The sequence below is a fragment of the Myripristis murdjan genome, chromosome 19 (genome assembly GCF_902150065.1).
Source record: "Myripristis murdjan chromosome 19, fMyrMur1.1, whole genome shotgun sequence".
Lineage (NCBI taxonomy): Eukaryota > Metazoa > Chordata > Actinopteri > Holocentriformes > Holocentridae > Myripristis > Myripristis murdjan.
In genome coordinates this window covers 4,924,761-5,046,656 of record NC_043998.1, presented here as the reverse complement: position 1 = coordinate 5,046,656, position 121,896 = coordinate 4,924,761, and the positions used below count along the sequence as shown (strand labels likewise).

Sequence of the window (121,896 nt, the reverse complement as noted above, 5' to 3'; positions counted from 1 at the left end):
ATTGGTCAAACACTACAACAAAAACACAAAAACAATTGTATTTTCACATCGATGCTAATTTACATATTAACTGCATGTCTGATACAACTTCCTAATTCGTATTATAATTTACATTTTCAAGATTTATATCAGCGTAAAAAAGGTGAGTAAAGTATTTCAGGAATAAAAAGCCAAGCAAACAGAGTTTCTGGAGTTTTATGCACTGTAACTCATTCATCTGTCTACATTTTCTGTTTGTCAATGAAGATAAAAGGTACAGGAAACAGAAAAGACAAACACGCAGCCTGTTTGTTTGTGCCTTTTAGCTCTCTACTCCGTTTTATGCTGCATGGAAGTATCAGCTTTTCCTCTTATTTTTCTAAGTCTGTCCTGCCTCCTGGGAATGCCTTATGCTGTATATCTAGGCACTATACCAGGTCCTTTAAGCACAAAGGAGTGGGGCTTTACTCTTAGACACAGACTTTACACTTTTAACCAAGAGGGAAAATAATAATAAAAAAAAATCCTCCAGAGTTATGACCCATATTCTAAGGTTAACATTTGTATTTGGTGGCAGAAGTTGTGCACACATAATGCATGATGTTAATGAAATGCGTTATTTTCGTTCCATGTCTAAAACATAGGAACACAGTTTCGTTAATAATTGAACAAAGTACAGAGTAACATCACGATAGTTCTCCTTAATTCTGCACTGAGAGTACTGAATGATTATGTGAAAGACATTTGTAGAAAAAAAAAGTACTTCAGCAAAGATAAAGGAGAAGCATGACAAATGACATCTACAAGATCTGCAGAGAAGATGATGTCTTAAAAACCTTCTCAGGCTCTGGAAACATCAGAGGAGAAAGAACTGGTAGGAGCACAAGCTCTCACTCCTCTAAAATATTAAAGAGAATTGCTGCAAGCCTTGGATAAACAAGGAAAAAAAAAAAAACTTTTTGCTCCATGCTCACATGAAGCGCACATATGACTCAGAGGTTGAGTCTTAAAGTCCCTCATTCAGAAAAGGTCCTTTCATAAACACACACAGTGCATTACCAAATTTCCCCTCGGGGATCAGTAAAGCATTTCTGACTGTGATTCTGATAAAGATAAAGTTAAAGCCTCATCAAACTATGTATTTATTTCTTTATTTATTGGTAGAAATACGCCTGTTTTATCTAAATCACATGCTGGGACCATAACAGTGAAAAGAGCCCCATCCCTGCTAAATGAAAAAAACGTAGATTTGCCCTATTTGCTAAAATGAAATTCTGGTGTATGGTCGCTGGTGGTTAGCCACTACACAGGAAGCTAAATTTAACAGTACAATAACTTTTTTTTGCCTAAACAGCAGGAAGCAACCTCTCTGTCCAGAAAAAGCTGGACCCACCAGCAGCAAATGAACTTGCTGTCCAGACTTTTTTCACCATCCTCTCCTTCCAGGCACCAAGGGGAATAAATCTCTGAGGAGTGTGCACTGTACTGGTGTCACATTACATGATTTCTGGGTAATGAAGTCCTTCAAACTTTCAAAAATTCAGTTATCTCCCTCTTGCTGAGCAGCAGCTATGTTGAAAGATAAATCTTGATGCCAGAGTTAGTTGTTTACAATGTATTTTACATTCAGCCATTTACCAAAAGCCAAAACAATTTTCTGTCATTATGGTTTGAGTGCTGTGCTACACTTTTCTTGTTTTAAAACTCAAAGAGGACTGTTTTGTTAAGGTGGCCTTGGGTCTGTGGTGACGACAGGCGGCTCCATGTGACCGATGGAGGTCACTGTGTGTGGGCCATAGGTAAAGAGTGGGGGGACAGCGGAGCTGTCTGGACGCAGGCAGATGGACATCAGCAGGGGTAAAAGGTCAAATGGAAGGACAGGCAAACGCAGATTTAGACGTACATACAGAGACAGACGTGCACATACACACTCACACTCACAAGCAAGACTAATCTGTCGGTTAGTTGGTATTTTTTGCTTTGATCTGCTGACCTATTAATCTGTCAGCCTATTTGCCTCCTTGTTTATCTGTCTATCGGTCTGTGTAATGTCCAACGTCAGGGCGAGTGACCATGAGAAACCAGATCCACCTCACGATGCTGCGGCACACCACAGGATTTACAACCAGGGATAAAGTTGTGCCCTTCAGCTCTACAACTTTCCCCTCCTCTTCTCCACCAAAATTCCCCCGTGCCGATTCAAAATCAGGACAGGAACCTCGTAAACATGACAGATCCTCAAATCAAGTTGAGAGCTTGCTGAAGATGTTGCCCAATGCTAATACCATAAGTCAGACTTCTTATGGGATATTAGTAATGGGTATGGAAATATTTTGGTGGGTAGTAATTATTATTATTAAAGGAAAGAGCATCTCTGAAATTTCTTTGGCCCAAAATACTAGAGTAACATTAATACTTAAAGTATTAAAAAAAAAAGTACTCAAGTCTTTCATATTTCATATAACCCACAATATTTCTATAAATACATAAATACCCATGCTGCTATTTGTTATCACTGATTTATTTTAGCATAATAGTGATTCAACCCAGGTCAAGAGCTTTTCATCTTTGTTGTTGTAAACAGTCGGACTTTCCTGCTGCACAGGAAGTGCTACACTTTAGAAAAGAGCACCACTTACACAAACTTAAACTTCATAAACAAATAATCCAGGAAAAAAGACGTCACAGCACCGGCCACACTCATGGATTGCAGGATGACCCGGGGGAAGCTTACCACAAAAACACCATGACAATGAATACTTAGTACCAAAGATGTAGCAGAGATCAAAAACAAGAAACTTGACGATTAGCGTTTAAAAGTGAAGAAGTTATAGCTTCCACAGTAGATGTGAGTGTTGTAGGCAGCTGGACATTTTTATCCTTTGACCTCTACTCAGTCCTTGGAGCAGGCGGTTCATTCATCTTAATAAACGCCCTGCCTGAGATGTCAGCAAATTTGCTGTGTCACAGCAGTCAACATACAGTCTCCTCCAGTGTTGGGAAAAGGATCATGTCTGGCTTCGAGTAACAATGTCAGCTAATCCTGTCCTCTAAGAAGACAGAAAATGGATCAAACACACAGCTAAAGCAGCTTATATTTACTCATAATGCCTCGCAGGGTTTGGAGATGTTTGGCAACTACACACCTCTTGCAAGGGGATTCATCACTCATCATTCATCATTTTGTGTTTCCTCTGCGAAAATTAAGCTCTCAACAAAATGCGATGCTCCAAGGCGCTGCTCTGACCCAGCTCAACAATAAGATAAGGCACACACGGCTGCAGCGTTCATAACAGGTGAAACTGACGGGCAACTATCAGAGTCTGCCCATCTCTGCAGACTGCACCAACCACACCAAGCCAGCTTTTACCTTACAGCAGTGTCAGCAATCCTGGGCAGATGCGGATGAGTTTTAACGGCCATGAGGCATTCAGCAGCCTGTAACACGCTATATGGAAACAAACTACAGCCACATCTAATCTTGACCGCTCTTCTATTTCAACAAATAACGTTAAGGACAATCAAATTAAAGGATTATGTTGATTGCTTCCACCACCGTGGCAATCCTCTCCGCTGCACTTGAGCATCCCACAAAGGCAAACAATGTCACTCATTGATCGATGGGGTTTTAAAAATAAACTTCTTAACGTGACAAGTACAGGGTCAAAATTAGATCTTGTCCCTCTCTCTGTCACTCTGTGAGGTCAAGAATATAATGTGCTTGTGACTGACTTACGAGATATGAAAGCCGGGGTCGACGTGCAACAATCAAGCCAGGAAAATTTTAAATATTTAGAATTGTATTGCTTCTGATTTGTACAACTCTAATTCCTCAATTAAACCTCTTGGAAGCTGATACACTCTACATTGTGGTACACTTTCAGTAGAGCATTGTGGCTATCAAGCAGCGGCCTAAATCAATTACTGGCAATGAAATGTTACTTGACAAACAACCTGTGCATGCCAAGAATGATACCTAAATCTCCATACTCATAGCACTGCCTCTCTGGCCAGCATGAGAACCTGACAAAAAGGTATGAGAAGGCATTTCGGCATGTAACAAGGAGAGAGAGCAGCCCAACAACAGATTTGTGTTTCATTAATCACACAGGATCCAGGCCACTGCAAAGCGCTCCATCTGCAACACAGCCAACACACAGAAAAAGCCCCACAGATTGGAGCAGCTAGCAGCAGACCACTCATTATAGGGAGACACAGCAGGATTGTAAAATGCTAATGCTTGCCATCATCATCACACAGACTCACTCCTATTCAAATGCTAACAGGACCTCTTCGATGCCAGCATTGTCACCTCCTAAATACTCCCACTAAAACACCTCCAAAACATATTCTTGGCTCTCAGCTCTGGTTATTATGAATGGAAAACACACCATAAAACTGTTTATCATAGCTCCACTGGTTTAAATGTTGTTTTCTGAAATCCCTCTGTCCCATCTTGGACAATTTGCTAGCCCTCTGAAACAAAAAAAAGAGGAAAAAACTGAAATAAAGTGATGAAAAAGAGAGAGGCGGTGAGGACGGGCTAGTGAGAGAAAGCAAAGAGTGGGAGAGTGTGGGAAGAAATACAAACAAAGACGTGGGAAGGAGGAAAAAACAATCTTTCAGATCGCTCCAGCCGCTAATTCTGTTTTCACCACCACCATTAACAACATGAGAAACAATAATCTGTGTGTGGTGGATCTCATTGGGGTTATTTCTTTGTACAGTGCTTTCAAAACAGAGCCTTGATGGATAAAACCTTTTATCAAGCAATTAGGTTTTTAATGTGATACTCTGGGGATCTTTGGCAATTTGGCGAAGTGATCAATTATCTACAAGATTGAAATTGATCTCCTTTGTCACAGACTGCACAGTGAGGGATTACAGTGATATAGTATATGAAGTTCAATACATAACACTTATGATTCTTCATGACGTGATGGAAAATGAACCAAATACACACTTAACAATTTCTAAGTTACGAGCAAAGATTACTGAGTTGGTGTGTGTGTGTGTGTATGGGTGTAATTCCCGGTAAAAATTGCTGTTTTGTCCCCCCACCCCCTCCAAACATGTTTGTACGGTTTGTATGGAATATATGGTCATGGTAATATTTCAGTAAATTGCATTTCTATATTTTCATACTTTTAAAAATAACGCATAACTATAGAAATGCTATTCATAAAAAGTGTTTGTATTAATGATGTCTACTAATACAGCTTGCGAAATTATGTCATTATATGTCTAGTATAAATAATTATATAGTTTGTTATGCCAACCACATACCAACTATGTATTGAACTTAGTCAATGGAATGGCTAGCTAGCACCTAGCCAATTTGTAAGTATGAAAATGTAATCAAGTGCTACATTGGCTTCGTGTAAGTATAATATATTTGAGTTAGCTAGTTGATCATTTGAGATTGGATAAAAATGCAGGAATTAGTTTTAAATGGCTAAACATGTTCTGGGGAGGACCTCTGGAGCACTCACTAAAATTGTGTCCCCGGCCCCTTTCAGAATATAGGTACACTCCTGTGTTTGTGTGTGTGTGTGTGTGTGTGTGTGTGTGTGTGTATTACTGTCTGTCTATCTGTCTGTGTCAGTCTATTTTTGGTTCTCTCCGTGTCCACGAAAGGTGGGGATGCAGTCTGTTTCTACCTGAGCCATCCAATCATGATAATCCAAAGGCAGAGGTGAGCCTGAGCCCCAGATGGGGAATTCATAAACTGCAACAAATGAAGACAAAATGCTTCCAGCTGCGCCTCAGTGGTGGGGAATGGATCTGCTCTGGGGCTACAGGAGACATTTGACGGGGTCTTTGATTGGTCATGCAGCCCTGTCCCCTAGCTGCAGAGGAGAACAGTCTTTCTCTGCAGTATAATTTATCATGAGCAGAATACATCATCATACATTATACAACCAATATCAGCCCCATCTCAATCCCATCCACTCAAGGATTCAGCTCTTGAGAGACAAGACTTGAAGAGATATTTCATCTGTGTAATAAGTAATGGATGGATTGCAAAGTTGTCAGTGTGATTGTAATATGACAGTGGTGGACTGGTTAAGCCTGTTGCATCACAGACCAGGACAACCAACAGGGCACATTAAAGATGACACTGCCAGATATGAAATCATATCATTATCCTCTTTTTTGGACATCACAAAAGACAATATCACAGTGAATAACACCACCACATTGATTCATTTCATGCCCAAACTGCAGGCCACATTAATGGGTTGGTTAAGGTATAGCTCTGCATTCACCTGTGTGTCTGTGGCGTTCAGGTGCAGTGGGCCTGTTGGTGAAAGTTAATTAAAATCCTCTCACGTAGCCTACAGACACGCGCTACAGACAAAACACTCCAATGCCAACTTTTTCCTGCCAAGGGCAAAACTTGCTAAGGTCTATGCCGTCTATCACTGGCGCATATGACTCACTGACAGTGGCGTTTGGCGAATGATGTCCTGTATAGGTGTATGTGCATGACCTTTCTGGTGCATGCGTCTCCTACAGGTCTACGAGGACGGCTGTATCTGTCTGTGATGCAGTGTACCGTGGCTCAAGTTATGCACTTCATTACTGGCCGCTTGCTTGCATCTGAGACACGGTGCACACCACTAAAAGCGCTATAGTGTGCGCTAAACCTCAAAAACGCACAGGAAGCGGGCGTCTCGCTCAGTCATACCTTCAATTAGACGATCGCGTTGAGTGTCTACTTACCAGAAAAATCTGCTGCTATCTGCGGTGAAGGACTATACCCGCCCGTGGCATTGCCTACCGGGTGCCAGAGATGATAAGATGCTGTTGCAACGCCGTCTGCTGCAGGCAACAAGCCGATAGTGCCACTGCAGTCCACATTTATCCGCTTCCTCCAGCTCCTGTGGTATGTGTGTGTGCGGTGTGTGTGTGAAGGAGAGAGAGAGAGTGTGTGTGTGTGTGAATGGGGTGTCGGCGGGGGGTGTTGGTATGTTTCACGTCAGGCTTGAAACAGATGTGATGGTGAATAGTCCTGAAACGGACAGCTCCTCGTCCCCTCGTGGGGTTATTATCATCCGCCCCAACATACAGACATCTCAACTCTCTCTCTCTCTCTCTCTCTCTCTCTCTCTCTCTCTCTCTCTCTCGCTCTCTCTCTCTCTCTCTCTCTCTCTCTCTCTCTCTCCCTGCCTCCCTCCCTCCCTACCGGCTCGGGCATGCCCAGTCTCTGTCTCCTCCTTAGCAGCAGTTATCACTTGCAGGTATGACAAGTTATTCAAGAAGAACCGCGTTATGTGATCCAGGGCTGTTTGTTCCTTTAAAAAAAACCTAATGCAGCATTAAAAGGAAATAAACCCGCAACTGGACTATTTGGCATGCCAGCTCCATCTCCTCGGGTCTGCTGGCTCCCACTGCTCCCAAGCTCGCTTAATTATTCAGCTGTTCAAGGTGAAGAAGGTTGCCATCACATGTCAAAAAAAAAAGAATAAATTAAAGTTGCATGTTTTAGGAGATGCAGTTTTAGACTTGATCTGATGGGAGGTGATAAACAATTTGTTGGGTAATGCGCATGGGCAACACTCACTGTCAAATCTATTCAGGTGTTTCCTGGTAATGATAAGGGAGATGAGACTTTGATGATCGCACTTTGATGGGGAATCAGGTGATATAGTCCTGTATGAACAAAGCAACAATGAGACAACTCCTTGATGTGCCTCCGTTGCCCAAAAGTGTTGCTGTGTGTTACTGCTTTGCCCCGTTGTTTCTGTGCATTAATGAGACCCTACTGCAATTTGTATGATCTGAATGTCAAAACAGGAGCCCTGAAGATAACAAATTTGCCCAACATTTTGTGTTGGCAGTGACTATGGCAGTACTCATGTTTGTCTAATTCATTGACTATATTTGCTAAAGGCATTAATGCACAGTTACATTGCCCTGAAATTATATTATCAATGTACTCCAACATTAGTGTACTCAACCCTAGTGTACTTCAAATGGAGAGGTGCTGCTACACTGCACGCATTATAACAGGAAATTAATACATTATAGATATCTAGAATTGGGACACCGGTGGTTCAGTGGTATAATGTTCCTGGCAAGGAGATCGCGCGCAAGTGTATGGATTCAAATTGGACTCATTCAGTTTCCTATCCTTACTATCCAGCCTCATATCACCCCCTACAAAACAAACAAACAGAACAGACTCAAGGCTCTGTTGGAGGAGCTTTACCAGCAAGTTTGTACATGTTGTGAACAGGTACAGCTTTCAGTTCAGCTTTGTATGAAAAGAGCTGAGAGTGCAAAGACAGAAATGAGGGTCAGGCCTAATTTGTGTTAAAAACAGTGGAAGTAGAGATAAAATTACCACAGTGAGGAGATAATTTTCCCCCTCTGAAACAATTCTCTCTGTGTTTTATCACTTGATTGAATCAGCACATTTGGAATAATTTATATCATCATGGGTGGCAATCCTTGAAATCCAGCACCCAAAATAATAGGTTAGACCTGGCAGATAACACATAAAGTATACCAAGCCACCTCTGGTTGGAGAGAAGCATCAGAGTAAACGAGTTAAAAAGTGAGAAGTATATCACATGTCTGCTCTGCTCTTATAGAGGCTTGGATATTTGAATATGGTGCTAATGGGGTCTGCTGACAGAGGACCCTAACTCATTACAGACTCATAGTTGTTGGATTCCCAGCGCCTCCTCCCCCACCTCCTTCTGCTCCTCTGTTCCACTGGACAGAAGGGAGTGTGTTTATGTTGTTATGGTTAGTCAGAGCAGAGGATATATCTGACAATTCATCTCTTCAGTAGTGAAAAAACTCATTTTCAGTTTGTCAGCCATTAATTTAAGAAAACAGACTCTAGGGTAATTAAACCTAGATAGCACATAAATTACAATGCCATCATCCAATTCGGCTGAAGAAAAGAAAAAATTGCAAGCCTTTGTAGCTTCAACAACCCCAATATAGGCCAGTGGCTTCCTACTATAAAAACAGGACAGAACATGCAGTAACTTGCAAACTGCAGTGTAATACAAGCAATCTAAATTGTTTTTACCAGTGATACAATCTTGTTACCCTTTGATCTGTATAATCAGTGCATGAAAGTGTACAGTGATTTGATTTTTGCCCTGCTGATAAGCGGTGCCTAAGGATGGCCATGTTAATCCATCTGTCCATCTATTCAACACTTAACACCAAGACACCATAATCTCTAAATTCATTCTGATAGGTTTGTCATGAAATATAGTCAGCACCACCTTGTCAATTTTGGTGACCTTGTAACTCTTCCCTGTAGTGCCACCATCAGGCAAATTTTGGATTGTACACAGTATATCAAAATCTACTGTGTGGATTGACATGAAATTTGGTGACAATATTGATGCTCTGCAGAGAAATGAACCCTGTCAATTTTGACTTTATAGTACCTTTATGACCTTTTTTCTAGTGCTACCCTCTGGCCATATATTTGACTAGTGCACAACACATCTGTAAATATAATGGATGGATTGCCAGATGTAATGGATGTAATTTGCTGAGTGTGCCCATGCTTCCTAGAGGATGAACCCTATCAATTTTGGTGTTCATATCACATTTCCTCTAGTGCCACCCTCATGCCAAATTCTTCCTCCCTTTCTCATACTCTCTGTGTTCCCCCAAGCCAGTGGGGTGCCAGCGATGGACTGCACTTGTTTTTCATACAACATTTGAGCTAAAGCTAATAGCTCATTAACTTCCTTTTCTGAGCAATGTGTGTGTGTGTGTGTGTGTGTGTGTGTGTGTGTGTGTGTGTCCTCTTCAAGTCACTGAACATACTGCGTAGTTGCAGAAGGCTGTTGCAGTTGCTCCCGAAATGAGATGAAGGGACCAGCAGGGGTCCATAGGCGACTTCTATCAGGTCCCTGGCAAAATGCACAGTAGCATAATTTCATCATTATTTCTCTACCTATTGCAGCTGACACAAAGAGAAAATGAGGATGAATATTGGTGCAGACAGTAGATATTTACAGAATTATTCTGTATGTAATCACCTGTCACAAACAATCATATGTGGTTCCTTGGGATAAAATCTGTTTAAACAGGGGTCTGTGGTAAAACACGCATATGTAGGAAAAAATATTGGGAACCTCTGGCCACTGCATTGGCACGAAGCAGCAATGTTGTGTTCTTGACTGCCATCTGCTGGCAGCGAGGGAGAGTGTGTACTCTGGGAAAATGGATCAAAGGGCAGCAGCAGGGCATCGAGTTTAGAGCTGTGCGTCCCATTTGTCTCTCTGTGCCAGCAGCTCTGGCCAGATGACTGGCAACGGGCAGACTATGTGGCACTTCTCTGTCTCTCACAGCCTAGTTTTTCTCTGTGTGTGTGTGTCCTCAGTGGACTGACAATAAGCCCTCTATTCCACCCCTGCAGCTCCACTTTGCCATTCAAGTGTGTCATTCAGTCTAAAGGCTGTTGCATTTGGGTTGAAGCAGGTTTATGTGTGTTTAAGCTGTATGCCCTCGGTCATTTGCACAGCAGCTATAACATAAGATGCACACTGTGTGCCAAGACTCCCCCTCACTTTAATTTACATACATTAAAGTGCCTCTGACTTCGTCCAGAAGATGGTGCTATGTTCATTCTTGTCCCTTAGTATTCCAGGCACAACACTGCCTTGTCTCCAACTATGTCTTATAAACAGATAATCAGCCTGTCTGTATCTTTCAATTTGAGAAATAGAGTTAGCTTTTCAAAATGATATATATATCTATTTAAAATATATTCATAGTGTACATATAATTATAGCAGGATCAGAACTCATTGGTGTTTGGTATCCATTTGGTTGTCACTACAGCCTGGAGTTCACAGTCTCACACACCCATCTTTCCCACCGTATTACTTAAAGTGTTGGAGAAATACCAGAAATACCAGTGTCTTTTATTATTCAGATAACTTAGTCAGATAATGTGCCACAGCAATTTCATTAGCTACTTGGAGTTAACCTGGCTGAACTGTGAATATTGATTTTTTTCCCCCCCTTATTATTTCTTGCCTCTCAGCACCAGAAAAGTGTAAAATAATCCCCGAATGAACTTTGGACGGAATACTACACGACCTTCCCATTTGGGTGGAGAACTTCTGGTTCACAGTGTAGCATGTCTGTTCTGTAACCACTCACCTGATTGCTGCGGCTCCCAGTGTAAAAGACTCATTGCCCTTTTGCACAGATTGCAAGACTGCATCAATGAGCAAATTGAGACTGTTAAGCAATTACAGATAGAATGACTGTGCACACACTCTGCCTGTAAAGATAAGGAACATTCTGCTGCACAGGTGTGTGAAGATAGTGTGTGGATGTTACACGGTGAGTTGGCAGTAGTTTATCTATTGTGAGACTGTGCAAAATAACTATGTGGGATTTATTCCCTTGGAAATACAGCTGTCATGTCATGTCAGTGTCATGTCATTCATTCAAAATTCATGATGCCTGGTGAGACACCATAGGCTTGCATTTTTGAATTTCCAGTCACCTCTTGCCCATACCTCACCTTAGTTTTCACACATTTTTTAAATATTATGATTTCTATGATTCATGGGACACTTTTACAGCAAATTATATCCTTTTAATTAATATCAAACAAAGTGAAAATATTTAAATGTGGATGGGTAAAAGAAAAAACACAAACCAATACTTTTCTGGAAACAACATGTTGTGCCTAATGGTGGTTATAATCCCTTACAGTTATCACCGACTGGCGGTCATATTTTGCACCTTTTACATGCCACGGTCGCTCTGATCCGAGCAGACCGACTGGTTTTACATGGGAGTGGGTTAGGTCAGTACACCCAATGTCAACGACTATCACTACAGGATGATGTCACAGACAAGCCCCGCCCACCTGCCTCCATCACCTCATGCTCCTTCCCGGCTCGTGGGAGGGAGAGAACGTGCTCGCAATTAGCAGCGTCAATCACGCCAGAAACATACCGGAAATAATTGACATTACCTTCAAAATAAGGGGATATTATTAGTACAATTGGAAGTACTGGTGTGTGAACAAAATAAATCCAATCAATAAAAATGCCCAAAAAAACCTTTTCCAAGCAGCAGGCTCCCTTCAATTCTGTCTGTTTTAGGCTTCATGTCCAGTCATGTCACTGACAGTGTGCTCTGGCTTACCTCAGCTGACTTTGGCCCCTGCAGCCAATTTGCAGTTTCTAAGGATGGCTGTGCTGTAGCTATGTAATTTTTTTTAAAGATTTCTTTTGGCATTACTGCTTTATTTGACAGTGACAGTAGACACAGGGAGGAAAGGCAGGGGAGAGAGAGAGGATGAAACGGCTCGGATTCAAACCCAGGCCACTGCGATAGGGACATGGCCCTGACAAGTGGTACGTGCTCTACCATGTGAGCCTCTGTGCTAGAGTTGACTTTTGTCAGAGTTGTCTGGTAAGACTCTATCTTGGTGAGTCTTGTGTGTGAGTGTGTGTATTTCTGGCACTCCGCATGTAGGCCTATATTTGATTGCAGTCTTGAATAATCCAACATGGTGAACGCTTTGTGAAGGATATGTTCAGAGAATCACACAAAAACATATATTCATTTACTACAGGTTTCACCATGTATGCATGTTTATATTCAATTTCATTTATGCACAAAGTTTGGGAATGGTTGCAAATGAGGGTTTTATTTTGAAAAAAGTGCAGCCGGAAATATTAAGTTTCATTCTGGTTGACTTGACAGCGATGTGCGCGTGTGAGTGACAGTAGGGAAGTGCATCTGACGCCGTATCTTCCATCAGATCTTAACTGGTGGCTGTGCGGTTAATATAAAGCCGGATTTAAGAACAGTCGAGAAAGTGAATTGACTCCCTGAGGTTTATTCGTCGTGGTCAGATTTATTTTGTTTCCTACAAACCGCTGGGAATCCTCCAAAAAAAAAGAGAGCCTGAAACATCGTTACAAAAATGAACGAGAGTGAGCACGGGTACCCACTAGAAGAGTACGACTTCGAGCGGCGTTTCGACGAAAGAGTGGCGTTTGAATGGATGCAAGAAAACTGGTAAGTCAGAAGAAAACTTGACTTACTTGGAAAAAAAAAAAAAAAAAAAATACCGACGAGGTTCGCACTTAGTTCCGTCAGTGGAGTGCAGGGCTCTGTCCCCGGTCCATCACGTCCTGTCCGTGCTGCACGCCACGCGGGACCCAAATACTGTTGTACCGACTTGTTACATTAAACTTGTTACATCCCTTCGCACTAAACTGATACACTGCAAAACACTGATGTTCAGGTTGTAACAATGTAACTGGCTAGTGGTGGTCTATGACAATAAGAAAGCCTGTCCACCTGCTTCTATTCAAATCCCCCTTGAGGATGCGTGACAAGACCTGTTCAACTTCACAGAGCAGACTCGCTCTTATGAAAACTTACCTTTTGCATGAACAAAGAACACCTTCCAGTTTTCAGAGCATATGCTTTTGCTGACTTAAGTCTGTTAAGAAACTGACTTTTCATTTCCACTCACCGTTATTAAGTAAGCCACAGCGAGTGCAGGTGCTGAATTTATGAAAAAGATACTGTATGCTTGGGTATGTTTACCAAGGGATGAATTATGCTTTCTTCCATTCCTAAGAGGAAACATGCTCACACCAGAGATATTGTACCACTCTGGTTATTCAGGTGCTCCTCTCGTTGTCCAATAAGATGTCTGCTAGAGAGGGTGTGATTTATTAGTAAAATTACATGCAAGGAAACCAGTAGTACAACTACATTTTTTGCTGGGAGGTTCACTTGCAGTAGTAACTCGCAGCATCGTGCAGGGCAGCAACTTAATTCTGCTACGTTTCTGCTGCATAAACACGCAGACTGTCACATTCAGACTCTGAAGTCCAGGGAAATGTGCAACGCCAGCCAAACTCAGCCCATTTCCCAACCAAACAAGCCTGACAAGCAGCACCATGCTGCGTGTACAGGATGGAAAAGCTTAGCACCTCGAAACTAACAAGTGAAAAATACCACTGATGCTTTGCTGGTATTTGACATGCAGGCCTCCAGAAGTTGTGAGTAATGGAATCGAGCTGCTTCAGCGTTCTTGTGCTGATTAGCCCAGTGACTTCGTCAGTACGGGTCAAGGATTTGCTTTCAGACAGCATTTACTCCTTCACGTATCAGTTCCTTTCACAAACCTCTCTCTGAGGGAATAAGTAGGGCTGGAAGAGAGGAGGAAATGTGATGAGAGTGGAAGAGAGATGAGTGGTCAGTGATCCGATCATTTAAGCCGTCTGATCTTCTGTTTGACCTCCCTTCGCTTGATTTCCTTCTTATGTCTGTCTCTGCGCCTATCTGTCCTCATCCTCCCCTCACTCTCCTGCTTCACTTCATTGTCATCTGTCATGAATTTCCTTTTCTCCCTTTATTTCCAGAAGACGCACACTTGTGCATGCAAGCGGCGCTCACACACGTACACAGTGTGAAAGAGTAGTTAAGGGAGCCAGGCGTCACATTGCACCAGGCCACCACAGTTTACAGAGAAGGAGATGTTCTGCCATATCAGCTGTCACTGTCTCGTTGTCAGGCAGTATTATTAATTAATCATACACATTCTGTTGGTACGTCTCCTTCTCAGCCTTTCTGTTTCACACACACACACACACACACACACACACACACAGTCTCCATAGTGGGAGCTTTTCATGTGTGTATATATGTGTCTAAGACCTTTCGTGACAGTCAGCGGTATGCCCCTTTCACTGTTCTAACACTGGTTTCCATTTTGGTGTCTGCAAAGGTGTTGATTTCTGCGTGTCACTGGGGCCAGACTGGGAACGGTCACCACAGCACAAGCCCCAGTAGCCTTAACTGGGTCAAGCAGCAGCATCTCTTCAACATAATATGTTTTCTGCCAATCTGGATTAATCATCTGGTCCATTCCCAAACCCCTCCAGATACACGCACAAACATGCACACTTGCTCACGCACATCTTTTAATCAACAGGGTTGCTTTTTTTCTGTCTTTTGCAGCTTTTGCCTGGCTCACACACACACACACACACACACACATCATCCACACTAATTTTTTTCTTACGCCATTTAGTATTCAGTTCAGCTGGTTTTGACTGAATTCATGAGTTGACCTTTTCTGACATTCTTGGCCACTTGGCTCTGTCGTCACATTTTGCTCCTGGCTGTTATTGAAATAGTATCAGTAGCCATTAATAAGCCGGGCAGACAGCACCGAATCAAATTGCCTCATCAGTCTGGACCAGCAGACAAAATGGTCAGTATGTCAACTGCTAATCTCTGTTAATCCTTTGCTATAATTATAAATGAGGACCACAAGATAACGATGCTAGGCAGGGTGGATTAGAGGTCATGTGTTTTGCCAGATTCACTTCATGGCACTTTATTTGATCAGGACTCCATTCAGTTGTACTAATTTCTCATAATGATTTCCAGGCACCCACTGATGCATAAAAATGAGGCAGACTACAACATCATTAGAATCCATAATTTACAGAAGTTTTTAAATTTCTGTGTAATTGTAGGTTAAAAGCCAACTACATAATTTGTTGGCCAGTCAGTTGCCTACAGCAATCCAGACAGCCTCTCAGATGTCATATTTGTTTGATCACAGCAGTCTGGTTCACTCCCAGTCACCCTAATTGTGTAATATCCTTATGTAACAGTATCACATCTGTATAATGATTTACTGTTTCAGTGTTTGAGTACTAGCAGAGCTGTTTGGCTGTGGAAGTGGTCTTCCTCATTTGATAGCTAGATGCAGCTTAAATGCAAGTTGGGTTGCTGAAGCATTTTTGAGGTTCGGATCATTCATATTTGATAATGGCTCAGAAACATTTTGAATTAATAGCCTTATGGTATGGAGAGTTTTTTTTTCTTTATAAACTTTATAAACTGTCCTGCTGTCACAATAAATACAACAGTATGATTATGTGCTCTCAATTTGATTTACGGTCCTGTTCTCAGTATCCAAACATACAGGCTACATTAGAGGCATAAGTTGCACCAATACTACTAGTACTAGCATTGACATCATTTTCAAAATTCTAGTCTGTTCTGTTCTATTTGCAGATCTCTACATGCATACTCTGTGGATAGAACTCTGGACTTTTAGACCGCACAGAGCAATCATTATTACATGAGGTGTTGGAGTGACAGATAAAAAAAGATACCTTTTAAGAGCCAAGTTGATGTTCTGATAATGTGGAGCTTTTTATATCTTACCAATTGGCAAAGCATGACTGAATTGAAAGACCTTCAAACAGAAGGTGCTGTGAAGCCACCAAGTGATTATTTTCCTGCTTGCTAACATCAAGACGTTTAGAGCACCACCACACTAGCGATTGCTGCTGTGCTAATCTGTGTGCCATGGTGTGATCTTGTCTCCACAGGAGCAAGTCCTTCATGTTCTGTGGCCTGTATGCTGCATTAATATTCGGGGGCCAGCATTTCATGAGGGAAAGGCCGAAGCTGAACCTGCGTCGCCCGCTGGTGCTGTGGTCACTCAGCCTGGCCATCTTCAGGTGAGTGACAGCTGGAACTCAGTGGTATTTTCCACACAGTGTTGAGCCAGCCTGTATTAATAGGAATGGGGCTCTAACAAAATTGCACATACTGTAATAGTCTGAAGGTAAAAATCATTACAGGCCAAAGTATCATTTTCTGTCTTTTTATTGGAGCATGAAATGTGGAGGTGAGAATAACTTGCAAAAAAAGAGCTTAGTAGTTTTTTCCCAGAGGGGAGAGTGGAATGTATTTATAAGTAGAAGTGGTTTTCTATAACAGGAAAAGACTTTATCTTGGCATCTTAAGCAGCATCATTTTTTGTTTTGGGAATGTTTTTGGCCTTTTGCATAAGGCCAAAGTCATACTTGTGAGTCAGAGAATCTGAAGATATCAATAAGAATGGAGTTTTGCTGAAAACTTCTCCAAAAGTTATTGAAATCACAGTATCAACAGCTGCAGTTTCCAAAGGCTGAAAATTCTGGGAAATGATGTTTGAAGCTTTGCAAACCAGGTATTCTGATGCTTTGCATAGTCTCTGGCCCTTAATTAAGGTCATGTGCTTGATAAAATCACTTGTTTTATTCAAATTGTACACTTTGTTCAGGCTTAGAGGGTGATGTCTCACTGGGGCCACCTATGGTAAAAATGTATGTCTTTTATGGCACTGTATGCACTTTGGGTAAAAGAATCAACCAAATTGCATACATTTGGTTATTTTATAAGCATTTAAAAAGAAATTGTAGTAATTGTAGTTTTGGTTATACTAAATATACTAAAGTCACAGCATTTGAACAATGTTTACAGCAATGGGTGGCAGGGGTACTCAGCTACTTGCAGTTTCAGTTGCAATATTGGTTGCTATTGTGCTTTTAAAATGCCTCCTAGATACAGTGCCTCTGTCCACAAAAACTGACTAATTGTGCTATGATTGCCATGGCTGCCTGGGTAAACAGGAAGATCAGAGAATCGTTATTCCATTTGGGGTGGGGGGTGGGGGCTGAGGGAGAGCTCTCAGAGATGCATCTGCATTAGACAGTGTACTGGTCAGCCAGAAGCCCAAACTGTCACCACGCTACTAACAGGATTCACAGCCATGTTAAAAACTCAAATAAAAGGATTTATGCCAGATTTTACAGAATGGCTAGTGGTCAAGATACCTGCACACCTTTAAACACTTGATGCACAGACTGCATTGCAATACACTGCATACTGCATTTTATAGAATGTAAATATGACAATACCTATACAGTAGTAGCTTGGTCCCCTTTCCTGTATTTATACTCCCTATGCACTTTGTCTGTAGGTTATGGGATTATAATCTTCTGATTTAGCTACAAAATCCTCTTTTTATGCTGCTGTTACTCCAGCCCTTTGAAATTAGATGGACACATTTTATTTACATGCCATTAGCCCAGGGAACCTAGATTATAGTTAATACCCTGGAAAATAATTCCGTTTATATGATGCTCCTCATGAAATCCAATTACCACATGAAAGCCATTTGTTTAGTATTTACAGCATCTGGCTCTAAACCTGAGTGTAAGTGTCTTTTTATATTGAGTTGTTCTTTGTTACCTTTTTTCTTTTACCAGCTACTGAAAAAAAGAGTCAAAACAGCAAAGACAGTCTGCTGTGTAACTGGAGCCAGAGTAGAAGAGCTTGTTTACATCATGACCCACTTGGCAGGTGACAAGAGGCAGGGTTGCTGTCCCAAACTCTGCAGCAGGTCCATCATCAGTGGATCTGTCTAGAGCCCACTGAGCTTTGCCTCTAATCCTAATCCCACAGCAGTGGGCATGACCTGCACTCTTTCACTCTGCTGGAACTGGCTGCAAACAGGGCAAAGTAGCGTGATGTTTGGGTGTCCTGCTGGCTCAGTGGACTTAAATAAATACAGTACCATCGAAAAGCAGGTGTGACTCATGTGAGTCATGGCCTTTGTCTCACACCATCCCCACTCTCTTGCCTGACAGCAAAGTCACTACACTACCTTCTGTACTAGAAAGCCTTAAAAATAATATCCATGATAAAAGACAGCAATGAGAGGAAACACCCACAGTATAATCCAAACACCTGTAGTGTTTTAGAGTCAGTAGAGATAACCTGTTACCAAAAGAGACTGTGCTGTTTGTAGCGATTGGGGACAGTAGTACTAGCATGCAACTTATCTCATGTTTTTCCACTGCTCTCAAAAGTATTAAGTTACATGGGCAGGCAAATTACTTCCTAGAACCTCAGCAGATCAATACATAATTGCAGCACAACTGAAGGGGTCTTTGACTTTTTATGGAATTAGGTGATGAGTGAATTATGCCTGTATGGCTGTCAGCAGAGCTGAGACAATGTACAGTTGAATGTGCTGTTTAGTTCAGTTCAGTCTCATCAATCAAGGCATGTCTTATCTGTTCCCAGCATTAACACAATGAATACATGTTTATAAATAAGTATTGTTATAATGTTATAGTATCTACAGGTAGCTCAAGCCATCAGTTTGTCACAGATAATGTCTCTTAGATGAGCAGTTATAGACAATCATGATGCATTATGTGGGTTTGTTCCTCAGTATCATCGGAGCGGTCAGGACTGCCAACTACATGCTGCACGTCCTTACCACCAGTGGCTTCAAACAGTCGGTGTGTGACCCTGGCTTCTACAGCGCCCCCGTCAGCAAGTTTTGGGCCTATGCCTTTGTCCTCAGCAAGGCCCCAGAACTGGGTAAGACTTCCTGTTTCCTGACAGTCCTCTGTGCTGGCGTGAGAAAGTGCTAGCAGATCCTCATACTAAACTGAAAAGAAACGTGAGCAGAGTGGTCTTACAGGTCAAGATGAAACTTATGCCTCTGTCACCAGCAAATGAAAGATGTTGTACTGAAGAAACAAGGTTTAGGGGCATGACCTTTGCTAAACTTCCTGTCAAGCAGTTGAAAACTGTGCTATTGTGGGAGCACGGGGGTTTAAGATTCACTGTGTCAGAGTAGCAGTGATGCCATGCATTACAACTGGCTATTTACATCAGAGATCTACTAGCCATTTACACTGAAGACACACAGAGGACAAACATAAAAATTAACCTTGAGTGACCAAGTCATTTTTCTCCTTATGCTTTTCTCTCACAGCACTTAAACTTTCTAGTGCATTTATATTGATCCACAAATTACCACTAAAGAGGCCTGCCCCAGAATCATGACGCTGTCTTCCTTTCTGCACAGTGATCTTCTCACTTCATGCTCTGTGTCAGAGACTCAATTGCCCTGGTAAATGATGGTGGATGCTGACACGGCAAATATTATTCCATTAGCTTATGATTGATATACCACACATTTCCTCGGCTGCAGATAAGGACACCCTAGTTCTTCCTCCTTGAGCCATTATTATACAGCACAGGCATGGAGTATACCATACTAAACCAGTTTAAAATGACTGACATTCTTATTTATTCACGTAAGCACTATAAATCAGTCAGTCTTAATACTGACATTTGAAGGGCAGGGTCAAAAAGGATGGCTCATCCTGATAGCGCAGTTTGCCAAGAATGCACCAATATCTGTATGTCAGAGGTTTTGACAGTGAATGATTTCTCCATCTCCTCCCCCAGGGGACACAGTGTTCATCGTGCTCCGTAAGCAGCGCCTCATCTTCCTCCACTGGTACCACCACATCACGGTGTTGCTCTACTCCTGGTACTCCTATAAGGACCAGGTAGCAGGCGGAGGCTGGTTCATGACCATGAACTACATGGTGCACTCCCTCATGTACACCTACTACGCTGCGCGGGCGGCAGGAATGCGGGTGCCCCGGGCCTGTGCCATGATCATCACAGCCACCCAGATCCTGCAGATGGCGATGGGCCTGACCGTCCTGGGCCTGGTGTACCGCTGGATGCACGAGGTGCGCTGTCCATCCTACGTGGACAACATCATGTGGGGTACTCTCATGTACCTCAGCTACTTGGTCCTCTTCGCCTCTTTCTTCTACAACAGCTACCTCAAGGGCTCCTCCAGGGAAAAGGGAACCAAGGCACAGTAGGCTGCTTTGATAGGGAGGTGTCTGTACTACGCTGGGCAGTCATATTAAAGTGTGCCATAAGTAGAACTGGCCAACAGTGAATGGCCATGAATGTTTGAAACACAACTGGTTTACTGGTTGCTGGGTCCACCTCTTCTAACTGTGACATTTACACTTGAATTTTTTAGAAATGTCATGACCATGGATTCATTAAAACACACACACACTGTAGTAGTAGAATGTTATGAAAGAGGTGACTGGGGAGCCAGTGCATGGTTAGCACACTTTAATATGTGATCTCATGAATAACAGGGAGTGCAGTACAGAAATGGAGATGATAGAGGAATGTCATGTTTTTGTGTAACTAACATAGTAGTCACTTGGTTTAAATTATTGCCTTTGTTTCTCAGACTATTCACTATCAAATATTTCCAAAAAAAAAAAAAGACTTAAGAGGGCCAAGGTTTTGTCAAGGGGAAATGTTAAATGTTATGTCTGCATGTTTTAATGAAGGAGGGAGTTCTTGATGTATTCAGAATATCGTCACTGTTTATAGCCCCAGCACATTTGTGACCCACAGTATAATTATGATTATAAAACAGGGAACAAATAATTCACAATGCACTGCATGAATGAAGGGTGTGTTCTCTTACTTCTGCATGCATCAGGAACACATTCCAATTTGACATATGCTAGCCTGAAACTGCCGTGGAAACAGTGTGTTCACTTTTGCAGTCATCTGACAGATGACTGGCCTGATACAGTTTCAACATGTCAGTCTCCCATAGCATTGCTCAGTATAAATCACTGAGCAGCATCCTAATCTCTTAAATCTCATTTTTAATCTGTCGGGCTACTGTAAGATCAGACATGTTTAGGTGTTAAAAATAATAAGTACATACTGTGTTGTGATTGTTAGAGACTTCAGACTTAACTTTCCCAATGCAGTTACGGTCTTTGGCATGTGTGCTGTTGCACTCAGCAGCAAGTACACCTCAAGAAATGATACAATCTCTGAGTAACGCAAGGAATTCACTATGACAGACACATTTTTAAATTGACAGCCGTCACTTGTTTTGCAGGAGGAAAGCATAGCGTGAGACGTGCACATAGAAAGCCAGGAACGATGAACTCCTTGGTCCCTTGTCCCTTTTTCTGTTGTGAAATCGTGTTTATGCAATGAGCACATTTTTCTGTTGTCACCTCAGTAGAAGACACTGAACGTAATCCCATCACCATGTCACCTTCAGTCAAATCAAAGCCGTCCTTTACTACTTGTAAGCAACTTCTGCCCTTTTTGTCATAATGATATGGAACTCCGTCCTCTCTTAATGTGCCGTAATACAAGATATTTGGATACACCCAGCCTGACAATGATCCCCATGACATGAATGAGGTGATATGGTTATTGCTACAACATAATATCATTTATATTGCACAAGTCACACAGTAGAACACAGGAAGTAAAAAGGCTTGAAATTCAGTAATATGTAGGAAGAACGCTTTACATTAAAATGCAGGACATTCCCAGAAGTGTTGTCTCTGAAAATATTTGCTTAAACAGGGAAAGGGCTGCTGAGATAATTTATATATGCTACACTCAAACAGCTGCTAAGAACGGAGATAGAAGGGAAAGATAGGAGAGGAGCGCACTTAATGGACTGAGCAATGTGTCCATTGTAAATAATATCTTAAGAATCTATTTATTTTCATAATATGTAATAGTCTCCAGCAGTTCTCAAGTGTACCCGGTAAATGTAAGACTACAAGGGTCTGTTTGTCTTAAATTGTGCAGAGTTGTCTTTGTTTTGTTTGGTTCATTTTGTTCCTTTTTTCCGTCCAAATGCATTTTAGTATTTTAATGCATTTACACATTCTTTATGTCTGCTGACACACTGACCTTGGCACCATTTTTGCCTCAAGTGGAAAGTAATTATGGGTAATTGTAAGGTTAAAGTCTGCCTTATGCAAATAGCCTGTGATATCGGTATTCCACGTGCTGATGATCTATAGTTAATGAACTTTGTGGTATGTGTAGCATAATTTCATACAATCCTCTTTTCCTATATCCCATGAAATATGCCCCTGTGCACATTTTTACCTAACTTTCAGTGAAAGATAAGGTTAGGTAAAATGTCACTGTGCATGTTTAGTTTACACATTCCTTATTTATGTACATGCTCTTACATAGTATAGATTTAAAATGCCTTTGGAAGACGCTTCATTAGAAAAAGGTTTCACAAACGTCAATTTATAGCAAGTACTTTGTAGTAAATACAATGGACTTTGGAAAAAATTGTATTCACACACATTATTTTGTGTGTGTTTACACTGATTGGGGCTTTCAGTAGTAATACATTTTGACATAGACGTTTGTTTTTATTCATGCATCTTGTCTAAACACTATTAATGTATGTTCAGTCCTCGGCTGGCAGCTTCTTGGTTTGTGTATGTTATGACGGAGCTGCAGCTCACTGTGCTACCGTACCGTCCTCTCATAGCCACAGACGTGTGAGTGTGTGTACATTACTGTATTTGAGTCAATGAGTTTTAGTCTCTTGAGGTTGTTTAGGACCTTGTGATGAGAAGCTTCCGGCTAACAAAATCTGTAAATCTGTCTCTCAGACTTCCCTTGTTTCTGCAAGTGAGAGCACTCTTGTTGAAGCAGTAGATGTCAATTCTCCAGGTCTAACTACAAGAACTCTTTGATTTCTACCACCACTGAATTTCCAGTGGGCCCTTAAAGTGGCTACTACAGCACATTGATTTGTATCTCCATCATTTAACCTGTCAGTTACTTTATAACTACTAAAATTATAGGGTCACTATATTGCCACTACAGAATAGCCCTTTTTAGGGGAGAGGAATGCTTTTAAATAGTTTTGCAATGGCACCAGATATTAATCTTTTAAGCTTACCTGATGAAGTTGTAAAGACCGAAACGTCCTTTGGCATATTTAAAAGACGGCATATTGAAAACCCTCAAAAATGTTGATGTATACCACTAACACTAAAGACCACTGTCATGATTTGAGAGATGGCAGGTCTACATGCTGTGCGCTGTTAAACTTGAAACAATTACGAGTCACATGTGCCAAAACAATGCTTCTGCTATTTTCTTTATGTAGGTAAATGTGAGCACACTTGTGTTGGTTTGTGCATTATGTTTACCGATGTGAAATGTCAGACCACATGCTGAGTACACCCCTGTGGATCCTGCTGTCGACTGCAATGGAAGGAAAGATAAATCAAAAAAGAAGGGCTTTGATGTTTCTGTGTTCCAGTGTTGTCAGAATAAATCCATTCTGGTTTTAAAATGTCCCACACTGTTTCATCTTTACGAGTTTTTAAATAATACTTTGCTCTCATATTGGCCTTAGAGTTTGGCTGTATTTTAATTTTAAATGTACAACTTGGTGCCGTCCACATAGAGGTTAGATGGAGAGTAACCCCATGCCAACTTATTTTAATTAAGTTAATATATATAAGTTAATATATCTGTTTTGTGAATGTTTGATAGCAACTATGGATTCATGAATACATTTCACCAATACACTGCACTTGATCCCTAAGTACAATTTAAAGTAGAAGAATTTGTCTTAAGTGACAATGGTGAAAACCCCATAAGTTCAAGTTTAGTCAGTTGTAAAGGGCTTTACATTCCCATGTTTACATCAAACAAGATAAACCCCCCTGACTTAATCCTCATAGCAGGCAAGAAAAAACTCCAGAAAAAAAAAAAAAAAAAAAAGGCTGGGCTGGGGAAAAAAATGTAACCGATCTTGAGAAGGACCACAGGGAGAGGAGACCCCATTCCTGACCAGACAGGGTCCCAGGAGGCCCTTCCAGTTTTGTGCCAGGCCACACCGTTGTCTGCTCACTTCCGCTAATGTTTCATCACGTCGCCTGTCCTGTAAACGTACGGGGTGAGATATGGGTTTGCTGGGAGATTGCAGGTTGATAGAGGACACAGGCCTGCCAGACAAAGCACTGCCTGCTCAGCACATTAGTCTTGTAGCTGTGGGCGGTGACAAGAAGGGACAGAGAGGACACATACACACACACACACACACACACACTGAGGAGCTGAAAGGGAGTTCTGAAACAAGGAATGCACCACATCCCATGAAAGATCAGCAACAATTGCTGGATTATGTCTACAATGAGTCATAATTGGATATATAATGGCACTGTATTTTAAAGTTTGGTCAACCTTCTATGGGAAATATAAAGGTGTTCATGTTTTTGTATTTTTTCATTGACAATTCTCCTAACTCAAATAACTCGTGGATGAATAAAATGGCTTGTCCTTCTCCAAACCCAGAAAACATGCAGTAACCCCCCACTCCCCCCACCAACATTCCCATTTCCCTGCAGACATTTCAGTCTTTAGAAAGACAATAATAACTAAAAAGACACGTAATTTGACTAAACACATTATTATATTAATCACTGCTGATGACATAAGAACAGTGTCTGACCAAGGTCAAGGTGGTACAAATTGCCTAATGGCCCCCCAAAGTTACATAATGAAAACTGATGACACACAGATTTTAATCTGTAGTCAACATAGTGTTTTCTTGGCTCATACCTCAAACCTGTGTCCCACGGCCGAACACAAAGGTTTTAACGCCCAGGAACACTGATTATTCCAGTAGCCTGCAATTTGTCTGACTGGGTCTTGGGTCACAGAGTCTCATCTTGCACATGATCCCAGAAATAGGACAAGAAATAGGCTTAATTGTAAACTAACTTTTTGTTTGCTTGTTTTTACTGCAAAACCCCTTGACATTTCTGCTTGTATATTTCTGTCATGTTGGTATTCACTACAAGCCATCGAGAGACTGCACTGCAAACACTTTGAGCGTGCCAAGTATTGTTGGCTGAGTTACAAAAGTTGTTATATTGACAGCCCGAGTGTTGAAAGAAATGCAGCAGCACAATCATGAATGAATGAAGATGATGATGATGATGATGATTAACAGTGCAAATTAGATAGAGCTTAAATAACAGCTTGGGGATGAACAAGCTATTCAAAACAAGTGTGCAAGACAAAGAAAAATAAATAAATAAGTGGGCTAGACTTAATTTACTGATATAGAAACAAACCAATTAAATAACCAACAACCAGTCAAATAATAATTAAATAATCCAAATAAACAATATTAAGAGAAGCACAGATTTTTTTTTTTTTTTTTTTAGCAGAGTTAAAGTAATAAAAGGTCTGCATTACCAGAAAAGCTGATTCTTTAGCACCACTGAAGCATTATTTCCCATGATGAGCACAGGTTCAGTGTGGCATCATATTTGAGGTGTGACTGCCCTCTTGTGGCAGACATCCGACCAGATTCCAGAGCTTTCTTTCCCTGGCATGGCCAGATGTACTGGCCTGCTGCAGCCTCGGTGATTCTGTGAACTAGCTGGAGAGGCGCCATTTATTTCCAATCTAAACACACTTAATTGAATGCAGCTGTAGGAGCCTGGACCAGGATGCACACGAGGTGCCACGTGAGCCCACTCTTGCTGCCTTCAGGTGCTGCTGAAAATACAGGACTTAAAACTAATTAATAAATACAGTATGTGGAAAAGGTAACTTAAAGTGATAACCACGACTGAGAAAAGTGTGAGTTTTTTCTTGGTCATGAGGTCCTTGTATGCTAGGAAAAAATAAATACAACATAGTGCGTCCTCATCTGCTTTTGCTCGGTAAATAAACCATGTAACAAAAGCTTTCTGGTGTCTTTTTAGGCCTTTTGGGATCAGGCGCTGCATGGCTAAACAGCAGCAGGATATAGAGCAGAAAATACCGCGCATCAAACGGTTGTTTTCATTAATTTAGCCAAAAAGTTTCACTTTTGCTTTTAGCTGGTGAAACAGCCCCCTTATTGAGGGACACATTTCAGCATCTGAGGTAATTTATGACTTTCCCGGTTTTGTTTACCCTTTCCCACTGAAGCTATTTTGCGTCTTTCATGTGCGCTCATGTCGTCATTTTCAAATTTTTCTCAAAATATGAAGGGTGTATGTTAGTTGTAGCAGTGTTGTATTTTAGTGTATGCCATTTGACAGTCTATTCCTCCTAATAAATAAGCAAATATGTACCTGGGTGTGTTTTATGTATGTTTTTAGTCGAACTTTTAGGCGTACACATTGTGCATACTATACTTGGCTAACCGCATGTCTGGTACAAATGTCCTCTGAGGCCCAGTTCTGTGTAGCCTACAGTTTCTTCTCTAACAACAGATATCCTCTGTCTTCATGGGTCCACTTTAATTTACCACAAAACCGCTTGAATGCTCTTCATGTGTACGACTTCCCATCTCTGAAGCGGGAGCCGACTTGTTTTTCTTGCAAAACGCTCTCTGTTCATTGAGGGGGAAAAAAGAAACTTAATCCCTCAGAGTCACCAACTACCAGCTCGTGTTTTTTTTTTTTTTTCTTGTTAGGGATTCGGTTGTGAAATCTGTTTTCACGAAGGAAACAGAACAAAACGTGCTTCCCGCTTGAAAAAAACATTGCAACCACAATCTATCTCCAGCCTGTCCAAAACAGTTAAGTCACAGTGCCTGGACCTCTCAGAGTTAAAGCAGAGAAACACACTTTTTCATAGTGCGCACAAGTTTTTCATTGTGCAGCAAAACGCGCACATACCACACTTCACCAATTTGCCATTACGTTAACAGTAGAGTTAAAAACAAACTCCCTGACACTAGTAAAAATGTGACCTGGCCTGGTCTTGGTGAAATGGCAGTGGATCTACCAGATGAGTCAGTCTGCTGTCGGACAACAACAATCTGAGGGAGACAAGGGGAGGAAAAAAAGCATCGAGTCGACTGGGAGGAGTTACGCGCTACAGCTGGATCTCTCCACGTCGCTCGGATCATAATAAACAGGCTGCAGATGAAAAAAGTAGAGCCGGTGATGAGAGAAAAGCGGGAACCATCTCTATTTCACCCCGTGTGAGAGCTCCAGACTGGGCCCCGTTTACAATGAGAGCATTTGCGGTTGTGCTGGTGGAGGAGCCTGGATTTGCAGCAACTTTTTTCCCGGGTTTGGAGGAGCTGAAATGAGACGGAGACCTTGAGGATTTTCATTTCACAAGCAACAGGTATGATGAAAGTTTCCTCTTGCTGTACCTAACTGTGTAGCGTTAACTAACGAGAAATACCCATAGCCCAGTAATACTGCTGTTACAATCCATTTAAAACACATCATATCACAATAAAAGTAAATAAACAAAGCGCAGCTGGCAACAAGTCAAAAGTGATGCCGCAGAAAACCCTGTAGGCTAGTAATACAATAGTAATACCATAAATACCACACTACTAATCTGAAATCACTAGTAAGTACCACAGACTCACACTGAGTCTCTACCTAAATGTTACAGGAATAAAAAGTGCTTTTGCAAGTATGATGAAGGCTGATCATGATTTTACTCTATTCAAGAAACTTTTGATTTCATATGAAACACCGGAAATTATGAATAGCCATCCTGATCGATTTATTTTAGCAAAACATTACTACTGTATTCTCTTAGAGAGAATAAGAAACAACAAGAATTCATATGAGGAATTGATGGATCATCACGTTTTTGTGAGGAAAAAGTTATGTAATAAGATGTTTATCATTTTAAATTGATAGAGTATTATACAAGCTCTGAACATTATTGGTCTATTGAAAACAGTGTACAGTTTACTGAGTGATAGGTGCAGTCTGTTCATATTAATAACCTATTCCTATTATACTCAGTTTAGGCCTTGTTTTGCTGTGATGTGTGTACAGTATATATATATATTTTTTTATCCCTTTTTGGTCAGAGTAACCATTGTAAATGTAGTGTGTCCATGCAACAAATTCACTAAGACAAGGTCATGTGCGTTTAAAGTGATTCTTTACACTGGACTTTATGACTGGAATTAGTCCCGGAGAGCTTTGTAAAGGTGGGAAAATGTTGTGTTGTTGTTTGTAGTGGCCTGGAGAGCTACAGGTGGTCAACATGTCCTTGTGGATGATCCTTCCCGCCAGTTTACCTGTCTTCACCATCACTGGAATATGGGTTGTGTAAGTACCTCCAAGAGATGAAAAAAGGCTTATTAATGCTGTCTTATTGGATCCTCTTGCAGAAGTTTGTCTAACATTTATAGACAGACTGCACAGAACAGTGTTACAGCTCCACAGTGCAGTTGCCTATACATTACCCTGGTTAGGCAGGGTACCTATTACCCTCCCAGTGACATTGATGGATGCAACTGGCTGTACAAAGTTCATGAATATAAAGCCTTTTCCTTTTTTGGGGAGAACGAGCAAAGGAATGCTGTTTTTTTCTGCGGCTGTGCAGGAGTATAGCACACTCAAACTTTAAATTCCTCCTGGCTCTCATCTGTCCCTTTTTTTCTTGCTCTGTCACTTGTCCACAGACAGCAATTACATCTGTAGCTCTTTACATTACAACAACATGCAATAATAAAGGCTGCTTTTATGTGGGAAATGAGCCAATGGGGCTCCTCTGGTGAATGCTATTAAGCATCTGTCAGTTTGCCAGTAGGAGTCAACAGGTGGCCGGTCTGGCTTTATTGTCATCGTAGGGAAATCCTAAATGGCATCTATTGAAACTCTCTGTGTTAAATGTAATCAGTAAATGTGACACGCAGCCTATTAGGTTATGTTTGACATCGCTTAAAAAGCTTATACATAAAATGAAAGGGTGGTAATAAGATATGTCAACATGAATAATACAGGACATGGAAGAGAAGAGTCACAGAAAGCAGGACAGAGAGAGATGGGAGTTGTCCCAGTTGTCATTTTATGTAATTTTTTCATTTCCCAGATTGTCAGCAACAGAGAAAACAACACCTAACTTAACTTTACTTGTCTTTAACTTACTGCCAGAGAAGCCACGAGGCTTTAAATACATTTATTCCTTATTTGAACAATGAGGAAGACATGAGAGACAGAGGAAGGGACGGCTATGAGCAAATCAGGCCAGCAGGGAAATGCATGTGCTGTAGTGTAAACCATTTTTGAAAGTTAGGCATTCATTTTTAAAAAGCTTTTCTTTAGGAAAGTTGTTCAAAAGTGCGTTGGACAGACAGGCTTGGATCATACACTCTGAAAGCGTTCTGGTTTTGGAGCATTGCAGGACAAAGTTTACCTGTATCTAACAGCTGAGAGCACCTGGGATGTGTTGGTTCAAGATTGCTCTCTCCCAAATCTTGGATCAGCACAGACCATGCAGGAGATAATGCGTGTTTGGATCTCTCATCGGGTTGTCTCACCGGAGATAAGAGACAATGCCCCCTGCTCACCTGGAAAGGTGCTGAGTGAGAAAGTGTTTACATCGCGCTATAGCGAGCTATCCCTCTCCCCCCCTCGAGCTCAGAAAACTCAGTCTCTGATACGATCTATTGGCTTGTGGTGGCCTCGTGCCTGAGGTTACACTGTGTCGTGGGTTTGCATTTCCTCCCCTCTTGCACAAACTCACTAATCTTTCCTATAACTTCTCCAATAGCAGTAGTTGTAGTAAAAATAATTTCATTCATACATTAATATTCACTTCAATCGACTTCCCAAGGGAGGTCTAATAATTGTCTTCCCACTTTGTTGGCCCTGGTAATTAACACGCAGGGAATTTCACAGAAGCACTACAGACCACAAATTTGGGGCCAAATGTTTGCTTTGCAGAAGTCATTGTTAAAGAGAGTGGGAGCCTATATACACTGTGCTAAATCCCTACATAAACCCAGGGTTCACAGGCCGCACACTTGCCCGCAGCCACTTCACTGTAGATCTGGGTTCATTCATGGGGCTGCTTCTCCTGTTGAGATGCATATCAAGAGTTTTCCTCAATCTCAAAAAGACTTGGTTTTAGAGGTTTACCTTTTAATTTACTAAAATCTTCAGGTATACTTTTGCTCTCTATTGTAAACTTTTCAGCGCATTTCTTTATTCATTAGTCTTTTTGTTTGTCTCTTGTCTGTTTCTGTCCATTTCCTTTTATCTGTTTCTTTCTCTGTTGCTTTCTCCCTCCACCCTCACTGTCTGTTCCTCTTCATTTCTCACTCCCTCTCTCACCCACTTGTTTTTCCTCTCTCTCTATCTCACTTTGTCCACTCTATGAATGAATTGACACTGTCCCCTCTGTACCTTTCAGCACTTAGAAACCTTTTGCACCTTTAGAAAGTGGGCGATAGAATTTTTCACACCAGGTCTCAAAAGCTTTCCCTGTCTGAGACAGTCTGTGATCCCCTCACACTGGCTCTCTGCTTGTCCAGACCTCTTGTTCCACAGACACATAGCACCTGTCTGCTTGTGCCTTTGCATGCTTTTGAATACTGTTATATCATTGTATGACCGAGAGACATAGACTATTTAGCTTGGCCACCTTGTGAGGTTTATATGGAAAAGACTGAGGGGAAATAGCTGTAGAAAATGGGCGTGAGATTGCTGTGTGTCACTTTTTTACCAGTAGACCATAAAATTAAATTCTGTAGTTACATAACTCAGAGACACATCCGTAAATCATATCGCTTGACCACCTTGTTAAGTTTTTATTGGAAAAAACATACTAAACGCAAAGTGGCTGTGGAAATGAGAGTCTGTTTAACATGTTAACCAAAGCACTACAAGAGCAACTTTTTACCTCAGACACTGTGACGTCTTTAAAGGACTGCAGCTAAGTTACAGATTTACAGCACATCATGTCTCTCAAACACTGGAGAATTGTTCAACAGTTACATTTTACCTTGAATCTGAGTGCTATGATTCATCCCACCACAGTGATGGTATTTCTGGTGTATCTGCACCTTAATCTGGACGTTCAAACACCATCTCTGTTTCAGTGAGGGCAAATCGATCGGTGTGACCTAAGTGTTGCCCTGTTATCAGCATCAAGAATCAATAGAGGCTCTCTGACTGTCACATGTCTAATTTTCCTCTTTTGTGTGTTAACTTGTTGGTGACTTGTTTTGATGCGGATCTTGTCAGGCTGCAAAAGCCATATTCTTCACACAGTGCAGCAGTGCTGTATGTCTCAGACTTTTTGAAAGACGTCATTATATAAAATGCATTAGCTCTCATGTCGCTGAAACTCTGGTATCTTTTCACTCGGTGTATTTAATCCTCAGATAATATTTTGCTGACAAGGGCCGGCAGGACCTCTTAGTGATTAGAACGACTGTCCATTAATCAAAGTCTCACAGGTTTGATTCCAGGAACTGCTGTTTCTTGCTTGAACCACAACCTGTTCTGTCTTTGTAAGAAAAGACTGTCGGCCAAATGCCTAAAGTGTAATTTCATGTGTAATCACGCGCACAGTGAAGTGTCTTCAGGTTGTGGCCAGGCTGCATGTTTGCAGAGATGGTTAGTGTGTGGCTGACAGATTTAGCCTCCAGGGACAGAGGAAGCTCCTCTGGCGTCAGACTGCAGGTTAAAATAAAGCCAGCAGACGCCGCCAGCAGAGTCTCTTGTTATTCATGACGTACATGAGATGTTTGGAGTCTGTAGAAGCAACAGTTTTGAAATTCATGCGACATGTATTTTGGAAGTTAAAGGATGATAAAGCGTGAATACCACAAATTGTCAAACACTCCAACAATCCAACTTTAGTCAGTCTAACTATTTTGTGCAATGTTCAGACCTGATCAAACTTAGACTGATCAAACTGACAGTATGTTTCTCTTTTATCTTGTTGTTCAAGTGACTGTCCAGTTGTTTTATCAAGGATTCTCTCTTATCAACTTTACAGATACGCAATGGCCCTGTACAACCAGCATGTCTGCCCTGTGAATAACTGGTACAGTACTCCACACACTCCATTATCACGTCACCATTCGTATTGTTATGTAACATTGTGATCTGTGTGTTTAGAGAGTAACACAAACAACATTTCACACAATATTGCTCCTCTGCTCAAAGATAGTTAATTCAGAAAAGCAAACAACCTTCTCCCAGAAGCAAGACAAATAAATTATGCCATTAAGATGTGCAGCTGAGTGTTTTCTTTTCTCTTTGTTTTTTTTTTTTTTGGTTTTTTTTGGTAATTAATAGCAGACCCTCTTTTCACAGTATGATTTATAAACTTGCCCTGCTGTAATAACTAGCCTTCAATTGAGAATGCCCCCGTACCCTCTGAGAATCCCCCTTTGGTCTCCCCAAGTTGCCTTTTTATTGTTAAAGGAGCTGAACACTCAACATTTTAGATTCATCACAAGGATAAGTGTCTCTCTTATAACAACTGAAGTTATATTCCCTTTTAAATCCTTCTACACTGCTCACTATTGAAACTGCGCTTGGGTAAATTCAACATACTGGATTGGATGGATTAGCTCAAACCTGAAAGAAGCCATGAAATTTGCATCTCTTTCAGTAGGAACCCAGCAGCTGGCCAGGACAGTGAATTAATTCCTCATTTTGTTCCATCTTCAACTCTTGCAGATGTTACGCAAGCTCAGAAACTCTCTAATTGAATGAAATAAATGCATGATTACTCATCTCCATCCAGATACCCACTGAGAAAACAGTAAAATGGCGGAAAAACCCGACTTTTTCGACTGGTATGTTTATCTAACATTGATTCAGGAGAGGGCCATTTATACCAGGCTTGTTTCACAGGAGGGAATAGTCTGCGTCAGCAAGGCCCCACTCCCCTCTTGGTGGGCAGTCTCCCAGCACTAATTCAAACAGTGAGGCACGAGATGGAGAGACGAGGATGGGGAGTAGGTATTAAGAAAACAAAGTGCCACGGGGGGAGAGGGAGGTATGGAGGGGGGGAAAGCACATGTTGACATGAAAGGAAAAAGTTTAAGAGGAAGAGAGGACGACTGCGTGGGCGGGGGCTGGGTAGGGGGGTGGATATGGGGGTAGTCGGGGGAATAAGGAATTTTGTATCCTGTAAACTGAAGTTTTAGCAAAGGGCAAGGAATGCAAACAAAGTGGTGCAAATGGAAGAAATGGAAGCAGGAATAGCAACTTCTGCACTGGGCTGCAGCTGGATTCCCTGTCTGAGGGAATGCAGTGACTTCTGTGGTATGTGGAAGGCAAACAGGGATTAAAATCACCTGCCTGTCCCATTAATACGTGTCTCTTCCTATCAACAGAACAACCTGGTACAGACAACAAATAAGCAGGCCAAGCCCATTTATAATAGATTTGTGTGGATATGTCGTGCTTTCAAGGAGCCTCCTTAGACAAGTTATTTTGAAAAACTGTGCCAGAAAAATCTTATCAGAGGGCATCTGGAGACTTTGGATTCTTGGTCCAGTTTCAGACTTACTTACCATCCCTGCTCCATTTCCAAAGCAGGCATCAGCATTAAAACGGCTCTGAATTTGGAAGGTTATATTCGCACACCAAGTCATAGCAGTGCTCCCATAATGTTTATTCATCAAGTTCAATAAGACGAGACAGTGCCTTTCTTGTCATCTTTATACCTTTCTGGAAGAACCAGGCAACATATTTTTCCTTTAGTACAGTGATAACTGACAGGAATTTATTTTCCACTGCAGATAACACCATATTATAAATGTCTTTTTTTTTTTTTTTTGATTAATTGATGTGTCTTCAAATACAGTACATAACTGTACGCCTCCCACCTGCCAACTGATTGTGTGTGTGTGGGGGGGTCTGTACTCAATCTTACATTTTTTCATTAAAACAGCATGCACACTGACGCATCAAAACTGCAATGTTCACGAAGCCTTTCGCCTAGAAATATTTCAAGTTAATTTTCTACTGTCATTTGCGTAAAGTATAAACAATGAGGTCTCAGATGTGAGACCTGATGCTCACCCATTAACAGAGTTTTCTTGCTTTAGTTGTATGAGAGTTACGAGGGGGCTCTTAGTTGGTAAACGTTTGACATCAAACAGGGATGATTTCATGAACTTGATACGCCTTTGAGCTTGCATTGCGTCACAGGTACCAGCTTTCCCCATGAATCACGTTTTAAAGAGTGTGAGTTTGAATATTTGAGACTGTAATCTGTTTTAAAGTTAATATCCCTTGGAGCTTCAACCTTTTGTGGGAATGTCAGTGTTGGTGCAAACATTTGTGCATGTCTGTGTGTTTGCAGGCTTTATAACGAGTCATGTGAGGAGCAGCTTCCGTTTCAGACGGGTCCTGTGTTGTGCTGCACCCTGGATAACGTACCACTCATTAGGTTTGTGTCCATCTCAATTTTTTATGCTACCTCTAAGTTTTAATTGATTATTGGAGTGGCATGTCAGCCCGTGAAGCTTTGTTAGGCCACACAGTAGTCACAGCAGTGTTTTCGTTCTCACAGTAATGTCATTTAAACAGAACACAACACGCGATGTGACCATAGATCATCAACAACGAGAGCAGCAACTTGCTTAGCTGACTCTTTGGGTTTCTTCTGTCTAGTTACATTTTTGTCTGTTCCTTTTTTTTTTTTTTAAGTTCTCTATTCCCATGTTGGACACTCACTCACAGAAAACAGTACAACAATATTTCAGTGCACCTAGTGCCGTGCCTGGGTCTGTGTTGAAAAACTCATACCTGGACTGGTGAGATTCCTGGCAAAGATGTGAATTATAAGACATGAAAGTAGCAACAGCTGCTTTTTCTTAACCAATACCAAGCCCACATTTGTTCTTCATCATTTTTATTTGCATGAAAGTCAGTGGGTGCCCAAAAGCTTTAAATCATCATTATCAAAAGAATACACCCAAGAAGCAATACAATGAATGTTGTGGCGTTCATACAGTCAGATGTCACATGTAAAGAAAAGTATATGGTAGTTTAATGTGGTTTTCTGTCATTGAAGACTTTCCTAGTGCTCACTGAATTCCTCTGGAACCTCGTTTAGCTTTAAACAGTGCTAAGAATCACCTGTGAAAGCCTCTCGAGCCAGATCTCAGTGTCAGCACAGTTGGTGAGCTGCCGCTGTGCAGAGTGTGTATTACACATGAGAGATAAGCCCACTCTTGTCCAACTGCAGAGCTCAGTGGAGGGGGGGCGAGGCCTCTCCACCTCGACAGGAAGAGGGGCTTTTGTTGTGCATACTGGATCCTTCTTTGAAACATCACCACACTGAGTCGCAGAATGTAAACAAGAAATGCTTTTTGTTGTGAATTCCTCACATTTATACAGAGACTGAGCAGTTTGCTTTGTGTATAGCGTATAGTTAAAGCTATGTAGATAACGTCATTTACACAACGTGCCTCCTTTTTAGATACTCGCGCATCATCGTCTCTCATGGTACGCAAGATCTGCTTTACTGCTTTTGTCAGTATTCTGTGTGAAATGCCTCTAAACTTTGGATTTACCTAGACGATTCGCAAGCTAGCTTCCTTTTGTTCTTTGGGTTAGGGTTTAGCACAAGACTAATTTAGCACTAGACTTGTAGTATGGAGTTTTTGGAAGTTAGTGAAAATATTTGACACTATAAGACAGTAGAACACTTAACAGGGGTAACTTAAGCTCAAGAGGTAGAGTGGGTTGTCTACTTTTTTATGTGTACACAGTGTGGGACCTCTAATGCACATTTAGATTGTATTTCATTTCAGTCATTCATTTATTGAATTATTTGTGATTAATAGTTTATTTATTGATTATGTGGTATTTTAAGAGCTGTTATATTTATGTTATACCCCTCTGTGTTTTATTTCAGAAACTTCTACCTCATTCACCATTGTAACTGCCTGTAGTATTCCTCATTGACTACATTAAAACAGTCAAACTTTTGATGACTCATTGCTCTCTGATGGAAGCCATCTAGCGGCCAATAATTTTTCCAGCAATTATTCAGGGTCAAAGCCCAACACTTTTTGTGGATGCAAAAAGAACAGAGCAAGGCTGGATGTCCCATTGGAAAAGCTATTTTATTTAGGGAGGTTTATGTTGCTGTCTGGATGTTTCAGTGTTTTCTTGGTAGGGATATCTTATTACATTTTTATGTACATGCACATTAATCATAACACCTATGGTCTTTATTAGTGTTTTGCTCTCTATCAGTGTTATGCAGGTAGGCCACAAGCTGCAGAGCCCACAATTTAATAATTATCCAGTTATCATATCAGTCCAAGCCAAGTAGAGTTTCAAGGAGCCCCCATATTAACTAGTCCCACCTCTCTGTTTCCATTATAGTAAGTGTGGGACCCTGCCACCTGAAAGTTGCTTCTTCAGTCTCATATGCAGCACTGGCTCCTTTATGGGTAAGTATCAATCAAGACGTATATTTAGTATCTATAAATATGAAGGGTTTCAGATGCATGACACATACATTTGTAACCATACATTTTAAAAGAATGTTTATTTATCTGCTTCTGGGATTTGTCATATTGTGATTTACCACACATTTATTATGTAAGTCATCGATAGAAAGCACTTAGCAAGCACCTGTGCTTTACCAGCACTGCAAAATTTCCCAGATATTTCCAGCTTGGGGGTGGAGCAGCAGCAAGTCGCAGCAGGATTGAAGCCAGCACACAAAAAGAGGGACTTTAGAAAGTAGTCCCACCTGTACAGAGACCCAGTTAGCTCTGTTATTTCTCTGCCCGCTCCCATATGTCTTCTCCTATCTGCTGCTGTTGGGTGAATGGGGCTCTGTACACTCAGGCCTTGTTTTTCCAGCTGTAGCAGTGGCTCCGGCCAAGTCTCTGTTCCACAGAACCCACTGGTGGGGTAAATTTATTCTATGCCCAGAACAGTGCATTTTAATGTGCTCCTCTGTGTACCTCCCATGACCCCATGGTAGCTGCCTTCTGGCCAGCAGGGCAACTGCTATGGAGCGGACCCTCTCTAAGGAGATGGGGACTGTGCCAAAACTACGATCAATCGGTGTACCCATGGTTCATTGCCCACTGGTAGGATGGATGTGAATTCATTTTGTATTTCCTTTGTAAAAACTCTGCCAGGAATCCAGGAATGTACAATCCAGGAATTTACCATATATGGCATGGTAACTGGTCAAGTCGATAGAGATTTCCAAGTGGGATCTGGTTATGTGATCATGCACAGTGACTAAATATATAGGGCCTGGTGTATATGAATAGATGTCTATCTCTCTTATTGGGGCGTTTTACACCAGGATGCTAACCTCATTTTAATAAGACCAACCTTGTTTGTTTTTGCCTGCACTCCTTCATGACTTATTGCCATCATGCTTAAAAGTAACTGGAGTTGGATGATGAATGTTGTGCTGCTGATCCCAACACAGCAGACCACTGACATTTAAAATTCCTATCAAAACACCATCATGGGAAACAAGAGGAAAAGCAATACAATGATAAGGACAAAACAGACACAGTATCGATCACACTTTTCTAAGTAGATCGTCTGTTTGATCGTCTGTTTGCGTGCTGCCAAAACAAAGGGTCCACAGTCCAATCTTATGTCAGGGGGTCTGTGCCTCGTGTTGCAAGGTGTACAGAGTGGATTTGTACTCTCAGTGACTTTATCTTGGTGGTGGTCATCAGAGTTCAGTACAGTATGTTTCACCAGGGCACACCTGTTTCTTATAGGTTTTCTGAGAAAACGCTGGAATTTGGGAGTGTTTAACAAGGCCATTAACCCGTCTCTCTGGAGCTGTGGGGTTTTTTTTCTCTGTGTGCAGTTTATCTTTCAACTGGCTGTTAACACCCACTGAGCGTGTTGCCAGTCTTAATGACTTCTTGTATTCTAGATATTTTTCTCACAAATCAATATTGAATGTTTACATTACTATGTAAAAATGAGTCATACATTGAGAATATTGTATGATTCCATCTTGATTAAAGAACAGTTTTTGTTTTGCTTACTGTGTATAATCTCATTACTTGTAGTTGAGAAGTAATTTGGTAAACACTTCTTTTGCCTTCTACCGCCCAGAAAGCCAACCTGTCAAATTCTACAAGATTTTGACTGACTTCAAGCAGGATTAGCAAAAGCCATGTGGCAGAGACAGTGATTGATGTCATCAGCTCCTGGGAGTTCTGTCATTAACCCGTAAAGGTCAAGGGTCAAGGTGTCAAAGAGTAAAGAACAAGGTTGCGTTTACTCCACCTCAGGTCTTGAAATAAAAGCTGCGCTGTTGGGGCGTGCACGCACACACACTTCACCAACGGAAACTTCACCAACATCAGAAGCTTTCCCCTCCTCTATTCCACCCTCATAAACAATACTCAGTTTATGTTTGTGGAGGAGTTTGTTTGACTCCGAGGTGTGGTGTGAGCTGAGATGAGAAGAATGGTAATAGTCGGAACCCCACCGACCAGAAAGTAGGTCTCTTGCTGCGCTGCAACCAGTGAAACGCAAAGAAATCTCAGTAGCAAAACAGGGAGGCTTATCACAATGTACACTTGCTCATCAGAAGATAGCTGGTTTTCATTCCTGCACTGATAATATGAACATCAAAACATGCATCCTTGGCAGTGGGCAGTGTGATGGAGGCCAGATGTGAGCGGCATGAGCGTCAGAGTGAATTGTGGGAGAGCAGTGCGCTGCTTTTGGAAACATTGTGAAACTGCTGTGAGGCTTTGATGGACCGGTTTGGTAAACAGCCATTAGGAATCTGCTCAGACAGAGGTTCCCAGCGACATCATCCCTCTTCCCTTTGGCCCCAGCCCCGCACTCTGTTCTCTCAATCTGCTTTTCCATCTTGAAATTTAAAGGGCAATACCGCCACAATTTGTGAAAGGGAGTGAAATACCTAATGTATTTGCTTCAGGACATGACAGGCTTTCCCCAAGACATCACCCCAATTCTTGTTTTTGAGAAATTCCTTCTATTTGGAACAAAAAATTGCCTTTAAACCAGGAAGTGTTAAACAAGAGGGGAAACTGGGAAAAGGCCCAAGCCATAAACATTTCAAGTACAGTTCAGAGTGCGGGCACAGTTCCTGGAAGAAAGCAAACTTGGGCTGATGTGGTTGACCACCCATGTGATGGAATATCTTATCCACTCTCTCTCCTCCTCCCCCTTTCGCTGTCTTTCCCTCCTCTTCATCCTCCTCCCTCATCTGCTCCTCCAGTGATGCTGATTGGCCTGCTGCGCTATGCCCACGTAATAGAGAAGCACCAGAACTGTGTTCTCAACACGGCAGGTCTCTCCACAGGCTGGATCTGTGCTGCAGGACTCATCATGGTGGGAAACTTCCAGGTAATCACAGTCTGATCACAGTCAAGCACAGCAGAGATACAGGAGCTGGTCTTGGTGCCACTGATTTGGAGGCATATTGGCAGCTTACTCACATGCACAGTACATACTCCCACACACCATAAGAGCAACATTTAGCATTACAAGGACAGTATTTCCAGTGGTCTGTTGCTTGCAGTTGATGTCACAGCAGTAATCTTGCAGCAGTTTTGCCTCTCGGTTTAGTTATTTAATGTCAGTCGGTGGCACAAATGATAGCAATCTATTCTTCCTTTAGGCTCTATGGTAATATTTTACTTTGAGAACTGATTATTGGGCTATGTGAATATTGACACAAGTAGATATTGTCTAATACTAAAACTTAGCTTTAACTATTACAGCCAATTTAGTATTATATGATGATGGAGATAGTCTAGCAATCAGGGTTTTTATGAGAATGCTTAATTACATTTGTAAATACAATATACAATGATAAATGCAAATTGTGTTGGTAGTCCATCGATGTCAAAACATTAGCTGATTACAGGATTTTTTACAACCCCAGCTTAAACTACCTATTAAAATATTAGAGCTTCATCCCACACAGTTTTGCTCACATGTGAAATTGTTTTGAAAACAACGCCCCTCCCCCTTGCAAAACCAGTCTGAAAACACAGCCAAGTTACATAAAAACAGTACAATATTTATTCCCAAAAAAGTGATTGCTATATATATTGCTATGAGTTTCACTACCTCCGGCTATTGTAAATCACAATTGTCTCGTTGAAGTTGCAGTGGATGTTTGATCTTGGCTGGTGACTTGGAGATCTCCCAGGTGTGGTCAGCTAACAGTACAGGGGGCTTTTGTTATTGTTGCAGCTGTAACATGCGCCTGTAAAAAGCATTTTTAAAAGTTTCAGTAATAATCTGTTTTTTTGTATTTTGGTCTTCTGGCTAGAATTTAGCAGGATGTGAAAAAATTGCTTTATTCCCTGTAAAGATGTACCATCCTCATCCTACACACAGACTGTTGCGCAGCATTATGAGCTTGCTCTTGTGGTATCACTTTGCTCAGTTTTATGGGTTGGTACCATGGCAACTGAAAGCGGAGGGTCTTTTTGGCCTCTGTGTAATATAAACACCAACAGGCAGATACCTTGAGCTAATGGCCCGGATCTCTGGTGCAGGTCAGAGATTTGCTCTACTAAATCATCTTCACTGAGTGTAAGACTGCGGAGTGGAAGAAACAGTCCTCCCTCCCTGTGCAGCGCGCCGTGCCAGGCCTGTTGCTGTGTGAACTCGACATGTGCCACAGCCAAAACTGAGATTTATTCTGGTAATTTGATCACTTAATAACACATTTGACAGGATGATGAAAACCAATTTGACTGCAGAGACAATTTCGAATAACTTTAACATGAATTACGGTGTGATGGTTACAGTTAACATTAATAGCACTATAATTTGTTTTTGTTTTTTTTTACATGGTAATGCATTGTCCTTTTGAAACGCCATCTAATCTAATCTAAAGATGAAAATAATCATATGGTGACTGAAGACTTAATGAATGGATTAACCATCAACTCCTATATGAGATGCTTCTGGTTGAATAATGGTCTGCCATGGAGTGGCTTCTTAGCATTTCTGATCGGCTTCCCCCCTGCAGGCTCTCAGCACTTTGTAGGCCTTCCAAGCAAATCTCTTTTGATGTCCTGTTCTGTTTGGAAATTGTCCGGCAGTCTCTCTGTGGTAGCATGATCTTAAAAACAAGGGGTTTTGGCTTGCTGGCTGGGCGTCTGTGTTCCTGCCCTCAGTACACTCCACAGAAATTCAGTTTAAGGACGCTCTCTCATGATGAATCTTGTCCTTGACCATCCTCCCCAACCTGCTCTAAAAAACAGCTCAGTGTGAGTGTCACCTCGTGTGGCGATTTGTGACAGCCGTTACAGAGCAGTGCCTCATTTTTACCCAGCATTCTTTGTCTGCAGCATAAAAAGATAAGGATGTTTGTGCACGCTTCACCTCAAGAGAGATAAAGAGACATAAACAATTGAAATCAAAATAATAAGAGAAAAACACACATCTGAACTGGCTAATAGACAAAATGGCAACAAATGTCAACAAGGAAGAAAGGTTTCCACTTTCTTTAATCTCCCTTCAGGTCAGAGTGTACATAGTGAACAGCTGTTGGGATACTGACAGATGTGGATATAGAGACAGAGCTGCAGCACATGTGTGCACATGCATACATGCAAATTCATAGGCACATAGACAGGTACAAGCACGCACATAGATATTTACACACATACATATACACCGCTCCAGGTACTGAGAGAACTGCTGCTGCCCCGGGTGATGACTCTGTGTCAGTGTGAGCACAGATGTGTGTTAAGCCTGTGTTATGTGGCAGGTAGAGAGGCTTGAAAACATTGTATTTTACATGTTTTTAGCATCTACAAACCCAAAACTGTCTGACTAGTCAGGCTAGCCGAGCAGCCACTCAAATCCTGCTTCTGTTTTGCTAAGAATAAATGGTGCAGTGCTTTTCAGTTAGTAGACGCTTAAAAGTAGTTGTTACTATTAGGGACTTTATAGTGCACACTTGGACAATAAAACCAGTAAAACAGAAAAAAATAAAATACAGCAATAAAAAATAAACAAGAGACACCGGAGCTGCTGCAACAGGCTGCCAGGAGCGTAATTCCATCTTGGCTCATTCCTTCTTCCAGTACGCCATGAACAAGGGGGCGGAGTATTACATGTAACTTTCCAAACATTCTTTAATACGACTTTTCAAAGGCCGCGTGAGGTAGGAAGTGCATTCAAATGTATTTAGTTTCAAGGACACACACAGTGTGTTTTGACAAGAAATGTTTGATTGAAAGACTTGACTTTAAGTAAATGTAAAAGCAGATATGTATCAGTGTACAAGCTTGTGAACATAATGAAGTAACAACCAAAAACATGAACAAACACACAAAAAAAACATACAGATGCATGCACAGAACCAAAAACTAAACACATACATAAGCACACACATAAACATACATACACTGCCATATAAAAGAGTTAACATTAGCATGCACTTAAGCATATATAGAGTTTTTTAGCCTGTATGTAAGTCATAGTATTATAGCAGTGAATACATGTAAGGCATAACTATAGGTTTTGGTCTGGAATGTTGTGCGTTCACCATTTGAAACATGCAGAGACATTTATTTGTTAGGGCATGTAGCTGTGTGTGTGTTCCTGTGTGAGCTGTCTGGGTATAGCACTCATTTATCAAGCACCTGAGGGGCAGATATAGCCGCGTCTGCCTGTATGTATGTATGCATGCACATGCACGTGCACATGGGCTTATATGTGCATTTGCACGTGAGCATGTCAGAGTCAAGGCTGTAGGGAGGCCCATGCCTGTGCCTGGGTGAGGCATGGAACCCATCAACTATTTTTTTTTTTTTTTTTGGCGGGATGGGTTAGCCTACAGTGACATTCAGCTCTGGGGGTCTGTCTGGCGGTTAAGGACTGAGAGGTGAGGAAGCTGATCCCTACTCAGCACCCCAGGGAAACTCCACCCCCAGATCTGTCAACTCAGCACCAACCTCTGTCCACCTCTCCCCTCTGCCTCCTGATTGGCTGCCAGCCTCTCCTCCCTGTCCGTGCTGTAGGAAGAGGCCTCCATGCCTCCCTCTTACATAATGAACCTCACTGTTTGCCTGGAAATAAACATGGCAACAGTCCGTCAGCTCGTAATATACATAAATACGCCTCATCAATGCATCTGCCAAGTGATTGTTTTGTTGATGAGATGAAGAGCCACACACACATGGGCCGCTGTTTACATCACAGGGCTGGAGTGTTGATATTGAAGCAGCCTTTCTGGAAGTCATGAATAAGATGGTGAAATAATTACTTCAGGAAAAGGAGACCTTATCACCTTAGACGTGCATCTCCATACAGCATGCACCAAGTGTCTAAGGATAGGATAGGATGGCTGAGCTGAGAGCACTTTAGCCTTCAAATTGATCTGATAGATTTGTCCCAGTAAAACCAGGGAAATGGAGGACAGGTAAATGTTAGGATTTCCTTCACGCTTCCCACTACAGTTCATTGTTTAAAAGGTGGAGCCATATATGCATGTCATGCAACAATATGTTCCTATGATTGACTTTCTCTCATTATACACAGTATCACTTCACATGGATAAAATTGCACATCTGTGTAAGGAATATGAAACCTGTAAGACCAATCCCTTTCATGTATCAGTTACTTACTGACTCACATGGAAGAATCCCCGCGCCTGGCGCACAGAGTGGATCTGATCACAGAGGATCGGATAAGATCCTCTTTGTTCAATTTGTCCTTTTAATGTGATGAAGGGATTGAAACGCCATCATGGTGAATAGAGGGTGATGTAATGCAAGAGCAGTTTACTGTAATTTGTCCTATTAAAATGATACAATGATACTGCCACACAGTTTCCTTCATATAAGGATCAGAAGGACTTTCTGCGTAGAGAAAGTACACGCTTAAACCAAGCAGAGCGTCCATTTATTTGTTCTTTGTGTCGCCTCCCTGTAATTATGGAGACTCAACAGCTGTGTGAGGCTCTCCCACAGTGCACCTCTGTCATTCACTTGACTCCATGCACTGGATGTGTCATCCCCATACCAGCTGTTGCATTTGAAAATTTATACGTGTGTTGCACGCATGTGCTGCTTTAAGCCAGCCACACTTAGTATTTTCTGCATTGTGCCTCTGTCCTCAAAAGGAATTGTTTGGAAAATGGTAACATTTTGCGATGTGAATGTTGGAGAGGAGCACGTCCCCTCTCTCTATCCTTTTGTTCTATATAGCTGAGATTTAGCACTGATTTGGAAAAAACTATTGCACATCCATAGCTATTTTAAAATTGGGATAAAACATTCTATGATCTCAACAGGTCTAACAAGATGCAAGTTACAGTTAAAGGAATGAATAAAATGCACTGATATACATCACACTAACAGGTTACCTCATTATAAAACCTGCTAGCTGTTGAGTTCAGCTTGACACTACCCAGTTTCATTTAGTGTGAGATAATGACGGAAGTGATTTCCTTTACTTTATAATTTAGTATCATTACTGTTTTCCACGTTTCATTTTCATCCCATGTTTTTTTTTCCCTGGTGCACACTGTCCTGTTTGAGCCGATGAGAGCCCTGAACACCATGTTCTGTTAGATGATATTTTAACAATGATTACCCTGAGTGGTGGCATAGGGTCATCATGACCTTGTGTGTGTGTATGTATGTGTGTGTGAAATCTGTATTTTTACTGACTTTATGGTGTCCAAATCTTCCCACGAGAAAACCACAAGATATGATTGTCTCATGTAGTAAAGGGCCATTTTCGGGAAGCTTTTAGGAAGAGGGCTATTTGCTGGGTTGAGGGTACAAATCTGACTTGGGTCAGACTTGGAGCTAAAGGGCATTTTTGGCACATAGTTTTGGGGTTTATCAGGTTTAGAGTTGCAGTTAGAGATCATCTATCAAAATAATCCTATCACAAGTGTATTGTTGTGTGTTTGTGTATGTCTCATTTGTGTGTGTATCTGTCTCTGTCCGTTTAGGTGGATTATGCCAAAGTCCTTCACTACATTGGAGCCGGGGTGGCTTTCCCCACCAGTATGCTGTTTGTGTGTCTGCAGTCGGCTCTGACCTACAGACTGGCCAAGACCCAGGAGGAATACCAAATGGGACATTTACGTCTGGGAATGTCCCTTCTAGCACTCATTGCCCTGGTGCTCAGTATCCTTCCAACACGCTGCAAACATAAATATTCAGGCGTTGCTATATTCAAGAGTTGCTGTGTTCAGGGGGGTAATTCCACTGAAATTGTCAGTTAGCCTGCTATACTGTAAAGACACATTTCTAAGATTTCTCGAGGGTTTTTTTCTCTCTCGATTTATGAATTTGGAGTTAAAATGTGCAGGACAATGCAGCGCTACGATGACTCAGGGTTGCATTGTTTGAGATGGATGAAAATAATATATTCTGTGATCTGTGCCCGTATGAAGCATATTCAGCTATGGCTCTACATAGCAGTTTGTTTATTTCATTTTTGCGAGACAGTTTGGTGATAGGATTGTATGAACCACCGCCTGAAATTTATAAAATATCTGCTTTTGCTTTGTGAATTCTCACTTAGAGTTTGTACAGTGACATTTGCATCATTCCAAGCTTTTTTTTTTAAGTGGCACTTAGGTAGGTGGGTGTGTTGTGTGTTGCATCATCTTGACTCTGAGAGAAAAGTCTTCAGCTGTCCACACACTCACTGTGACATACATGGTTCTCTAGTTCATTGGTAGGTTATATTATGAATTTCATGGCCCCCTGCTGGCGGAAAAAGAGTCTTACGTCCCTTTGTGTCTGCGTGTGTGTGAGAGAGAGAGAAAGAGTTTGGGTGGTGTGTGTGTTTACCTACCCTTGCTCACTCCACTCTCCAGCTGTGCAGCTATTGTTCTCCTTAACCTGCGATTACCAGGTGGGGTTTTCTTTTGCCAGGAGAGCTTTGCCTTGCAGCACGCCTCCGCCATTTTTGAGTGGATCTTCTGCATGCTCATCATGCTGTTCTACGGGACGTTTGTGTTCGAGTTCGGAGGAATGTCGGGGGACACGCTGATGGTCCTCTCCCGGGGAGGGGGGATCCACAGCTTCTCCACCACTGACCAGAAGACAGAGGTGGCAGGAAGGCCCAGCCACCACCAACCAGAGAATTTTTCCATGCTGTAACCTAAATGCAGCATGCCACATGCCAACTATTCACATGGAGCCTAAAGGGCGATTGATGGAACAAGGACCAACCTGACTTTAAAATGGACTCCACGGAGCCTGGAGCCTGCATCCTGCGTATCGGCGTGCTCATTATTGCACATAGCCATGCTGCCAAAGCTGTTCGACCCAGCAACAACCAAAGACTGACACTATAAATATTACGTGCTGCTTCATAAAAATGCAAGCCAGAGTGGATACACACTGCAAAAACACTGCGGAACATTGCACAGTTGCATCTCACAAGTGCCTTTTGGAACACAATCAAACGCCAGTACGTGATTGCAAAAACACACACACACACATGCACAATCTTTGATCTCTGCTTTAATTGTCATTTGACAACAATCGCTCTCTGAATTGTTGACAGCAGTTGCCTTTTATCAGATGCGGTGTCCTGACAGTGCCTTAGATGTCTTTCCATGCGTAGCAGAATGTCACAGGGTCAGTGGTGGTGTTTGTTTTCATGTTTGGAAGTTCAGACACCAAACTCACGTATTGTTTCTTCTCAGGAAGTTCTGTTACATCATCAGCTTTCACTCATTGCCTCAAAAGTAATGGAAAGTCATTCAAAAGCTCTTACAATAGAGGGATTGTTATTGTTTTTGTTACTGTTATTGCCAAGATTTATTTGTTTCATATGAAGAGTAGAAACTGCAGTACCATGTAAAAAGATTTATGCTGTTACCCAAATGGTGGGACACAGTTGAGTATGTGCTGAAAAGTTGTCTAGTGATGAACAACTTCAGATCCGTTGGAGGGTGTTTTTGATGTCATCATACTCTAGTCAACTTCTTGGGCAACAGCGTATGGCAGTATTGCTCCAGTAAATGTCTCATATTGCTATATAAGTTGTATATTTTGCGTTTGGAGTCACTAAAAAAGATATTTGTATCATTGCTCTCAGTGAAAGTGACACCCTCCAGCTTTAATGGGACCAAACTAGAGGAGAGAATCACGCTGTATTTGATCATATACATTAATATCTTTACAAGAAATAAAGTTCATTAATGTATGTAGAAACTAAAAACAAACTAAAAAAAAAAAGAAAATGGAAAAAAGGAAAATTTCTTCATTTTCATGTTTGCCATGATCCAGAGTGAATATATATATAAACAGCTTTGTAAGAAAACTGTAATGATGCCTTCTTGTTGAAATGTTTTATTTGTCAAAAATCATATTTACATCATTCTCCAGCTCTACTGACAGAGAGTCTGATGGTCAGCTTCTAGAAAAAAAGAGGGATGACACAAAGGTTCATGAAGTCGCAGAGCTAGAACACAGTTGAAACTGGGTCGGGGCAGATACATCCTCCTATGAACATTACACATCTCCCTCGTGCAGCCATTCTGTGTCAAACCAACCACAGTGTCTACAAGCGTCAGCAAATTAAAGATGTTTCAGTACAAATGCAACTCTTTGAGATAAACATGAGAACTAGAGCTTTTTCATGTCAGTTTTTCAGATTGAGATAAAAATATAGGTAAGACAGTGTATTGTAATGACAGACACTTTTCAAACCACTTGGAAAAGCTGCACTGAAGAGTAAAATGTGTGTGTGTGTGTGAGTGTGTTAAACCACACACAGGTTTACAAACTGTTTCCATGTGATAAAATATTAAACAGCTCACTCGTAGCTCTGAGGGGATTATTAAGTCACGCACCTCACCCCTGTGCCCATCTCACCCTGCCTACGTCCCGTGACAGCTGCCCTCATCTTAGGACAGCTATCAGACGCTCACACACATGCACGCACACACGCACCCACACACTAACATACACATACACCAAAATAGCCACACGTGTAGCTATAGCCAGTCAGATTCTCATCACATTCACAAATACACATGCTGCCACACACACACACACACATAACGGATACACACACATACACTAAAAGTTGAGGTTCTTGGGAACCTCCCAGGGGAACTCCTTCCTGCCGAAGTGACCGTAGCAGGCTGTCTTCTGGTAGATTGGCCTCTTCAGGTCCAAGTCTCTGTAAAATAATCAAAACAATAAAGGTCTTAGGTCAAGATATAACATAACATATGGCTGTGTTTTGATACATAACAAGAGCAAACACCTAAAGGTTAAGGTATAATTCTGAATTTGACAATGTGCCAACAACATTTATCAAACTACCAAATTGTGTATGTGATAACCAAACTGTGCAATCCTCACCTGACAATGACCCCAGGTCTGAGATCAAAGTTCTTGTTGACAATCTGTAGCAGCTCCTTCTCATTCTTCTGAGATGAGCCGTAAGTGAAGAGGGAGATGGAGAGCGGATGGGCCACTCCAATGGCATACGCCACCTGAGAGACAGGAGAGCATTCGTCATGACCCGGGACTTAGGAGGAAGAGAGTCAAGACCCATTTACACCATCGACCGCGATCAGACCTTTGTTAGAGTTGGGAGCTGGGATTAGGCTTCTGCTAAACAAGCAGTTAGAAAGTTCATTATTGATTTCAAGGCATGAAAACATGGAAAGACATCTGTACCAAATTAAAAGAAGACACCGCCATGCCTTGTATATTCCCTCGGTGGAAAGCCAGCTCACCTGCACCAGCACCCTCCTGCACAGTTTGGCTTTGACCAGCGACTTGGCCACCCAGCGGGCGGCGTAGGCAGCTGAGCGGTCCACCTTGGTGTAGTCCTTCCCAGAGAAGGCCCCGCCACCGTGAGCACCCCACCCACCATATGTGTCAACAATGATCTTCCTGCCAGTCACACCAGCATCGCCCTACCAGAGAACAACACTATGTTTTACAGTTGTACAACACACAAAATTCATGAAAGATACGTGTAACCCTTATCCAGGAATAGTAGATTTTAAATGTGAAATGCAGCTACAGTATGGACTCAGTTTATTGTTTAGAACAGTACAAGCCCACTAAAGGAGCAAATACAGCATGGGCTGTCCTTTTCCTGGAAAGAGGATGAACACGGACTGAATTATTTTCAAGGAATTTAGAGCACACAGAAGGAGTTTCTTCCCATTTGAAACAGAATGTAACCAGGGGGTCCGAAGCAGCATCTGTGCTGCCTTGTTGGCATGCTGATTGAATGTCATCATACCCATTGGGCTACTTGCCACCTTAAGGGCTTTACCTGGGGTCCACCAATCACAAAGCGCCCGCTGGGCTGCAGGTGGTAGATGGTGTTCTCATCCAGGTACTTGGATGGAACCACAGCCTTGATGACCTTCTCCCTCAAGATCTGCTTCTGCTCCTCCAGGCTCACAAAGTCATCGTGCTGCACCGAGATGACCACGGTGTGCACCCGCTTGGGAATCACGGCTCCGTTCTCCTGGGTGTAATGAACTGTTACCTAGAGGGCAGAGGAGGGGAGACTCAAAAACCTCTAAGTTAAGAGGCACTGAAACTCTTCAGCTGCAATGAGGCAGCTACACACTGCTTTTTAAATAATAAGCTGCATGCAAAGGCATTTTGTTGCTATGTTGCACAACATTTACAGAACACTGGCAAAAGCGCTATCCAAATTTTTAAGATGACTTGTTCTTTTATATTTAAATTAAAAAAGAAAGAACTTTTTTCATGACATACTGTACCATAATTCAGGCCAAAGCATGGCCTAAAAGCCAAGATACAAACTGCACCGTGAACCGTCCCACCCCAGATGGCTTTTCCATTGCATTCTATCTGAATTAGTTCATCACGCCTGTATTTAGACATGTAAAGGATCAATTTTCAACTATAAGCAACACACTCTGGTTAAGAGAGATGGGCATTTGGCTCGCTTCTTTTTGGCTGCTAGTTCAACAGCAGGAGACCCAACCAGCCTGTTGATATCGCCACATCCACAGAGAGCCACCCCTTTCTCATGTGAGCTTTTGGAAAGGGCTTCAGGTTTGGGGGTGATCTGTATTGGGCTCAAGGGACCCATAAGGCTTTTCCGTGGCCCTGTGGGGGGTGGAGACTGTTAAAGGGGTCATTGAAAAGGCTGCTCTCAGCAGTGAGGTAAAAACAGACCAGTATGATCTGGTCTCTGCTGGGAGGTATATTCTCAAAGCTACAATCATCAAGTTGTACAGTAGCACTAGTGAGCAGAGTGCTCAGGGTAAACATATGGATCACTTCTGCTCAAAGGATGTTTAACACTATAATAATTTGAGGTGCCCCTGCCAATTGGGTATTTCTTTATGGTTTACAGCATTTGAAGTATACAGCATGTATGTACATGTTTTATGAATTATGGACAGGTAGTGAGATCAGCAGGTGTGTCCTTGTCATACCTGTGTCTTGGAGTCAGGGCGCAGCCAGGGGACTGTCCCGTTCCGTCTCAGCTCAGCCATCTTAGCATTGAGTTTGTGGGCGAGGACAATGGTGAGGGGCATGCACTCCTCTGTCTCATCTGTGGCATATCCAAACATCAGACCCTGTCCGCAGAAACAAACGCTGATTGAAATAAGTTATTCTATCATTAGAGCGTTTACTCTATTGGAGGATTTAAGATCATTAAACCCTCATTTGCAAACAGTAATACGTGCAGATACCACTAAAAAGCCTGTTTGTGTGTATGTAAAACATTTTTGACTGACTTTGATCATGATCTGTCATTCATAACTGGAAGTCAGCAGAATACAAATGGGAAGGCCAAAGTTAAGAGGGTATTTGATGTATTAGTGTCTGAGATGACCTGGTCTCCAGCTCCAATGTCACTTTCCATTCGGTCAATATGAACTCCCTGTGCAATGTCAGGAGACTGCTCCTCCAGGGCCACCAGCACATTACAAGTCTTATAATCAAACCCTGGACCAAGGAAGGGAGACACAGAGAGAGACAGAGAGAAAAAGAGACACATCAGAATCAACTCATTTCACACAAACCAGAGTGCTGGTCCTAACTCACATTACCCTCAGTGAGTTTTTACACTGACCAACACGTGCACACGGACATCAAGTATCGGTTCAATGGGTTGCTTTCACTCACGCTGCCCAGTATGCTTGACAGAATGCCTTCAGGAAGGAATACAAACTAGCTGCAACGAATTGGCTGCAGATGCAAGCTCTGATAACAACTGAGCGCGAAAGGCTTTTGTACAGCTCAGGTCCTACATACCTTTGTCTGAGGTGTCATAGCCAATATGTCGAATGGTGTCCCTCACCACCTTCTGGTAGTCCACATGGGCCCGTGATGTGATCTCGCCACAGAGCAGCACCATGCCTGTCTTACACACCGTCTCTGTTTCAATAGGTAGCAAAAATTAGATGACAGACAAGACCATGGTGAGACAATGTAATTCACATTCCCTTTCTCAGTTATCATAAAACAAAGCACAACAAAGTTCCTCTTTCTGAACACTAGGCAGTCCAGTTTAAATTATGGCCATTCAGATAGTGCTGGGTAAGTTGTGAGTAGTTCTCTGGCACCAGATGAATAAATTTTATATTTTATCTGGCAAATGTCACCCACTGAACGGTGAAGTTGGCAAAGACTACAAACAGAAATATTATTTGACTCAGGTCTACTTATGAAAGTTTGCCTTGTTTGTGTTCTGCTGCCCTCTGCTGGAGGAAAACCCACTCTTACTCACCACAAGCCACCTTAGCATCAGGGTCTTGCTTCAGGTGGGCATCCAGCACAGCATCACTGATCTGGTCACATATCTTGTCTGGAAAATAAGAAAAGGGCTTTACTAGGTTTAGTATGACAACATGCAGTGGTGTGCAACTGGCTTCACTGATTACACTGAGGGGTTTTGTTGTCTGACCTTTTGCTGCATGTGTCTGATGTTCATCTGGGTAGAGCCACAAAATATCAGATTGCAGCCCTTCCGTCAGAGTACTACTGCTGGTTGGTATTAGGTGCTTTGGCTCTAAGAATAACCTTGGCTTGGTGGACGCATGCCAGCGGAGCACACACTCCACAGTATGGTAAGTTCATCAGAGCATCAAAGCACCACCATGCTCTCCTCAGCCACTACTGTACTGTGTAACACACTACGATTCCTCCTTTTCATTCAGCTCAAACTTAAACTTAGACTCCATTTGGGAGAGAGCACCACACACTGCAGTGCTGTGGTTCACACTATAGACTTCACCTGAGCTCAACTCTTGAATTTTCATTAGAAAAAAATGTTCCTGTTTACTCAGTGTATCTAGGGACATCATTCAATTTTTGTTAAAAAGTAGTGCTACATGTTAGTCTCCTTGTAAAACATGCAAACAGTAGCGTACACTTTACAGGCTCCAACTAAATACACAATGGCTGAATTGAGATAATGAGGGCACACAAGAAATCTATTCAGACGTTTCCTATGATGCACTTGTAAATAAGAAGATAGTAGAAGCAGTGTTTTAAACAGACGCACATTTGAGAGAGAGACTGCATGACTAAATTTCTAGGAGGCAGCAAATTAAGTGATACTGTATATGGCGGCACTGTGTTACCCGATACAAAAAGATAAAGATTAGCCCGGGGGAAGATCGAGGGCCTGTAATTCATGTAACAGTGCCATCTGTGTGTTTCAGCATCATGCATGTGTTAACACGTGTATTCTGTATGCACTTAAGTACACTGTGAGAGGGAGACTTGGGGCATCTGTACAGGTCGTGATTATGTCCACCATGCAGCAGAAAAGCTGTTAATGTGCGAATGTGTTAAAGGTGACTGGCCCCGTGTTGTGCTGCACCACAGTTTATGAACGTGAAAGCAACTGGATTCCTATAATTATCATGCAAATCACAATGACAGAGAGCAACAGCTAGCGAATAAGAGGCAAGTGAAGTGAAAGAAAGGATGCAAAGAATTAGTGAAACATAAAAAAAAATGCAACGCGGGACAACCACCACCACTTGTTAGTTGCAGTTTATCATAGAGTAATGTGAAATGCATGCTTCTGCATTTTATTGGTATGCGGGGGAAGTGATTCTGAGAGGCTACAAAACATCAGGTCCTCTACTCACCAGGGTGTCCCTCTCCCACAGACTCAGAGGTGAACATGAAGGACCCGTCATGGTTAGAGAGGTCGTACTTGCCATCCACCGGCCCATTCATTCTGTCCTCCTATGAGTGGTTTGATAAGAGATAAGAGAGATGACAAGCAGAGCTGGGAAGCTGTTGTGACAGTTGCAGAGTCCTCGTATTCTTATCACAGCAGGATAACAATGACGAGCAGAACGTCTAGGAGACTTTGGCCTCTACTTTTGCAAATCGAAATGCAGTCAAATCCCGCAGCCCCAAGGCTCTGCACCCACAAAACTCTGCACTATATAAGGCAAAGACAACATGCACATTCATACACACATACACACACGTGCTCACACTCGCAGGGGGGAGGGGGCATGTGAACCGGCGGGCTAGACCATTCAGAGGGGAGGAAAGGGCGGGTGGGATTACATTTTTTTCCTGGAGAAACTTTTTTTTTTAACTCCTTGTGTGCTGGACACTCTAACGTTGCGGGAGCCATGGCGGGCGCCGCACCAATCAAAATCAAACCCCCTGTCCTAGAGCGTCCAGCAGCCCTGCACTAAGACAGTAGAAAGAAAAGCACTCGTTTCATCAAAGGGTTACTTTGAAGTTCCTCCTGCACCCACTCATTCATGCCTGGGCTTTGTCTCTTTGTGGCTTGGGGGCCCTGCGTTCCCTGTTGGGACGTCCGTGGCTGTGTGTGCACAGAGCTCTGCAGAGGTCCCCGCTGCTCTGACATTTTCACCACCTCTGTAAAGTTGATTAGCACCGACATGAACTGACAAGGAGAAGACATGATAGAGATCATGAGGAGATGATGAGACTTTAGAATGCAAAATATGGAGGTCTGCACACATTTCTGTTGTGAAAGGCCCGGCCTGCAAAGAACAAAGGTCATCCGAGTTCAGTTGTGCATCAGACATGAGTGAATGTGCTTTGTTTTACAATAAAGCTATCACTGAACTACAGGTGGTTTGATTTTACAATATGGAGTGCAGTACATACTGTATATAGCATTGCCATTTTTCCTGACAAAATACGTTGAATGCTGTTTTTGCAGTAGCCTACCCGTGTTGTGACAATCAGCAGCAGTGAGGAGTTTATAACACTAAGCAGATGTTTGCAAATGTGAGTATGTTTGTTGTGAAAGTGGACTACTGCACATCATGACATTCTGGGACTATTTGGTAAATCATATGTGTCAGGGTCATGTGTTTTTGAGATGATATTTGCCGTGGCTTCTGAGCAGCAGCACTATGAGGGGAGGAATGTGCTAAGATCCAGTTTCCCCTCCAGCAGTTCTGGGGAATGTGGCAGCTGCTGGTGTGTCGTCTGTGCCGGTGTGTCTCAGCACATTCCGACTCCAGCCGGCCAGCAGCGGCTCTTTGCCCTGATGTGCAGCCATTAACTCCACAATCTGGGATTTAGCTGCCTCGAAATCAGCACCTGAGAAAAACCCCATGCCGAAACAATGCAAGCTGGAGCAAGATGAATATGCTGTAGTGCTGTGGAAAGTGTGTGTGTGTGTGTGTGTGTGTGTGTGTGTGTGTGTGTGTGTGTGTGTGTGTCTAATGTCCCAGTAGATCCTGAACAGGCCTTACATCATGACAGTCTGACTCCTTAATGCCTAGTAAAAAAAAAACAACAACAACGTGGAAAACAACACGTAAACAACAAACACATAAACAAAACAAACGAGGAAACAAAACGGCCCAGCACCAGTAATCGTGGTCATACCTTCATTTAAGTAGGAACTACAGGTAATCAGGGTAGGAGGGAGGATTAATGTAGTGACACCGTTACCATGGAGACAACACACATCCGGACGCTCAGCTAAGGAAGGTTTGTTTTGGTCGCTAAATAAGTTGCTATATTGTTTTTCCAACAATAACAATTACGCACAATGTAAAAACTATAACACTTTATAATGTAAATAGGAGCACCGTGATGTTTATGCGCAAAAAAAATAAAATAAAATAAAAAAAATCGAAGAAAATATTCGTTTATTTCAAACAGATAACGATATATCTGACTGGAGGTTTTTCCAGCTGTGGCTAAGCGGTTCCTCAAGCCATCGTTGGCTGTCTGATTGCGAAAACGTAGACTCTAAAATGCTGTTTAACTTTTCAGAGGCTAAAAGGACATGGACTCGGAGTATATCAAAAAGCACCTGGGAAAATGTCTCGCTGAGGGACTCGCCGAGGTGGCCGAGCAGCGCCCTGTGGACCCCATCGATTACCTGGCTCACTGGCTTTACAAATACAATGAGAATGTTGAATACAAGGCGAAGGTAGGGTGTTGTTTTGTTTTCTTGACGGCAAGGGGCAGTATATCACAGCTCAGCATTTGTTCTGCAAGCTCGTAGGAGTTTAACCTCTGCTGCTGCTGCTACTATTACTACTGCAGTGAATAGCAGTGATAGTAATGATAATAACAAAAATAATAAGCTTCAAAACAGAAGCTATAACCTGCTTAGCAAGCATGCATTCACAAAAAAAAGAAGGGTGAGAAATGCAGGATAAACATGTTGGTGAAATTATGGAAGGGTGTTTTATGCGTGAGGGTGTAGAGTGAGAGCTGCTTTGAAGGATGACACAGATTAAACCAGTCTAAGCTGCTGAGAGAGATCAGTCTGAGGACCTAAGGCTGGCGCATCAAGGGTTAAAAGGTCAGAGATGGCACTAAGAGCAAAGGTTAACAAGGCTTACATGTTGTAAAAAAAAAAAAAAAAAAAAAAAAAAAAAAAATGTTTTTCTTGGGGGAGGTTGGTGGTTGTAGGAGCGCTGGAAAGGGTGTGATGCAGTGTTTTCTGCCGGTCTTAGTCGGCTAAATGTCAGATGAATATCAGCAAAACAACTGTGAGCTCATGGGACAAAACTGAGTCACTAGCAGCAGGATGGAGGGAAATACCACGATAACAGCTAGCCTATACAGTTTCACTTCAGAGTTTCTGTCTTTTATCTGAGTCATTTTAGAGAACTGACCCCGTAAAGCCACAAAATCAAAACCCAATACATTATTTCTCAGTTTACTCTTGTAATTTCAGCACAAAGCCGCCTTGGCTCCGCTGGAGCAGGAGCAGGCCAGAGAGTAGTGATGGGAATTCCGGCTCTTTTCAGAGAGCCGGCTCTTTTGGCTCGGCTCACTAAAAAGAGCCGGCTCTTTTGGCTCCCAAACGGCTCCCAAACGGCTCCTCAGATTATTTGTTATATTATATGATATTATATGATATTATATTATTATTTTATTACCAAATTAAGTGCTAAAATGAATGACCAGTGTTCATAATATCAAAAATTTAAATGTTTATTATTTATTGAACATAAATATAATAATATAATATAAAATAAATTATAAAATATCAAAACAAAGAACCACTTCAATAAAACTATATACAGTAAAAGAAGAAAACATCAAAAAAACATCACAACAAAATAAAATAAAAATGTACAATACAAAAAGAAATAGCAGCATCCTGGTAAAAGCACTTTAGCTAAGATTGGCATTCAAAAACACCAAGTGCCTCATAAAATATCAAAAATTTAAATGTTTATTATTTATTGAACATGGAAAAGGGTGCTATAAAATAAATGATAAAATATCAAAACAAAGAACCACTTCAATAAAACTATATACAGTAAAAGAAGAAAACATCAAAAAGACATCACAACAAAATAAAAATAAAAATGTACAATACAAAAAGAAATAGCAGCATCCTGGTAAAAGCACTTTAGCTAAGATTGGCATTCAAAAACACCAAGTGCCTCAGCTTTGATGGATTGATCCTGTTCCTCCTTTCATTTATAATCTGCCCTGTTTTGGAGAAGATTCTCTCCGAGGGGACAGATGTTGCAACAATGCACAGTCTACGTGCCATCACATGTGTAAGGCGTGGGTAGATTGCACACTTTGACTCCCACCAGCTCAGTGGGTCTGCATCTCTCTGGAGAAGGGGCTCCTCGAGATATGATCTCACTTCCAGGTGTGCATCTGCAGAAGGATTCCGTCTTTGTTCACCACTTGCTCGCTCTTCAAAGAACCTCCAAACAGCTGATGTCTGTTGTGGTTCCTCTGGCTCATGCTGTGCTGCCTCTTCTCCCTCTTGGCCCCCGGGCAGTGGAGTTGTCTGGCTTGATCTTGCTGCTGCTGCAGCAATTCTCTGCAGAGCTTCATCAATTGCTCTGTTGTCACTGAATGCCAGCTTTTTAAATCTTGGGTCCAGAATGGTAGTTTCCGACAGAACAGTGTTATATTCCATTCTGTGGAATTTCCGTTCCATTGATGCACAGAGAGCATCCACCAACTCCTTTACCTTTCCCAAAGTTACACTGGTCTGGTGCTCAGCTGTCACTCTCTGCAGACCCTTGCACACTATCAGCATTTTTGAGGCTGTAACATAACTGAAATAGAGTAAACAATAAGTGTTAAAATTACGCTTTGTTTTATTTAGCAATATATATTATTATTATCTATCCAGTCATGTCTAATATGCTTTTTATACTAATAATGCAACAACTACAACAACTAATAAACATGACAACTGAATAATATTAAGAGTAATAACATGATAACATTTGTATACTGTACCTTTCTGCACTAATCTCCACAGTGACCTGCTCAAATGGCTCCAGAACAGTGCATGCCTCCTGCAGTACCTCCCATTCCTCTTGGCTCAGAGGATCAACCTGTGCATTAATTACAGCCAGGGTGGAAATGACTGCCTCCTTGGAGTCCAGAATCCTTTTGAGCATGTGGAAGGTGGAGTTCCACCTCGTTACACAATCCTGTTTCAACTTCAGCTCAGGCATGCCCATCTGTCTTTGGGTAGATCTGAGCTTCCCAGTGGCTGTTGTGCTCCTGTGGAAGAATTCCACTATGGCCTTCACTTTATCCACAGTGGGCTTCATCACCTTCAGAGCATCCCTCACAAACAAATTTATTGTGTGTGCAAGACAGGGGTGGTGGGTCCATTTCAGGGTTTTGATAGCTTTAGTTATGTTAGCTGCATTGTCACTAACACAGCACACAACCTTATTCTCTACATTCCACTCTTTTGCCACTCTGAGCAGCTCCTCTGCTAAATTCTCAGACGTGTGTTTGTCACTGAATTCAAAACAATCCAGCAGACAGGACACCATTTTGTACTTTTCAACAAAGTGGCATGTAACTGACATGTAGGATGTGGTGGTTCGGGATGTCCAGCAGTCAGTTGTGAGACAAACAGCAGTGGTTTTTTTTACCCTTTCCAGGAGTGACTCGCGTTCTCTGCAATACAGTTCTGGAATTATTTTTTGTGAAAGTGTTTTCCTGCTTGGGAGTGAATATGTTGGATTGAGAGCATGGGTGTAGCTTCTGAATCCTTTGTCTTCTACAATAGAAAATGGCTGAAAATCTCTCGCAATCATTTTTGCCAGTTCCTCGTCCACACTGTTTCGTTTTGCTGGGGTCATAGTCTTTTGCAGAAACTGGCTCATAGACCTCTGGACTGTAGGTCTAGGTGGTTGTGGTGTTGTGGGTGAGGCTAGAGCAGCAACAGTTGCAGTAGAAGTACTAGCACCTTCATTAATAGCAGGTTCCATTGCTTGTCTTTTTTCTTCTATTTCGACTGTGGGATGAACAGTCCTCATGTGTCTGTGCAAATTATTTGTGGATCCTGCTCTGTAAGATATTTTGACTTTGCACAGCCTACACTCGGCCTTTGAACTGTCCACTGCATTGAAATGGTTCCACACTTTGCTTCTTTTTCTGTCAGCCATCTCTCACCTTTGAAATTGGCAGCTTGCCGTCTCTTTTTTTCTGCCTGAAGCGCTGTGCAAATCTCTCGCTCTCTCGCTCCCTCCTCTCTCCTCTCTTGCTCTGTGTCACTGTGCTGCGTATGCCCCTCCCCTCCCCCCATTGCGCTCAGTGTGCTGTGTGCCGCGTGCACCGTGCGTGTACCCCCTCCCATCTCCCTTTCTCCTGCTCACTCAGTCACACTCGTCCCCCTCGTGCTGAGCGCAGACAGACGGCACCCCGCATCTTGACCAATCACGTGCGGCTTTCGCAGAAAAAAAAAAAAAAAAAAAAACAATCGGCTCCTGGGAAAAAAAAAAAAACGGCTCCCAATCATGAGCCGGCTCCCGTCGTTCATTTCAAAGAGCCGGCTCTTTGAACCGGTTCGTTCGCGACCGACCCATCACTACCAGAGAGGAGGAGATGCTCCAGCAGAAGCTCAGGGAGGAAGAGCAGAAGATTAATGAGGCCTCGGAAGAGTCCAAAAAAGTATGTTGAGCGACAGATCCTGTTTGTACTGAGTTTGTGTTTGTTTTTCCTCAGCCAGTAATCACAGTGTGTTCATCTTTAAAGGCAATGGAAGCAAAGGTTTCAACTCCTCCATCTAATCCTGTGGTTGAGCAGTCCAGTGACTCCCTCCAAACCAGTGTTGCAGTGTTACCTGAAGGAGATAATGTAAGATTTACCTCTTAATTTAGATAGGCTTAGGCTGTTTTTTTTGTTTTGTTTTGCCATTTTGTAGCTTAGTGTTGATCTCATGCTAACAATTAATCTTTGTTACAAGTCAGACTACAAAAGGTAAATCATCCCTATTTTGAAATTTTACTCTAACAAAGTCCTAAAGCCAGCAGGATCAGCACATGAAAGCAGATGAGGTACAGAAAAGGAACAGCATCACATTAATGTATTCCACACGCTGTTGCTCCCATGGAGTAAATTCATGATGTTTTACAAGAGCTGCATCAATACGCCAGCAGATCTCTCAGAAAGAGCAAACAGGGTCTGATGTGACCCAAACGGCCACGGCAGAAGCTGCAGAGGAGAACAAACCTCTGAGCGCAGAGAAACTCATCACCTCTGATTCAGAAAACCAGCAGGATATGGAGGAGCACCAAACCAAAGCTCAGGAAAATGACACTGAGCAGGAGGTGATAAACCTGATCTCAGCTGTGTGTGTGTGTGTGTGTGTGTGTTTCTGGTGGTGGTGGTGCCTCCCTGAATCTCTGCCATCTCTTCTTGTGTGATAATCTTCAAAGGAACATTCCCTTCTCCTCTTTGGCTTTATACATTTCCCGTGCATGGCTCGCCTTGTGGCTTGGCTTGTATGGTGTGGGAGCAATTGTGAAATGTCTTACCTCAAATACTCTAAGGAGGCGGTGTGTCTGCCAGGTGAAGAATACAGATAATGAAACCGCTACAGAGGCTACTGGGGGGGAAACAGCGGAGATCAAAACATCTGAGCTTGCCAGCGCTCAAGTCAAAGATGAGTCTGAAGAAATACCTGCAGAGAAAAATGAGACAGAGCCAAGCGGCGATAAAGTAGCAGAGCAAGAGGTTGGCCGCGATGATGATGATAAGGTGAACAAATGGCATCCTATCGTATCTATTTACCTGAATGTCTCATAGCTTTTAAGCATCCTAACAAACGACAAGCAGGCTAAAATTGGTAAATCAAGGTACCCGCCATTGTAAGAGCACAGGGCAAGGCGTCTTCAGTGGCTCAGCGTGATGATTAAGTGGTTCAATTACATAAATGGTCTGTTTCACAAACTGCTCAGCAGGGTGTCGATCCAGCTGAAACTGCTGAACCTGTCGCCACCGAGCCATTACAGCCAACTTCTGGCCAAGATGCTGATGATTTAAAACCAATCAACAGCGAGGAAACGCACGAGAAACAAAACCCTCAGTCCCCTGACCCGCAAGAGAAAGAGAAGGTGATGCTGCCGAAATGCTGATCATGTAAACAAATGCTGAATGAGATTGTTTTAATGTAGCTTTTGTTCAGGCTGAAGATGCAACAAACCCAGGATAGAAGAGTAAGGGAGGAAAGAGGAGAGATGGACAGAGTGTTTAAGAAGATCAAGGCAAGGCGAGCGGAAGACAGGTTAGATTTAAAAGGCGTGTTGAGAGGAGAGACAGGCAGAAGGAAACCACAACTGAGAGGAACAGAAGGGTGTTTTGAGCATCCATTTTCCAAAAAGTCTGAGATGTCCAGGTGGAAAAAAAATATATATATGAGTCAGGCTGAGTGAAGGCAGAAGGACAGGATTTAATTTCTGGCTATGTTGTCCATAAACTAATTTGCTGCTTTTCTCAAATCAAACCATTCACCAGAAGACTGATGAACCTGAAATGAGTGAAGCTGATGGCTCCATCCAAGCGGAGTCAGCCTCTGGTCCTCAGAGTGAAGATCTCAAACCAGACGAGACAGTCTCTGTTGAAGAAGAGGCAAAAGAAGAGCAACAGGAGACGCACAAACCAAATTCTCGTCCTCCTCAGGACCAGGAGAAGGTGGTTGCTTTCATCTCCTGAAGCTACTGAACATGTGTATTCATTAATATGTTAATTGGTGTGTGGCAAAAATGCAGAAAATGTATGGCCTTATTCTTTCTATATATCATAATTAGAGTTGACACACTTAGAGAGAAAACAAGTCCAGAGGGGGCAGCAGTGGGAGATTCTGTTCAGTGCTGTGAGCAGGAAACCTAGAAACAGGAATAAAAGGCACCCTGGTTTAATTCTTAACTAGCATTGTTCTGATAATATCTCAGGAGGCAGACGGACAGCAGACAAGCGAGGCCGCTGATACCACGACTCCGGCTGACACTGATGGAGGGGAAGATAGGACAGTGTCCAGTGAGGGGCCGGTGACCTCCCAGGACGAACCTGAAAAATCTCCCTCTGACAAGGAGGACGCCCAGCAGGAGGTACTTCTCTGTTTCTGTCCGAAGAACAAATCAGCTCTCACTTAGACTCTGTGGGTCAAGTGTGAGCAACTCAAAATAAGTCAGTGACATGCATGTCTGTTCCAGTGCTGAAGTGAATAAGTGAGTTTTCTCAGTCTCTGCCCACACTTTACATATTTAGCATTTATACATGATGTATCACCGATGAATCATTTCTAATTAAAGCTTCTTTTTTTTTTTCAGGAAGAAGACAAAACAGAAGAAGAGGCATGACCTGCTTGATGTCGTTATCTCACTGATCCACATGACCTACCTGACACAGATTAAAATGAGCTCCAGTGTACATAGAGCTATCTGACACTGTCACCCACCTAATACCTGGTGATGTGTACATGATGGATATGTATTGTGTAAATATGCAATTGTGGAAGTTTGAATAAATAAACTATGAATTATTAAGTCGTTCTTACCCATTAATTTATGAATAGATCAGTTTGATCCAGTTTCAGACAGTATCAGTATGAGGACAAAAGTCATGTGACTTTAATATGTGATTCATATGTTTTATATGTATATAAAATGGTATAAATCCATATGTAAAAAGTACATATTTTCTTATACTGCTATGGTAATTTTCATTGGCTGACACATAAGAATCTTATTAAAAAACATAAGGGAAGCATAGCTTACATGACATACACTTTACATACAAAAAAAGTATAATGGTCTATATTCATACATATACTGATACGGTGGATTAATTGACTGACATATAACAATCTTATTTAAAAAAAAAATGCCATGCACTTTCCTTATAAACAACATATATAATATTTATTTGACTCATACTTAGTGTTTATATGTTATATGAGGAAAATGGTCAATCATAGTATGAGACATGTCAGAATTGCAAGACATTAACAATATAAATATTTACTATATCTACAAGTGAAAAGATTTTTTCTATTTCTCTTGCACTTGGGAATAATTATGCTACAAAAGAACACAACAGAATGCACAGCAATTTTAAAAACACACTCATCCCCTTGATTTTGCAGTGTCACCCACATCAGTGTTGTAATGTCTAGTACTTAAGGCTGAGTCAGAGCTCCCTGAGAGCGGGCCGGCGGGCCGGAGGAGGCCAAAGGGTGAAGCCTGGCGGCCCATGTGACCTGACTCTTGTTTATTTGTTGATGGCGTCACTGATTGGCCACAGCCGCGTCTAATCAAGGCGCATGAAAACGCTCCTTGATCCACATCGACTGAGGAATGACTCAGTTTACGAAACTCTGGGTGGATTATAAATTTATCCGGAATGCCACATTAGTCCCCAGTGATCGGCCGAGCACGCAGTCCTGAGGATGCAGTGAGCTGCGCTGCGGGAAAAGGGGGAACATTTCGGTCTAAATTAGTCGCTCCGCTCGGCGACCGACGATGGCAGCCGTTGCGGGCGCCGTGTCCGCAGTGGGCACTTTCCTTACGGGAATCCTCAATTTTTTCACGGACAAGTTTCTGACCCCACCGCTGAAAGCCACCCTGAAACACCTAGAGGACACTGACCTTAAAACTTTGAGAGGAGGTAAGACAGTATATCCACAGAAAGTCCTATCTTTCCAGTCCTCACCCTGCAGTCATTGCAAAGTTTGCACTAAACACTGATATTTTGTTCCCTAGAGTGTTCTGCTTATAGCTACAAGCTTATTATATAGCCACATACACTCTTTTTTCTGTTAATATCATTTGCTGTTAATACCAGACTTTTTTCCTTGCACAAACTTTTTCTCTCTCTCCAAGGACTGATAACTTCTGCATTCAGTCTGTTGCCAAATTGCCCTCTCACCTAATTTCTTCACACAGAAAGAAGGACTTTGAAGGCCAGATCTCTGTGGGAAAAGTCTGGAGCAGTCGTCATGGCTGTAAGGCGACCTGGATGATTTTTGTGCAGAGAGGTGGGTTAATGTGTCATCATAGTCATGTTTAACCTCTGTATGTACCAGAGTCATTGGCTGTTGGCTGTCTATAGGCCACTTAGTTTCTCCCTGCAAAAAAAAAAAAAAAAAACAGTGAATAATACCTTCATGAACAATGACAGCTTTTATTTGGACTTACAGTGTGTCTGGTGTTCAGTGACATTAGTGACGTTATCCTACTCAAATGGTGTTTGGTGGAGGTAGTATTCTCAGAAAAATCAACCCACATCATTGCATCTTTATTTTGTTGTGTTTAATTTTCATGATGGTGACTGGCTGCAGGAGGCCGCAGAGCTGTCCTCTCTGAAGCCCCAGCTGGACGAGCTCGGGGTCCCTCTATTTGCTGTGGTGAAGGAGGACATCGGCACAGAGGTCCAGAACTTCAGACCCTACTTCAAGGGGGAGATCTTTGTGGATGAAAAGGTGCGGTACATTTCCTTTTAATGAACTGGTATATTGTTTGTTCTACTTTTTTAATATGATCATCCCACCGGTCATGGTAATTGGGGACTGAGACAGTTAACAGCATCAGTAGTTTGTGAAAACACCAAAGTCATTCAGGACCTATTGGGAATCGATTTTTAAAGGGCTTCCACACGCTGAAACCCTCTTCTGTTTGTGTGCTTGCAGAGACGTTTTTATGGGCCACGTGAGCGGAAGATGGGTCTCATTGCGTTCCTCCGTCTCGGGGTGTGGGCGAATGGCCTGAGGGCCTTCAAGAATGGCTTCATGGGAAATGTTTTCGGTGAGGGCTTTGTCCTCGGCGGGGTGTTTGTTATTGGACCAGGAGAGCAGGTAAAACTTCATCATCGTCATCATTATATAATAAACTACATAATGACATGTTTTACCAGAGATGTATTTTCTAAATACAGAGGAGAAATAAAGCTGCCAGACTTTGGCTTTCTTTTGTATTTATTTTTTAGAAGGAAAAACTTATTAATGTCACTCACATTTCTGATTAGTTCCCGGTCACATTGAGGCCATCAGTGATAACCCTTTATTATTAAACAGCACCATACCTAGTGCACCCACTCTTGTTATACTATTAGTGTTTGTTGGCTGGCACCTCACCTACATGGGTGGACTTTCCTTTTTCTAATTTTAGTCTCCCAAAAAATCGGCAGTAAAAATAGCTGTTGTGAGTTAATGCTGATATCAGCCCAACCGTACTTTATAGATTATAGTTTATTCTTTTTTTTACCTCTTTAACATCAGGTTTTCCTCTTAGACCTTTCCTGCACAAAAGTCAAAACCACTTCTCTTTACCCTCACCATTTGTTCTCTTTCAGGGAATCCTGCTGGAGCACAGGGAGATTGAGTTTGGGGATAAGGTCAACATCCTGGATGTCCTGCGAGCTGCTAGGAGGATACCACAGGAACTGATGCTTCTAGAGAAGAAATAATGCCTCATGATATTGCTGCTAAATATAATAAAAATGCCATTTCCTGTTTAAAGCTCGACAATCACACCTCTTCAAAATTAGAGACAAGAATTTGCAGGTCTGTCTAGTGGATACTCCCATCTACCGGATACTTAACTGCAAATTAATTATTGGGGGGGAGGGGGACTTAACTTGGATTTGTTCTCAGGGGATTTGTGATTTTGAAAATGCTTACTCATAGCTAAAGTGTACAGATGCCTTGAGTTTGGTGTAGTGGTCTCACTGGAGTTTTGGGAAGCCTAGCTGGTATGAATATGTTTTTAAGGGGAATCCTGAGTGTTTAATGATGGTCTGTTTCGAAACTCCACAGATGGAGCAGGCCTGATGTCTCACACTTGGTTCCTCTTATTGCTCTCTTGCAGCTATGTTATCTCAGGAGCCAAGAGACCACAACCTCTAAACAATAAAAAAATGTCATGTCCTTCATGTCTGGGTTTTGTTTTTCTTGATGACTCCTTCAAGTGTTTGACTTGCTGAGGGGAAAAAAGCCAGTTCAATTCCCCTGGGAGTGGGAAGGGCTGTTTGCGTCAGGGTCTTCCACAAACTTATTTGGTCAATCTTCCTGTAAAGGTTTGTCATAATTACTGTGAAGGAACTGGGCTTGGCCAAAGTCTTCCCCATAAAATCGTCATCACTTTTGGCACCCTCCCACTCTACATGGCACTGCACCAGGAATGCGCAGCAGTCAGGAGATGACAAAGTAAAGGAAGCTCAGGAGGAATATTCTGGACAAGACTGACTGGATAATCGTCTGAGGATTTGAAAGACTTATGACAAGTTCGTATGTTTTTTTTTTTTTCTTTTTTAAATACTTTTTGTAAAACAAACTAATTCAGAAGTGCCACCTTGGTATCAGGTTTTTAAATTAATGGTCAGTACTTGCATGAGATATCTACTGCTCAAAAATTACTGTATAGCTTGTCTACACTCTTGCTTGGGCCAACTGAGAAAAATTTTTTTTTTTTTTTTTTTTATATTGCAGGTGAGGTACAGCAATTACAACAAAGTTAGTTACCCATACTAGGGGTGAAGTCCTCTGTATGTCCTGCTTGGTACTTGGTAACCTCCCTCAGAACGAGTGTATTTCATTTTTTTTTTTTTTTTTTTTTTTTTAGTCTTTATTTTTAAGTTTTTAATAGATTTTACAGTCTGTGCAATTATCCAAGCTGTAGCTGGTTTAAATCCACATGAAAAATGCATTAGTTTGCAGTTCTTCCAGTGTAAAAAACAAAAAAGCTGCCAGGCTGTTAAGTGGCAGTACCTTATCAAGCGGTCCAGTGGTGACCTCATAACCAACTGACAGAGACTGGACACGTTTTTATCAAAGGAGCTGACTCACTGTGTTCTGTGTTTTAGCTGCATGTCTGTGGGAAAAGCCCTTCAAAGGTCTTCAACAGAGAAATCATGCCTTGCAAGAGTCCTAAAGAATCTTTAAAGTTTTGTTTTTCTTGTTCGTTGGCTTAAACAAGAAAACACAATTTACAGAGATGTGCAGGGAGAGGAAATTTTGTTGCAATTCAGTGTGAGGCCAGCAGAGATGTGTGGATAAAACACAAATAATGATTCAGTTTGAACCAAAATTCACCCAATAATTTAAGACAGCTTTTGCTTCACCTTTTTATGTATTAACCAAGAAAGGGAGCGCTTACTTGATTACTTGCAACCACCTTCTATGCAACTAATGGATATCAATGTTCCTTCTTGTTTTAGTGCTTTCCTCCATCCTGGAGGGGGAGCTATTGAGTGCGTGGTATCTGGGTGTGGCTGTGGTGGCTACACTGGTGGTTGCCTTCGCCCTGGCCAACACTGACTTATTCCTGACCAAGTCAGTCCAGGCATCTGTGGAACAGCTGGACAACACAGACCTCAACACAACAACAGGAGGTGATGGAAAGATTATAATTTTTCCAGAGAAAATTGTAGCTGGCTAATATTTAAGGGCTTTATTTTATTATCAAACACAGCACTTTGCATATCTAGAGAACCTAGGGAAGACTTAGATGTAGGGATTCTTGTTCTCTAATTCAAATTTACCTCCAGCTATATAACACTTCACCAAAAAGGGAAACAACCTGCTGCTGACAACCATGCACTACTTACTGAAATCACATTCAGTTCATATTGGCCATGTGATTCTCCAGATGGGAAGACGGTGAAAGGCAGAGCTCTGTGGGAGAGGAACGGAGCCGTGGTCTTGGCTGTTAGGCGTCCCGGATGAGCCTTGTGCAGAGAGGTACTCTTTCTGTCTGTGTGTGTGTGTCTATCTGTATGTGTGTATGAGAAAGAGAGGGAAAGAGAGAGGGAGAGTATATATACAGTACAGGCCAAAAGTTTGGACACACATTCTCATTCAATGCGTTTTCTTTATTTTCATGACTATTTACATTGTAGATTCTAACTGAAGGAATCAAAACTATGAATGAACACATGTGGAGTTATGTACTTAACAAAAAAAGGTGAAATAACTGAAAACATGTTTTATATTCTAGTTTCTTCAAAATAGCCACCCTTTGCTCTGATTACTGCTTTGCACACTCTTGGCATTCTCTCGATGAGCTTCAAGAGGTAGTCACCTGAAATGGTTTTCACTTCACAGGTGTGCCTTATCAGGGTTAATTAGTGGAATTTCTTGCTTTATCAATGGGGTTGGGACCATCAGTTGTGTTGTGCAGAAGTCAGGTTACTACACAGCCGACAGCCCTATTGGACAACTGTTAAAATTCATATTATGGCAAGAACCAATCAGCTAACTAAAGAAAAACGAGTGGCCATCATTACTTTAAGAAATGAAGGTCAGTCAGTCCGGAAAATTGCAAAAACTTTAAATGTGTCCCCAAGTGGAGTCGCAAAAACCATCAAGTGCTACAACGAAACTGGCACACATGAGGACTGACCCAGGAAAGGAAGACCAAGAGTCACCTCTGCTTCTGAGGACAAGTTCATCCGAGTCACCAGCCTCAGAAATCGCAAGTTAACAGCAGCTCAGATCAGAGACCCGATAAATGCCACACAGAGTTCTAGCAGCAGACCCATCTCTAGAACAACTGTTAAGAGGAGACTGCGCCAATCAGGCCTTCATGGTCAAATAGCTGCTAGGAAACCACTGCTAAGGAGAGGCAACAAGCAGAAGAGATTTGTTTGGGCCAAGAAACACAAGGAATGGACATTAGACCAGTGGAAATCTGTGCTTTGGTCTGATGAGTCCAAATTTGAGATCTTTGGTTCCAACCTCCGTGTTTCTGTGAGACGCAGAAAAGGTGAACGGATGGATTCCACATGCCTGGTTCCCACTGTGAAGCATGGAGGAGGAGGTGTGATGGTTTGGGGGTGTTTTGCTGGTGACACTGTTGGGGATTTATTCAAAATTGAAGGCACACTGAACCAGCATGGCTACCACAGCATCCTGCAGCGACATGCCATCCCATCCGGTTTGTGTTTAGTTGGACCATCATTTATTTTTCAACAGGACAATGACCCCAAACACACCTCCAGGCTGTGTAAGGGCTATTTGACCAAGAAGGAGAGTGATGGAGTGCTGCGGCAGATGACCTGGCCTCCACAGTCACCGGACCTGAACCCAATCCAGATGGTTTGGGGTGAGCTGGACCGCAGAGTGAAGGCAAAGGGGCCAACAAGTGCTAAACACCTCTGGGAACTCCTTCAAGACTGTTGGAAACCATTTCAGGTGACTACCTCTTGAAGCTCATGGAGAGAATGCCAAGAGTGTGCAAAGCAGTAATCAGAGCAAAGGGTGGCTATTTTGAAGAAACTAGAATATAAAACATGTTTTCAATTATTTCACCTTTTTTTGTTAAGTACATAACTCCACATGTGTTCATTCATAGTTTTGATTCCTTCAGTGAGAATCTACAATGTAAATAGTCATGAAAATAAAGAAAACGCATTGAATGAGACGGTGTGTCCAAACTTTTGGCCTGTACTGTACATGCATGATTTTGTTGTATCGGTTAGTCTTTGATGAGAATCTAAAACAGAGAAACAGGACACATCTGTCACTTGAATATCCGTGCGATTCATGAGATTTCTGGTTCCAACTGTCGCCCTCAGTCCACCTGCACAACACTGTGACCTTATCCTCATGTGCCCTGCCTGCCATTGTTCTCCTCTCAACACTAGACAGCCTGCACTGGAACAAACTGATGCTATCTGCAGTCGTGCCAGTCACATTTGGATGAAAGCACTGGTCTTGTAGATGCACATTTTGCGTGCACGTGTCTGTGTTTTTGTGTGGAGGAAAAGGAGGGCTCTATCATCATGTCTTGTCTGATGCACAGTACTTGTTCTGTCAATGTAATGTGTATAGTGCACTGTGCATTAATGGCTTTTGGTTTATGCATATACCTAGAATCAGCAGTGTAGACTGTGACAGACCCGTATGAGAAATTAGAACAATTAACAAAAACAAACAAGACTAATGCTGAGAAGATTGAAAGCCTATAGTGTGTTTTATATTATTTACCGCCAGGTCTGACTTCATGGGAAATCTGCTTTATGGCACAAAAAAAGGAAATGCTGAAATTCTTCCTAAAGCTTTTCAGAGTTTCTGGCAAAGGCAGATGGCAAAATGAGAGACAGGCCAATTGAAAAATAACTTCCGACATCTTCAGTTCAGGCAAAGAGGCAAGAAGAAAGAGGGTTCATGGGAAATGTCATTTGAGAAACACTCTGGTGTGAGGATACCAATCATCTCAACCATGGTCTCATGTGTTTATACCAAGGCATCACCACTAATGTCAGCAAATGAGCCATTGTCTGCATCCATCCCCTTTCCCTCCAGGAGGCCGCAGAGCTGTCCTCTCTGAAGCCCCAGCTGGACGAGCTCGGGGTCCCTCTGTACGCCGTGGTGAAGGAGGACATCGGCACAGAGGTCCAGAACTTCAGACCCTACTTCAAGGGGGAGATCTTTGTGGATCGCAGGGTAATTTCAAACATGGTCTCACTCACACTCATTGCCTCCAAATGCCAGTAGGAGAAAAGTCTTTAGTTTCAATTAACTTCTTTCTTTCTTTCTTTCTTTCTTTCTTTCTTTCTTTCTTTCTTTCTTTCTGTCTTTCCTGGTGTTTTCTAATTTGCAGCAACATTTCTATGGCCCTAAGCAGAGGAGAATGGGTCTGGGTCTCGGCCTCGCTCGTCTCAGCGTGCTGCAAAACCTGGTCCACGCTCACAGAAAAGGCTACCAGGGTAACAAAAATGGAGAGGGTTTTATTCTTGGTGGCTTGTATGTGATTGGAGCAGGGAAACAGGTAAACCATAAATCTAGCTTATCCCTTGTGTTTGCTCACTTTCTATATATTTTCACATGGTTTGTAGTTGTCTCATGATCAGAAAAAAAGTTGTCTTCACTATCTTTCATGTTATACTTGCTTACTTTCTTTCTCAGGGTATTCTGCTGGAGCACAGGGAGAAGGAGTTTGGAAACAAAGCTGACCTCTCGTCCATCCTGGAGGCAGCAAAGAAAATTAACAAAAGCAAATAGAATAATCAGAATATCTTCCAGGCAGAAGTGAAATCTGGGATAGGGAGTATTAAATGGGCATTTCATTCGTACAGCTGCTTTTAATCTGAACAAGTGAGATTTTATTTTTTTTAGGGAAAAATGACTAAATGTCTCCTGTAAACTAAAGTTGCATGTAAACATTCAGCTGTATCATCAGTGTCTAGATAAAAGTGTGCTTTGTTTGTTGCTGTGTTGTGTTGGTGTGTTATTGATGGTCTGTGTCTAAACCACTGAGGAGGCAGACCTGATGCTTAACACCAAACCACAGTGATAATAAAGAGAAGAATACAGTGATGTACTGCTGTCAATAAATATTGAATATTAAATATTTCAGTATTGTTTGAGTTTAGTTTTATTATTTCCTTTCATGATACAGTCACCTCAATGCAAGTCGTTGGTGTAATTTGCATTTAAGCTTTCTGTAAACATTCTTTTACTCTTGAAAAAGTAGTAAAGTATGGATTCTTGGCAATATTTTACCGTCAAGTGTCTGGTGTGGGAATGGCTCGTTTTTCACCGAATTCACACGCAAGCCCTGGATGATTGGCACAATTAACACCCACTCAAAGCGGCCATTTCCATCAATCCAGCCAATCGTTGCGGCGTGTAGGCGGATCTTTGCTGGTGACAGAAATGTCCCAGTTGAGTTGGATCAGTTTGCACAACATGGATCCAGGTAGGCTAACCACCCAACTTCATTTTATTATTTTACAGAACACGGCCTGTCTGTAAAGAATAAGTCTTTCTAACCTGAGGCCATGTGTTAGTCTGTCACTCTGGCGTCCTCTTCCGTGTCTGTTGGCAGCATTAAACAAGAGCCGTTTAAAGAGCAGCCTAAAATGACCTACAGTTTTCTCGAGCTGAAAGTTCAAATGCGTGTGGTCTGTAAAGTATGTTGTTTGTTTATCATTGGCACGTATATATTTTATTCACACTAACATTACACAACAAAGGTGATACTTGTTGCTGTACGCGGTTTAAACGTGTTCCTCGTGAACCTGCGCACGCAAAGTCATGAGAAAAAGGCTGACCAGGTGACATAATGAGGTGGGAACAATATGGATTTTGGCCTTGATGAGAATGACTGAAATGAGAATCCGTCAACGACGTTTGCTCCGTTTTGCAAGCCGTCGGCGTCGCTGTCCAGGGTCCTGAACAGCCGTAAGACGCACGGGGGGAACCCCGAGGTGACGACACGAGGACACATTGTTATCACGGGTTAAGTTTAGTGACAGGTATCCATGGCATCGCAGCCATGTGACATCCCGGCTGCAAGTGGGTCAGGTTGGGGAAGGTCTGTGCTAAGAAAAACCAATTAAATCCTGTTTCTCAGCCTGCCTGCTGTGCCAAACACGCCTGGTAATCTCTCTCTACTAATGTGCTTTAATGTGAATTGCTTTGGCAACAGTCTGGGACAGTGAACCTGCACCCTGAAAAACGACATTATAGACATTATTAAGTGTTAAAGTCGCTGTATGTTGCACTTGATATGTCTTAGTCATACCCACTGGGACAGAACCTGATATGTTTATTTTCATATGACACCTAAACAGGTGAGTGAGATGCAACATGGGCAGGAATGGACCAAAGTGTGACTCCACAGAGGCAGAGAGTCAGCCATCATGGCCCAGAGCAATCTGCATCGGTGAGTCAGATTATTAGATTATTACATTATTAGATTATGAGATTATTGGTGAGTTAGATTATCCCACCATTTTCACCCAAGAGTACAATGTTTCCTTATTGCAATATGAGTGCTTATTAATTGCAGTTGCAATTATCCAAATTGAAACATATCATGGATTCAGTCTCATGCTTCTCTAGGTTCCTCCATCTGGCGTTGAGCCCCTGGTGGAGTGTGTGTGAAAGGGGACCCAGCTTGCGGCCATGGCTCACTCGTCAGACCCGTCCCGCAGGGAGACGACCCCCGGGACCCAGGGGTCACACACGGCTACACGCCACATCTTACGGAAGAAGGAGCAGCGCCGGCGTGGAATCCGATCCTCCTCACCCATGGGCAGGGTCATCCTCATCAACTCTCCCGTGGATGGTAAGGAGCCGTTTTGATGGTTTGTACAGTGAATAGTCTGCTGTAGCCATAGGCCACTTTAACAGTCAAGATGAGCTCGATGCCATGATATCAAATAGACTGTCAAATATAGTAGAAAGTCCAATTCAACTGTTCCTTCAATGTGGAACAACCAGATGCAACTTTAAGTGGTATCCCTTTAGTAATTATGGCAGAGGAGTTTTCTACATGATGATTGTCTTTTACTGGCTTTACTGACATGCAACAAGCTATATGGCATTATTACGTATATTTAAACAGAACATCATTACACTCCCTTTGGTCATTGCAGGTGGAGATGACAGTGAGGACATCCATACGATCACGGTGGATAAGAGCGTGGATGGAAGGCTGGGCTTCAGCGTGCGTGGAGGCTCCGAACATGGCCTTAGTATTTTTGTCAGTAAGGTGGAGGATAACAGCACAGCAGGTAAGTGCTTTGCAAGGCATTTGTCACAATATCTTTTTTAACAGCATTGCCATATAAAACACCACTACACGAAAGTTATGAGATTACACATACTGTACATGGCCTACTGATGATGAGTTGTGCTGCATTTGTGTCTGGACATGTGGGTATTTATATGTTTTTGTGTATGTGCATGTGTGTGTGTGTGTGTGTGTGTGCTGACAGAGCAAGCAGGCCTGCGTGTGGGTGATAAACTGGTGGAGGTGAATGGCGTCAGCCTGGAGAGCATCACCATGAGCAGTGCTGTTAAAGTCCTGACAGGGAACAACAGGCTGAGGATGGTGGTAAGACGTGTTGGCAAAGTCCCCGGCATTCGCTACTCCAAGGAGAAAACTACCTGGTGAGAAAAAAACAAAAAAAACACTGATTATTTAAATTTGCTGAACTGCATCTCAAACAGATTTGAATTCATCCGATGAGCTGCACATTTCTTCTAGAGATTAGCCAATTTCAGATATACTGCAAATTATTATTGGCCCCTAAATATGGGTTATTATCCTGGATTACAACTAATCAGTATAATCAATATTAATTGATCCCTATTAGAAACAAAAACACACACACATAATTCTATATATTCACAATAATAGGAGTAAAATGGGGATAGAGAGGCTGCAGAATTTGGATTATCCACTACATCCCTGTTTACAGTTTTAACATCCTAATCACCAGTTTGTGCTGTGCGTTTAACCAGGGTGGATCTGATACACAGACGTATGGTGGTGGAGGAGAGCGGGCAGACGCCGTCGGATGCCAGCTCAGGCAGCGCCCTCCAAAGGATCGTCCACCTCTACACCACCTCAGATGACTACTGTTTGGGTTTTAATATCCGCGGGGGCAAAGAGTTTGGTCTGGGCATCTATGTCTCCAAGTAGGTACCCCTGCATGCACACCTGTCTGTGGGAAAGTCCTGTAAATTATGTTTTCTTTGACTTGCTCAACCTGAGAAAAACTGAACCCCGAAACTATTTCTTGCCTATCCTCCATGTTTATTGTGCTCTTCATCTTCTCTCTGTGGTTTGATTGTGTCAGGCTGGATCCTGGTGGCCTGGCTGAACAGAATGGAATCAAGATGGGAGACCAGATCCTTGCTGCCAACGGAGTGAGCTTTGAAGACATCAGCCACAGCAACGCCGTGGAGGTGCTGAAGAGCCACACACACGTTATGCTGACCATCAAGGTGAGGGGGGATAAGGCTTTGAGCTTCCATTTCCTGTGCAGCATTCTACATCTGCTAATGATGAATTTAAGAGATAATATTGAAGATTAGAGAAAGATGGGAAATGGAGGGAAAGGGAAAAGAGAGAGAGGGAAATATCTTGCTTCTGTAATTCAACAAAACAAAGTGAAAGGAATATTTTTTTCATTTCTTTGTGACTTTGCCAACAGAGCGTTTACCTAGCACGTTAGTTTGCCACAGGATGAGTTGTCTGAGTTGAGTGTGGGGATGCTTGGTGTTGGATTCTGTGTTAATGAGAGGCTGAAGAGGGTGTATCACATTCCATAATGACCCTTTGTATTTGCTAAGCTCTGCTATAAGAAAGCATGTTTGTGTTTTCATAAGTGCTTCAGTTAAGTGATCTTACTTGCATTATCCTACTTAACCATTTTCTAGCCCTTTTTATCCTGCTCTTACTTACTCTCTCACACCAAATGCAAACATGTACAACTACACATCTGTAATGTTGCTGCACACTCAGGAGAGCATTGGTAGTGTGGCAGGGCAGACAGCTGGCATGCAGTCGTAATATTCCTCGCTCACTTTACTTGTCGGAGCTTGGGTTTCGCGCTGTGAAAAATAGCCAGGCCGTGTGCATTATTCACCAGGCAGCTGGGATCAGGTGCTGATCAAAGCATAGGGCCGTGTTTTGTGCAAGTTTTGTTCTTGGATCCTTCATCTTGCCATGCCTCCCCTGCAGAAAGGGAAACACTGTAATTTAGACTTGTAATAAAACTCGAAAGCATCACAGCTACCAAAGGTGAGATATCACACAAAGTGTCCAGCAGAGAATTTCATTCTTCACTGAGGAGGATGAGGAAGAGGTGTATGGTTTGGGATCTAATCTGTGTGGTTCTAGGGTTACTCTTTTATCAAATATAGCGATCCCATAAAAGTTTCAAGGTCTCTACTGTATCTCATTTGCATATCTGTGGCAATATCTTTGCAGGAAGCAGGGCGATACCCTGCCTATAAGGAGATGGTGGCAGAATACAGGTGGCTCAATAAGTGTATGTATCTGCTTTTTGTCTCAGGTCTCAACACCATTGGTTCATTATCAAGAAATCTGCATGCCTGCAGTTATTTTAGATTACAATGTGTTTGTTTCTGTGTGTGTATGTATGTATGTTTCCTTGGGTGATGGTTTAAATGCATGCATGCATATATGGGTCTACTGTAGGTATTAACTTTCATGTAGTACATAAATTATTTGTATATATGATTCTTTCTTGTAATAATATAATATGTGTCCTTCCTCAGTGGCCAATGGCACTCAGAAATCTTCCTCCCAGGGTTCAGACTCAAACTCCTCAGCCTCATCATTGTCATCTGGGACTCCGGTCAGCTCTCTGAGCGGCCTGTCCCAGGTCATGTTCCCCCCCAGCCTGCCATTCGGCTCCGATATGGTGGATGTCTGCATCTCCACTGAAGACCTGAGGTCAGGGTCACCTCACTTCATTTCAATTGTATTTTCCCACATTTAGCCAATTATTCCTGCAGCAGATGTAACAAACTTGCACAAAACAGTATTTTACCTGCTTAATTTTTTGTATTTAAATACAGTTTTTTCAAACACATGCTCGGTAGGTGTCTGCATCTCCACTGAGCACCAGAGTTCAAGGTTCAGAACAGATTCTGGTCTTTTACACAGTGCATGTTGTGTCCGACTAACTGAGAGCTGACACTGACCTTACATTATGTTTTGTACTAATCTAATCCACGCTTTGAAATAATTTTGAATTTAATGCATCTGTGAAGGCCTTGGAGTGGCAGAGAAGTAAAATACATTCCATCTCAAATAGTCCAAAAACTGTTTTCAACAAGTCAGGTTTATTTATTTCTTCTGTAACACCCACATTATGCACCCCTCCTCATGAGGATAATGGAACACTGACAAAAATCTCCTTAGAAAATGGAAGAAGCCTTTTTCATGGGAAAAAAAAATACATAGTATTTTTGTTTTCACACAGGTCTGAGTCAGAGCATATTGAGACTGCCATCCAGACCGACCTCCCCTCACAGAGGATGAGCGCCAGTCGCAGTCTGGGACCCACCACTCTGCTCAAAGACTCTGTGATTCGTGGAGAGGACGACAAGGGGAAGAAGGAGTCCCCCAAGACAGCCATGCTGCTGGCTCTCAGCAGACCCAGCCGGCCCATCAGCCGGTCACAGAGCCAAGTCACTGTGGCAGGTGAGGCAAGGCAACAGTGGACAAACATGAGGAGGATAAAATGGTTTTAACCTTGCAGGAGGACTGATCTTTAGAAGCTTTTATTCATTACTTGATCTGAAAAGCAACAAATCTGGCGTGTGTTAACCCGATTTCATTCAGAAAAAAAGACTGTGGGGAGAAGGCTTCCAGAAATGTACAAGCATAATCTAACTGGTCTTACCTGTTAGTTAGCTAAGAGTTGTTGCCTTATTAAAATGATATTTTCTGTTTATTTGGCTCATAATTTTGAGGATTTGGGGGGAAATCTCAAGGACAACCACAATTTAGATGTTCACCACTTGTTAAATGTCTGCAAATCACCTGACATAGAGATCAAGCAGAAGAAAGAGAAGAAGCAGCAGAAAGGGAAAGACCCAGAGGAGAAGAGCACGCTGCAGCGCTCCAAGACCTTTGTCAACTTGCTGTTCAAGGGTGGACGCAAGAGAGACACCTCCAGGGGGCGCTCCAAGTCTCCATCGGCATCAGACACCAGAGGTGTTGGTTACTTTTTTGCATCTTCAAATGAGTTCTTCACTGAAGGGTGGCAAAAATTTTGTAGATGAGTCGATGAAATTTTGTAGATGAGTTCATATTGAAACTAGCATTCATTTTATGGCTTGACTATGGCTAAAAGTTATGTTGCATGAATACCATAATGATTTAATTTATTTTCCCCATATTGAAAATGAGCACATACAGGTAATTATGTCCAGCAGACATTCATCAGCTGACCAGGCACTAACTCCCCCCTCTCATGTTGCCAGAGGGAAGGCGCTCCAGTGTGATGCCTCATCCGGAGATGCTCGGTGTGGTGGAGGACATGGCACGCCGGCTGCTGACTGAGGAAGAGGTGGCCGCTGTGATGAAGGCCTGCCGGAGGGTAAGCAGCTTGACACAGACCTGAAGACACACTAAGTTTGGACTTTGTAGTTCTGATTCTTTCTGCTGCTGGTAATCGTATGGAAGGAATTGGAGACTTAATAGCAATATCCTAGACAGTCTGTGGACGTTTTAATAATATTTTATCAGTTATTATCCAGTGTTCACAAAGTCACAGCCACTATCTGTGCTCCTTTAGTATGTAACAGAGCGTTCAGTGGAGAACTTGGTGCACAATGTGCTGGCTGTGCTGGACAGGCCTGAGAAGCTTCTGCTACTGAGGGAAGTCAGGTGAGGAGGAGACTTTGCATTGCAAAGAACCACAAAAGACAAATATCAAATGTCATGTATGTCATATATCAAAAATCACATTTTCAGAAAAGTGTGACTTCTTCCCCCATTTTTCCTCCTGTCTTTATGTAGTTTACATCAATTTGATACTACTTACTATTATACATACAAGGGCTGGGACAACAAATTGATGATGCAATATATTGCAATGCTTCTTCTTGTGATACATTATCGATAACCTTGTGCCAAGTATCAATATTTGAATGTTCAACTGCTTTTGTACAGATGCATGTTTCAATTACTATGAGGCATTTTCCCCCCTGCTTTTAGGTATTTTAACTGGAATTGTTCATGTACATGATACAGTCGCTATGCATATTAAAACACCATCAAAAACTTGATTGATTCCCGCTCATTGGAAAGTTTTTTTTTTTTTTTTTTTTTACCTTTTCCAGGATATCATGATGTATCATAGCTGATTATCTTACAATATATTGCATATCCCAAAATTGCTTGTATTGTGATTCCATTGTTATCATGGGTAAAATATTGTGATAGTATTGTATTGTCAGTTGCCCAGTGATTTCCACCCCTAATATATACTATAAATTTACATAATTAGGATTTACCATATTTAGGTGCAGGTATTATGCCACAGTGTAATTATGAATCCTACCAGAGTACTGGGCAAGATATGCCCACTTGGTTAAGGTCAGGGCTTATACCAAGACTGTTTGAGCAAACAGGCAACAGGCCAACAAATGTAATGACCAATCACAGTGAAGAGTAAGCATCTTTGTACACTTTGAAGGTGCCACTAGAGGAAAGGTCATGAGGTCACCAAAGTTAATAGGGATCATCCTCTAGGAAGCATGAATGTGCTTTCCAAATTTCATGGAAATTGGCCCAACATATTTTTAGATGTCAAATGAGTGGCATTCAGACCGGAGGAGGAGGAATCAGGAGGAATCTTCCTTTGGGGAGTATGAATGCACGCACATGTGCATATGTGAATAAAGCTTGAACTGTGAACAAAGCAGTTGGTAGTGGGGAAACAGTGGCATTAAAATTACTGGCCAGCAGGGGATTAAGGATTTTTCCAGGATAATCACCTCAGATCCAAATGTTCCATATTAAGACATTTGGGATTACATAAGAAAAGTGCTGGAAGCTAACAGGGTAATGAAAATGACTCAGTGTTTTTTTTTTCCTGTTGTCTTGTTCCTCAGGATGCTGATTCCTCCCTCTGACCTGGGTGTGTTCAACAAAATGGTAACCCCTTTTGAAGTGGAGGCTTACGACATCCTCAAGTATCGTTCACGTGCGTATGATAAAATCTGGCATTCCAAGCCTCGTGAAAATCATTTTCAACGTGTTTTTGTACCACACAGCCTAAATGGTGACTTTGTTGCAGCAGCTTTCACACACAATTCAGATCACACGTTCAAGGATGACAAAAAGCTCTTTAGTACTTTATTTATGTAAAAGACAGTTTTCTCTTTTTTACCTGAAGTTCTTATACCAATATTCTTTTCTTTTCATCCTTGTATTTTAGTCTGTACTCCTCCTCTTCGCTCTCCCACATCTGGACGAGTACCCAAACGACACCTTATCACTCCCATCCCAGGTAAGTTTGGCAGCTTTCACCTCCAGTACAAAACTATTTTATTCTGCTGTAGTTTGAAATCCTGCATCCTGCTGTTACATGTTGTAGGTTGAAATATTTGCGGGCCAAACTTTTTAACTCCAGGAGGCTGAAGGTTTCTTACTAAAAGGGGTTGATGTGTTTACAATCATTGTTTTTCTCAAATATTTTACCTGGAATTTATGGTGAATAAGGGTGAAACCTGTGATAATTTGTTATTAGGGAGACCGCAAGAGTCTATTTTTTATGTATAGTGCATGCTACTGTGACACTGATGCCCTATTCAGATTACAGGGGAGGCTTTGAGCTGCACAATGCTGAGGAGGTGGAGAAGGAGAGCCACCTACTGGAGGAGCTGGAGAAGCTCCGTCTGTCTGGGCCACGCATGACCAAAGAGCGTCCCCACACCTCCAGAGCTTTCACCCCGCTGTTGGACATCCCGGTGGACGGATATAACACAGAACTCAGAGAACTCAGACCCCCCTCTGCCAGCCCCTTGCTCCCCAATTGGCTACTGGCCCACAACACTGAGTCGAGGCCTCCTCTTAGAATGAACATTGGAACCATCCGCTCCGTCCATTTTGACGAGGTTTCACTGCACTCAGCATCGGACAAGGGAGATACGACCTCAGAGAGGGGAAGGTCTCTGTTTAAAAATGGGCATTCTAAAGGAGAAAGGGAGAAAAGTGGAGAGAGTGTGTTCACGCTGCCTAGTGTGCCTCGCAGGAGTCGACCCTTGTTGTCGCAGGTGTTTGGTTCGAGTCCGGACCAGCAAGTCGGGACTGAGCAGATGAACGGCCATCAGGCTTCCTCTGTGAATGGACTCAATGGCGCCGACCCTGTTCAGGAGTATGAGCTCAAAACTGTCAGCATCTCCAAGACCAAACAGTCACTGGGTAAATGAGTTTGTGTCTGGTTTCTGAGCAGTTAAGAGTCACGTTACAAACAGTAGACATTCATTAGCAATTACTGTTTTTACCTGCTATTTCATGTCAAAATGGCTGCTGTGAAAAAGGCCTATATTGGCTATTTGCAGGTGCAGGTGGGTATGTAAATTGCACTTTTATTTTGTATTTTGCATCAAGTCAGTATTGAACAGCTTAATGTCTTAGTGCTTCATTCAAGTAGGCAAGTAAAATTTCTCTCTGTTTCAGTATGGTCAGTATATGTAAATAGATCTGACTGCTACTCCCACTCAAATAAACTAATCCTGTTGTTTTGATGCTCCAGGCATCAGTATTTCTGGTGGAATGGAGTCCAAAGTTCAGCCAGTGGTGAAGATAGAGAAGATTTTCCCCGGAGGAGCTGCATCCACCTCTGACATCCTCAAGGTAAAATGACAAACTGACCTGATACACACACACATACATTATGGTGAGAAAGAGCTAGATGGTAAATGTGTGCCTATTGGGGATGCACGTCCATGTCTGTGTGTATGTGTTAGCATGCATTTGTTGTGACTTTGTGTCTGCATTTCAAACTGACTTAAAAGGCTTCCCTCTCATGCTGCATCCCCAGGCTGGATTTGAGTTGGTGTCTGTGGACGGCATGTCCCTGCAAGGAGTCACCCATCAGCATGCTGTTGACATCATCCGAAAAGCCTTCAGCAACAAGGCCAAAGACCCCATGGTGTTCATTGTCAAGGTCCCAAAAACTCCTTGAGAGGAGACGGAACCTACTTAGCAACAAACGGAGACCAAGAAGCCCAGTTTGAATTGAGATGAAAGGGCAATCCAAACACAACAGAGTGGAGCGGCAGGACACAGCCAAAGACTTTTGGTCTGGGGTCGGTTATGTAATTTTGCCATTAGTGTTCAAGTTGGAGACAGAGATTGGAAAGGAGACAAAGAAGCTGGTCACCAGTGAATGCTCAGGAGAAACGTCTGTGCTGAAGAACACAGTGGAGGGTACTGATGAACACCAAGGTGTTTTGGCATCAGCCACTGATCTGGCTGAAAAACAAAGACAGCTCATGACAGCAGGAGCTCTCCCTTCTCTTGGAAAGCCCATTACTCTTCCTCATGATGGCTGTATATTCCACAGAGAGGCAAAATGTGGAGTTAAAATGTAGGATCAAACAAATGAAAAGTGTCACAATATTGGAGGGATTTATCATCCAGTAAAGATACTCAAAGGACATGCAAATGCAGTAAAACTGATGTGTCCATGAGAGATTAAGGGCAGCTCTGTCCAAAAAATCCTGACAGATGCCTTCCCTTAAGTTGTCACACTGTATGACCACCCAGGAGCAGAGGCCTCACAAGGACATTTTCTCTCCATATTTTATGTAGAATCACCATCCAGCACTCACAATAATTGAAACAAAATACATTATGCTGGCATTTCATGGATCTGCAGTTCATCCTACTGCTCTTAATTTTTTTTAAAATGTGAAGTCTGACAAACTGTGAACCGAGTGCCTTCAAAATCCCTGTAGACGAGAGAACTGAGCATGTAAAATAGTCTGACGCCATGTGGCAAGCTTAAAATGTTTTGACCTGAAGAGGGCAGACTTTAGTCATGTAAGGACACTCCTATAACCTACGCCACTTGTGTTGAGTACTGTAGAATAAATCATACAAGTTGCCATGGGAGAGAATGACCAGCCAATCCAGATAAAACTGTTGTACCATGGCCTGGGGAATACTTAATTCTGATTGGCTGGAGGATGTCTTCTTATTTTCACTTAGACTCTCTGACAAAATATAGTGCAACTTATTATTTCTGCAACATTTTAAAATGGTCCAGAGCCAAAACGAGATGGAAAAAAACATTGACATGTATACAATTTAGATCAATAATTCATTTAAGAGAGAAAAAAAAAAAACACCAGTACACGAGTCATTGATCAAGAAACTGCTTGTAAGTATTTGTTATATAGAGGAAAACTTTATATGGAGGCAGAACATTGGTTATAAAAATCTCAAGTTACCACACAATTGTGACTGTATCTGTTTGTTTGTTTTTTTTTATTAAAAACATAGTAAGTTGGTTCAAGAAATTTACAGCATGAAAATATACATTTAATGTCTTCATACAAATACTGTGGATTATAAAATTTCACTGGGGAACAGGGACAAGCATTCACACATTACATTAATATACAGGCATTGTACTGTAGGAGCAAAATAGAATGTGTGACATTGCTTTGGTCTATTCACAGTGGCTATGCATTTTTTTTTTTTTTTTTTTTTTTTTGAGATAGATAACGTCTCTGGAAGAAATCTGTTACACTTCACCATGTATAATTTTTCAGTATATCGGGGCTATCTACAGTGAATAATTAACGTTATTTAATCACCAGCAACAGAGGAACGTAAAGTGTCTTCTTTTGGGAAATAGGTGAGCCTTTATACTGTACAAGGAAGTAAATACACTTAAAAACGGCTCCTATACTATAAAGGTTTGTGGAAACAATGGTAATGTCACGGTATAAGTAATTTGACTTTACAAAAATACCCAAACACCCATCATTCAGTGCATGATCTCACTCCCTCCTGCAGGGTTAGAGAATGAAAATCTATAACGTGGAATACAGATTTTAGTAACGGAAAACCAATACAGAGCAATCCATGCTGTCGTGAGAGTAGAAGGAAAGTATTCTCCTTATAATTATCAGAGACAATAGCCACTACTTGTATGGCTGTGCTTTGATGTAGTGATAATTTTAATTTTATTGTATGTACAGTTGTTTTTATATTTTTAGCTGGACAACAAAAGATACTGAATGCAACCACTTTGATCACAAGGTATAAGACTTCTGGTTATATCAGCCTATTTCGATGACTGAGTTTACACTAAAGGCTACAATCCAATCTTCTGATCATATAGTTTGACTAGGCTGTTCACGCACACCATTTTATACATGGCATGAATCATGTGTGTGTGCAGAAATGCATGCTAAAAGGACTACATCGCTCTGGATGTCAGCTGGCGACACATTCAGGAAAAAACGCCCACCTTGGTGCTCATATTAATAATGTTGACTTGTTTTCAGTTTTGTTGTCGGTGCCTTAAAAGTGCTCATAAAATGAAATGAAAGGACTGTCACTTCAACAGGAAAGGATGTGTGTCCAGGATGACAGCAGAGAAAATTTTAATGAGGTACTGCTGACTAAACTTTGGCCTTTCTTTCTAGAACCAAATGTCAGATTCAGATTTAGATTCGTGGACTTTGGATGCATACAAATCTCATTCCAAAAAACATCTGTTTGTACAGTGATGAAAAAAAAACAACACATCTGCACTATAAATGGTTGAGACTTTGGGCTTTTCTCTTTTGTTGCCAGTGTAACTCCTTCGTTCTTTGCCATTGGATCTATAAGTCTTGATAATGATCTGCCTCACAACGTCTCAGTTTTGTCAGGCTACTACTGTCAAGGCTACAGGACCACCTGTGTTGAAAGGGGAAGTACAACTCCTCAGGAAATATGTTTACTTGCTGGTAACAGTAATTTACACAACAGCTTGAGTAATTCTGATAAACAGCACAAACAATTCTCTCCACATCACCAAACCAGCCCTCATTACCACTCTGCTCTGACTCAGTCGCTCTTACCACGGCGTATGTGTGATGTTCCACATCTACTGTAAATTGACAACACTTCAGGCTCGGTTTGAATCAGCTGTTATAATGACGGCTGATTGTTGAGACAGAGTGGGCGTACAGTGCTAAACCCAGCGGGGAAGGTGAAGCCATTACCAACACTGCAGGACACCGAGGAGCTGGCTGAAGTTGCCGATAAATGACAATTCTCCCACTGATGCCTAAGATTGGGAAAAGGGCCAGGAAGCTAATCCCTAGTTAGTGCTTGAGGGAGCAAACGCTACCAGACACGTTAATGGAGGGCTAGAGAGCTGAGATGACCTGCTAATGTCTAATAGAGGTCACTGGCTTCCACATGGAGCTCCTTGGGGACGAGACCAATGAGCCAGGACCGAAGCATGGCTGAATTTACACTGCACATCTGCTTATTTTGCTCCACATTTGTGATTCCAATCTGATCATTTGCCATCTTGACAAAAAAAAAAAAACAGACTCTGCTTTTCCATTTAGACAGCAGTTAAGAGATCAGATCTGTGCCACACAGATGAAAAAAATCTGATTTTAGCTGACAGTAGTGCAAATCCAGAGATGGAGAGACAGAGGGGTCAAATTTCAGTGGCGGCGATCTCATCAAAGTTGATCTCGTTGCCGCTGCCCTCGTCCTCCTCCCTGCTCTCCAGTTCCTGACTGAGCTCCCGCAGGAGCCGCTCCAGCTCGCGGTTCCTGCGGTACATCTGCACATAGTTCTGCTGCAGCTGCTTCTGGTAGCGGATGACCTTGTCCTTCTCCTCGTGCCACACCCTGCGCTCTGTCTCAAAGCTGCCTGTCTGCTCCTCGGCCCGCTGCCGCTCGAAGGCCAGCTCCGTCCTCATCCTGTCCATCTGCGTCCTCATGTTCTGCACGGCCTCGCTGCCGCCCTGCCGCTGGGCCTTGGCCTCGTCGCTCTCGTAGGAAAGCAGGTGCTCCTCCGCTTCCTGGAACACCTGACACTGTCGGTTTCCTGCGCTCTGATTGGTCAAAGTCTCTCTGAGATGGGCCAGCTCTTCCTCGAGACGTCCCACTTTCTCCCGGAGGAGCTCCGCTTCGCTCTTGCGCCGCTGAAGTTCGTTCTCGCACACCTCCAGCTCGAGGGTGCGTGTGCGGCTCATGGCGTGGGCCTCCTGCAGCAGGGCCTGGGTGTTGGTCAGCTCGCCGCGAGACTCTCTGAGCTGGCCTCGCAGGGAAATGATCTCTCCCACACGCTGGGACAGTTCCCCCTGCACCTCCTTCAGCTGCTGCTTCAGCAAGGAGATTTCCCCTGACTTCTGACACACCTGTGTGGGAGGAGGAGCAGCCACATTCAGGAATCAGTTATTTCAAAACATTTATTATTTATAAAAGATAGAGACAGAGATTTGTGTCTTTTAAAAGCTGCAGCTGAAAATTCTGTTTGATGGTATTTGAGCTCTCATAGTTCAGCACTGCCACAGAGGACATTTGCATGCTGTTTTGTTAGTAATGTTTTTGCTCATCAGCAGGAGTCTGTAACAACAGCCTGATGATTTGAAGAGCTGTGAAGGGACACAACCTACACATCCAGCCCCGTGTGAAAGGACAACAGTCGTATCAAAACTTTCTGACTCACAAGTTATCTCTTTGGATTTGCAGAAGTAATTCTCTCTCTGACAATTAAATATTGTTCCAAATAGTGAGGGAGATCCATTTCATTATTGATCTGTGTCTGGACATTCCAAAGACACAGAGGCAGGCAGCCAGCCCATTGCTTTGCTCTACGTGACTGATGACACTGCCAGCTTGTGCCAGACTCTTGCCTGCACGCACCACGCCTGAGGCAACATCTTATCCTGACGTCTATGAGTCTGGCTGCGCCTCTGCCATGGAATAAACAAACCACACTTCAATTGCCCGTGAGACTATGGTGAGGGCTACCGGTCAGAGAGAGGCCTCCAACCCAACAATACCACCCCGGACCCACAATGCAACACAATCCACAATCGCAGAAAGGCTAAAAGCTGTGTCCCATACTCCATACTGGTTCTAACCGTTTGTTTGTAGTGTGTTCATACGTGTCAAAGTGTGAAAATGTAATGGCAACATACACACTCAGCTGCCTCACTGTTTTGAGTGTGCAATTACTACTCAAGCTACTCAAGAGACAGCAGTAAAGGAGAAGTTCAGTAAGTGAAAACTAAAAATAAACCAAAACTATCTGTTGAGATACAGATTTGAAGTTAAAAGGTATCACAAGGTCACATGATGCAGACATGTTATCTCATTCCCTGTTGGTGAAAAACGGTGTAATATGTTGAAATTCTGTCACTCTAACTGCCGAATCAGTTTACTATGGAGATGACTATAGAGTAGGTGCTGTTTAGTTTTAGTATGTAGCATGCTTTTGGGACACAGCTTTTTATATTAAGGACCCACTTCCCTCAAAGTCAGCTTGACAAATGTTACTCAACATTATATTCTGCCTTCCATTAAGGCCATGGTACAAAGCGAGCTACTCCTGGGGCAATTTAAATGAGTGATAATACTTTAGGGAGTGACAGCAAATGGCAAATGGGTCAAAATCAATATGAATGGCACTTTGGAGAGAGATGCAAACCAGAATACATAAATGTTTGGTAAGCTGCCCATAATTACATCACAGTGATGTCCCTTATATATCATGGTCATTTGCATTATCTGTCAGTTAAAAAGTCATGATGAATGGCCCTGAATGACTTAATGCCTGTGTCAGTTTAAAAACTCCTGCTTCACAGAGCTCTGCACTAGTATGTTGCTGTGCTCACCTCCCACTTGGTCTCCTCCAGCCGAGGCCCGAGCTGGATCTTCTCGTGTTCATAGGAGGTGCAGCGCTCTTCCAGGTGCTCCCTCTCCTGCAGGAGCTGAGCAAAGTCCTCCTGCAGCTTCTTCTTCTCCTGCTGGAGCTGATAAACCTGCAGCCGTAACAAAGATGCTGAGTGGCGGTGACAGGTATGTTCACTTATCTCAAGAGTTTCAATAGAGATCAGATCTCAAGTAGCTGGATCACTCATAATAGCATTGTGTGCATGTCTTAATAAATGAGGCCCCAATAACATTTGAGTAAAAATAACAGAATTACCAGAAAGGGCATCTAAATTAATATAATATTCACAGTATAAAACAACATTAAAATAGGTGAAACAAAATAGGTGAGTATAACCAAAAAGAAATGCTGCATATAGTGGAACACACTGACAGGTTGATCATGTTGCACACCGATACAGGTAATGATGCAAAAGTGAAATTCACTAAGTATAAATGGCTACTGCTTGAATCATTGATCATTGTTCAATCATTGTTTATTATTCAATATATGACAGAGAGGCTCTGGCTTTGGAAGGTTTTGTTTCATTCTGTTTTGAAGCACTGATGCTTTGTTTGCAAGACAGACCGCTCTGGTAAGCTTTTTAGATGTCAAGAAGGACCAGTGACATAGTAAATCCTGACCAAAGTCTTTGTCAGGGGCCCAGACCTGCAACTGCAGCACCTGCTGGGCACGCTGGGCCTTCTGTGAGGCTGCCTGCATCCTGGTGGCACAGCTCTGCCTCAGCTCCTCCAGTTCCAGCTCACAGCGCTTCTGCTTCTCCTCATAAACCTGCAGAGAGGGGATGCAACAGGCGTGCAAAGAGGTTAAAACTCTAGTCCAGTATCCAAGATACATCACCAAAACAACAGGCCCAGCACTGAAAACATTTGGACTTTCGAGTCTGGAAACATATCTTCAAAAAAATTGTCCAACAGACCTTGAGGAGCATATTAAAGGACCAGTTCGGCTAAAATATAAAAAGGTATTTTTCCACTTATCCCAAGTGCGATGTAAGCATCCAGATCATTTCCAGTCATGATCTCCTGTTTCCTTGCACTCCAATACAACAGGGCAGGATGGGTTTTCCTTTGTAAATTTGAGCTCCACAAAATACCCACCTATCCCATCCCTGTTGCTTTGGGGTGCCAGGAGGCACAGTGGGATCCTCACAAAGTAACACTGAAACTATCTGGATGGGGCCAAGTGTGGAAAGTATCTTTCTTTGTATTTTTGGTGAACTGATCCTTTAACAATATGAAATGCATGGAAAAAGTACAAAACTTTGTAGCGCACAAACTTGCAAGTATTGTCAAACACCAGGGAGTCAGTCTGTACCAACCTGACAAATGGCAGCTTCATTCTCATCGAGGTTGTCTCTGAGTTGCTGCAGCTCCAACTCCCTCTCCCTCAGCTTCTCCTCCAAGTCCCTCACCACACCCTCATAGCCCTCCACAGGGGCCGGGGAGCGCCCATTGGACCCACTGTCTGACAAGGGCTGGCCTCGCCCACCTAGTGACCCAGAGCCCGTACTCTTACTGGAGGACGAACGCCCGCTGTCTGAGTTGGAGTGTCCGTGCCCATTGACCGGTGGAGCGCTCTTCATGGGCTCCAGGTGGCCGCCGGCAGCCTCTCCCGATGCCAGGCTGTAGCCGGCACCACTGTAAAGCGGCAGGCTGGACAGAGAGTTTCGGCCAGAGTCAGACATGGAGCAGGACTGGGTGCTGCCGCCGTTACGGCCCCCACTGTAGGAGCTGCGTTTCTCGGAACAAGAGGGCGATGCCTCTCTATGGGTGGGGCTGAGCAGGTTCAGGTTGTTCTGGCTTTCTGATAGGCTGGCACCATGGCGAGGGGACAGGTACTGCATGGAGTTACGGCTCTTGGGAATGACAGGTTTGAAGGCAGTGGGCCGCAGCACTGTTTTCTCCATGTTCTGAAGGGAGGATGCCAGATGAAGTCATGGATATTCAAAAAGTAGGCGTGACAGAGGATTTGATTCATGTTCAATCAAAGCCAGAGAGTGACAGAGAGGTGATGTCACTTCAGAATGACAGAATGCTCTACTAGTTCACACTGGCCTGCTGATTGTGCCCCACAGCTAAAAATGCTAATTCACATGAAACAGTAATGTCTTCTTTAAGTCATTTCATCACCACTTAAACTTTAAACACACTGTTAATTACACCAGACTTGCTTTAAAGACTCACCTTCTCAAGTTTCCCTGACACTGGGACCAGTTTGGGAGGGGGTCCCCCCATGTTCCCATTCAACCCCAGTGCTTCTTTAGTCTCGTCTGCATCACTTCCTGGGCTGGTGGGTGTTACATGGTTGTCATTCCAGTCACCTACATAGTCCTCATTGAGATAAGTGTAGTTTCCATTCCCACTCTCCTTCTCCATCCCCCTGCTGGAGGCTGTGGTGGCGTGCCTCTTGGACGATGGAGTATGGCTCTGCAGCAGGGGGTCCTGGGGGGAATTAGAGCCCAGGCAGGTGGCGCCGGGTGTGGGCCGTCGGCTCCTGCTTCCCAGCTCAACACCAGAGCGGTGGTCCTGGTAGGCGCCGGGGCGGGTGGCGATGAGACTGCTGACGGAGCCCATGGCATCTAGAGAGGAGGATGGCGCGGCGGTGGAGGTGGGAGAGGCAGGACCAGAGGGGTGTCGCACACGAGCTCCTCCACTGTGGCCTGGGTTGTGGTGCTCAGCAGAGATGGGAAGAGCCTGAACCAGGGCCATGGTGGCAGCTCAGTGGGGCTGCTGGCTCTGAGAGGAAAGGGAAAAAAGTTCTCAGAAACACAAAGTTTATAGAGTCTTATTTACATTCATTATTGTTCTCATTTTCATCATGTTTAGAAAATTAAAATATCGCTAGTAATGGCATTTGAAGTGTGTTTAAATTGTTCATATTTCTATTTTTTATATATTCCTTGTTTATAGTGTATATATTGCTTGCTGCTATTTATCATCTGTTTATACTGTAAATTTGCACATTGCCCACATCTATGCACATTGTATACATCTATGCACACGTTTTTTTTTGCACACTGGGTACTTAGATCTCTAGTGTCATCTTTTATTCTTTATTTTTTATTTATTTAATCTTGTAATCTGTGGATACTGTTGAAAACTATGAATTTCCTTCGGGATGAATAAAGTATCTATCTATCTATCTATCTATCTATCTATCTATCTATCTATCTTATGCTGTCTTTACTGATAAGGTCAACTTTATTCTCAATACAAGAATGTTTCAAATGACTAACAAGGCACTGCACACAAGAAGGATTATAATCTCCACCAGAGGGTGCTTTCCAGGAATTTCCTAAGCCTAAAACCATACAGAGACTTGACGACAGCGACAAAACAGAGATGACATGACATACAGTAGAAGAATACAGATATATCCACCAAGACCATCCTGGCTCACACACAGTGCACAAGGACCGGCCATTCACTGAGACCAGTCAAGCAGCACAAACTGGGCTGGAGGCTTTCTGCTTGCAAGGCATGAGGCAGCAGAAGCAAGGGGTTTCTTTTCATCTGAGAGATGTAAAATGGCTCCTGACATGCTGGCTTTTTTTTTACTGACAGCAACAAAGGCTACTGTCTCCACACATCTTATCAGCCTCGGGACTAACCATTAAGTTAACAACTGTGGAAAAATACCTCAAAAGAGAGACACAGAGAAATGGGCCAGGTTCGGCCCTCACTGATTCGGTGTAATATTGTCGCAGCTACCATTAAAAAGTTGCTGAGTAAATTCAACAAGAAACTTAGCATACAGCTGTGAGTAAATCGCAATGCAGCGCAGCACAAGAAGTTGCTCACACACTCACACAGGAATCCACAAAACCATAACAACATGGTTGGCCATCAACAGGCTATGATATCATCTGTTTGTCCCATGAATGGTGAATGGTCCAGCGTTGATTGGAGAACAATGGGAAACAGGACGCATGATGATGAGGTCATGGTGCCCCGACACCAACAGGACATTAGAGCCAGAAATGCTCTAAATGCATCATCACGGTGAGTCACAGAATATCAGGATATCCGAGTGACGGGTGTGTCCTGTTTCTGAGCGTTTCAGACACTCTAACAAGATGCAAAGTTATGTGAGTGAAGGATTCAGGCAAAGCCCTCCAAGTCTGCAGTGGCCAATACACATGAACAGGATCAATGAATAAATGAATGACTGATTAATGATATTTTATGATTGTTTTTGTGCATAAAGGTTGTTTGCCCAACACACAAAGACACCAGGAATTTAACCAACCAAGCCAGTACCAAAGCACAGCAAACATTATCAAACAGCAAAAATAATGGAAGAGACGACTAAAGCATCTTTCATCTTCAGATTCATCAGACTACTAAAACTCCTAAATCACAGACAACTGATGAACAACAATGAAGCCAAGGCGATGCAAATTTGCAGTTTGTTGGTGAAACCCTTCTGTGCTGAATCACACCCAACCAGAGCGTTTCTCGTTTGTGTTTAACCTGCTCTGAAGCCTTATCAACCAATCATCCTGTTGTCACAATAGAGATAAAACTTGGGGAAGTCAACTGTCGACCATTGGTAATTAGTGTCAAAGGTGGTCCACAGTGAAAGCATGGCTGGTAGCAGGCCTGTTGGCCAGCCTCACTGCTAGTCTCCAGGAGCCTGGCAACAGTCGGACAGTGGCCATGCCAAGTCATTTGCCAAAGTGCCAAGTGGACTGACAGCCTACGGGGCAAGGCCTACTACTGAGATTCAACTGTGATTACCGGACTTGAATTAGTACACTCAATTCAGTCTAATCCCTACTTACAGACTCATAATAACCAACAAAGACAAGAAAGTCTGCCACTGCGCGATACGTTAATGTGATATGCTCTAAACAGTGAGAACAGAGACAATACATTCACGTGCATTCTGTCATATATAAATAGGATGTTCTGGTCATAATCTACAGGCAATAAAGTAATCTCATGTGTAAACCTGGGTCTATCTGGATCTCTCCTTATCTTCATACCGTTACTTTTATGGTGGTATAATATTTATACTGGTGGTGTGACAAGAGATGGAAGAGTTTCGACTACCTAATTAAACGACAAAAACACTCCTGCTCTGATTTCAAAGAATGAAACTACCTGCCTTGAGTTCCTAAGGACACAGGACACAACACAGTCTTCTCAGAGCGTCTCTGTCTTCTGAAGTCATTCAATTATTGTAGTTTGAAATGAAGTCAGTGACATGTGTCATTACGCCAGCATGGAGCAAAAGTCAACTCTGCTGTTTGGGAGGCACAATTAACCACAACCCCAAAGGACAGTGCGAATTTTAAATCATTTCTCTTTGCACTGAGAAGAGCTAATTAGTCCCCGACAATATTTGCTGCACATAATCCCTTCTGAATGAGATGGGAAGAGACTGACTATGTCAAGGGTCCTCGGTTAGATTTATCACATATTTGCAGCCATATATCAAACTAGCAACACAAGGCCTCAGTGAACCTTATGATCTGCCTCGGTATAGTAACCTTGTTAAAAATGTGGCTATAAAAATCATGTGCACTCAAAATGTAATTTGCTTAGTGCTGAGGTCTCAAAACCATACATCAGAGAGAGCCAAGAGTCTGCTGGGCCACATTTGGAAAGGATGCTAGATGGGTTGCATGTAGTGTTTACAGTCTGATAGTATCCCTCTCTGAATGCGGTCTGGCTCAAACACCAACTCTCAGGTGAATCAGGTTATTTCATCGATTAGCTCCCACTCCCACTCCCAGTGTTTAAAAACTAATGAAATCACCCAAGATTTTATGTACATGGACATTCATGGTTGCATACTCTCCGCCCTGCAGGACACATTACTTCAGACCCCTGATTTAGTCATTTCATTTAGGCATTCATGGTTTCTTACATAAACAAAAGGTTTTAATTGGCTGCCGTGGGCCACTGGATCCTGGACTGTGCCCAAGCTCCTAAAGAACTACATTGAGGGAGTTTCATGGCAGATCAAAATTCCTCACTGCACAGATCCAGCGTAATAAGAGTTCATGTGAATCTCAACCCGCTCCTTCTCATTAACAGAGTGTTTGGAAACCCTGCGCTTTCAGATGTGCTGGTCAGGTCACTGTTTTTGGTGTGGGGGAGTCCAGTTGTTGCCCTCTAACTCCTTCCTGATAAGTAAAAAAAGCTCTAATCCCTCTGGACTCAAGATGACTGAAACTATGCAGGGACTTAACCAGAGAAAGCAAAGGGGTCTCAAACAGTTTTTTAAAGCGCCCTTGGTGTATGTGCAGTCCCCGTTGCCCTTTGTTGTCATGGTGATTGGGGCCTCAACTGCTAGAGGAAGGAGGGTGGCGGGGGACGTGGGGGGTCAGAGGGCTGACAGGGAGGGCAGGACCCCTCCTTAGCATCTTAAAGCCTTTGGGCTCCAATGGGGAACATGAGAGCCAGCCGTTCTATAGCTCTGACAATCTCCCATACGTTCTGAGCTGGCCTAGCATAAGATAAAAAGGTATTAGCAACCAGCGACCGTGAGGATATTTGGTGAAATGGTTCATGCCAATTACGGTGACTGGATATGTAAATAAAATCCATATAAAACCAAATTCAACGTCATTTAAAAATCAATAATAGCAAACTGTAAAAATAAAAGTAACACTGCAACATTCATAAGCTTTTACCACACCTATCCATAACAAATGTGCAGATAATGTCATTTAAAAGTAAAACTGGATTAGGCTCGAACTCGCAGTCTCAGCTGACTGCGGCAGGCGGTGAAGGCGTTCTGCGAACAGGCTGTTTTTGTCTCGGAGAGAACCCTTGAAGGTTTTAATGCCCCTCGGTGCAGCGGCAGACAGACGGAGTCGGGCTGTCACTCCTCCAGCAGGAGGAATGTGCAGACACCAAAGCTAATGAGAGATTTAGCCAAACATGGGTGAGCACAAGGGGCAGTGGTCAGTGGGTTAACTCCTACTGCCAGCACCGGCCTTCACTGGCGGACGGGGAAACTCCACGGCCATTGTTTTTCTGATGTTTCATTAATCACATGACACGGCTGAGGAGGTGAGACTTGAGGCAATATTTCACTTCAGAGGAGCATTTTCACTTTTCAGCAGGTGCCCCTCCCATACAGGCTCAAGAGCAGTCAAGCTGCAAAATGACCTGCTCTGGGGATCAGCTGTCACCTTGGCCCTTCAGGACTTTATCCCCGAGCTCTCAGCACTGACAATTATATAAAATTACCTTTATAGATAAGACACCATACGAGACCAGCAGTGTTGTTGCAAGAGAGACCCCACACTCTATAGGCCTTTAGAACAGACATGCTATGCACTCTGTTGGCACATAACAGTTGAACGAACATGTCTTACTGATGTTTTTTTTACACTGCAGTATATGTTTAAGTGCGCTTTTGATAGATTCCCTTCTGTGCTGATGGTAATATTTCTGATAGATTTTGTTCTGTGGTGAAACGGGAGCCATAAGAGAGAAGTCCGCATGCTGACATCAATACATATTTCATTTCATGCTGAGATTTCAATGTGCTAGATCATCAGAGCGCGCACAAGGATATGAAATACGAAACAAAGTCTATATTCTGCTCCTAAACAACCCCCTTCATATGGTGGAGTTCATATGCTGACAGTCAGGTCACTCCAATTACAGCAGTGTATTCATCAGGCTGACAACACACCCTCGCTATGTCTAGATAACTAAATGACCACGACATTTGCCGACATGCTTGGTAACATTTGCACCTAAAATGTTGCAAGCAGAGAAATAAACAGCGTGAAAGCCTTTCCATTTGTCATTTTATTCCTAACATGCATGCATCACCCAAGCCGCCCTGTACGTATATATATGTAGAAATATCCACACACACAAACTACAAATCTACAGTGTACAGAGTTTACTGACCTAGCCTTATTAGACTGCAACGTCACACAAACGTGCTTTGAGACCAGCTGGGAGAGCCTGCACTAAATCCCTCTTTGTTAGGACCACACCATAAACACACATGCACAGCCACGGGGGTTAGAGTCTAAAAATACAACCCACACCAGGTAAAGTGTCAGGACTGGTAAAAAAAAGAAAGCTCTGTTATACTGGCCCTCATTTGACTTGCAGCACTGAGAGCAATGCCACCTCTGAGTCAGGGGAGCTGAGGACACAGAGAGAGAGAGGGATAGGGAGATACGGAGGCAGAGAAAGTTTAAAAAAAAAAATAGATAAGAAAAAAAAAAAAGCGGGGGTGTCACACTTTTCAGCAGGGAGCGTCTGCATGAGCAACCGGGAACAAACAGGCAAGTTTGGAAATCCCCTCCTCCACTCTCTATCTGTCCCTACACAATCTTCTAAATCCCACTCTCTCTCCCCCCCTCCTCGTTCCTCCCATGTGCTTTCGCTCTTCTCCCAGTGTCTGCTTCAAGTGCCCGACACCGACATGTGGAAAGTGGAACACGGAGGGAAAAGTGTGACAAAGCTATTTTGGTTGCACATATAACCTACCTTTCCACGGGCAGAGACCTATTGTGCTAAACAGACCCGACAGACGCTCCTGTCACCGTGCCAAACGCTGAGGGTGCCGACATACAAATACACATGTTGGATGATGTAAGTCCACCGAGCTATTTTTAGTCTGGTATCACAGACGAAGCAGACTACAAACGTGGCAAACCATGTTAAACAAGTGAAATGGCTACAGAAATAAGAGGCAGTTCTCATTAGGGCATACAGGTTGGGTTTAATGATGCACTGAGGACATGCCACTGTCAACAATTATACTGCACTGAATGAGAGCAGAGGCCTCCTTCCCCTCTCTCTCTCTCTCTCTCTCACACATACACACACACACACACACTGATGGAGAAACATCGCCAGCTTGTCACTTGTCTTTGTTTTAGTTTCAATGAGCAGTGAGAGAAAAGCACACCCCCACAGTGCTCGATGGCAGAGGACTGAAATATGTGGCTTCCTATTCAGACGCCTTACCTTTCCGTTTCCCACTGACTGATGCCTTTGATAAAAACTCCAAAACATGAAATTTCTGCCACTTTTGCACACTAAAGTGCAGCACACTCACACAATGCACAATGTAAAGACTGTCTGAGTCTAATAAATCAAACAATTAACTGGCTGTCACCTATGTTTACATTTGCCTCACATGTTCCTGTCACAGTTAACTCCAAAGCCAATAAAGTCAACTTCCCTTTTCTCCAACGTTCCTCAAGCTCCAGACAGTATCTCTCCGAGTTTCTTACCCCAGGTTGAGTCTTGCATTGCTGTGCCTGTGCCGGGCCAGCTCCTCCTTATTATCAAGCCTCAGCTGCTTCAGGGTGCCAGGTTTAGTCAACACAGACACTCAGTATGTTCCCGTTCTCCTGGATGTTTGGCTCTGTCTCTGAGCAGCTCTCCTGAGAGAAACTTCTCTACCGCTCCAAAAAAAAAAAAAAAAAAAAAAAAAACTGTCTCAAGCCAAATGCCGCCAATGTGAATGGAGCACAGTCCCCTCCCCTCCCCTTCTTTTCCTTTCCTCTCTCCTGGCCGCCGCCCCCCCTTCTCCCCTCCAAGACCACAATCAGCACAGCCTTCCCCTCTCCCTGACAGATACACCTCCTCTCTCCCTGCTCCACTCTCCTTTCACTGCTCTCTCCTCCTCTGCCATTTCCTTTGACCAAAGAAACGACACTCCGCAAAGTCTCCAGCAGCTTTTGTCCGGCAGATAAAAAACAGGAGGAAAAAAAAAAAAAAAAACGGAGAGCCAGGGAGAGGCTAGCTGTCACTGAAAGTCCATTCTGCTGTCCACAGCCAGCTCATGCAGACGGGAACGGATGAAAGAAGAAGCCGAGATCGCATGAGGATATTATCAGAGTTTTAAAAAGTCGAGATTTCCTGTCACCACAGATTAACTTTTTTTTCATTTCATCCGTCTGAGTCTTCATCTAAGTGCATAAAAGATACGGAGTGAAGAAGATGTAAGGGAACAGAATGAGAGAGTCGGGATGTGTGGGGATTCAGCTTAGGCCAATTTCCTTTTCATTTCTGCAGAAGTGTCAGGGTGGAAATGCCTGGAAAAAAAAAGTGGAAGCTGGAGACGCAGTTTGCAGAGGGAAAAGTGAAATCAGACAGAGTGTGTAACGACAGCTTAATGAAGCCTCAGCAGACAGCACAGTCCCCCTTCTCATCTCTCAATCTAAACACACACACGCACACACACACACACACACAGCACAGTCCTCAAAAAATGAAAGCTGATTATAAAACCTTATACGCTTCACTGTGAATTAAGATAAATTAAGATAAACCTATCAAAGATCATCACTGCTATTCCTTGAGAGTAAAACATTATGACATTGAGACAGCTGCGCGTGTCTCATACTGTGTTTGTAATGTAGGGCTGTAATTAACAATTTTTTTTTTTTTTTTTAACAATTGATTAACTATTTCATCAATCAAATTTAAGACAAAATGGTCATCATGATTTAGCAGAGCTCAAAGTGATGTCTTAAAATTGCTTGTACTACAGTTTCCTAAAAAAAAAAAAACTACAGTTGACACGGGGTTTGGATCCCAAAATTCTGGGTCCTGGCCGTGAGCCTTGACCTCCATTAAACCCATCACAGCATCCCCGGCTGCATTTCCATTCTGGTCCTACGCTATGATATTTTGGATCACTGATCTCTCATCCAAACACACACAGTCCACACAGCACACGCTGATTCCAGCAGGTCTGCTTGCAGGAACGTGTTCTCCAGCGACAGTGGCAGCATCAAGCCCCTTGCCCTGGACCTGTGACCCACTATCTGGGCCCAGGCGCTGAGAAAACACAAAAGAAAGAAATAAAACAACGGGAAGACATTGTGCAGTAATGGCTGAGCAACACAGCAACATAATGAAGACGGGGGTAAAGTAGGGTACGAGAAGTAGGCTATGCCCTGCCACCACCACACACAGAATCTCTCTCCCCATCTCCCTCGCTCCCTGCCTCTGCCTCTGTCTCTCTTTCCCTGATTCTTTAACTGGGTCACACTGGTTAGCACTGAGTTTGTCCTTCAAGCAGCAAGGTGGAGGGGCTGGGGAGGGGGGCCGAAGTAACTTTGGGAGTGGGAGTTCAAGGTCACACTCGGGTGCGTCTCAATGGTGAAGGGTCCGGCGAGCAGCAAACACGCCAAAGGTGAAGTCCCGTCCCACCGCAGCCGGGGCAAAACAAAACTCTCTCAGTGAGCGTCCGAGACTGGACGACAAACACCATCAATCAGCCGCCCCGAGGCCACCGGGCTGCAGGGACAGGCTGCAAATCAGCCCCTGACTGCTGCCATTAACGCAACCTCTTTATGGGCAGGAGGGGGGGCCTAACATGACTCAGCCCCTTTACAAGCAGCTCAGTTGATTTACAAGGCAAAGCAGAGAACTAACCACACTGTGGCCCCTTCCCTCTCCACCGCTCTACAATTCTTTCCTGTAATGGTGGGTTCATCGGTCTGGTGGTTTCTGGTTTGTCCTCAAAGCTTATTATCCTTCAGAGATGCGGCAAATATCGAGGGGAGCATCTGAGGCGTAATTTATATTGAGCATATATATTTGTCTTGCGAGCGGTCTTTTAGAGGCCACAATTCTAGTTTATCTATCTATAGCGGACGCCCAGCGAGTGGCCATCCATCACAGCCGGAGCTGCCATTTCAGTGTGGCCCCGTCAGGCTGCTTCCTACTATATTTTCATAACAACGGCTCACGTCTGGGACCGGCAATCGACAGAAAGCTAGGCCATCCATCAGTGTCCGTGCCGCCTCTGCGCAGGGACATCGCTCCCATCGGGCACCAAAGCTAAAACTGGCTTCAACCAGCCAGCCGTTTGGACCAATCTCCCAGTTATCCACCGTGGTGGTACAAGGCGATCCACGCACACCTCCAAAATAAAACTATCGCAGAAGTTTAATGCTTGGCACCGGGTGGTTCATCTGTCTCAGAGAGAAATGAAAGGAAGGGAGCGAGACCTTTGTAGATTGAAATAACTACTCCTACTAAGTCCAGTCATAAATCCACAGAGATGGGCTGGCTGTACTGAGCTGGCAAGGACCTGACTTAGCCACACACTCTGATTTACTGTATAATGTGCCAGAGAGATTAGGGTTACGCCTCCAGCTCTGGAATTACAGCAAAACCCCATCCATGATTAAGATCTGTTGCTAACTCCCACGCAGCAGCCACTCCACGCAGCAGGAATGTGTTAACATCCACACTTAGCAGGACGTGACTGTTATGTGTGTCGTTTGCTGCAGCCCATTCCTAACTTCAACAAAGTCTCTCTCAGAAATGGCTCTTGAAAAGGAAAAAAAAAAAAAAAAAAAAAAAAAAGTGTTTGGTTTCGGTTATCAGAGAGTAAACACAATTCAAAGCAGCTGTGCAGCTCAATGGCAACTTTGTGAGCGAGGATCCCTGCAGTAATCTGAGAATGTTTCCATAAAATCCGACTTGAAGGTCAGATAAAAAGATGGACAGAGAGTTTCATATATCAGGGAACTGGCTAAAGTTGCAGACTTCTCATTTGCTCTAATCAAAAGCACATTGAGTCCAAGAGGCACAGCCTACCTGTCTCTGACAGCCTGTCTTCAGCTTCTGGAGGCCTGAGGAAAGCAAGGGGTACGGGTCGGCAGAGCATCCCAGGAATTCACATCAGCAGGCGGGTCCTCTGTCTCTCTCTGTGTCTCTGTTCTGCAGGTCTGCAGGGACACCAAGCAGAAAAGCATGATGTTGAATCAGCAGAAGACAGCAGTGAAACGAGTACCACCGTGGAGCTGGAAAACCTGAAATGTGACAAGTGTGTTTATAGCACCAGTGAAGAAAAGAGGAAAATCTGAGTCATGATGGTAAGACCTTCACAAGGAGGAACGCTTGGGCCAAGGGGATTTTCCATGTCAACACGAGCGTACACTAAACTAAAACCTAGTGCCCAGTTTGCAAAATCAAACAAAGACCCATGACTAACTTAAATAGTTAACCTTTGATCTCTCTCTCTATGTACGTGAATCGGCATAAACCGTTTTTCCCCACAAGCTTTTGTCTGCTTTTAAAAGGTCACATGAGGGTTCAGCTCCAGAGGACAGTCCAGCAAACAGTTTCCAAATGAAAAAAAAAAAAAAAAAAAAAACACAAGCCCAAGTTGCAGTAACAAAGCAAATCAAATGTCAGTAAAAAACAAAACACACAGAGCTCTGGATCAGCTTGTGCCCTGATATCCGAGGGGACAAGAGGTGAGAAACACACTGCCACCATCTGGGAGAAAGTGCACACTCCATCTTCAGCTCACTAAACTGGTGCCCAGTGATACTTGGCACCGTGCTGATGATAAATACCAGGTATGTGGACGGGCTCTGCCGATGAAACCAATGAGAAGACGCTACTGTGTTGCCGAAAAATGACTCACGGTATGCAAATCAACTGCAACTCTCCATGCGTATTTAACTCTCTCCCTTTCAGGCTCTTTTTTTCAGGGTGCAATCCATCGCTCCCCACGTGAAAAGCTAACTCAATTACAAATACATCTGCAAAACCTAAGTGCTGGAATTGAAATGCCAGTGGTGCACAGAGGTGTCAGATTCCCGCTGAACACATGAATCACATGTTCACACACACAATACAGAGACTAATAGGCAGGTGTGACGTTGCTACCTCTGTGACCGCCACATTTTTTTGGATTCAAAATGACATCTTGGGCGATACTCTGTCGCACACACTCAAATCCGACATTTGCCTCTTTTTTTTGTTATTTTCCCGGGGATGAATCCATTTCACATATGTGGGTACATTTGAAAGCTGAGTAACATTGTGGGGGCCTCGCACACCAGACTGTACTTTGCACTGACGCTGGTGTTTGCGATGGAAGCCTGTGGGTTGAGACTTCTGCTTCCTCCGTGGTGAACTGCGGTCGGAGCCGAAGCTGAAATGACTGCGGCGTGTAGGAGAGTGTGGGAAGTGGCTATCTTACTAATGCGCGTCCTGGTTTATCTGCAGGATCAGGGATGTTTGCTAAATCTATCGCTACATTACCAACAGCTTGTGGTGTTTTGTTGAAAGTGTGTGTCATGTTGCACGGGCTTTACTTAAAGCTGAGCAAACTATATGTTGTGAACAGATGGAAGTGCAGAAGACACACACACATGGCCTCCCACATGTAACACAACTCAATCCAGATGGTTTTCATAAGCCGCCTTCATAAACATTGCACTGTGCTAATGCCATGCCATATTGTATTGTACATGGTTGCACTCCAGATACAGGAGATAAGGTATATCCCTGGAATATAATACCTCAATAGTTGTTTGTGTTAAAGGCAGACAATTGGCCCGCAGATCATAAACAGGTGCTCAGGAACGCCACCCCCCCCTTCACCTGCTCCTCTGGATCGATGGAGATAATCCTCATTATTGCTCCAGGAAGGAAGAGTAAATACCAGAGGGAGAGGGAAAGAGATACAGAGCGACCGAAAGAGAGGGGAGGGCGGGGCCAAACAAGATAAAAGAACAGAGGAGGGAAGAGAGCGAGTTAAAAAGAGGACGGGGGGGGGGTTGTGATTACCATTTCATTACATTATTCATCTGCTGAACAGGCATCTTCAAAGACAGCTTTCAATACCGCTACACCTCACGGCGACCTGTTTACTGACCTGCAAATCAATTGACGATCAATGAAGTGGAGGAGTGAAGAAGACGAGATACTTGTTCATCCTCAGCGGCCGCCGCTCTTTCTTTAGGGCTAAGGGCCGGCCTGAAGGGGTCCGGGAGTTAACCGTATTCAGAAAACCTCTTTGAACTACCTGAAGTGCTTTCAAAGTGGATAATATACAAATAAACACATTATGTAAAGAAAGGAAGATCTTGTGATTTAGCTGGTGATTGGCTGACAGGTTGATCAACTGTGCTTTTAGAGGGAAAAGAGGCTTCATTTCCATATTAAGAGCCGCCTTTGTGCATTTATCTCTTCATCTCTCTGTTCTACAAATAAGACCTGCGCCCTCTTACGCTCTCTCTATCTTTCTGCTCACTCTTCCGGTTATTTCACATTTTGCATTCGCTCGGTATACGCCACATGAATGGAGCTGATCGGTCACAGGAAGTTTTCCCTGCTGCCCCTGACACAACAGAGATGGCTTGCATCGCTCCCAAACCTCTGAACATATAACGCTACTGTCAGTCATTTAATGGCCTATGAAACCTCCGGGTATAGAGTATGACAAATAGAAAAGCGAGAAGGAGAATTGAGGTAAACAATATTCATCTGGCAACTCCTCGTATTGATTTAGAGCGGAGAGCTGTGGATTTGTTCTCTAAAAAGTGATTCAATTCAGTAAATCAATGGCATAAGTGGGTATGTGTTATATTATGGGACATGTATGTTACGTACATTTCTGCATAAGCTACTGTGTGTGTGTCTGTGTGTGTGTGTGTGTGTGTGTGCTGGATGACATTCAGAGCGCATTCTGTCTCCGATAGCAGTCCAAAGACAGTTAATATCTTCTAAAACCTGACACCAGTGACTGACAGATGAAAGAGACAAGAGAACACAGATTAAGCCTTAATCTGTAGACAGGAGGGCCAGCAATCTCCCTCTAAATCTCAGACAAAAAAATAAATAAATAAATAAATAAATAAATAAAAAACTCAACAGGACACAGAGCCCTGGGACTTACATTAAGCTGCCTCAGCTCTCAGTGCCCCATGGAGAAAACTAAGATGCAGCCCATAATTTGGGGCAAAATAAACGAACACGCACAATTTAAGTCTACCTCAACAATCCCTTTACAGCCATTGGCAATTACTCAACATCGTTATCCTTGCATCACCAAGTACAATAAAACGATGCGGGATGATACAGGGATTTTCTTGTTAAAGCGCATACAGCCACACACTGACAACAAACACGCTGCAACACACGGTGCAAAGACAACAAGACCTAAACGGTAAAAGACCTGCGAACATCAGATTATCACTGCACATTTATACATTTAGCACTCAATTAGCAGAGAGTTACTGCTCGGGTCAGGAAGCGCCAATAAACAGACACTGAAATGTAGAAGAGAGTAAAAAAAAAAAACCTACTGGGGATTATCAGTGTAATAGAAGAGAAGTAATGAGGATGAATGGGGGCCTGCCTTTGCCAAGCTTCACACACAAAAGCACACGAACACACACACACACACACACACACACATGCATGCACGTAGGTATATGGAACACCTGCACACAGGGAGAGAAAATGGACTATTAACGAACAGGGTGGTAGCCCACGTCTCCCGTGTCCAAACAGCGCCCACCTCACAGGACTCAGGTTTATTATTCTGCAGCTTTGTGCCAAACGCTCCACCAGACAAGCAACCGGCCCACTGATGTAGCAGCTGGAGAGTTATGAATACAGTGTAAACAGATCTAGGCTATATTGACAGTGTGTATCTGAAACACCGCTGTGCACACCAGACTCTGTGGAAAAGCTCAAATCATTCTCACAAGAGATGACTTGTCTACTCAGGGATGTGAGCGAGAACACAAAAAAACGACATGAACGCAGGCAAAACGGCAATCATCCTCTCGTTAGGAAAGAATGGGAGCTTCACGTCCGAAACCTGAGTAAAGAAATCACGCCGCTGTTTATTTGAAAGGATGCCATTCATGAAAAGGGCACAGGGCGGGAAGCGCGTGAATCTGCTGAGAACGCTGGCATGCCTGCCCTGTTTGGACAGCGAGACGACGGTCCACATGGAAAGCATCGCGTTCCATCATAAACAGACCAAAATCGCAGTTTATTTTCTCAGACATCCTCATTTAGAATTGGCCAGACCAAACCTCAAGCATCACCCCCCCCCATCTTAAAAGCCTGCCGAGGGAAAACGCCATTCAGCTCCACTGTACCGTAAGCAGTGAGGGAGCGAGGATGAGGAGGAAACACGGACAGACACGGGGATCAAGGAGTGGAATGTAGTGGCTGCTCGCCTCCCTCCTGCAGGAGATACTGGCACAGATGAAGATGAGGAGGGAGGTGAGGTGGGGAGCGTTGGCATGACTGAACAAAATGACATGTCCAACACTGAAAAAAACCCTGATAGGCATGTTGTAATCTAATGTATCCTTTTCATACAAAATTATAGCTTCATATGGGGTGTCCTTAATTGTATTTTGGAGTATTCAGTGTAAAGATAACTAAAGTTTTGCTAAAAGACAGAATTTTGTGGTGAAACATGCAGCGATAAATCAAAGGTTTTCAAACTTTTTCATGTTCCAGACCCCCATGTTGAATTTCATTAACCCGCAGACCCCCGTTTTAATTGATTTTGCTTTAAGAACCCTGATATGAAGATGCTTCGCTTTCATGTCCTTTTTGCTTTGCCTTTTTGTTTTAACCCGTTTAGATGTCATAATCAAATACTGATAGATTCAAAGTAGTGGGATGAAAACATGCTAAAATAGTCAAAGATATATTTTCATATGCTAACAATTTCTAGTGTATTAACCCTCTGATGCATGAATTATGATGATGAATGATGAATGATGCATGATTATGAAGCCTGAGTCAAGATTTTTTTCTTATGTGTTTTTACTCTTCTTAGGGCATGAACACTTTTGTGAGTCTCCATACTTCTTTAAGGACGCAGGACTGGTATTATCATGTCATTATACTGATATTAATATGTTTTCAGCAACAAGAACTGACAGTCTCTGCATAAACCTCAAGAGCTGATATGAAATTCCACCATAGAAACCATTGCATTTAGGAGAAAATGACTTTAAACAGCTGTCCACTGTAGTCTGCTATGCACCAAAGGGTTAAAGTACACAAATGAAAGGATCCTTGAGGAAAGTGTCCGAGAAAATCTGAGAAAAGACCCGTTTTGGTTGAAGTGAAGTGGATATGGTTGTGCAAACTGACAAATGATTGACATTTCTTTTCTTCTTCCAGCTTTATTAAAGCATGGACGCCTGCATGGGAAGGTTTGACTCTTAATACGTTTAACTGCCTACTACAAAAGCACGTCACGATTCAGGATTTGAACCTCGATTGTTCTTGTTTTTCAGAACCTGTGGGCATGATCATAGAGCCGGTGATTTGCTCAGAGGTTTCTGGGCATGCATGTTCTGTGTACATGAGTGAACCGGGGCTTATTTCACAAAGGACTCACCAACAAATAACAGACAAAATTTCAATTTTATGATTCAGCTGTATTTTTTTTTTTCATCGATTTAAAACGTAAACTTGAATTAATTGATTTATTGCCCGGGCCTGCTTCTTTGTTGTTTGAATCCCCTGGCTCTCCCTGTCATGGAGTGTGTAGGCAGGACAGACAGCTCAGCAGACTCTTCCCCTCTGCCAGCGTAAGCCCTTATGAAACGCCGTGACGCGTCTCCTGCCCGCTGTGCAGCCCACCACCCACATAGCCTGTGTACCCTCTCTCTCCCCTTCCACCTCATCACTCGCACTCCGCCTGCCTCCCACCACGCTTCCTACCTCACCATTCAAAGCCAAAACATTAAACACAGTCATTATTGGGGGGCGTTTGGCGACGGGCACTCAAGAGGACCAAATGCGGCTACCTGCAATTCAGCCAGTTTGTCTGTCACACTGAAGTGAATATGTGGACGTATATGGAGTGTGTAAGGACACAGCTTAGTCCTGCGTCGTGTGCGTGAGGTATAATTACTTATACATATGAGTGGTGTTTAACAGGGAGTGTGTTTGTGTGTCGTCTATTTCGCGGCCTCTTGGCGGGAGACTAATCAGGCCAGAAATCACACAGAGAGCGATGAGAAATGTATTTAAAAATAACCGAACAAACAACCTTAGGGAGGGGTCGTCCCACTTACTTAAGTCCAGCCAAATACCTCGAACTGAAGGGAAACTAAAGGAGGAGGGAAAGGGGAGCAGACGAGGGAAAGAATGATTACAGTGACATTTTAAAATAGGTGTTCACTTTTCTATAGGGCCTGCACAGAGATTCAGGAGGGGGTAACTTACACAACTGGCTGTCCTGTGGATCTACTGTCTGACATCCCAGTTACATTTTCAATAAGAGGTCAAATTACCTCTTGCAAAGTCTGACCGTGGTTACACCATGAAACAATCCTACGCTGGGTCATGGATTTCTGTGGATTTCTGAACTCACATGGAGAGAGAGAGGAACTTAAAAACATCCCTTTGAGAGGTGAGAGAGAACGATCGGAGGACGTGACAGCAAAATGAGGAGAGAGAGCAAAGAAAGGGGCAAAACAGACTGAAACAGAAAAAAATAAGTGGAGGAGAACAGGTGCTAAAGATTTGAGCTGTTTTCTTGGTCGGTGAGATTGGACTGAGAGCAGGGATGAGCTTGTTTTTTTGTTGTTGTTTTTTTTAGAATTTAGGTTGCTATTTTTTTTTAAACTCCAATTTGCTGGCCTTCTTTTCCTATTTTTGTTTTTTGCTCGTGATCACAATACATGAGAATGGCTGAAGGCTACGCTGCAGCGGAGGGGGTGTGTTGCATGGATCCCCTGGGCAGTATAGCAGACAGTCAAGGCAGCGGAGGAGTAAGGGAGACGGGAAATGAGTGGTAACAAGAGAGGTGAAACGAGTGTGAGGAGGAATGGAGGGAATGAGAGGAGAGAGAGGGAAGAGTCGGTGAAAGAGAGGCTCCGGGCCCGTACAGTACATCAGCACATATGGGCCTTCCCACAGCAGCTGTGAATGTCATAATCACACTAACTATTACCGCCAATCACAGCTGCTCATGGGAACAGGACATGCTGTTTTTCATCCTGTAGCACTTGTTTTTTTTTGGTTTTTTTTAATTGAAAGCACTTAATCATACACAACTGACAAGAGATGATGCAACAAAGTCTGTGGCATGTAAAATGGCTTCCTGTATGGACTTTACTTTTTGGGTTTGGGAACACCAGACCAAAAAAAAAAAAAAAAAAAGCTTAGAGGTAGGTAGGGGCACGAGGCCAAAGATAACTAAATTCTGCCCACACCCTCCAACCAGCCCTTAGCTCTGTGCCAGTGCAACCCTACTTCGAAGTGCACTTTCCATCAATACGAAATATTTTCACTGGAAAAAAAAAAAATAAATAAAGTTTAAGTGCAAATGTGCTGCTTGAGGTCCTAACAGAATGTTCTTGATGCGAGAACTACAATGATTTCTGCCTCCACCTTCCACGTTATCGAAGATGAGGCGCTTTTTTGTCTTTTGTTTGGTTTCTCCACCACCGAGGGCGCTTTCTCCCTGTTACCTAAGGCTGCTGAGGCTGCTGGTGGCGTGCAGGATGCGACGGCAGCAGAGCCCACACGCTCTGGCATCTGATCAGGGCTGTTTATGAAACTGTAAATCTAATCATGACAGCAGCCGCTCCTCGGGGCCCCATTCTCAAAGTGGTTGCGGAGAGGATGCGGCGGGTTAGGTCAATTCTGGGAAAAGAGCGCAAACGCTGGAGCGAGATAAAAAAAAAAAAAAAAATGTTGCGTGTTGGTACAGAGGTGAAGTGCTGATTGAATAAAGGAGATATGTGGTCATATTTTTAAACTGCATATTAGCAGTCTGCACGGGGAAGCGTCTTCTCACTGCTCTCTATAGAAGAGAAAGCAGAAATTGCGGTACAATTTCCTCCCCGTTTCTCCATGATCTGATGCACAACAACCTTGAATGTTTTCAGGACAGTGAGCAATTCATTCCCCTTAGTATTTTCACCACGGCACAGCGGTCTTCAAGAGCCAAATTCAGCCAAGCAAGGGCAGCTAAGTAAGGCACTTCTGGCTGCTGAGGAACTTTGTCATGGTGCAGCAGAAGGCCTTTCAGAGAGATCAACTGTGCTCTTTATTGAGCAGATAATGAAAGGGCTGAAATCATTTTTAAATAAACAGACAAACGGGGTCTATATGGCATGACCGTGCTATGGGACTGCACAGAAACTCCTGTAAAAGGGCTGACAGGAAGCTTAGAGTGGGGGAAAAAAAAAAATCAGGGGAGTAGGCTCTGACGGGATTTGATCCAAACTGAATTCGATTATATTTTTTAAGAGGTGGTGGTCTTACCCACTAAAGCCTCTCTCTGCACATTTCCAGCTGGTTTTCGACAAAGAGAGAGCAACTTGTAGCCATTAGCAGAGCGGTGCAGAGAGGTGGATATGGAGAGGCAGTGGAGGGATAGTTTTAAAATATGGATACAGTGTGTTGTCAGTACCACGGTTCATTTGCATTAAAATGGGGCCATTAGTCAAACAGTCAGGGAAGGAGGTGACAAAGTATGGCAATTTAGGGGGTAGGAGATGATCCTGTCTACAGATTAATGAGCCCCGGCGTAACACCGAAAAATTGTGGTGAAGCAAAAATTGCATGAGGTCCCACTACAGGGGATAAGGCAGAAGCCTGTGTGTGTATGTGTGTGTTGTCAAGTCCTCTATATATTCACTCAGCACCAAAGCAGGGAAAACATCATCGAACAGGACAACCTGAAGCATGTAAGCATGTTTATTACCGCTTCTGTCAGTAAATCCTCTGAGCTCTCTCTCTCTCTCTCTCTCTCTCTCCTCTGTGTTCTGCAGCTGACTGAGAGCTCATATCCATGATGCTGGACAGATGCACTCCACTCCTAATTAGACGAAGAGAGGACACCAGAGAGGGGCCCTGACCTTTTCCAGGGCTCAGGGATCCTGGGTGTCCATAACCTCGGCCCCCAGGTCTCCCGGTGCCCTCGGACAGCTGTGCAGTCCAGCTGTTCACAAAGCCCGCTGCTGCCTGTGAAGCTAACAATACCGCCCCCAGCCCGGGGACGAGATGCTGCCTCTGTGCCTCTCTTGTCTGAAGTGCAGGTCAACAAGATTCACAGTGAAAAGAGAAAGCATGACACTCTTCCATTACCAGCCGATGCTAAACATTCTTGGCATTTCAGTGCCTGGTTCACGCTTTCTTTACGGCTGTAAGACTGTCAGCTCGCTCTGAATGCAGATGTGCTGTCTGCATAATCTGGTGTTCATCCTTCTTGAGCTTCGTTTGTCGACAGCATGCCTGAAACAACCGCTACCATAGAGAGACTGCAAGAAACTCCAGCTCTCCACAACCCCAAACATTAAAAAAAACCAAAACACTACATTCCACTAGCTCCAGTTCCTCTTTATCCAGACAATTCTGGACGGAGGCATGTTTATGTAACTGCGGTGCCATCCGTGTTGTTTCAGATTTGACCTTGTGTGCACATCCCAAATGCGGCAAACGCACCTGGTCGTTTTGGTCACGTTATGTAATTCTGACCGCACACGCTGCATCATGTCTGTTTCCTCATGAGGAGGGAGCTCTAAGGCAGATCAGGGTATGCACTAAATAGCACATTAAGATATGTAGCACTTACGCTGTTAAATTGGTGGCTGCATTTATTGTGTTTTCCCCTTGATTCTCATAATTTTATCATCAATAAAGGAGATTCATTCATCAGCTTGTGTTGACAAGGGAGTCCAATTGTTCCTCATAATCCGAAACCCAATGTTTATGCAGCCAATAGTATAAAAGCTTTTTAGCTATTTTTGCAACAAGAGATGCCTTGGGATCATTTTTCCTACATGTTCATGAAAGTATCCCTTCTCCTGCTGTTCCCAGGCAAAACCCACAGAAGCGCTTACCAACAGATTGCTTGTAATACTGTCAGTGTTATTTTCCCTTTTCTGTTATGACAACTTCTCTGACCTGATTTGCATTGTCCTCCCGCAGCAAACCCGCCTCGCCGGCTGCACGAAGCACGATGAAAGAAACAACACAACGATTCTTGAAAGCACTCTCTGACCCATGTCCTCAAGTTGGGCGAGGGAGGCCAACGTCGTCAACACGGAACACTCACTCCTCTGTTTTGGGAACATGTTGTGTGTGTAGTGAACAGGGCACATACCAGGACTCTTATACAGTGTGTTGTGACAACGAAAGGTGTCACAGCAGGTCCTCAGGAATGTGTCAGTCACTCCACCCTGATGAGAGATCCTCCATGCCACTCACTCCTCTCAGTCCACAAATTAACAACTTCATTAACTCCTCCAGGATGGTTTAACAACGACTTTCCCCCATCTGTCCTAAGTGTAAAACAGAGACTGGTAGTCTCACTCACTGCTTTTGGTTTTGTAGAAAAATACAGCAATTCTGGCAGATTGTAGGTCAGGAAATTAATACGATCTTATGTACTAATGTAGAATGTGATCCTTTATGCATGCTACTTGGGATTCCAAATGTTCTTATTATTGACAAATACAAAAGAAAACTATATAAAATGTTAACTTTCTGTGCAAGAAAATGCATTCTCTTGAATTGGATAACAGACAAAGTCCCGTCGAAAACATGTTGGCATAGGGTCATACTTGAATATATACAGTACAGGCCAAAAGTTTGGACACACCTTCTCATTCAATGCGTTTTCTTTATTTACATTCTAGATTCTCACTGAAGGAATCAAAACTATGAATGAACACATGTGGAGTTATGTACTAAACAAAAAAAGGTGAAATAACTGAAAACATGGTTTATATTCTAGTTTCTTCAAAATAGCCACCCTTTGCTCTGATTACTGCTTTGCACACTCTTGGCATTCTCTCCATGAGCTTCAAGAGGTAGTCACCTGAAATGGTTTTCACTTCACAGGTGTGCCTTATCAGGGTTAATTAGTGGAATTTCTTGCTTTATCAATGGGGTTGGGACCATCAGTTGTGTTGTGCAGAAGTCAGGTTACTACACAGCCGACAGCCCTATTGGACAACTGTTAAAATTCATATTATGGCAAGAACCAATCAGCTAACTAAAGAAAAACGAGTGGCCATCATTACTTTAAGAAATGAAGGCCAGTCAGTCCGGAAAATTGCAAAAACTTTAAATGTGTCCCCAAGTGGAGTCGCAAAAAACCATCAAGCGCTACAACGAAACTGGCACACATGAGGACCGACCCAGGAAAGGAAGACCAAGAGTCACCTCTGCTTCTGAGGACAAGTTCATCCGAGTCACCAGCCTCAGAAATCACAAGTTAACAGCAGCTCAGATCAGAGACCAGATAAATGCCACACAGAGTTCTAGCAGCAGACCCATCTCTAGAACAACTGTTAAGAGGAGACTGCACCAATCAGGCCTTCATGGTCAAATAGCTGCTAGGAAACCACTGCTAAGGAGAGGCAACAAGCAGAAGAGATTTGCTTGGGCCAAGAAACACAAGGAATGGACATTAGACCAGTGGAAATCTGTGCTTTGGTCTGATGAGTCCAAATTTGAGATCTTTGGTTCCAACCGCCGTGTCTTTGTGAGACGCAGAAAAGGTGAACGGATGGATTCCACGTGCCTGGTTCCCACTGTGAAGCATGGAGGAGGAGGTGTGATGGTGTGGGGGTGTTTTGCTGGTGACACTGTTGGGGATTTATTCAAAATTGAAGGCACACTGAACCAGCATGGCTACCACAGCATCCTGCAGCGACATGCCATCCCATCCGGTTTGCGTTTAGTTGGACCATCATTTATTTTTCAACAGGACAATGACCCCAAACACACCTCCAGGCTGTGTAAGGGCTATTTGACCAAGAAGGAGAGTGATGGAGTGCTGCAGCAGATGACCTGGCCTCCACAGTCACCGGACCTGAACCCAATCCAGATGGTTTGGGGTGAGCTGGACCGCAGAGTGAAGGCAAAGGGGCCAACAAGTGCTAAACACCTCTGGGAACTCCTTCAAGACTGTTGGAAAACCATTTCAGGTGACTACCTCTTGAAGCTCATCGAGAGAATGCCAAGAGTGTGCAAAGCAGTAATCAGAGCAAAGGGTGGCTATTTTGAAGAAACTAGAATATAAAACATGTTTTCAGTTATTTCACCTTTTTTTGTTAAGTACATAACTCCACGTGTTCATTCATAGTTTTGATTCCTTCAGTTAGAATCTACAACGTAAATAGTCATGAAAATAAAGAAAACGCATTGAATGAGAAGGTGTGTCCAAACTTTTGGCCTGTACTGTATCTTTGGATTACCTGACTTGTAAGATACATTGTAAAGATGACATATTTTGCAGAATATGGTCTAGATATCTGCTCTATTCTTGTAAGAGGGCTTGTGTAATACACTGTAATAACTGATCTTTGGGGTTTTTTTTCTTTTCAAATTTATACTATTCCTGAGCCATTCTCCTGTTTGAATGTGTGAATCTGTGAGTCGAGATGCCCCCCCCCCCTTTTCCCCCCCCCCCCTTTTTGATGTTGATGTTGTTGTTGCTGTTTGTTGTATTGTGTGGATGAAAAACTTAATAAATACATTGTTAAAAAAACTCCACCAGAATGTGCAGTGAACAATCCAATTGTCTCCTTATTTTTAAAACATTTTCAGCCTGAGGACTTGAATGAGAAATTTAGCTCTGTGCCACATTTACGCTCCGGACAGGGCAACCACAGAGACACAGCGGATCAGAGAAATTTACATCTTAAACTTGTTAAGACGTACTACTTTGGTGGTGTGGAGTCAATCTGTGGCCCGTCTTGGGTGCCGGCTCATTCCTTGAGAACCCGGGCCGTGCAGGCTTGTTATTTCAAACTGTTTTAAGTGCTGTGGTGAAGTGAGTGGGAAGCTGCCAACATCACTAATTACAGTAAGCAACCAGGAACAGGAGGGTGGATTCAACACAATGGGACAGAACATAAACAAAGCAGCCCACAGAAAACAGTATCTGCATTTCATCTCCAAAGACGGGCCATCAGCAAAAACTCTAAAAATACAACAACACCATCTTCACGTTGCCCGTTCAGCAAGACGCCTCCCACCATGCTCCTCATTGTTGTCCTCTCTTCTAAAGTTTCTCTCTTCTTATTTGTTCTTGAAGGAGAGGGGTTTGTCTAGCCTCATGTAAAGAATGGAGCAACTTGACCTTCAGTTTAAATGTCTCAAGGGCAGTATTCGCTGCAGCACGACAGAGAGGTATCGCTTACAGAAAACAAATTATCTATTATGAAACTTGGCCTTTTAGACAAATAAATACACATGTAGCCTTCTCCCCGTCAGCCCACGGAGTCCAGCTGGAACACAAACAGGGTGTGCTTCTCCAGATTACACAGAGAAGGGCACATATACATACATACACACATACACCCAAGCGCACACACCCAGCTGTGTGCATGCACAAGCACAGAGCGGCACCCTTGCGGACACTCACGTGTACTTTCCAATCATAAACAGTGCTCTCAACTATTTGAAGTGCCTGCACATAACTCAAGGCTGTCAATTTCCCTAAGACCTGCTCTCCATAAAGTGTGGCTTACTTAAACCAACCTAATTATCACATGAAAAGGTATGGCCCTGCTTCAATAAATCTTGTGATGCTTACAGCCGCCTTTAATCCGAGAGGCCAGGGGACTTTTTACATATTTGCCACCATAAATTAGGAGCCGTACAGGGGCACGCAGTTTCCAGTTGATGGCGGAGGGAGGGGGCGAGCGTGCACCCTCATCTCATGTCTGCTGGCTCATACATAAACAAGCATGAAAGTGCATGGACAGCAGCAAGTTATAATGCTGATGAAGAAACACAAGTGGGAATATATTAGAGGAAGACAGCGGGGAAAGGATAAATAGATGGCTCGCTGGTGGCAAAAGAGAGAAAGGGGTTTGATCACATATTTAGCATGGAGACTAGATTTATTCATGTCATAGCAAAGGGGATAAAACACGGAGGACAAGTGGCTGTCTGATCTGGGGAGAGATCACACATCCACTGCCGTGCCCAGAGCTTGTCCTGAAGAATTATGAAGATGCTATCTTCCCGACTTGCTGACACAGCACCCCTCTGAAAAAAAAAAAAAAAAAAAAAAAAAAAAAACTTTGAGGGAAGCTCACCGTAAGCTCAGGAATCACTTGAGAAATCATCAATGCAAATAAACTGTGGCCACCCACTGACAAGGCTCCAAATTCTCCTCCGGGCGAGTTTGCTTAGGTAAGCACTTGACCCTCCCTGTGTAATCACAGAAATTAGAATATTAACATCCTGCAGGGTTGAGGATGGGAGCCGGGAAAGCTGCTGGGCTGTTCATTTTTGTTTGTTTCTTGTTTTGTCATGGAAAATGGAAGAAAATAATCACTTGTAAAAAAAAAAAAAAAAAAAAAAAAAAAAAACATATACATATTAACTTTTTTTCCCCCAGTGCTGGGTCTTTGTTTACAGAGGTAGCAGCTGCACGCAAAAATAGATGAGAAGATGCTTTTTTAAACTAATTACATAAACGGGCACTCCTGGGAATGTGGGTCGAGAAACAGAGCAATGTGCTGCTTCAGGCAACAGACACACAAACACACACACTCGCTCCCTCACACACAAACACACACACACATGCACCATAAATCCCACAGACGAGCAGTCCAACTTGCCGACAAACACACATTCTGCGTGCAAAGCATTGAATTATAGCCCTATTTTTTCATTGGTGAGACAAGAGCTGGGGAATTCTGGTCACATACTGTAACATAGTTGGCAATGTAATAACGCTGTGGAAAAATATGTGTGTGTGAGTGTGTGTGTGTGTGTGGAGCCAAAAGCTGCAGAAAACAAAGCCAAAAAAAGTGTGGAAGACTGCTGTTTAACATGTGGGACGCCAATTGTTTGAGAGCAGTAAATCAGTGCTACAGCCTGTCCAGCTGCAAAATATATTGAGTGAGATGCAGGTAACCCCCATCCTCACCTTCCACAAACACACACACACACACACACACACACACACCTCCAACACGGACAACAGGGAGGGACAGCAGTGGTTGCTCAACAGAGCGTGAGGTCTGATATGCATATCAACAACAGAGGCTTGGCAAAGGCCAGCCGGCATGAATTATACAGACCTACATCCAAGATCCCTGATAGCACCAAGTGGTGTTGAGATTGTTTTGACACACTGTTGGAATATTAAGCATGGCACGGGCTTCTCATAAGGAAGTGGTTAATTGATGACCTGGAATGAAGCTGAAGTCTCAACAGGAAATGAGTCTGGGTATGCTGAGGCACTATGTTATGTCTAAACTCACTCAACCTGTCATGCCTGATGCACACACCGATAAAACAAGAGCTGTGCCTCATTTTATTTTATTCTATTTTATTTATTTTTTTTTTTTTTTGTAGCTAAATCAGGAGCACATCTGACCTCAGGGGTCTCTCCATGCAATTTTACATTGAAAGGATTTTTTTCTCATGAATGTGGGACACTTGCAATGACTAGCCCCCTCAAATGTGGTCGAACAAGAGCAACAGCGCCTCAGAAAAGCCTGACCTAACCTTCACACACCTGTGCGTAAGGACGGAAGTGCCAAAGTTGATTGTTACAACCTTCCTCACAGACACACATGAACTTACAGGACAACAGCAGAATATTAGTGTACTCATGCAGCTGTGCAACATGTATAAAACTCATTCAGCTCTCTCTTTATGTTAGTTGCTGTAAAGCCTACCATGCACGGAGGAGAGGGGCCAGTCAGGACAGCTGCTCTGTAAAAGTCTGCTTCAGGAAAAAAAAAAAAAAAAATGTTGCAACGCTGGAAATGTGGAGACGGAGGTTGCTCTGCCCCTCTTTTAATCTTCTCTTCCACACCTTGAAGCTCTCCAGAGGTTCTCCGCCGACAGAAATAAAGATTTGCATAAATTTCTGCTCTTTTTCCTCCCCCTCCCGCAGCTCGTCTTCTTACCACGGAAGGCGCGTTTGTTGTGGCGTGAGTGAACCGGACGGGCGCTGCGCTGCGTGTTTTACAGACCGGTCAAGCCCGCGAGAAGAAGACAGTCAGCTTCCGGTGACAGCTTTCAAAATATAACTCTCACTCGCAACCGACGTAGGTGAGAAAACATGATATCGAAGGAGGAAATGTGGTAAATAAAATATATTGTCCGGCAAGTCCACCTAACAGCTTATTGTAAAAGTTATAGAAATGAAACATGTCTTTTATATGGTCTTACGAAAAATACAAATACAGCTAAATCACGTAACATAGGCGTGCGACAGTACTTTTTGAGAATCTCCACTTTAACTTGCATTTATGAAACATTTTGTCCATTAAAGCCAACTTCAATTTAAATCACCCCACATGAAGCTGTTGTTCCCTACATATCATTTGGTGTTGTGCCCCACAGAGCACCAGTTTCTGTGCTTTTATTTTTAGTGCAAAGATCCGTGATATCCGGTGTTGTTGTTGCTGTCTCTGGCTGCTTTGACGCAACTTGACTAATTGTCCGTTGGAGCCCCCCCTCGTCTCTCTCTCTCTCTCTCTCTCTCTCTCTCTCTCTCTCTCTCTCTCTCTCTCTCTCTCTCTCTCCACTTCTTTACAAACAGCAGAGCACCTTTGCTTACAGTTTGCGGTAAACCAACAGGATATGGGACACTGGGTCTGATGGGAACTATAGAAGCCAATAATCCTATGATAGTTTTTTGTTTTTTGTTTGTTTTTGTTTTTTAAATATCGCAGCACAAGTGCATCCTGTAAGAATACTGTAGAGATACCCTGGGAGATGAAACGACAAGCTGTCAGTTCTTAAAGGAATACCAGGAAAATTACAGGAATATTATCATCATCATCATAGGAATATCACTTGATGCAGCACTGCCCATGCAGATGCACGCAGTGGCTGGAGCACTGTGGCTGTGTAGTGAGGGGAGTGCTGAAGCCGGATACAGCGTGTGATGTAGACTTTAAAGTAGCCTAGATTCCCAGCCTTGTTCCAGCACAACCGGTTCCCTGCTCTGTACTCTAAATATGTAAAAGGAGGTCATACCTGACTAACCTCAAGCCTTTACGCACCGGTGGAGTAAAACAAGGCTATACTCAGTGGAACAGTCCCGGCTACAGAGTCAAGTTCATTCTCTGCTGTGAATGTCATTTCACATATACACACAATGAGATTAAGACGCATAATCGTGATTACGGCCCCTCCTGCTCTTGTCTCCTCCGTGCTTTCCATGGACATTTTTGGAGTTAAACTCTGTCTGACCTTCTGTTCCATGTCAATACAAAATCCACATGTACACACGCCCATATAGGCTACACATAGCTGAAAGTACACATTTTTATATCCATTACTCAAAGAATTATGTGGCTGGAAATTTGATGGAGCAATGAAAGTTTAAAATGAGTATTTATAATAGCTTACCTACCTTTGAAATACCTAGCAGTTACAGTCCACACAGATAAACAAAAGTATTGTCTTCTCTCTCTCTCTCTCTCTCTCTCTCTCTCTCTCTCTCTCTTTCTTTCTCTCTCTCTGCAACAGCAATACACACACACACACACACACACACACACACACACACACTCCTGCCAATTTGCTTAGGTTTGCTTATTCACTTTGCGTGTGCATTACATATTTCTTAAGTACTCCTTTATTTCAATAGAGCTGAAATCCATTTGGAAGGAAATTGGATTTCCAAATGAGCTGCAATGTGAAGCTGGTGGGATTCCAGCAATCAGGCCCGCTGGGAACGGGGGGAAATTGTCCCGCACTTATCTGGCCCCCAGAGAATTTGAGAAGAGTTGTTACTGTAATTGATAATTGTGTGCGAGTTGAATGCCGTGTGTCTGTTGATAATGACCGCCCTAACCAAACCACTGAATCTGCTCTTTGCCACTCGAGCATGGAGACATTGTGTTCCCCATGCTCTCTGCTCCTAGCCAAGCCCGGGACTGTGTGCCCAAGATGCCTATCATTGCTAAAAGCCAACCCACCTGCAATTATGTTCTGTTGACTGAGTGATAATGACCGCCTCTGTATCCTCCAAGACTTCATTTTATTCACAGACATACCGGATGGAGATAATTGGTGAAAAGTAATTGGTCAATGAGGTTGCAACTCATTTCACACAGAAACGGTCCCTCCATATCTGCTAAGTAATTTGAGAGTCCATTTCCTGAACGTGAAACTGCACTGCTTTCCATTTTGACAACACATAACATGAGGCCAGGAGGATAATTTTTAGTTTTACCAGGTGTCGGGTAATATTCCCAGATTGTTGCATTTGACATTTTTGACTGAGTTTGATGTTTTTTTGCTGCAAAACACACACACACACACACACACACACACACACACACACACACACACTGTATTCCCTCTGCCTTAAGATTACTGTGCGTAAGATTACTTGTTTCATCTCTTCGCTGACCTTTTCCAGCAGTGCTCCTCTGTCAGCATTTTTAGTGTTTGCATTTGCAGTTGTAAAAAATGATAAAACACAGAGGCAGAGACAAAAGAAGACTCAGAACTCATTTGCATAATAGGAGCCAAATTAAAAGAATGCTCGGAAAAGAAGATAATGGTATAGCCAATAAAAACAAAACCCACAAATGACAGGTAAGGGGAATGTGGGGAACGACCTGCTGACACCTGAACCCGTACAGGCTGCCAGCATTAGAGGCTCAGCAAAGGAACAAACAAAACCACATATCATGTGCTGGATGCTCTCTGACCTGCCTACCAGCCTCTATTGTCTGTATCCAGCCACAAGCCTTGTGACTAGTGATGTGGTGGCAAACACAAAGATGGCTGCACTATGAACACCAGCCGACGATCATCACAAGCTGAACAAATAAGACAGAATGAGTGCACAAACATTGAATTGTAGCCGAATTTGCACAATCTGCATCTAAATCGTCTCGGACCTTAAAAATCCTTCTCTGGCATGTCTCTGCCCCTGTTTACCTACAGCAGCTCTCCTCCTTTATGATTGGTATTGATTTAATGAAGGATTTAAAAAAGAAAATCAATAAGACCTAATGGATTTCACCTGAGTTCACCCCATCAGAGTAGTTCACGAGGAAAGTAAGTGTTCTTATTGTTTTGCACAAAATAAAATAAGATTTTATGCCGTAAGTGTATTGCTGAATTGTAATGTTTCATGTTTAGTCATAGAAATCTATTTTATGTAGACGGATAGTAAAACAGTAATGTATGCTGAGTGTGTATTAGCTTAAAAGGGAGGCTGTAATCTCTTCTACAAATCAAAACTGACTTTGGCTGTGTTTACCCTCCTCTACACCTTCGCCTGTTACACACACCAGTGGTCTTGGCCTGCGCTCCGCATTTGAGGTAACATTTATTCCACACTGGATTTGGCAGTGTGATGGGATACTGTTTCCTGTGGGCTGTGGGGTTTCCCGTGGCCTTGCCGCCTGTCTTGTCTGTGAAAGTGATCAGGAACATATGGCAAACAGAGAATTATGGGCTCGGTTTCTCAACGTGGGACGCTGCCGGTGCATTTGAAAAAAAAAAAAAAAAAGGGCATTGCAAACAGACATTTATGATCCTCCTTCAATTTATTATGGAAAGACTAGAACTGATAAGGAGGAGGAATGTTGTGATCGCTTCAAGTAAACAACTCCACAAAGGCTTACTGTGACTGTAAAGTTTCATCTATCACACACACCTATAAAGTTGTTCCTTTTCAGAGGTTTAAAAAGCACCAAGCCTGACAGTAGACTGTTTTCCATTAGCATATTTTAGATCAGATAGCTAATCTATCTGATAATTCCATTCTAAGCCTTGTCTGTGTCACATGAATGCCTTAAAGGCTACAAAACAATTCCAAAACTTTGGGATGAGTATGGGACAGAACTAGGCCGTGGTCTTCAAAATGGTTTAGTTCCTATATTTAAAAAAGAGGATGCTCCGTCAAAAAAATAACACAGCATGGCAGAAAACGTCAGTGTCTGATAGCTGTTTTTCTTCTTTATAGAAAATGAGACATTTAGCAGCAGCATTAATACTGAAGCTGTAGAACCCAATATTGTGATAATCACAGAAAGTTTGTGACTGACTCAGGCACATGGTCTTTATGCTTTTCTTAATCCGGACAAGATGATTATGAATCATATTTACAGATGTTTTGTAACAGCAAAGTAATAAGTAACATTCTACACATTTGGGCCTTCTTTGAAATGTCACTAGGCTTTAAGTTTCAGATGTTATGCACTTGCATTAAGCGCTATTTGTCTCTGTATGAAATGATCTGCACAGGTTGAAGTAATTCATGACTCACAAATAGGAATAGCTTCAAATTCATTGCGCAGTCAGTGCATGTAACTCAATATGAGCATTAACATTTTTGGCACAGATCCACGCCAGCTCTGTATGTTTATTTTCTGCAAAAATTCATAACAAATTTCTTTTGTCATTATTGGCTGGAGACTTGGGCAGCCAGGAGCCAAAGACTCCCCGAGCCAGCCGGGTATCACCGTGCCAAGGGGATTGCTTTGTCATTTGGTGAATAGTGCACATACTTTCATCCCAATTATCAAATTTTGTGCATTTGTAATTGAGCATCAGAGTTAAAGTATGCAGTTGTTGAGTTGAATAGTCAGTAAATTTTTTTTTCCTATGCAAAGTTGCACTCTTCTCTTCTTTCCACATCTGTTGGTTTATACTTATCTGGTTTGGATTTGCAATCACGCTCTGGTATATTTCATATGTATCTTTATGGAAGACGTGGCACCGTTAGGTAATCAGCTTATGCGTCCAAGCTTATGCCGATAATGCATCAATTAACTGCTGCACTGAGCAATCATTGGCTCTGGTGTGCTGCACACAGGCTTTTATGAAGCAGGCGGTCAGTGTGTGCACACTTAGTCGGAGAAGATTAGGTGGAGAGGGGCCTCCTTTGAAGGTGGCCATACAGACGGCTAATTTGAGAGTGAATGGGCATTTTCTTTGGACTGGCCATGGAATATGCCTGGTTGGCTGAGCAAAGCATCTCTGCCTCTCTCTCTGGTGTGAGGTGCTGGAGGCCTGCCAAGAGCCTCACTCACCCAGTGTATAGGACGCTCATTCTGACCACTCTCCTGAGAGGAATGAGGCCCTCCACTCGTCTAAAAGCCTTACAGAGGTGGCTCCTTCTAAAAGCCCCACTCAACAGTTTCCAGTACTCATTTATTCCCTCCATCTCAGACTACACTGTCTCTACCACCGCGCTCATCCCCTAACACTCTCATCTCCTACCACTGTAATTATCCTCTTATTGTCAACCCACCTGCCCCTTCACCATAAAATCCTTTAACCTCCCCTATTTTTCCGGCACACTGAAAAGCCAGTGCTGCTAAGTAAGAGGGGACATTCTCGCTCCCTCTCCAGTCGCCCCAGGGCCCTTGAACAGCATCCACGCCGACAGTGCCAGGGCAGATTAAGCCCCTCAGCATTCTCTTTGGCCAGATCTCAGCGTTACATAAGCCCCGGGGCCTGTGCTGTCTCTCAAAAGCTTTCCCTGTCGTGTTCAAAAGGCAGAACATGGCCAGTCAAGCACAGTGAGGACAGCAGGTGTTTACAGTGCAGCTCCGTCAGTGGGGGCGGATGGCCAACCGAGGGCCTGTCGCTAATGTCACCTGACAGCCCAGCGTTTGAGACATGAGCATCCCTCCACATGACAGGAGAGGCTGAGGATCAGGAGGTTCAAGGGCAGAGATACAAGTGTGTCAGTGAATAAGGGGGCTGGTGAAGATGCTGAGAAAGGCAGAAACTCGACGTGAGCGCTTTAAGAGAGCGCCGGAAAGCGGCACATGCTGGACGACCTTTACATGCGTGCAGGTGAACCTCTCTCCCCGCCACCCAGGGAAACAGAGAGGTAAAGCACTGCAGGCGTCCTCACAGGACTCCAGCTCACAATGAGTTCACTCAGCCGTCCTCCTCTGTGACTCACCCAGCTCCTCTTCACTCACCCCAACATTTACTTTGACTGAGTCATTTCACAAACAGCAAAATGGCACTTTTTCAACTGCTGTGTCTCCTCATCATCACACACACTCAGCCCTTAAACAGAAACATCAAGTTCACATAATGAGCTGAAACACGAGCCTCTCCTCTGGTTTGGGAACACAGAG

At 43.0% G+C, this 121,896-nt stretch overlaps 7 protein-coding genes and 1 pseudogene across 18 annotated transcripts; 6 read left to right on the top strand and 2 right to left on the bottom strand.

Moving 5' to 3' along the window:
- Positions 1 to 12,726: 12,726 nt before the first annotated feature.
- On the top strand, positions 12,727 to 20,962 carry LOC115378369 (elongation of very long chain fatty acids protein 6-like). The gene is made up of 4 exons (XM_030078616.1): positions 12,727 to 13,013; positions 16,364 to 16,495; positions 19,042 to 19,193; positions 20,073 to 20,962. The coding sequence occupies exons 1-4, from the start codon at positions 12,919 to 12,921 to the stop codon at positions 20,501 to 20,503; spliced, it is 810 nt and encodes a 269-aa protein (XP_029934476.1). The 5' UTR covers positions 12,727 to 12,918; the 3' UTR covers positions 20,504 to 20,962.
- Positions 20,963 to 27,118: 6,156 nt separating this feature from the next.
- LOC115378368 (transmembrane protein 150A-like) lies at positions 27,119 to 47,514 on the top strand. Of its 2 annotated transcripts, XM_030078614.1 has the most exons (8): positions 27,122 to 27,590; positions 28,452 to 28,543; positions 32,226 to 32,273; positions 34,551 to 34,637; positions 36,587 to 36,654; positions 39,450 to 39,577; positions 45,165 to 45,342; positions 46,079 to 47,514. In XM_030078614.1, exons 2-8 carry the CDS (start codon positions 28,479 to 28,481, stop codon positions 46,324 to 46,326), a joined length of 822 nt encoding a protein of 273 aa, XP_029934474.1. In that variant the 5' UTR covers positions 27,122 to 27,590; positions 28,452 to 28,478; the 3' UTR covers positions 46,327 to 47,514. The 2 variants fall into 2 exon arrangements, with proteins under 2 accessions (XP_029934475.1, XP_029934474.1); XM_030078615.1 differs by lacking the exons at positions 45,165 to 45,342; positions 46,079 to 47,514 and adding an exon at positions 40,741 to 40,832 and having other exon boundaries at positions 27,119 to 27,590.
- LOC115378364 (S-adenosylmethionine synthase) lies at positions 47,510 to 53,385 on the bottom strand. Its single transcript, XM_030078606.1, has 9 exons — positions 53,295 to 53,385; positions 51,923 to 52,000; positions 51,448 to 51,570; positions 51,026 to 51,138; positions 50,622 to 50,765; positions 49,478 to 49,696; positions 48,927 to 49,109; positions 48,547 to 48,680; positions 47,510 to 48,361 (listed from the first exon to the last, which is right to left on the bottom strand). Exons 1-9 carry the CDS (start codon positions 53,383 to 53,385, stop codon positions 48,259 to 48,261), a joined length of 1,188 nt encoding a protein of 395 aa, XP_029934466.1. The 3' UTR covers positions 47,510 to 48,258.
- A 1,690-nt stretch (positions 53,386 to 55,075) lies between these two features.
- dydc2 (DPY30 domain containing 2) lies at positions 55,076 to 62,428 on the top strand. Of its 5 annotated transcripts, none has more exons than XM_030078603.1 (11): positions 55,076 to 55,140; positions 55,429 to 55,588; positions 56,345 to 56,381; positions 59,480 to 59,559; positions 59,644 to 59,745; positions 60,048 to 60,218; positions 60,460 to 60,648; positions 60,849 to 61,004; positions 61,405 to 61,581; positions 61,842 to 61,997; positions 62,220 to 62,428. In XM_030078603.1, the coding sequence occupies exons 2-11, from the start codon at positions 55,442 to 55,444 to the stop codon at positions 62,247 to 62,249; spliced, it is 1,245 nt and encodes a 414-aa protein (XP_029934463.1). In that variant the 5' UTR covers positions 55,076 to 55,140; positions 55,429 to 55,441; the 3' UTR covers positions 62,250 to 62,428. The 5 variants fall into 5 exon arrangements, with proteins under 5 accessions (XP_029934463.1, XP_029934462.1, XP_029934461.1 ...); XM_030078602.1 differs by having other exon boundaries at positions 60,045 to 60,218; positions 60,852 to 61,004; XM_030078601.1 differs by having other exon boundaries at positions 60,045 to 60,218.
- Positions 62,429 to 63,195: 767 nt separating this feature from the next.
- Positions 63,196 to 65,817, top strand: LOC115378372 (peroxiredoxin-like 2A). The gene is made up of 5 exons (XM_030078618.1): positions 63,196 to 63,555; positions 63,834 to 63,925; positions 64,229 to 64,369; positions 64,577 to 64,741; positions 65,239 to 65,817. The coding sequence occupies exons 1-5, from the start codon at positions 63,411 to 63,413 to the stop codon at positions 65,350 to 65,352; spliced, it is 657 nt and encodes a 218-aa protein (XP_029934478.1). The 5' UTR covers positions 63,196 to 63,410; the 3' UTR covers positions 65,353 to 65,817.
- A 247-nt stretch (positions 65,818 to 66,064) lies between these two features.
- On the top strand, positions 66,065 to 71,159 carry LOC115378371 (peroxiredoxin-like 2A; annotated as a pseudogene).
- Positions 71,160 to 71,337: 178 nt separating this feature from the next.
- Positions 71,338 to 89,788, top strand: LOC115378351 (PDZ domain-containing protein 7). 2 transcript variants are annotated; one of them, XR_003930113.1, is made up of 19 exons: positions 71,382 to 72,554; positions 72,734 to 72,959; positions 73,270 to 73,407; positions 73,612 to 73,786; positions 74,141 to 74,317; positions 74,479 to 74,626; positions 75,615 to 75,675; positions 75,926 to 76,103; positions 76,636 to 76,856; positions 77,208 to 77,372; positions 77,642 to 77,757; positions 77,956 to 78,047; positions 79,277 to 79,368; positions 79,603 to 79,674; positions 79,980 to 80,588; positions 80,923 to 81,023; positions 81,211 to 81,782; positions 87,886 to 87,887; positions 89,776 to 89,788. XR_003930113.1 is itself a non-coding variant. In XM_030078579.1 (18 exons), the coding sequence occupies exons 3-18, from the start codon at positions 72,797 to 72,799 to the stop codon at positions 81,352 to 81,354; spliced, it is 2,652 nt and encodes an 883-aa protein (XP_029934439.1). In that variant the 5' UTR covers positions 71,338 to 71,585; positions 72,463 to 72,554; positions 72,734 to 72,796; the 3' UTR covers positions 81,355 to 82,631. The 2 variants fall into 2 exon arrangements, 1 of the variants encoding a protein (XP_029934439.1); XM_030078579.1 differs by lacking the exons at positions 87,886 to 87,887; positions 89,776 to 89,788 and having other exon boundaries at positions 71,338 to 71,585; positions 72,463 to 72,554; positions 81,211 to 82,631.
- LOC115378358 (leucine zipper putative tumor suppressor 2 homolog) lies at positions 82,803 to 115,742 on the bottom strand. 6 transcript variants are annotated; one of them, XM_030078591.1, is made up of 8 exons: positions 115,498 to 115,742; positions 113,902 to 114,016; positions 99,647 to 99,777; positions 89,279 to 89,830; positions 88,414 to 89,004; positions 87,741 to 87,863; positions 87,034 to 87,180; positions 82,803 to 85,551 (listed from the first exon to the last, which is right to left on the bottom strand). In XM_030078591.1, the coding sequence occupies exons 4-8, from the start codon at positions 89,801 to 89,803 to the stop codon at positions 84,844 to 84,846; spliced, it is 2,094 nt and encodes a 697-aa protein (XP_029934451.1). In that variant the 5' UTR covers positions 89,804 to 89,830; positions 99,647 to 99,777; positions 113,902 to 114,016; positions 115,498 to 115,742; the 3' UTR covers positions 82,803 to 84,843. The 6 variants fall into 6 exon arrangements, with proteins under 6 accessions (XP_029934451.1, XP_029934450.1, XP_029934452.1 ...); XM_030078590.1 differs by lacking the exon at positions 113,902 to 114,016; XM_030078592.1 differs by lacking the exons at positions 113,902 to 114,016; positions 115,498 to 115,742 and adding an exon at positions 109,751 to 109,772.
- Between the last annotated feature and the right edge of the window lie 6,154 nt (positions 115,743 to 121,896).

What these genes read in the sequence shown, in the direction of transcription:
- LOC115378369 (XM_030078616.1), top strand. Translation starts at nt 12,919, where the DNA reads ATGAACGAGAGTGAGCACGGGTACCCACTAGAAGAGTACGACTTCGAG. An exon ending in GAATGGATGCAAGAAAACTG is followed by an intron (nt 13,014 to 16,363) that starts GTAAGTCAGAAG and finishes TTGTCTCCACAG; the next exon opens with GAGCAAGTCCTTCATGTTCT. An exon ending in CTCAGCCTGGCCATCTTCAG is followed by an intron (nt 16,496 to 19,041) that starts GTGAGTGACAGC and finishes TTTGTTCCTCAG; the next exon opens with TATCATCGGAGCGGTCAGGA.
- LOC115378368 (XM_030078614.1), top strand. Translation starts at nt 28,479, where the DNA reads ATGTCCTTGTGGATGATCCTTCCCGCCAGTTTACCTGTCTTCACCATC. An exon ending in ATCACTGGAATATGGGTTGT is followed by an intron (nt 28,544 to 32,225) that starts GTAAGTACCTCC and finishes TCAACTTTACAG; the next exon opens with ATACGCAATGGCCCTGTACA. An exon ending in GTCTGCCCTGTGAATAACTG is followed by an intron (nt 32,274 to 34,550) that starts GTACAGTACTCC and finishes GTGTGTTTGCAG; the next exon opens with GCTTTATAACGAGTCATGTG.
- LOC115378364 (XM_030078606.1), bottom strand. Translation starts at nt 53,385, where the DNA reads ATGAATGGGCCGGTGGATGGCAAGTACGACCTCTCTAACCATGACGGG. An exon ending in ACATTGGAGCTGGAGACCAG is followed by an intron (nt 50,766 to 51,025) that starts GTCATCTCAGAC and finishes TTCTGCGGACAG; the next exon opens with GGTCTGATGTTTGGATATGC. An exon ending in AGACCTGGGGTCATTGTCAG is followed by an intron (nt 48,362 to 48,546) that starts GTGAGGATTGCA and finishes ATTATTTTACAG; the next exon opens with AGACTTGGACCTGAAGAGGC.
- dydc2 (XM_030078601.1), top strand. Translation starts at nt 55,442, where the DNA reads ATGGACTCGGAGTATATCAAAAAGCACCTGGGAAAATGTCTCGCTGAG. An exon ending in TCCGCTGGAGCAGGAGCAGG is followed by an intron (nt 56,382 to 59,479) that starts CCAGAGAGTAGT and finishes GACCCATCACTA; the next exon opens with CCAGAGAGGAGGAGATGCTC. An exon ending in CTCCTCAGGACCAGGAGAAG is followed by an intron (nt 61,582 to 61,841) that starts GTGGTTGCTTTC and finishes ATAATATCTCAG; the next exon opens with GAGGCAGACGGACAGCAGAC.
- LOC115378351 (XM_030078579.1), top strand. Translation starts at nt 72,797, where the DNA reads ATGGCTCACTCGTCAGACCCGTCCCGCAGGGAGACGACCCCCGGGACC. An exon ending in GGAGGATAACAGCACAGCAG is followed by an intron (nt 73,408 to 73,611) that starts GTAAGTGCTTTG and finishes GTGTGCTGACAG; the next exon opens with AGCAAGCAGGCCTGCGTGTG. An exon ending in CAAGACCAAACAGTCACTGG is followed by an intron (nt 80,589 to 80,922) that starts GTAAATGAGTTT and finishes TTGATGCTCCAG; the next exon opens with GCATCAGTATTTCTGGTGGA.
- LOC115378358 (XM_030078591.1), bottom strand. Translation starts at nt 89,803, where the DNA reads ATGGCCCTGGTTCAGGCTCTTCCCATCTCTGCTGAGCACCACAACCCA. An exon ending in AGCAGGTGCTGCAGTTGCAG is followed by an intron (nt 87,181 to 87,740) that starts GTCTGGGCCCCT and finishes TTACGGCTGCAG; the next exon opens with GTTTATCAGCTCCAGCAGGA. An exon ending in TGGAGGAGACCAAGTGGGAG is followed by an intron (nt 85,552 to 87,033) that starts GTGAGCACAGCA and finishes CCTCCCACACAG; the next exon opens with GTGTGTCAGAAGTCAGGGGA.